The sequence below is a fragment of the Aulonocara sp. 'chitande type north' Nkhata Bay genome, linkage group LG16, assembly GCF_057382095.1.
Source record: "Aulonocara sp. 'chitande type north' Nkhata Bay isolate Kocher_YH1m ecotype deep benthic linkage group LG16, A_spYH_male_GT1.1, whole genome shotgun sequence".
Classification (NCBI taxonomy): domain Eukaryota; kingdom Metazoa; phylum Chordata; class Actinopteri; order Cichliformes; family Cichlidae; genus Aulonocara; species Aulonocara sp. 'chitande type north' Nkhata Bay.
In genome coordinates this window covers 16,513,036-16,635,844 of record NC_141359.1, presented here as the reverse complement: position 1 = coordinate 16,635,844, position 122,809 = coordinate 16,513,036, and the positions used below count along the sequence as shown (strand labels likewise).

The window sequence follows — 122,809 nt, the reverse complement described above, 5'->3', positions numbered from 1 at the left end:
GCAGGTGCATTCAGATGGAACAGTCTTTAACGTGCCAAAGTCCATCCATTTGCATTTGAGCTAGTCTGCCTCCTACGTGCTGTACCCAGCAGCACCCTCACCTAAACCAAACAGAGTGGACTCTTGATTAAAACAGTTGAATAATATTGAATTAAAAAACAAACATTACATAAAAACAGCAAACACACTTGTTGTAAGCATGATATTATTTGATGTCACCCAAACATGACAACAACATAATACTGCAATGGGAAATGGACTTAAACCAGTGCAGGATGCAAATGTTGTTACAAATGTTGTTAAAACTGAATAAGTAATAAAACACATACAGCAAGTTAAAGGACAACAAATACTTTTCATATATTAAGAGAGGCAGGGCAACGTTCCTCTGCATAAAAATGAGGTATTTGAACCCTTGTTCATGTTAAGAGGAATACATCTGCATTAAAGAATGAAGTTTATTAAAACGTGTCAAAGAGATGAGATGTGCTGTAGTATTTTAGTGTATGTCATCGGTTACAGATATGTTGCTCAAATTGGCCTCAGCATGACATGAAGCCCATGCTTTACTAATCACATTAAAGTGCTGTTCTTGTGCAGATTTCATTAATTGGAGTGAGGGCATGGCAACACTGAATTATAACCATAACTTTTTGTTATATATAACTATGTTACTCCAGAGGCTTTAAAGCAGCACTGTGTAAAACAGTCCCCCTGAAAGCTAACTGGTTTAGCTCAGCAGAGTGGTTTAACTCTCTCTGCCATTTTTTCCAACAGTAGAATCCGTCTGTTTTCTTTTGATTTGTGCAACATGAAATCAGACACTTGAATGAAGCTATTAAAAAATATTTTGACACAGGCATGATCAAATGAACAGCAATATGTGTTTGTAGGCGTTTTAATTTCCTGCTCTCTGTTGTTATTTTTACACATGAACTCAGGTTCAGGTGAATGAAGTCAGGACATCATCCTGAAGTTGCCCTTTCTCACACAGCAGAGAGTACACTCTGTTTGGTTTATGTCAGGGTGCTGCTGGGTACAGCACGTAGGAGGCAGACTAGCTCAAATGCAAATGGATGGACTCTGGTGGGTTAAAGACTGCTCCATCTGAATGCACCTGCTCATTTGAATTTTCATACACTCATCCACTGGGCAGTGCCGTTGTCAAAGTTCAAGTCAAAACAGATAACTCAGCCTCTAAAGGTTTATTTTTTTACATTTATTATTAAAATGCTTCCCAAAATCCATCAAGAATATGGGAAATAGACTAGTTCATTATATGGCACACTTTTCTAAAGCCTGAGTGCTTCCTGTCTAACATTCACTCTCCGATGAACACATTGGGAACAACTCTTCTCACCCAAGAATCATCATGGCAAGCAGACTGGAGCAGCCAGGGATCAAACCACCAACCTTCGTGATTAGTAGATGACCTGCTCTACTTCCTGAGCTACAGCCACCCTGAACTTTATATTCACAAAAACCTTAGCTATACTGTCACACATGTTCACTATGTTTAACCCCTTAATGCCTCATGTATCATATTTCATACATTTAATTTTTGTGAATTTTTGAGACACTATCTGAACAATGAATATATTCATATGTGAGCATGTGTGCTTGTTTGGAATAAATGTTAGCTAATTAAGTGTTACTTGTGGATTTTATCTTTAAACATTTTAAGCTGTATTTTGCCAAATATCTTTTAAAATGCATTCAGGTTTTGAAGCTGGAAGATAAAGTGTCCAGAGTTAGTAAATTCCACTAACTAATCATTAAAGAGGGAAGATTGTGTATGTTAATCAAACATCATGCAACATTTTTCTTATTTTATTTCTGTTATTTTCTTTTAAACTCATGTCATACATCTACTATTTTATTTTCTATTTGATAAAGAAATTCCTTGATACAGAACAAAAACAAAACTAGCCAGCCAAAATTAAGTTATGAACTTAATATTGTAATATATTTCTATAAAACTACTTGTTTAACTAGAAAACAAATAAAAATTATCATAAAAACAAAATCATTTGAGCTAGCTTATGCTAGCTCTTAGCATTAGCTAAATATAATTTAGCCACTTCTTGAAGTTGAAAAAAAAATCTATTTTGTTGCTCAAACATCTTATGAAATGATTTAATTGATAAATGTGAAAACATTTCAGTCATAGTTCATGGGTTTTAATGCACAACTGCATAAAATAGAGCTGCTGAGAGCTAACTTGCTCAACAGACTTCTCTGCAGTGTTTGCCTCCACTTTGCTAATCCATGTGTTTTTTGGTAACCCATCCATCCATCCATTTTCATCCGCTTTGTCCGGGGCCGGGTCGCGGGGGCAGCAGCCTAAGCAAAGAGGCCCAGACCTCCCTCTCCCCAGCCACCTCCTCCAGCTTATCCGGGGGAATACCAAGGCGTTCCCAGGCCAGCCGAGAGATATAATCTCTCCAGCGTGTCCTGGGTCTGCCCCGGGGCCTCCTCCCGGTGGGACATGCCTGGAACACCTCACCCAGGAGGCGCCCAGGGGGCATCCTTGTCAGATGCCCGAACCACCTCAGCTGGCTCCTTTCGATGTGGAGCAGCAGCTGCTCTACTCTGAGCCCCTCCCGGATGGCCGAACTTCTCACCCTATCTCTAAGGGAGAGGCCAGCCACCCTTCGGAGGAAGCTCATTTCTGCCGCTTGTATCCGCGATCTCGTTCTTTCGGTCACTACCCACAGCTCGTGGCCATAGGTGAGGGTAGGGACGTAGATCGACCGGTAAATTGAGAGCTTCGCTTTTACACTCAGCTCCCTCTTCACCACGACGGACCGGTGCAGCGTCCGCATTACTGCAGCTGCAGCCCCAATCCGTCTGTCGATCTCCGGCTCCCTTCTCCCATCACTCGTGAACAAGACCCCGAGATACTTGAACTCCTCCACTTGGGGCAGGAACTCATCCCCGACCCGGAGTGGGCACTCCACCCTTTTCCGGCTGAGAACCATGGCCTCAGATTTGGAGGTGCTGATCCTCATTCCCGCTGCTTCACACTCTGCTGCGAACCGCTCCAGTGCGAGCTGGAGGCCCTCACCCGATGAAGCCAACAGAATCACATCATCTGCAAAAATCAGAGATGAGATTCTCAGGCCACCAAAGCGAAAGCCCTCCGCCACTTGGCTGCGCCTAGAAATCCTGTCCATAAAAATTATGAACAGAACCGGAGACAAAGGGCAGCCCTGGCGGAGCCCATCACCCACCGGGAACGAGTCCGACTTATTGCCGGCAATGCGAACCAAGCTCTTGCAACGGTTGTATAGGGATCGAATGGCCCGTAGCAATGGGCCAGACACCCCATATTCCCGCAACACCTCCCACAGGACACCCCGAGGGACACGGTCGAATGCCTTCTCCAAGTCCACAAAACACATGTAGACTGGTTGGGCAAACTCCCATGCACCCTCAAGTATCCTGGAGAGGATAAAGAGCTGGTCCAGTGTTCCGCGACCAGGACGAAAACCGCATGAAGTTTTTGGTAACTTCAAGTCAAATTCTTGAGTGTAGCTATTATTATTATTTAAAAGAAATGCTTGTTAAGACTTCAAAACACTGACTGCTGCTGTAGACAAATGCCATCACTGAACAGATATCAGCCCTCCCCTATTAAATATCAGGGATGTGTGTTTATGCAGTTTTTAGGTACTTATATACAGGGAGTGGAGAATCATTAGGCAAGTTGTATTTTTGAGGAATAATTTTATTATTGAACAACAACCATGTTCTCAATGAACCCAAAAAAATCATTAATATCAAAGCTGAATGTTTTTGGAAGTAGTTTTTAGTTTTAGCTATTTTAGGGGGATATCTGTGTGTGCAGGTGACTATTACTGTGCATAATTATTAGGCAACTTAACAAAAAACAAATATATACCCATTTCAATTATTTATTTTTACCAGTGAAACCAATATAACATCTCCACATTCACAAATATACATTTCTGACATTCAAAAACAAAACAAAAACAAATCAGCGACCAATATAGCCACCTTTCTTTGCAAGGACACTCAAAAGCCTGCCATCCATGGATCCTGTCAGTGTTTTGATCTGTTCACCATCAACATTGCGTGCAGCAGCAACCACAGCCTCCCAGACACTGTTCAGAGAGGTGTACTGTTTTCCCTCCTTGTAAATCTCACATTTGATGATGGACCACAGGTTCTCAATGGGGTTCAGATCAGGTGAACAAGGAGGCCATGTCATTAGTTTTTCTTCTTTTATACCCTTTCTTGCCAGCCACGCTGTGGAGTACTTGGACGCGTGTGATGGAGCATTGTCCTGCATGGAAATCATGTTTTTCTTGAAGGATGCAGACTTCTTCCTGTACCACTGCTTGAAGAAGGTGTCTTCCAGAAACTGGCAGTAGGACTGAGAGTTGAGCTCGACTCCATCCTCAACCCGAAAAGGCCCCACAAGCTCATCTTTGATGATACCAGCCCAAACCAGTACTTCACCTCCACCTTGCTGGCGTCTGAGTGGGACTGGAGCTCTCTGCCCTTTACCAGTCCAGCCACGGGCCCATCCATCTGGCCCATCAAGACTCACTCTCATTTCATCAGTCCATAAAACCTTAGAAAAACCAGTCTTGAGATATTTCTTGGCCCAGTCTTGACGTTTCAGCTTGTGTGTCTTGTTCAGTGGTGGTCGTCTTTCAGCCTTTCTTACCTTGGCCATGTCTCTGAGTATTGCACACCTTGTGCTTTTGGGCACTCCAGTGATGTTGCAGCTCTGAAATATGGCCAAACTGGTGGCAAGTGGCATCTTGGCAGCTGCACGCTTGACTTTTCTCAGTTCATGGGCAGTTATTTTGCGCCTTGGTTTTTCCACACGCTTCTTGCGACCCTGTTGACTATTTTGAATGAAACGCTTGATTGTTCGATGATCACGCTTCAGAAGCTTTGCAATTTTGAGACTGCTGCATCCCTCTGCAAGATATCTCACCATTTTTGACTTTTCTGAGCCTGTCAAGGCCTTCTTTTGACCCATTTTGCCAAAGGAAAGGACGTTGCCTAATAATTATGCACACCTGATATAGGGTGTTGATGTCATTAGACCACACCCCTTCTCATTACAGAGATGCACATCACCTAATATGCTTAATTGGTAGTAGGCTTTCGAGCCTATACAGCTTGGAGTAAGACAACATGCATGAAGAGGATGATGTGGACAAAATACTCATTTGCCTAATAATTCTGCACTCCCTGTATTTTGAGTTTGTCCGGCCAGCCATTCTTGCAGTAGAGTTTGATTTGTTTTAGTGTTTCGTCTTTGTCTTGCTGCTCTCTTATTTGTTGTAGTCTCTCCTCTGTTGCAGGAAGACCTGAAATCACCTGATGTGCATACAGATTCATTTCGTCTCTTAATGTCTCGTCACAAACAGTTTTTTCTGGTGCTCTGGACAGCACGTCTGCAGTTGCAATGTGTTTGCCTGGGACATGTGAGATGGTGAAAGAGTACCGCATTAATCTCATTCTCAGTCTTTGTACTCGTGGTGGCAGTTCGTCTAAGTTCTTGGAGCCCAAAAGTGGTACTAAAGGCTTGTGATCTGTCTCAACATGGAATTCAATGCCTATAAGAAAATCAGAGAATCGCTCGCATGCCCAGGTTATGGCTAATCCTTCCTTCTCTATTTGAGCATACCTTTGTTCTGTGGGGGTTAATGCTCTTGAAGCGAAGGCCACTGGCTTGGTTGTGTCATCCTCTTGTTTCTGAAGTAGCACCGCTCCCAGTCCATAAGAGGATGCATCAGCTGATACTGCTGTTTGTGCTTTGGGGTTGTAGGGTGCCAAGTTCGGTGGTTTACTCAGTTCTGCCTTAATGTTGTTAAACGCTGTTTGTTGAGCCTCACTCCAACACCACATGTTTTTGGTACTGAGTAGTTCTCTCAACGGCTGTGTTTTCTCTGCTAAGTGGGGAAGGTACTTGCCTAGATGATTAACCATTCCTAGGAATCGTCTCACTCCACCCACATCGGTGGGTGCCTCCATGTTGCTGACCGCTTTCACTTTTTCTGGGTCTGCTTTGACTCCTGTAGTGTCAATGATCTGTCCGAGGAACTTGATTGAGGTCTTTGCAAACTCACATTTCTCACTTTTCAATGTCACCCCTGCTTTTGTGAGCCGTTCAAGGACTGCGACCAGTCTCTTGTCGTGCTGGGTCTGTGTGTCAGCATAAACCAGAATGTCATCCATCTGGCAGACAACTCCGTCCAGCCCCTCCAAAAGCTGAGACATTCGTTTTTGAAAATGCTCAGGGGCTGAGGATATGCCAAAACAGAGTCTATTGAAACAGTACCTTCCGAATGGTGTGATGAACGTTGTGAGAAGAGCTGACTGCTTGGACAAAGGTATTTGCCAAAACCCTGAGTTAGCATCGAGTTTTGAGAACAACTTTGCGCCCTCTAGCTGTCCTAGGGTGTGCTCAACTGATGGCAACATGTGTCTTTCTCTTTTCACAGAATTATTTAGTTTGGTCAAGTCCACGCACACACGCACTTCATCTCTGTTTGCTTTAGGTACTGGAACTCCTGTGTCAATTTTGAGCCAGCAGTCTACATGGTTAACTTTTATTTTAGTCAACCACGCATCCTCAGTTCTCTCTGAGGCTACTGTTCCCAAAAATGCTACCTCCCTTTCTTCACTGTCACCACCTGCTGCACGTGTTTCTCCTACTGCCCCAGACCTGCACACTCTTGCATAGTGACCTTTCTTTTTACACTGATTGCTGGGCACAGGTTCTTGCTGTGAAAGGGTGTCTTTCCACATCGGTTGCATTGGCTTTTCACATTCCTCTCTGTGGTTTGTGGCACAGTCTTTCTTGGTTTAAAGTGTTTTATTTTTGCTTTAATGATGTCCACGTTACAAAGATTTTCCTGCTTGAAGTTGTTTTTAAGAAGATCCTGCTGCTTCTTAACAAGCTCACTTTGGCGAATCCCTATCACTGCTTTTTCTAACGTGAGCTCCGCGTCCATTTGCAGTTGCTCCGAGAGCCTCTTGTCTCTTATTCCGACAACGAGTCTGTCTCTTATCATTTCACTGTGCAGCGCCCCGTAGCCACAATGCTCAGCCAAGGCATATAGGGATGTAATAAACCCGTCTGCAGTCTCTCCTGCTTCTTGCTGCCTTTGGTTGAACTTTGCACGTTCAAAGATAACATTTCTTCTGACTACAAAGTGTGCCTCGAGTTTGTCTTTGAGAGTGTGATACTCACTCGCCTCCTCTTCGGTCAGGTTCAACGAAGTGATCACGTCTTCAGCTTCATCGCCCATTGTATATATCAGTGTTAACCTGGTTTTCGTCCGATTGTAGCTCGAGTCCGGATGCTATCCTGAACCTCTCAAAGCGTCGGATCCATTTCGGCCACTCTTCTGGCTTTGAAAAGTCGAACTTCGGCGGCGGTGATACTTGGAAGGCTGCCGGCGCGGCTGCCATGCTGCTCGCGAGATGCTAGTTAGCATTTGCTAATTTGTTAGCTTAGCTCTTACTGTGGCTGTTAATGCAAACTTAATTTTATTAATCCATCGGGTGGGTTCCTCCAGGGTTTTCACACAGCTGAATAAACATCAAACAGAAAACTGATTAAACAGAAGTGTGAGACGGTCGAGAGTATAAGTCAGCGCCCGGTTATATTTTAGATAGCAAGGAGCAGACGGCAACATTTCACTCTACCGAGGGAGCTCGTGACGTACTACCCGGCTTTCTTTAGAAAGGCCGGGTCCTCAGGTGGAAGCAGCCTCTGAATTTGGACACCCCCGCTGTTTCCAGGCCGGGTACATTGGGTAGGATGTTTTTCCAGGTAGGATGGATTCCCAGAACACCGGCCAATAATAACGGTGACATTTAACGTATTTTATCCGATAAATAAACACTGTAAAATGTATTTATCACCCCCCCACCCCAACAGCCCTTTTGAATATCTCCCTAATTCTGAGGTCTCAAGGTTGGCAAGTATGGTCACAACACCTCACTTTTTGCCACATGTATAGCAAACCACGTCTCAGCTGTTTGTGGAGGTAAAATAAGTCCGCACAATTACGCTAAGCCATTGTTGTGAGTTCGCGCGCCAGCGGCTGCCAGACATTAATACAGTGTATTTCGCACATAAGTATGAAGGCGGAAGAGGAAGTAGTTCCTTTGAATGTAGACAATCCGAATGATGTAGTTTCTTTCCACTGTGTTCCTGTTAATGACAAACTACAAATTTACCCTAAAGTACTAAAATATCGATATTTTAATGTGAGAATCGATTCTAGAACATAAATGATTGGTACCGGAGGAATCGATATTTCAGGATCGATCCGCACATCTCTAGTGGAGACTTTACATGACGATAAAGCAGCTATGTCTGAAGCAGGCAGATGGACCCACATTAATTTTAACGGCTTCCTTTTGGAGAAAGCCGTCAGATTTCAAGTGAAGAGAGACCAGCGACTGACCTATGGGAGCATCAGGAAAAGAAGCCCTGCACTTGCCCCAGCCAGAGGGTTCAAGAAAAGAGCTTTTATTTCTATCTGGGATATCAGCAAGAATGAGAGAGGGATATAACTGAACGCCATCAACATCTTTATCAACGAGGGTACCTGCTTGGACTTACTCTTCAAATAAAGTAAGCCTGTGTCTGTTATTAACCTTTTATTAATATTGGCAGCTACTTTCCTGTTGTTGTTGCTTCTGTTTGGTTGTTCTTGGATTTTGTTATTGTAGTTTTAATGGAAATATTTATGGACAGGTATTGTGCCAAAAACTCATCTTATGTCAAAAAGCGATTTTCGGTACTTGCCAAAAAATGACTGCTAGAATTTAAAGTGTTATAAATGACTTGTTGGCCTTTAATCTGTCAAAAAATATCTGAAACATGTCTCTCACGAATAATATCAGGTCATTTTGAGCCAGAAAGAATATTCCTATCACAAAGTAGAATCTGCAGTCAGTTTTTGCAAAGTTACTGTTGTTTTTTTGTTCTTTTTAAAAAGTGTCAGTGACATCAAAAATGTATTTTTCAAGAGAGATCTGGCTAAGAGAGGGCAACGGAAATTGTAACAAATATAACATCACAATTCTGTAAACACACTTTTAAGTGAAAAGAACTACATACAATAGCCCAGATTCATAACTTGCAAAACGGGCCATTTCTTTATTTTATATATAACCCATTCATAAGTCCTGATCTCCACTGTCTATTTACAAATATTAGTAAAGGTATCAGACATAAAAGAAACATCAAAATATCACTACACAGGTAATCAAATATCAGATAAGGTTACCTGATGATAGCTTTGTGGGATTGCCTGTGTTATGTGTTATTTGTCTCTTTTACTCAAGCAGTGCAATCACTCCTAATGATATGTATCCTGCTAGGGGAGTGTAATTGTGACTGCAGTAAAGACATAGATTAAGTTTTGGCATTGTATTATTCATCATACATCAGAAGTACTTGACATAAGAAATTCTCACTGGTATTTGCATCCTAGCATCATGCCAAAAAAATAATAATTTTATGTGTGTTTTTATGTGCAGTAGTTTTGGCTTATATTGCTAAATAAGTTGTAGTAATAGATAACATTACAAAAAGCCCTATTTTGCAAGCGTCCTATAGTGTCACGGCGAGTGTGGAGGAAATGAAGGAGGATCCAAAACGCAGGCGGTAGTGGAGAAGTGAGGGTGGTTTATTGAGCACAAAATAAGGACAAACAGCAAATGGAGCTCGAACTAAACTATACTGGGAAACAACTAAACTATAGCGCAGAAACCAGAACATGAACATGAAGCAGGGCGAGCAGAGGCAGACGACGGTAGACAGCAGGGTGAACACACGAGCGAGACACGATGGTTACACAGACGGACCAGCAACTACAAACACAGAAGGCACGCCTTAAATACACTCAGAGAATCACAGGGAGATTACACACAGGTGGGAGACACAGCTGGGAGTCATTAACGAGACGAGAGGTAAAACTGAACACTCACATGAGACGCAGACCTTCACAATAAAACAGGAACAAGAAACCATCACACTAAGACACAGACTTGACATTTGAGAGACAGACAGAAAATGTCACATGGAACTAGACATATACTAAGCAGACCCAACCGAAGAACAAATCCTAAACACAAACAGAAACATGAAACTCTAATAATAAACATCATAATCATCATCATCATTTACACAACAAGAGAACAATAAAACAATCCCTGATGCAAAATTACACCAAAACATAATAAACTCAAAATACTGGGTCCAACGGACCCAGAACCGTGACATATAGCCTCTGCATTATTACTCTGTTTGCTGCATTATAATCTGTCAGTCATCTTGGGCCACTGGAAATATCTTTATAGATCTCTTATATTTGTTGCAATTTGTGCTCCACTCTTGTCAGGTCTCTTTATAAAGATTTTTTTAAACTTGAGACTAACTACAAAAAGAAAGTAACAAGTCATTTATAGCAGTTTTAATACTTTAAATCACTGTGAAATTGGTCTGACTGCCTGCCAGACCCAAATGTTTTGAGGTCTGCATGTGGAAAAAAGGGTAATTCAGTCTTAAATATCCCTTGTTTTTGGTTTCACAGTGGGTTAAAGCATATCAGAAACTATAAGAGATCTGCAATATAAAGCCTCTCCCGAAGTCTATAAACACTTTCCACTGGCTACTCACAAACTGATTGTATTAAAAGGCTGAGGATTGCCTGCATAATCTTATGCACTGATAGACCTTTGGTCTAAGCCAGCGGTCCCCAACCCCCAGGCGATGGACCGGTACCAGTCTGTGAATGTTTGGTACTGGGCCGCGAGAGTTGAGGTTCGGGTGTGAAATTTATGGTTTTCAGGGTTTTTATTGGTTTTTATCATTATTTATTTATTTTTAATCGTTTTTATTAACCATTAACTTGGTTTCCCTGAGTTTTTTCCCATGTGTTATTAATAATTCCTTTTTTTGTGTACCGGTACTGTTAGGTATTTTAGTACCATGGTAGCATTTACTGGATATTGTTTTATAGTGACATTATGCAGGAAAACTCTGTCATTCAATAAGGCCCCTTTGTTTTAGTTATTTTTCTCTTTGACCCAAGAATTGATGTGTGAGAATCACAGGCTGGTACAAGGTTGAAATACCACAGAGATCACTCCCTCAGCTACATTAGTTTCTTAATCTCTTAGGAGACGCCTGTTGAAGGCCAGATGGTTTGTTTCAGAATTCACTAATGAAAGAACTCTTTATTTTGTGCCTTGAAAATATGTCGCTGAGATAATCACAATTGTAGCTGAACTGATACACTACACAAAGGATGCTTCTTCACCCAAGGGCAGGAAGACGCTCCCTTATCTTGGTCTGTACTGGTTTAAACTGATAATCTGCTGTCTCATGAATTTTACCCTCTATATAAACTGTTGTACTTGTGAATAAAGTTGAGTCAATTTGGGAAGACAACCTGAAGCAGTCTCTGTTTTCTTGTTCTCCCAAGCTGCTCCCGAGCTCGTACTAACACGCTGAATGGCATGCTTGAATATTGCTTGAGAATATATTTGACTGTGTTACAGACTAAGGGACATTCTCTGCTGATAGGTGAAGGTACATTCTCTGCTGATAGACGTCCACGCCTCGAAGGAAGTCGATCCACGGATTAGGCCTTGGAAACCGTTTCCTTCAATTTTGGTGTCAGAAGTGGGATCCTGACGAAGGTAGGCACTCGTCTTTTATTTTATAAGACTGTGTTATGCCTTTCTCAGTGATCCACATAGAAACGGGATACGCTGACGAGGCCTTCTTCAGTGGCCCACATAGTAACAAGTGGGATACGCTGAGGAGCCTTCGTTAGTGACCCACATAGAAACACAGGAAGTTGCCTGTTGTTTTGTAAATAAAAGCAGAAAGGACACAGGAAGTTGCCTGCTGTCATAAACTAAGAAGTTGCTCACCAGCAGAAAGGACACAGGAAGTTGCCTGGGGTCATAAAACGAGAAGTTGCTCGTTAAAAAGTGAGAAGTTGCTCACTAAAAAGATAAAATTGCTAGCAAAAAATCAAGTAACCTCAGGTGTGCCACAGCAAAAATAAAAACTAACTTAAATCCTTCAAGCGTCTAAACCCCTCTGGAAATCACTGACCATGGGTCAGAATAATTCAAAGACCTTAGACGGGTCCGATAAAAAAATCAAAATTAACTGTAAAACCGAAAAAAATAAAATATAAAATCACAAATAGCGGCTCAGTACGACTCCCACTTCCGGTTACGTTTAATCCACGCTCGCGAATCAATGAAGACTTCCATGATTACGTATCCAGAACATGCGGAAGTGCTTACGTGACTGATTTCGTCTCGAACTTAAGAACTATAACTTTAATGCATCCTAATGTATTTCCGGAGCCCTATCCCGAACGATTATCGCCAGAAAACAGGTCAGTAGAAATGTTAAATACTATTTGTGATAAGGAAAGTAGGCTGATTAAAAAGTCCTGTAAAAAATATATGATAGAATGTCGTGATGTGACCAATCGCATGCTACCGCTATGGAAAAAAGGACCCGAGCCAGACGTAAATGCTTTAAATCAAGCCAGTGTAGGCTCTAGTAAATCCACTGCAGAAAAAACTAGCCTTATATGCCCATCCGTTCAACCTACGGCTCCGCCGCCTTATGATGAAAAGACAGAATTAATAGCTGCTGCGGAGGCTGCACGTCATCAGCGCGTATATCCTGATATAACAGCAGAATCCCAAAAGAGTGAGGAAGGCACTGAAATGACACCTAAATCAGAAGAAGATGACTGGTTTAACCTAGATCAAAGACAGGAACGAGAATACACTGAACGAGAAAGAGAGTTACAGGAACATAAAAAGCAAACAAAACAGTTAATGACAGAGTGTGAGGAAATCATGAAAGATCCTTTAACTCAGGGCTGCCCAATCCCAGTCCTCGAGAGCTACTATCCTGCAGCTTTTAGATGCATCCCAACTCCAACACAGCTGAATCAAATGGTTTGATTACCTCTTCAGCATGCCATCGTGTTTGGCAAAGGCCTGATAACAAGCCATTCATTTGATTTGGGTGTGTGGGAACAAGGATGCATCTAAAAGCTGCAGGACGGTAGCTCTCGAGGACCGGGATTGGGCACCCCTGCTTTAACTGAACGTACGGAAGCTGAACTGCAGCAAGCCGTTTCCGTCATAGATAATCATGTTCAGCGCCACACTAGAGTAGCGAATGGTTTGACTGTGCCAAAAGCAATAACTAACACCAGAAATTTAATAAGGAACTACTTAAAGCAGAAAAAAGAGGAAAAAACTCAAGAGGGCCCCCACAAAAACACCCGTTATAAAGAAAAGCAGGGATCACAATTTAATGACGTCAGCCCCTCCCTCCCGTTCATGATAATAGGGGACATGTGTTGCATTCAACCCCCTAAAATTTCAGAGTTAGCAGCAACCATTAAAGAACTTCCCGATCCTCTACAAAATCCTACAGCCTTTGTTTCTGCATTACAGAGAAGTACCAGATACCACCACTTGGGTGGGCCTGACTATAGATATATATTATGTCAACGAATTCCAGGTGTGACTGAATCTCAGCTTATTGAAGAAGTAGAGGAACTAGACCCTAAAAATGACCAAGCAGCCAACACCACCTCGTTTTTGTGGATAAACGATGACAAAATCACAGCCTTTTTTCAAAATCTAAAGAAATTTCTGCTCACAATGTCTAGAGATAAAATTGATTTAAATGCAGTAACCATGTGTAAGCAAAAGCCAGATGAATCCATTCTAGTTTTTATGAAACGTTTCACACACTGCTGGACTAATGAGGCATGCATGCCTGAAGGAGGAAATGATCAGATTTTCATAACAACATTCTTAAACAATATTCATCCAGAATGTTCACAACTATTGAAGCTGACTGCCACTGATAATCTCTATGACATGAAAATAAAGAACTTTATCACACTTGTCAAAACAAAAGCTGGTGCAGATCTTTTCCCCAACAGCACGAAGGCTAAAAGTGTTAAGATGATGTTGAATTTTGATGTTGAAGGCTCAGAGGAAAGTGAAAAAATGATGTATGCAGGGGCCCCGCCCCCTCAACAAGCGCAGCAGGGAGATTTCAGAAGGAGAGATAGGAGTGGAGATGTATGTTTTTACTGTGGAAAAATAGGACACTGGAGGAGGGAATGCAAATCAGCAGCACATAGGTCTCAACCACAAAACACAGGACCAGCTCCTGCCACTAGGCGTCAGCAGAGCTCTTACAGACAAGGTAACTGGCAACGCAGACAGGAATCACATCAAAGAAACGGCCCCTTTGCACTTAGGCAGCAACCTTATAATCCACATTTTAATCCCCATCCATATGATAACGAAAGACTGGACCAACCATAGGGAGGCCCAGGTGATGATGAGGGACAGTGTGAAGCACTACACACGATGCTGCATTTGCAATTGTCCCGTAACACAGAAAGCTTGCCCATGTTAGATATAGAGATAGGTGAAAAGACTTATTCCTTTTTAGTTGACAGTGGAGCCACTAAAAGTTCACTGTCTGGAAAATTCTATAGTGGGCCTGTTTCCTCTGTGTGCATCAACACCATGGGAATAAACGGAACTCTAGTGCAATGCCCCAAAACTCATTCTCTAAAGACACGCTGGGGCCCCAAACCAGACGAAATTACATATCATCCATTCATAATTCTTCCAAACTCGCCTGTCAATTTATTAGGCAGAGATTTAATGGCAAAAATGAACTTGTGTATTTCATTTAACACAAAGGGTGAAATGTTTGCAGATACTGATAACAGCTATGTTTTCTAATGCTCTTGCAGACGTAACCGCGAAAGCAGCTGCTGCCTCACAGCAACCACCCAGAAAGGAAGTATTATCTTTGCCTTTACAGCTGCCACTTGTCACACTCCCAGACTATTTAGAAGCAAATGTTGACCTAAAATTCATACAAGAGCAGGCCTCTGCCTCAGATTACACTTACTGGGAAAGTAATAATTGTACCTTAGATAACAGAGACGGCTTATACAAAAACCTTGAGGGTTTGATTGCCCTCCCATCTTCACTACTGCCAATCCTTGTCTGCCATTTTCACGGTGTGAGTCATGTCGGACAAAGAGGGGTAATAGGAGCAATAAAATCAAGATTTGTAATCGAGAAAACATCACACGCAGTAAAACGCATATTAGCAACCTGTCTAACATGTGCACGAACTAATGTAGGTAGCTCAAAAGCAAAACATCAGCATTTACTACAACCAGATTTCCCATTTCATACATTACAAATTGATTTTACACACATGCCAGCACAAGGAAGCATCAAGTACTTACTGGTAATAGTGGACCAATTTAGTAAATGGGTAGAAGCTTACCCAACATCAAAAGAAACTGCAGAAGTAGTCTGTCAAAAGTTGTGCAATGAAATAATACCCAGATTTGGAATACCTCACCAAATTAACAGTGATAGAGGACCTTCATTCACATCAGAAGTAATTCAAAAGTGTGCTAAAACTCTAGCAATAGACTGGAAATATCATGTGCCATACCATCCTCAGAGTTCAGGAGTTGTAGAAAGAATGAATAGGACCATAAAAAATCGCCTGACTAAAGCAATGATAGAAACAGGAATGACCTGGATCAAACTACTTCCTCAAATCCTCTGCGAGATTAGAATGACTCCATCCGCAGCAACCAAATTATCTCCATTTGAAATAATCATGGGAAGACCGTTTCCAACACCATGGTCAGCCTCCAGAGGGGCACCGCTATTGGAAGGGGACATAGACACTGCATTGTCTGACTATGTTCATAACCTGGTAGAAACACTGAATAATAACTATCAGAAAGTTTGTCTCTCTCAGCCTCTCCCTTCCATAGATCCAACCCATCCGTGGAAACCAGGAGATGCGGTGTTGGTAAAGTCGCTAAAACCAAGGGCACTCGGGGAGGCCGCGTGTTCCAGCCCCCAGACTGTACTTGCAGTGACGAGAACCAGCATCCTAACAGACGGACAACCTCAGTGGATTCATGCCAGCAGGGTTAAGACCAGCCCCACCAAACCACCTAAGGTGTCGGATCAAGTAGATGACGACTCAGGCGAGCCAACGCCCGGATCCAATCCACCTACACACACACAATCACTGATTAACACACAACGCCTGAAAGAACAACAACAAGGTACTCGAACATCCAGCAGGAACAGAAAGCCTAGAGTACCACACAATGTCTAACCTGATAAAGATAGACTCGTTTCATCCTGATAATGGAGAAAATGAAATGCCCATTGTCATCACACGACGCTTATACGGTGTCTCTCGAACCTGGGACCAGGCCAGAAGACGACTAAAGAACTGTCTTTTTTATATATTTAGGTTATTAATCATATCTACTGCATTAACCTTAGGATTTTTATTTACTATTTCGTATTGTAAAGTGCAACCCTGTTCACATTTCTGCAAGCCACATTTTCAATGATAACCCGTATAGCTACTAGTACAGCTACTTCAATGTATTTGCAATTAGCACAAATTGATCCTGAGGATGTGCCAGATGTTACCAATGATGTTCCTGATGTGTATATTGAACATTAGGTTGTGAACTATTACATTTTATGATTTGCTTTTTATATTATGTTATTACATTTGTGATTTTTCCTTTCTATTTGAGTTATTATTTTTAAAAATAATAAAAGAGGGGAACTGTTAGGTATTTTAGTACCATGGTAGCATTTACTGGATATTGTTTTATAGTGACATTATGCAGGAAAACTCTGTCATTCAATAAGGCCCCTTTGTTTTAGTTATTTTTCTCTTTGACCCAAGAATTGATGTGTGAGAATCACAGGCTGGTACAAGGTTGAAATACCACAGAGATCACTCCCTCAGCTACATTAGTTTCTTAATCTCTTAGGAGACGCCTGTTGAAGGCCAAATGGTTTGTTTCAGATTTCACTAATGAAAGAACTCTTTGTTTTGTGCCTTGAAAATATGTCGCTGAGATAATCACAATTGTAGCTGAACTGATACACTACACAAAGGATGCTTCTTCACCCAAGGGCAGGAAGACGCTCCCTTATCTTGGTCTGTACTGGTTTAAACTGATAATCTGCTGTCTCATGAATTTTACCCTCTATATAAACTGTTGTACTTGTGAATAAAGTTGAGTCACTTTGGGAAGACAACCTGAAGCAGTCTCTGTTTTCTTGTTCTCCCAAGCTGCTCCCGAGCTCGTACTAACACGCTGAATGGCATGCTTGAATATTGCTTGAGAATATATTTGACTGTGTTACAGACTAAGGGACATTCTCTGCTGATAGGTGAAGGTACATTCTCTGCTGATAGACGTCCACACCTCGAAGGAAGTCGATCCACGGATTAGGCCTTGGAAACCGTTTCCTTCAGGTACTGGTTTTATTTTGTTGTATTTATCCACGACACATTAAACGCAGGTCTGTGAAAATATTGTCGACCATTAACCAGTCCATGGCGCAAAAAAGGTTGGGGACCGCTGGTCTAAGCTTCATAGTCCTTGCCTCAGTATTTTTCCTTTGAAGGGCTGAGTGTTTTCTTTTTAATTTTCACCCGAAGGCAAACATCCCAAATTCCAACAGTAACTGTTTAACATCCGTGTAGCCACACTAAATAACCGTGCATGCATGGACGCTTCAAGCAACAATATCTACCCGTTCACATGCTGTAGCGGGAACATAAGAAGAAGAAGAAGATAACTGGCTATTATAACAGATCAAATATATTAAAACAGTTTTAAAAATTCTCAACTAACAGATTTGGATGTGACAGAAATCGAGCGCAGTTATTCTGCGCTCTATATAATCAGGTTAGTACGAACTGTATATTATAATGGATTCATGATATCATTCAGCCATATGTGACATAGATTGGATGAGATTCTAGTAATTTTGACTGTGACAGTTGATTATAGCGTAAAATCAGTAGTTTACGTTGTGGAAGATAGGATTGTAAGACTCTTATTCTTTCTTTCACAGATTATCGTATGAGCTCAAATTTTGTATAATCTTAAAAATATTCATTGAAAGACCGATGAGGGCAGCCTTTAAAGCTTTGCTTGGGAGCCACGTTATGAGCGAAGCTGTTTAATGAAATGTTCATAGTGAACAGAATCATTCTTCCAGTAATCCAGTGTTATATTCAACACACGTTGAACAACTTGGCTAACTTCTTTGTCTAACATTGTATAATCTCTGATGACAAATCGCTCCCTCTCGTCCTCCTCCCTCTCCTAGTAATTCAAATTCTGCAGACGACTTCCAAACACCAGTGTCAAGGTGTAGATCGTGCTGTTGGTTTGTGTTCTTGGTGCCACTACAGAAGGGCAAAGGCAGTTAAAGAAAGAGAAAAGCTTTGAATCTGAGCCGAATGAACAAAGAAAATCAGAAAAAGAGCTGAAATGGCCTCTTAAAATAACCCATATAGTAATAATAACTATTAAAGAGATTTACTTTTATTCTTATTCTATTACTTTATTAATCTTCTGACACTGGAAAAGACCCAGTGCTTTAGCCCTTCACCTAAAGCTGGAAGACTATTCAGGAAGGTATTTTAAAAAGTGTTTATCGAGTTTTCCTTCCAAATAACTGAAAAACAGTCTGTCCAGTCAGCTCTTATTAGGTCAGCCGCAGCATCTCATTTAATTCATGGCAGCAGTTCTCACTTCAGGTGGGGTGGATGGAATAAGGAGTGAAGAGAAACTGAATTTGTTTGTTTTGGATGAAATTTAACCAACAAGAGTTTTCTGGTGCTATAGTTCTTGCTTTTACTGCAGTGAAAGTGATAAGTGATTGTAATCGTGGGCTGTGGGGCATTACTTTTTCAGACTCTGATGGAAGGAATATCAGGAGATGTTTTTCAAGTTTGAGACTCTATAAAAATGCCCTTTTTTTCATTTACCAATTGTTGATTAAGTTGTGTGCTTTGATTCATTTGTCTTGTTGAATCACCCACGGACTTCTAACCTTCAGGTGATGTCCTTACACCTTCCAGTAAAATTATTACCATTATGACTACAAGGCATCCAATGTCCCGAGGTAACAAAACATCCCCCATTGGTTTCTTTTGGGTGCTTTTGCCCTTTAGTTCATTTTTTTTTTTTGTCTTGTAGTGGACGTTTGAATCAAGATTTGAGCAAGCTGGAGCGATTCTTCTCACAACCTTTGCTGGTCACAAACTCTTGTGAAGAGTAGCAACATATTGTTTTACAGAAGACTGACATATAGACTGGATCTTGAGATCTTTAGACATTTCTTTACTTCATATACAGTATCAGTCCATATGGTGACTCTCGGTGAACTCCACAACTCCCCACTGTGAACACATTTTGTGCATAAACTAACCACGAATGAAACACTGTCCAAATTCCTTTTGTCTGTCTTCCATTTGTGTACTATGTGACAAGGCTGTGTTACCCATGTGGCTGTCTTAATCTTAAAAGCAACCCACTCAAAACTTGACACTTTAACGTAGTACCTTTCCCCCCCTTTTTTTCTGAATATAAATGTCCTGGAGCTCAGGGGCAGTGAGTAGTTTGTCCTTTTGTGTCCTGCCCCTTTCCCCTCTCATTCACACATGTGGTGAAACGCCTTGCCATGTGAGAAAGCACATTATGGTATGGAGTTAATATTATGGAGGAGTTAATATGCACCGAGGGTTTTAGAATTAGTAGGATGAGAGGTGGAGTCTTTCTGTCTTGTCTGGGATAAAAGATCTGAAGCTGCGGAGCACTTGTTGAGAGAGAAGCTGCGACTGGCGCGACCCGTATTCTACTTTTTGATACGATTTTGCTGTTTGAAGAGAGAGCTGACTTTGTCATTTTTTTGAGTGACAGCTGAAAAGAAGAAGAATACAATAGAATACCAAAATGAGGGACTACGAGGGATCCATTGCGTTCCTGGGGATCTGGGGCTGGTACCAGGTGAAGGTCATCTTCTTCCTCTGTACCCTCAGCTTTCCTGCTGGGTACAACATCCTGTCTGTCATCTTTCTGCTGGCCATTCCCCCACACCAGTGCTACATCCCAGCACACAGCAACCTGAGTCAGGACTGGATCCAGGCTAGTATCCCGATACAGGTGAGAACCAGTGGCAGGCCTGATCAAGCTAAATGATTTTGAATGATTGTTTGAGTGAAGGACAGCGGCTAAGAAAACTCAGATTCAGCAAGTATTATTTTATTTTATTTTTCGGTAATTTAACATTATTTTGTTAACTAACTCCTCAACCTTAAGTTTCTATCATTTCTTCTGCCTTTCTATTACACACATGAGAAAGCAGTGATACATTTTGATCACTTTAGCAGTAGATTTAATAAAAGCTTGCCTCTCTGTTCCAGCAGACGCCTGCTTCAAGTAAAACACCTCGAAAAGAAAAACACATCCAGTGCAGGACCAAACATTTGAAAGATCCACTCAGCAGCTAGCTGGCAAACATAATGAAGGACTAAGCTTGATTTTCCATGAGGAGGTGGTTCCAAACACTGTCAGCTACAGTGTCTTGTCATTAATATAAAAAATATATATTTTCCTCTTAATGTCTTTTAACTGTCTTTGCTAAATATTCTCGGTGGTGATGGTTATGTTTAAACCTTCATTAGACTTTCTACTCCTGTGAGTCTGCTAGGATACAATTGGGTTTGTCACGGGGATGTGGGGAAAAGGAGGACCCAGGCGCGGTACTCTGTGTATAAACAGTGCGTTTATTTACAGTGATGGAAACAATAACAGTAAATCCCCGTGCTCTCCCGTGACTCCCGTGTCGTGTCTTCCCAACAAGTCTGTGCTCCGTGTTCTCCACTCTCGTGTGTCCACACACATCTCGTGCCTGCTGCCCTCCGATGTTCCACGCTCCTCCTGAGGGGAAAATGACAGAGGCAGCCGTCAAGACACATAATTCCCGTAGGCATACACTCACAGACTAAACTGAACAGAAGACTAACGTGGAGTCTCATGCAATGATCCCGCGTCGGTGGGAGCTCCAAGACTCTCTTAAGTAGCTCCCCCGACGAGGCCTGATCAGCAGCAGGTGTGTGGCTTCGGGTGTGGCCAGTCCCCTTGCAGGGCCACACCCTCCAGGCCTGACGCCGCCTATAAACAAGTGCTCAGCCACCCACACACACATATACACAAGCACAGAGAAGGGGAAGCAACACCAAAATACACAACAATAACACAGGTCCATGACTGCCCAGGGGTCCTGGGTCGCCCAGTCCCAGGACCCTGACAGGGTTTGAGTGATGCAAGTTGGTGTAAGGATCCATGCAGACGTGCTTGACCTTGGTGACTCTAGGTGTGCGTGTGCGCCGCAGAGTATAATCAAGGGTTTAACGACTCGGCTGTTCCTAGGGTGTTTGCAGCTGTAGTTAAATTATATTTTTGTAAAGCCAGTGTGAGAGAACCTTACACTGAAACGCTTAGTTTACCTAAATCTGCAGCAAGTCACTTTCCCCTAAAGCATTCTTGCGCCGCAGATTCACGTCATCACGACAGTTATTTGTCATTAACGTCTTGTGAAGTTCCAGTGTGGCGGGTGCAGTAGAGTGTACAGTGGGTCGTGGGTTGGATTTGGGGGACGATTCACATAGGAATAAGTCACATAATAATTTGTATCGCCAACTCCAGTCGATTTTCTTTGTGGACAAGCTGCGGTTACCTGAAGTGTGCTTCTATGAGTTTTACTGCTCTTTGTAGATTTAAAAAGCGGATGTTAAATCAGCTGTCATGGAAATGGTCTGTACAGAATATTGACCCACATCTGGTAAAAGCTTACTGATTATACAGCTCACAAATAAGATTTTAAAGGCTTTTTTCCTCTGGCAGTTGAAGTCTACTGTTGACTTCGACGTTATAGAATTCTCGTATAAATTTCAATTCAGGACTCTTTCACTGTCTTGTCTGTCTCTTATAATATCTCTGCTGCTGTACAGGGTCAAAATCTGGAGAGAAGCAGTTGTAGCCGCTATGAGATGCACATGATGCAGAACTTGTCTGCACTCGGAATAAAACCCAACCTTGCCCAGATCCACAACGATTCTGAATTCGGAGCAAGTGCAGGGGTCATGCTGTCCAACCTGAAGCAGGAGGAGTGCAAAGATGGATGGATCTACAGCACAGAGCACTACAAGTTGACTGTAGTCACTGAGGTACTGTTACTGTCTTGATGATATTGTTCAGATCCAAGTCTCCCTGGATCACAAAGGACTTCCTGGTTCAATTACTTATACAAAAAAAACACCCAGCACGCCCCTGCGGGCGGTTTATCCTTCAAGCTCGGGTCCTCTACCAGAGGCCTGGGAGCTTGAGGGTCCTGCGCAGTATCTTAGCTGTTCCCAGGACTGCGCTCTTCTGGACAGAGATCTCCGATGTTATTCCCGGGATCTGCTGGAGCCACTCGCCTAGCTTGGGAGTCACCGCACCTAGTGCTCCGATTACCACGGGGACCACCGTTACCTTCACCCTCCACATCCTCTCGAGCTCTTCTCTGAGCCCTTGGTATTTCTCCAGCTTCTCGTGTTCCTTCTTCCTGATATTGCTGTCATTCGGAACTGCTACATCGATCACTACGGCCGTCTTCTTCTGTTTGTCTACCACCACTATGTCCGGTTCGTTAGCCACTACCATTTTGTCCGTCTGTATCTGGAAGTCCCACAGGATCTTAGCTCGGTCATTCTCCACCACCCTTGGGGGCATCTCCCATTTTGACCTCGGGACTTCCAGGTTATACTCGGCACAGATGTTCCTGTACACTATGCCGGCCACTTGGTTATGGCGTTCCATGTATGCCTTGCCTGCTAGCATCTTGCACCCTGCTGTTATGTGCTGGATTGTTCCAGTGGCATCTTTACACAGCCTGCACCTGGGGTCTTGCCTGGTGTGATAGACCCCAGCCTCTATGGATCTTGTGCTCAGAGCTTGTTCTTGTGCTGCCATGATTAGTGCCTCTGTGCTGTCTTTCAGTCCAGCTTTGTCCAGCCACTGGTAGGATTTCTGGATATCAGCCACCTCCTCTATCTGCCGGTGGTACATACCGTGCAGGGGCCTGTCCTTCCATGATGGTTCCTCGTCTCCCTCCTCTTTCTTGGGTTTCTGCTGCCTGAGGTATTCACTGAGCACTCGGTCAGTTGGGGCCATCTCTTGGATGTTCGTTGTCTCATCCTGGACTGTGGTGCTGACACTCACCAGTCCCCGGCCCCCTTCCTTCCGCTTAGCGTACAGCCTCAGGGTGCTGGACTTGGGGTGAAACCCTCCATGCATGGTAAGGAGCTTTCTTGTCTTTATGTCAGTGGCTTCTATCTCCTCCTTTGGCCAGCCTATTACCCCAGCAGGGTACCTGATCACGGGCAGGGCGTACGTGTTGATGGCCCGGATCTTGTTCTTACCATTCAGCTGACTCCTCAGGACTTGCCTGACCCTCTGCAGGTACTTGGTGGTTGCAGCCTTTCTAGCGGCCTCTTCATGGTTCCCATTTGCCTGCGGGATCCCCAGGTACTTGTAACTAATAGGATGAGGGACCTATGGATATATATATATATATATATATATATATATATATATATATATATATATATATATATATATATATATATATATATATATATATATGTAATATATATATATGTGTGTGTGTGTGTGTGTGTGTGTGTGTGTGCGTGTGTGTGTGTGTATAATATATATATATATACCTCATTACAGATGATGTGTGAGTAAAGGCAACATTGAATCACACAGTAATTTATGAGAAGCTATTGCTTAAGGATGTCCTCTAAAGTTTACCTTAGCCTTATGCCACTTGTGGTCATACAAACAGTGACAGGAATAAGAAGTCAAACAGCCTGAGGAGTAAAATATGGACAGAGACAAACTCATGTTACACACCCATCAAAACAAAGCAACATGGAGGCTAATGAAGCAAACAGTCTGCACAGGGACTGCTGGAAGACAGAGATTAGTGCCCAAGTATTTCCTTCTATGTTCTTATGCCTGCTTTAGATCACCCTTATGTGTACCCTGTCTTCTAGTTTAACCTGGTGTGCGACAACAAGTGGAAACAGCCAATGTCCTCTCTCATCTACTTCCTGGGATCACTTTGTGGCTGTTTCCTCTCTGGACAGATCTCTGACCGGTAAATTCACAGTTTCAGCTCAAGCAGTCTCTAAAGTTAGCAAACCTGCAATGTTTTTCACTAAAATATGTCTGCTAGTTAGCTGTGAGCTAACTCATCCAGGACTAAATAAAATAAAGGATCTATCTTCCCAAATCTCGGTTACCTTTAAGTTTGAGCTAAATGAACTCCATTTTGTTGTTGATAAATCCTAATGTAGGTGCACTGAGCACATGACTCCTTTGCTCTTGGTTAATAATAATAATAATAATAATAATAATAATAATAATAATAATAATAATGTATACTTTATTGATCCCCATGGGGAAATTACTTGTTTTTTCTCTGCATTTGACCCATTCACTCAGTGAAGCAGTGGGCAGCCACTAAGCAGGCGCCCGGGGAGCAGTGTGTAGGGACAGTACCTTGCTCAGGGGTACCTCAGGGTAGCTGTCATGCTAGCTGCTAAAGCCCTGTTGAGGCTAATGGGCCTATTTTGAGGCTGTTGAGGCTAATGGGCCTATTTTTTAAGCATTAACATCTAAATAGAAAACTGTATGTGCCCATGTTGTGGCTGATTGCTGTCTTGCTGTATTTTTACTGTAGGTTTGGCAGGAAACCTGTTCTGTTCAGTTCCATTTTCATACTAAGTGTCTTCAACATCGCTTTGAGTTTTGCTCAGTCCTGGGCCGTCTTCAATGTGCTTTTCTTCATGGTGGGCATGGGTCAGGTCAGCATTTGCATAGTTCTTCTTGTACTTGGTAAGTGTGTTTCTTTATTTCTAGGATAGTCTGCTCAACTGCTGCTGTTTTTAATGTAATAAGCCTTCGGCCAACACCTAAAATGAAACAAAAAGGAAACCACTTGTCTTGTATTGTCAACTAGTCACAACCTTTGACTGACTTTTCTGATTTACACATGTGCAGTAAACAGATAACAGAAAACAAAATATTTTATTGGACATTAGTTGTAATATAACATTAAGTACAACTTCCTGATTTCCTTTAAACTTTGCCTTTTCGTCACAGGTTCTGAGCTCCTAGTTGATGTTCCAAGAGTTCTCTTCAGCAGCCTTGCTTTGAGCTTTTTCTATTCAGCTGGTATGGTGGCATTCCCTGGCACTGCCTACATAGTCAGGAACTGGAGATATCTATCAGTGTTAATGGCTTTGCCTGGTCTGGCCTGTTTCCCCCTTTGGTGGTAAATTGACCTCAGTACACTACTAGGATTTTTGTTTCTTGAGTATTTGCTGATTTTTTCAGCAGATTTTTTTTGTTCAGTATATAAAAGGTTGTTGAGGAATTTGTTGAACTGTGGAATGTGTTAAGCTAATGTAAACTAAATGTGCGCCTCCATGCATCCATCCATCCATCACTTTGTTCCACTTCCTCAGATGCCCTTTTCCTTCCATTTGGGGGATCTTGAGACAAAAGAAAGGGATTTATAATTTTTTATTCCAGTTCCCGTTCTCCCCATAGATCTCCTCCCAACTGAACGTTGTTAAAGGCTCATTTCTGTTTAAACCTGTTTTGATTTGATGATCAAAGTTCCAAGGTTGTATCTGCAATCTCATTCATTCAGTCACAGTCAAGCATAAAGTGTTAAATAAAAAATCTTTGGCTTCTGGCAAAGTACATTTTTCACAGATTTTTACAGTTATCATTATGGCACTCAGATGATCCACTGTGGCCACCCGTACAGGGACAGCCAAAAGAAGACGTTCGTGGCATCCAGATAATTTCTAACTCATCGCATCCAGATAATTTCTAACTTTTCCAGCATCTGCTTGATGAATAAATAATACTCTCTCAAACACAGATAGATGGAGCAGGAGGCTCTTGTATTTTTCTTCAGTTTCCACCTGTGCTGACTTGACTAATGAACTACACATTTGTGTCTGTCTGTCCACCAGGCTGGTTCCAGAATCTCCTCGCTGGCTAGTGTCCAAAGGCCGTTTTAAAGAAGCAGAACTCCTGCTAAGGTTTGCTGCTCTGGAGAACGGAGTGGAATTTCCATCTGACCTCTTTCGCTCAGCAAAAGTAAGAGCCTCTGACCTTATCCTTGTCCAACGTGTACCACACTAAACTACATTGGCTAATGTAATGAATTTTCTATGTGGCACATTGATCAGTCTCAACAGTCTGAACAACCTCAGCAACCTGAACAACCTCAACAACCTGAACAACCTCAGCAACCTGAACAACCTCAACAGCCTGAACAACCTCAGCAACCTGAACAACCTCAGCAACCTGAACAACCTCAGCAACCTGAGGTTTCTGGTTACCTGGGTCTGCTGAGGAACACAACCACTCGAAGTATCACACTCGTAGTGTGGTTTCTCTGGTGAGTTAAAGCCTTCCCCATGAATCTATGAACTCAACGAACTGAATATAAACCAGACTAAAACCACACACAGAAGTACACGTGAAGCTAAAACTAGAGAATAGAAATATAAAGAAAACTCAGAATGCTGGTTTTGGGCATCAGTGACTCTGACATGTTTTACAACTGCCTATTGATATAATTGACTGAGCGATCCTAACAGGATTCATTTTATTTATTTATTTTTTGTTCTCTTGTTGTTTGCAGGTTTTCTTTGAATGTGAGCTACTTTGGATTGTCATTCAATATGACTACTCTCTATGGCAACCCCTTTCTGAACTACGCCTTGCTATCACTAATGGATATCCCGGCACACTTGGTCAGCTGGTTTAGCGCAAAATATTTTCCTCGCCGCGTGTCCTTTATTGTCTTCTCCCTGCTGGGGGCGCTGGCACTCTTCGTCATCCAGATCACTTTGCACAGTAAGTGAGACCACTGTCCTTTTCTTGCTCTCTTTGTGAATATAACTGTCATTGTGTTGAAAAATATCAACACAATAAGCCTTTTCAACAAGGCCTCACACACACAGCCTCTATGTTAGAGGTGCTGCCCTAAATGAGATTTATAGACAAAATAGACAAAACAAGATTATTTGAGGGAAGGTAAACCTGCTCACCAAATGTTTGAAAATAACTTGTTTCACTCCTTGTAAGCTTAAAGTCCTTCTCCTCCCTTCAGAGTATCACAACATCACCCTCACCCTGGTGCTGATAGGTAAATTTGGAGTCCTGGCTTCTGAAAGAATCCTGCACCTGCTCACTGGAGAGCTGTCTCCCACAGTCATCAGGAATACGATGTTGTCGTCTGCTGCCTTATTCTCCAGAGTGGGGTCCTCTATCACCCCATACATATTGCAGCTGGGTGAGATATTTGGCATCACAATCACCCCATTTCCCCCCAACAAAAGAAAAAAAAGAAGAAGAAAAACGTTAAATTTGGGACAACTGTTACAACTGACAATACTCGTATTAAAAATGTCCTAAGCTTACTCTCCAACACTTTCTACTGGTCTTGGGTCTGAGAAAAGAAGCTATGGAGTGGGCTATGATGAAAAAAAATCTCTTTAATCAAATAATCCAAGACAGTAAATGTTGAAATTAAGTAAATTTTAAAAACTTCGCTAAACTTCGTTTTGAGGCAAGAGCGAGAAATGATTGAGAAAGTTGTGCAGCGCATCAAAAAACAGCAGATGGAAAACTGAACAACTAATTCTGTTTCAATATGTTTTTGTTACGATGTCTTTGTGCTCTATTCAGTGCCCTGTAAGCTTCTAATGATCTTAATAGCCGTCTGTTTTTCATTTACATGTTTTCAAAGCATCCCTACTTTTGTGTAAACATCATACTAGGATAATTATTCTGCAATAGAGCACTTTGTAGTGTACACAGAACCTTTGTGCCTTTTTTATGAGACAGGTGTCATTGTGTAGAGATGAAGTTTTAGTTCACTTTAATGACAAAAGCATCCTTAATGCTCAGCTTCTCAACTCTAAATCTAACAAACTGACCTGCAGCTCAGTGATGACAGAAGTCTGTAGCAGAGAAATAATCTGAATAATGGGCTCTGGTTTTGTCTGCAGCTGTGTTCTACGAGTTCCTGCCGTGGTTGACTGTGGGTCTCCTGTCAGTCATCGGTGTCTTTGTCTCCCTTTTCCTTCCGGAGTCATTTGGAAAAACGCTTCCTGATACCATCGATCAGATGCAAGTCATTAAGAAGTAAGCTTGTCTATTGATTATGCTAGTAATGCTGCTTTTGCAGAGTGTATATTCAGGTGCGTTCATGTCTGCACTCTATATAATAGATATCCTATGAATGGATTGTAATAAAAAATATATAAATAGGGAAATCTGGTTTGATTGTTTACAGCACTGTGGTCTTAAAGTGTTATGTGGGTAGGTCTGTGTCATGAGACCAGAATAAGAAATATACAGTTCATTTTGAAATATCAAAAATAAAGGTGGGTACAATGTGAAAAAAACTGAAATGAAAAAACAAAACAAATAATGCAAATATATATGAAATATCTATTGTTTAATATTGCCTAACTGATGCAGCTCTCCTCATTTGGCTTCCAGGTTCAAATTTAAAGGGCTCTGTCGCCAAAAGGATGATGGGAATTCAGCTGAGGCTCCAGCTGTCAGCGAGACTTCTCTGTCTGAGATCAAATGCTCAACTGCCTTCTAGAGCTTGAGATGCAGAAATGAACAAATGATTTGAATTTGCTTTTCTAGTCTTGTGTTAGCAATTGTTAGCCACATTTTTAACCATGTGTATGTTCTTTTTATTCTCTAAACTTTTTTTTAATATATTCCCCCCCCAATAAACTATATAGTGTCTACCTCATCATGTAGAAAGGCCCCAGTCATGAGACCAGGAAGACCAGGAACCTTCTTGTTGTGAGGCCGCAGCGGAAATTACCACAAAAACACTTATTCATCCTGAGCAGGAATATGGAAGTGAAACAAAAAAAAGAAAAAAAGAAAATTTTTAAATCAACTTGAATTTAAGTCGTGTGAGCAGTTGCCATGCTTGGATTATACGATTTAAAATTTGTGTTTAAAACTTACAAATTTTTTTATATCATTTTGATGAAATAAAAAGACTTTGATTGGTTACTGATGCTTTGGATTGTTGTTGGTTACATAATAGAAATAACAATAATAATAGAGATGATGATAAGAACAGTAATATTAATAATAAAATCCTAATAATCCTGATAAGAAAAAAATGTGACTTGTGTGTATTTTCTCTTTCTCTATGCCGTCCATACAATAATAATTACAAAGACTAAAACTAACACTGAAACCAATAAAAGGTAAATTTAAAAAAAAATCAAAATGAAGTAAATAATAATAATTATAATAATGATAATATAATACGAAACGAAACCTCCCATAGAGGATGGGTGCCAGACTAGAATTTCTACTACACCAATGTAATAATTCACAGATAAACAGTTAAATTAAACGTTCTTTTTCCCCACTATCACAGTGGGTCCATAGTTTTGTTTGTTTGTTTTTCAAGGATTTTTTCAGTCAATTAAGAAAAAGTTTTATAATTACATGACATGGTATTCTTTGCACTGAACTACCGGAACTTTTTCTGTACTTTTACACATTTATCATGTACCACGATATTTATATTTGTATTTATATTTATTTATTTAGCAAAGTGGCCACGTGTGTGCCCTGATGTAAAATGAATACTGAGGAAATGGGGAAAATAAAACTTTACACACACACACACACACACACACACACACACACACACACACACACACACACACACACACACAACATATTTCCAATGTTTCTGAAAAAACCAAACGAAAAAAACAAGAGGGCAAAAGTGTGCAAATCGTGGTTGTAAATAAATGCTGATAAGTAATGCATAAGTAAACATTGGCTCCTCTATAAAATGTGGTGAGAAATTGTTCCTCCAGGCATTTATTTGGAAAGTCGTTTTCACCGGAAGTCGCGTTCTTCGATTTGGCTACACTGAGGCTGCGCACAACAGCCAGCTCCAACGCCTGCCTTGTGAGTGTGTGTTTGGAGTAGGACTGCAGCGGTGTTGAAAGCGTACTGTGAGCTCGTTGAGCTCCTCGGTGTTTTTCATGGAGAACAGATTCACTATCTGCTGATAAATCCGCCCGAGAGGACACAGAAGAGGAGGAGTAGGGAAGAGAGAGGAAGAAGGGAAAAACTGCAGAGGAGAAGAAGCGACAGAGGAGAAGAGGAGGGGGGACTAGGAGGAGGAAAAAATCGGGACAGGGAAAAATGCCGCAGATTTGACTGAAAAGGTAAGAAAACGTGCGGGATCGATAGCTGCTGTTGTGGATCCCGGAGCTGCCGAGGCTGGGCGGGTCGAGGTTTGCGGTGAAGGGGAGGTTACGGCTGCAGCAGCCGCAGTCTGCAGCTGTGAATGTAGGTCATTGTGTCTGTGGGCCGAGCCGAACCAAGCCGAGACACACCGAGCTGGGCCGGATAAGCTGCAGGAGGACGAAGGTGAAGCCCCATCAGCAGCAGCACCAGGAGGAGATAGACACAGACTGGTGCTGCAGGGACCAAATCATTTAATCTAACTAATACTACATCTGCTGCAAATAGCACAATGAACACCTTTGTGCCAAATCATAAATGTGACGCAAAGTTTAGCAGAGGAGTAGAACAGAAGATAGTGGAGCATGAGTTTATACTTTTTAAAAAAAAAAGAGGTAAAAATGATAAAATATGTCATGACTGAAAGAATTTTGTTTTTCAAAATCTTCAACTAGTCAGAACTGTGTGATCATCAGATGTAATAAAGCAAGGACCCCACAGCTCTCCAGACACCAGATCGACATGACTCACTGTAAGGCCAAAAACAAGAATACTGCAAACACAAAGCTTTAATATAACTCCAAGTTAGAAGCTCGATAAAGTGCTGAGTGTCTGTGTGCCACATCACGTCAAGGTCACTATGTGAACTGCATGATTGCACTCAGCATGCCTGTGTAACTGAATAAATCCGAACACTACACTAAAATTAAAGGAGTTGCAATCCTGTGTTATGGCTTGCATGGGGGTGATTGCTGTGTCTCAAATTACAAGCAACAGAAAGCAGCTTAGATGGTAAGGAGCTAAATCTACAAAAACACTGAGATGGAATAAAAAAGGAATAGTTTGACATTTTTCTGTAGAGCCTACATTAAGTCCTCCAGCACTGCTGTAATTAACTGAAAAGCCCAGACTGTTCTTTAAAGGAGCACAGCCTTTAATAGGAGAGTGTGAGAAACAATGCAACAACTGTAGAAAGGGCGGGGGTTAAAAAAAATCACCACAGATGTTAAGTCGGCCGATAAGCTGACAGAAATGCAAACTGACTGATTTACTGGCTGACTGCTTGAACTGTGCTGACATGCCGATGAGGCGGGCAGTAAATCGCAGGCCGAGGCCGGAGCCAAGAATCTGAATCGGCCGGGAGAAGCGCCAGCTGAGAGAAAATCCGCACAGGAAAATCACAGTGCTGCTTCGCTGATATTGCTCTGACACTTTGGAGCTGGACGCAGCTTTTTAGCAGCCACCCCCAGAGCTGTTTTTTATCACCTATGGCTGCTGTGCTCCTGCACTGACTTGCAAGGACGCTGTAAACTCGTTAGCTGCGGGATTTCTGTGTAGTTTGTGCACATTCTGGTCAAGCACCTCAGAGCTGTTAAAGTGTGAGCCTGTGGGCCAACATCTGATCGTGCAGGTTTGAAAACTGTGGTCTAGTGTTGGAGTTTATTGACTATCTCGTGTAACAGTGGGCCTCTTTTCCACTAACTCACACTGCTTTTAGCTTTAGAAAGGATACCTTAGACTTAAGGAGGAAAAACTGTCTGCATGTGTGTTTACAGATGTCTGCTGTCACAATGGAAGCGACCACCATCCTCCCCATTCTCAAGAAGAAGCTGGCCTTCTTGTCAGGTAAAACACTTGGATTTAAAAGAAAAGAAAATGAAATATCGACACCTGTTTCCTCAATCCTGTGGTCATCCCAGTTTGAGCTGTAATCTGATTCCTCCCCTCTCCCACCCGTCTGCCTGTCACTCTTTAGGGGGTAAAGACCGGCGCAGTGGTCTGATTCTGAACATCCCTCTCAGTTCAGATCAGACCAGCATGGAGGAGCTTAGCGCCACGCTGGACTACCTGCTTAGCATCCCAAGGTACACACAGAGACACGACTGAGGACAGTCTGGTGTGTGTCCCAGAGCAGTTGTGTCACCCAGAGACTGTTGGATTTCACTTTTAATGCTTTTAGACATGTTTGGGTTTTGGCTTGTCAGCGAGGAGCTGCTGGATTTGAACCCTGTGGCTCGAGTGTAGAAATCCAGCTTAAAGGATGATTCTAGTTTATTAAGTGTTACTATTTTTCAACTCGTCCTTTTTGAGCGTCCCCAGCACGATCTGACAGCTGTAATTCTTGGCAGCTCCACAGGTGATTCAGTCCCATTTTCCATATCTGGCCTCTTCAGCTCACGCTTCGTTTCTTCCAACACACGCTGGATGAGCTGTTTAAGCTCCTGTAGGTTGTTTATAGCTGACAAACTGGTATATAGATGGACTTGAAAGAGGAGCAGAAATATACCCGATGCTGGGAATGTGTGAAAAGCATATAAAACAAATAAAAAATAGTCTCAGGCTTTATTTTTGTTACCATTTGTACTTGTGAAGAAAACATAAAGTAGCCTCGGTAGCAGCAGCTTGGTGAGCTGGCTACCCAAATGATGCTCAAACAGGAAACTGTGTATGTAAATGATGGGGTGTGCGTGCGCTGTTGGTAACACACTCCCTCTCTTTGTCTGTGCCAGTGAGAAGTGTAAGGCTCGGGGTTTCACTGTTATCGTGGATGGACGGAAGTCTCAGTGGAACACCGTGAAGACTGTGGTGCTCATGTTGCAGGTAGAAACACATTTAGGCTTAAGCTGTGTTAATGCATTGGCTGCTATGGGTGTTCTTTAAAAAGCAGCGGGCTAATGATGGCGTTGATGCTGTTTCAGAATGTGATCCCACCTGAAGTGTCGTTGGTCTGCGTGGTGAAGCCAGATGAATTCTGGGATAAGAAGGTGACACACTTCTGCTTCTGGAAGGAGAAAGACCGTCTGGGCTTTGAGGTGAGTCTCTGAGTTGCTTCTGCTTCAGCTTGCAGCTAACTTTACACTTAAAACACGATCTCTCTCTGGAGCAGTGGGTTTGTGGATGTTGAAGATTTGTACCTCAAATGAAAACAAGTCATATTTTGCCTCACGTGAAGCTGTGATTTTCCCCATCTGGGGCCATTTTAAACAAATGGCCGGCGTGTGAGAAGCATTTCTTGTAAACCTCAGATTATTAGAGTGGGGTTTGGTTCCCTTCATCACTGCTCCAACTTTCCATGTTCCATATAACCTTAAGAAGAAACAGAGACTAACACTGTTCTTTTTTGCAGTATTATACATGTTTTGGGTTTGAGAAATGGTGACACCTAATCCAAAGCTCTGGCTTTAGATTTCTGTCACACGTGGCGTAAACTCTTAGTTTCCATCTCCAGCCTGTCAAAAATCAGCTTGATTCCCACATGTAGACTTTTAAATTCACAAGCAGCTGCTTGCAAGAGCAGGTAGTCCTTCCCCTAGCACTTGAGAGGGCCTAACAGCATATGGTGGCTGCTTTGTTTGCTTATTTTTACGCATGCAGTTGTTAAGTTTGCGTGTCGGGATACCTGCTTGTAGGGAAATAACATCTGCTTGCAATCATATTTCATCATGCTCATCAGTTTATGACGGAAATCCATGGCCACACATCGGCATCAGGGCAATAACTTACAAACTGTGCTCACATCGGCTTCACTTTGTGCTTATGCTAAACTATAGAGGTGGTAGTGGGATACCTGTAAAACCTAACCTTGTTAGTACTGGTCATTATCAGCAGGCTGCTTGTGCTTTTTCTGGCGTCTCTCGCAGTGCAACGCTCTGCCCTAAGTATAGCCCCACACAGCTGCGTGGCTCCAGACTCCTGTTACTGCGGCTGTGAGAAGTGGTTCTAATAAAAGCGCTATACAAATACAGGCCATTTACCAATATTGTATTTATTTTCTTTTCACTTTGTTTTGTGCTGACTCTTAAGTCAGTCACTTGTGCACTGGTTACTTCAGGGCCAGTTTATGCGAAATAATCAGTTTTACTATTCATCCTGGAAAATCTTTGGTTCCTACGATACTTGAAAGTAGAATGGGAGGCAGAGCCTTGAGGTTTCAGGCCCCTCTTCTGTGGAACCAGCTTCCAGTTTGGATTTGGGAGACAGACACCTTCTCTACTTTTCTTTAAGATTAGGTTTAAAACACTTCTTTTCGATAAAAGGATCATGTGGCCCTGAAATCCTCTCTTAGTAACTCTGCAGGAGGCTGAGACTGCTGGGAGCTTCCCATGATGCACTGTTTCTTCTTCACTTTCTATGTATTTATACAACACTTTGTATTTAATCATTACTTAGTATTAAGCTCTGGCTCTCCCTTCCACAGTATGTCTTTTGTCTTGTCTTCTTCCCCTCACCCCCAACCAGTCACAGCAGGTGGCTGCACCTTGCTGAGTGTGGTTCTGCTGGAGGTTTCTTCCTGTTAAAAGGGAGTTTTTCCTTCCCACTATCACCAGGTGCTTGCTCAAAGGGGGTCGTGTAGTTGTTCGGGTTTTCTGTCTGTTATTGTATGGTCTTTATATTACAGTATAAAGCACTGTGGGGTTACTGTTGTTGTGATTTGGCATTATGTAAATAAAGTTGAATTGATTTCTTCTCAGTCATCAAAAGGTTGTTGGTGCAACTTTGTGTCCTCCCCGTCTTCAGACAAAAACAGTGTAACTGCCACACCTAAAGGATGAAATGGCTGCTTTTACGTGGAGGACTTGGACCAGTGTGAATGTCCCAGTTTTTCTCCAACATTGGAATGAACCAAACGATTTTTTTCATTCTCATTTTCTTTTCCTCTTGATTTTTGGTTTAAAACGCACACGTACCCTTCTGATCTTTGTTGTCACCCGATATCACGCACAGAGCAAGTACGCCAGTTATAATAACCTTAAGCGTCGTTAACTGTCCTGAGTGCTGCTGGAAACCTGAGACAGGATCAATGGAGTGTGAGTGTGTTTGTGTGTCTGCCTCCTCCTCTATTACAACAGATGGTTTTACCGACAGAGATCAGTCATTGTGACCCAGATTTCCACAGCCACGTTGGCTCCACGATTGTTACCATGGCAACCGGAGCAAGTTGGTTGATCTGTATCGACTTGATAGTTGTTAAATAAAGATAATCCGTCACAGCCAATGTTAAGGTGACTTTATTTTAGTAGTGAAATTGGAGCTTTTTTTGGTTTTTGTTCTCAGGGCAAGAAATCTCCCTGGTGGTGCGTTTAAGGACATGTGAACATTTCAGAAGTCGGCTCATGAGCTAAATATTTAAAATAATATGGTCAAAAGAAAGAGAGCTGGTGGTCTCATAAATTACATCTGTCTCATTCAATGCACTGGAGTATTACCGCTCATACACAGACCATCATCACTGAGCTTGTGGCTGATTGCTGGCGGTCTTGCGGTTGCATAGCTAAACCTCTAATATATTTGTCACACTGTCATATCTCAATCAGTTATTTTTTGTCTTTTCTAAATGTATTAACAGTTGCTTCAAAGTTTAGATAAGTTTTAAGTATGCACTGGCATACCCAGCAGTTATTTATTTATTTTTATTTTTTCTGTAGTCGCTACAAGTTGCTGAATTTCATACATGCTGCGTTGTCACTGGTGGCCACATCTCTGCTGTGCACGCCCCTCTGCGCACACGCACACACAGTTGTTAGAGATTCCAGTGATGGTGCTGAAATGTTACTATTCCGAACTATGGAGTGTCTCTGAGGGTGACACAGCAGGGTGTGGGTTGTACAGCTGCTCAAACATCTGACCTCACATTTAAATAAACATGCAGACACACGCTAGCTGAGTCCAATTCGTCTGCCGGCATCTGTTGCAGTGACAACTGGAAGTTCGACTCGACGTCAGCTGTCTTAGCAGGTTTACTTACAAAGCAGCAATTAAAAAAGCAAACAAAACAAAAGGCACTTCATATTTGTTTGTTCTCTTTTAAAAACTACATTTCAGGAATGCTGAACGCGCCACCTTCAGATTTAGAAAGCCAAAAGAGAAGTTTATTGTGTTCCAAGCACTCCGCTTGGTTGATGGATCCAAACAATCAGCACTCAGTGCAGTGGCTTCTAAATGTCCTCTGAAAACAAGGACTAGTTATGCATGCCCTTCCTCAGACATACCTATGTCTCACAGGGCTCCTGAGACATGAACACACAGACTGGCTGCCTGGCATGTGGCAGAGATTGAAGAAACTGTGTTTAATCCACCAATCACTGATATCAGAGCCTCAAATTAGACAGACAAACATGATCTTAAATGTAAGGATTGTTTATTGGATTAGAATCCGTAGCAGCCAGTGACTGACATCTAGAATCCATGGACATCACCATATTCTGTGTTTCCTCCCTAAAGCTGCTCTGCTGGGCCTTTGCTGCAGACGCATTCAGTCACTGCATGTTTGTGAGTCTTTCTGTGTTCAGTTTTGTATTTAATAACTGAAATGCACGCTCTGCTGGGCTGAAATCAGGTGACTGACTTTGCCGCTGAAAAAGTCTTGATTTCTTTGCATCGAGACACTCGACACTTGTTTTTTTGCTGTATGCTTTGGGTCATTATCGATTTACACAGTGAAGTACAGTCCCATCAGTTTTGCAGTATTTGTCTGAGCAGAGTCTTTAGCCCTGTACACTTCACAATTCATCCTGCCTCTCCTATCAACAGTCACATCATCAATAAACACATCTTCATCGGTTCAGGACTGTGCAGGTGTTATTTTTTCTTTTCTTTTCTTTTCTTCCAGTTTCAGGTTCATGCCAGAGGACTAATTGGGATTCTATGTATTAAAACCTGTAATTCCATGGAGTTAACGCAATGCTTTAATTAGTTGAATTCAAGCTGATATTCTGCACTTCAGTGACATGTTGTCACATGTTGTTTGATTGAAAATCCTCTGTGGTAGCAAAAAAATTTGTATTTGTCCAACAAATGATGGACTTGAATGTATACAGTTTATTGACATGCCCTACTTCAATCCAAATAAAATATCCTGGGTGGATGCTCATTCATGTCCCATGTAGCCTTACGTTATACATTTACACATTGATCCACATAAAAGCCACAACAAATCAATAGATAATCAACAAGTTGCCTTGGTGTCTTACCACTTAGCCATTAATGAAACTTTGAGATTCGGCTGATAGAAAGATATTTTATTCGTCGTTGTGTGTGCCTGTGTCTTTCTGAAGACTCTCTTCCAAGTCTGTAGCTTAGTTTCCCTGCTGGTTGTGTGGTTTCAAAATCCAAGACATATAAGAGTGTCTCGTGGTAAATGGATGCAGCACCATATGTAGCACCTAACAACCATCTTGAAATCGTCTGCCCTCAATGTTCCTTTTTCTCCTGTGCCTTTTTTATTTTTTTGTGCCTTTTTGTATTAGCTTGCAGGTACAATTGAGTGCGCCTCTATTTAGTTTTGTGGTGCGTGCGCGTTGCATATCGATGTGCAGATCACAGCTACAACTAGTACGGACAGATTTATATTCACTGGAGGCCAGATTTGGGCCCTTGGGCCTTGCGTTTGATGCCTGCTGTTACATATATGTGATGAAGCTATGGACTAATTAGTAAATGCTTCTAACAAAAGGTAAGATTTCCAAAACATTAATAAAGCATTTCTTTTAAAAGGTCACACAAACTGTAATTCTGAAAGTAATATTGAGTGGCTTTATGATAGACTGTCTGTTCTGGCTGACTTAGATGTTCTGAAGTGTTCTGTAGTTTCGTGTTAGTTTCTATAGTCCAGGTTGACCTCTGTGTTACTTCTATATTGAAACCTACATGACATTTCTCAAAATAGCACACAGTGTGTTTAGTGTGTTTCTCCCTACTGATATGTGTTGCATGTTGGCATCTCTGCTTCCTGTCAGGTGATCCTGGTTTCAGCCAATAAGCTGACTCGTTACATTGAACCGTGTCAGCTGACGGATGATTTCGGAGGAAGTCTGGACTATGACCACAGCGACTGGCTCAACAAGAGACTGGTATCTATCTATTTATTTATTTATTTATTTTTTAATGCTTTCGAGGGATTTCTGTAACTTAAAATATTTGTTGCCATGGTAACCTGGCACCAGAACTGAGTGTTTGGCTTTGTTGCAGGTTTTTGAGAAGTTCACGAAGGAGTCTACGTCACTGCTGGACGAGCTGTCGATCATCAATGATGCTGATAAAAGCAGCTCAATGGACAAGGACAAGTAAGTATACACACACACACACACACACACACACACACACACACACACACACACACACACACACACACACACGTACGTCTACAGTTTAAACTAAACTGAGGGCAGACGGGTGAAATCCAGAGCCGTGTGTCTTGTCTGTCCTCTGCAGATCTGCCGACTGTGCCCTCTTGCCATCGTTTGACCCTGAGACTGTCCTTCAGACTGGTAAATATACATTTTCTTTACTTTATCCTCTTTCAGGAACTAAGATAATGTAAATGTGATTGCATTTGTACTGCTGGACTAGCAGGTAAAATACATGCAACTCTCGATAGTAACAACACCCAGCGTGAGGAGGCATTCGACTTTTTTTAAGCCTCTTTAAATGATTCAGTGGATTGAAAGGTCAGTTTAGCGTTGACCTGAGGAGTGATTAAATACTCCTGATAAGATGAGCAGTGGTTTTGAAAATCAGGTAGTGGACATTTGTGAATGGAAAAATAATGTAGTGCATTCCTCTTTTCCCCATTGAGGTCCAACCTACTTCTTCACAAAGCACACAGTGATTTCTATGATAGCTCCTAAAGCACAACGATAAACTGTATCAAGCTTTCAGGTCAAGCAGGCGGCAGGAGGGGAGAGAATATCTCGATAATGAAGCACAGACATGATGGTTGACTGAACAATCATTCTGCTCTTCTTGCTGCAGAAACATACAATTCTAACACAGGAAAAATTAATAGAGCATGTTTAAATACATCAAATGTTGACTGGAGTGCTTTACAAAGACGTGACAACTACAGCTTGCCAAGAGCACAAACAGTCTGTCTGTGAGTATTTGGGCAGTGACACAATTTAAAGTAATTTTGCTTTTATAGACCACTGCAGCAGAATGATCATTTAGGAAGTCGAGGCATTTTGCATAATCTTTGCTACAGTGTGCTTGGGTGTGTGTGGGTGCTGCACACTGTGGAAATAAAAAAATAAACAGATATTTCTTAAAGATTTCAAAGATGTCAGCCACGCTGGGTGCTCTAGTGGAGCTGTTTCTAAGGTTATTTGCTGATTAAAATCTGTATTTTAACTGGTAATGTTGAATGAAAAGTGCTGATTGATAAGGCAGGTGGGCGTTCCACTCCCACTCGAGACTCTATCCACTTGATTGAGTTCTTGGATTCTAGAAAGTGGTGGTTTCGCAGTTCAGTAACTACAGCGGAGGTATTAATGATTAGCCAGTCAGCACAACACACTTGGCTTCTGCAGTCCTGAGCCATGGGCACAAAACTGGAAGAACACACACAACCATTTTTCAAACAGTAAAGACACTATTTTTTTTTTTTTTCAGGTTATTTAATGCAAAAATAAATAATTTTGTACTCATAAATATACACAAATATATAACACAGGCTGTCAGCAGCAAAAAAGGCAGTGCTTGCTGACAAAAGAGTTCAGGACATCCTCAACATTCACCTCAGTATCGCTGTCATCGAACAGAAGCGATCTTCACTAATTCATCAACTCATATCGGACTGCTTTCACAAAGTTTTACGGCTTCCTCCAGAGTAAAGGGATGTGGACACATATCGATAGCTGGGTTAAACAGCAAACTGACAGCCTACACTTACTACGGATGAAGGGCAGCCAGAGTTGTTTGTCCTACAGTGGCTACTGTAGCTCGGATTATGCATTCGAATTGGGAGCGGAAAGAAAACAGGACTCAGCAATCTGCGATTTATTGAGATTTACTGGTGAGATTTTACTCACTGTACCTTTAAACAAAGCAAGCTGTGTGGTTTTTGTTTTGATTTCATCGTTGCATTTACAAGGAATGTTTTTAAATTGTATTTTTTAAACATGTTTTCCCCATTGCAAGTTTGCTACCATCAAAATCTAAAGAACACACTGAAAACACAGGAAGGATGGATGTGTTGACTGTACAGAGGGGCCTATGATTGTGTGTGTGTGTGCGTCTTGGGCTGAGGTGAAAGGAGTCTTTGTTTGTAGTACCACCCTCCTCCCTCCACCAGATCCTTTCGTAATTTAGCAACATTTACACAAGCATTGACTCATTATTGCTTCTGATGCTTTTTTTTACCACCTTTTTAAATCTCAACTCTCCTCTCTCTCTCTGTCTCTGTGTGTGTCTGCTGAAGGTCATGAGTTGCTGTCGGAGCTGCAGCAGCGACGTTTCAACGGCTCAGAGGGAGGAGGAGGAGGACAGGGAGGTGAGCAAGCAGCTGTCAGTCACCCAAATGTCGCTGTGCTGGCTCAGCTCAGACAGAAGGGTGATGCACAGATTAATTAAGAGGTGTCCTTTGTTTTCTCTGGAGTTTGGCGCATGAATGCAGCCATTCATTTCCTGGAGAGTACTATGCACTGTGTACAGTACAGTGTGACGCAGTGTAAGTGGATGCTGTGTTGGCTACTGGAGTTCTGTGTAACATTGTTTAAGAACTAAGAAACATCACAGCTGAGGCCTCAGCATCCACTAATTCAGTTCATGCTGATCTGCTTCTACTGTGGTATGTCTTCAAGAAGCTGCACATGTAGAATCATCACAAAATGCTGTGAGGTAAATGCAGTATAGCATCGTCAGGCCTGATGGGACTAAACCTTGCACTGGCAGAGAGCCAGAAAAGTTGCTATGGAAGTATAACCATGGAAATGAAAGTAAATTTAGATGGAGCCCTTCTAAACTCTAAGCTTAAAGTTTATCAGTCTCTCACATCACTGTGGAAGAATTCTAGCCCATTGTGTTTTTTTGTTTTTTTTACACCATTGCTTCAGTTTTTTTGGATTTGGAGCATTTGTTGATGCACAGCTCTCTTAAAATCCCAGCTTTTCAAGCCGGATGAGCTCTGGATCTTGGATTCTTTTCTTTTTCAGTCATTCTGTTGTGGATTTGCTCCTGTGCTTGGGATCATTGTCCTGCTGCATAATCCACATTTGACTAGAATAATTTGTATGCAGAGGGGTTCATGAACAATTCAGTGACTGCAAGCTGCCCAGGTCCTGTGGCTGCAAAACCAGCCCAAATCATCACTCCTCCATCACTGTGTTTGAAAGTTGGTAAGAGGAGTTTGATTTTCACCAAATGTGGTGCTGCGCGTTACAGCCAAACATCTCCACTGTGGTGTCGTTTGTTTGTCCAAAGAGCATTGTTCCAGAAGTGTTGTGGTTTGTTCAGATGCAGCTTTTCAAACCGTTGTGCTGCTATGCTTTTTCTTTTTTTTTTTTGAGGCTTTCGCCAACCCTTCAACACAAACCATACTTGTAAAGTCTTTTCTAATTGCACTGTCATGAACTTATGAGATGCCACTTTTGAGGGTTTTTTCCCCTGAATATATTACATGGTCAGACTTTAGAGTGAATTTGCTGGGACATCTATTCCTGGGAAGTTTGAGACATTGTATTAAAAACAACTGAATGTTCCAGTGCAGCAAACGTCCCAAACTACTACTTTAGAGAGGTGATCACACTTGCAGATGATCAGTTTAGTTTATTTCCTCAATCCACCTTAGCTCAGTTTTCCTATTGTGAATTAATCATTAAAGTTTAGAGAAACAGTGATAAAGTTTTATTTGAACAGTTCATTTTATAGTGCCGGGGTATCCTACACGAGAGAGCTGATATTTCAGTTTCCTGATGAGGAACCACTGTCAGCACGTTTTGTAAGAGTAGATGTGAAATGCTAAAATCCCACAGACCTTCTTCCTGACCTCTCTCTGAACTTCAGGTCCAGCCTGGTGTCCAATGGAAGAGGAGCTGCTGGCTCAGCCTCAGGTGATGAAGCTGCTGGACTCCCTCAGAGAGCAGTACACCAGATACCAGGAGCTCTGCAGGCAGCGAAACAAACGCACCCAGCTTGATGAGATCCACGCCAAAGTCATGCAGGTAACGCGCACACATGCATCGAGTGTCCATCTCAATATATTTCAGTTTCATGTGCAAACACTGCTGCGTTTCATCCTTTTTAGCAACTTTTATTTTTGACCCTTGGTGTCAGTGAGCTGCCTCACTGCTCAGCAGCACTTGAGGGCGAGATGAAGTAAACTCGCTTGTTTGTGGAGTTCTTTCAGCTGCAGGGGCTGATGGTTAACACCAGTGTCTTGGAGATGAGCCTAGGGTTACCATAGTAACTGAAAAATATCGGTCACTAGCTCGGAGGATTTGAGGTAGTTGTGGAAAGTTGGCCTAGATCTTGATCAAACTGTTCATGTGTGTGCCCAAGCTCTTCAAGGCATCACTGACCTGATAAATACAATCAAGTTATGATCCTGACACACACACACACACACACACACACACACACACACACACACACACCTGGATAAGCGGTTACTGTGCTGTATAAATACAAGCACACAGACAGCCTTCATACTGATAGCTGTTTTTAGATTATTGAGTAAAATGATGATCATGCAAATACTGCTTTCCAGGGAAACCTTACACACATTTCAGACCCATCACCAATTCTGCACATGAAGCCCGCTTTCTTGATGTGATGTCACAGGTGTTGGCATCCTGGTTTTTCCTTGTATTTAAAACTCACTACATGAACAGGCAGACTGGGTTTAGAGTTTGTGAGAAGGAAACATTTACCAGACAGAGGTAAATGCTTCCTTTTTAAAGAAAACGTAGGTTTTGTTGTGGAAAAAGGGGGGAAAAAGAAAAAGTGTGGCTCCACTCTTTGATGTTGACAAGGAGAAATCCTTTTTAATTGCTTACACATTGGTTTACTTTACACTGATCATTCTAATTTAATTCTCAAGCATGTGATGATCTATACTGATATCACGTCTGGCAGCAGTAGGTTCAAAGATCCTGCTGGTCACTCTGCTGCTCTGAGATGCACCAAGGTTCCTGTTGGAGAGTGAAATGATCCAGAAGTGCATGCAATCCAGATGCTTGAGTGGCTCTACTACCTAGGCCGTTTGAGTACAGTAAACTCATTGCCATGGTCAAGAAACCAGTTTGAGATGATTTGAGCTTTGTTACATAGTTGGCAGGAAAGAGATGGATATATATACAGTTAGGCTGTGGCGTTTAAACGATGCTCTGTTTGATGTAATGGGCCTAAAGTGTGGCAAGAAAATCCCACACCATTAAACCATCAGCAACAGCCAGCATTTTTAATACAATGCTGCTTTCCTGTTGTTTATGCCAAATTCTGACCCTATCATCTGAATGTGACAGAAGACAAGGCAAAGTTTTTCCGGTCTTCTCTTTCTGATTTTGTGAGCAGCTGTGAACTGTAGCCTCAGCCTCTGCCTTTGGCTGACAGGAGTGGTACCCAGTGTGGTCTTCTGCTGCTATAACCCATCTGCTTCAATGTTTTATTACGTTCAGAGATGCTCTTCTGCATACCTTGATTATAACAAGAGGTTATTTGAGTTACTGTAGCCTATTTTAACCCAGAGAACTGCTGCTGACTAGATGTTTTTTCGTTTTTGGGCCATTCTCTGTAAACCCCAGAGATGGTTTTGTGGGGGGAAATCCCAGCAGATCAGCAGTTTCTGAAATGCTCAGACCAACCTGTCTGGCATCAACAACCAAGCTACGCTCAAAGTCTTCAACGTTCTCATTCTGATGCTCACCTTGATCACATTTACAGGCCTAAACACATGGAGTTGCTTCCATGTTATTAGCTGTTGATTTGTATTCAGTGTGCCTAATGTAGTGGCCCATATGAGGAAAGACTTTATTTTTATTTATTATTTTATTAACATCACGTTATTAAGGAGTGTAGTTAATGTAGTCAGATTCTTTAAGCACTGGGCTTTGCTGTGGTTTCCCTTAAGTTCTTTCAAATTCTCCTTCATGCATTATCGACCTCGCATTGAAGTTGTTGACAGTTTCATTGCTTTTTAACTGGAAGCATTAAAGAAAATGGTAATAAAAACAGCCAAATTCAGCACAGATGCTTCAGTTTCAGTGTACTGGCTCTGCGTGAGATGTCAACCAAATGTACATGTTTCCTTACATTTTTATGGTCACCATTTTTCAAGTTTGCCGGCTTGCGAAGGTACCCAGAGTAGATTGTCCTCCTGACTCTGTAGGAGATCATGTATTTTGTGTTTCTCTCTTCCAGGTGGTCACCTGGCTGCAGGGTCCGGGTTCAGAGCTGCTGAAGACTCAGCAAACGATCGGGGACTCGATTCGATCAGCTCAGGCTCTGCAACAAAAACACGAGGAGATCGAGAGCCAGCACAGTGTAACGAAACACACACAACATCGTGATCAGAATCATGTGATTTGAACAATCTGATGAGTCGGCTGCTGTTTTTAGTTTCCCTGTTAAAAAATCACAGAAACTCGCTTTTGGTGTTTGAGGACTGTGAGGCATGAGCTAATTCTGTCTCTCGCTGTGTGTACAGGAGTGGTTTGCTGTTTATGTGGAGTTGAACCAGCAGATTGCTGCCTTGCTCAGCACCGGAGAGGAGGAGGAAGTGGCCGAGCTGAAGGCGCTGCAGCAGCAGCTGAGCGACGTCTGCTACCGCCAGGCGGCTCAGCTGGAGAGCCGACAGAACGTCCTGCAGGCAGCACAGGGCTTTCACAGCACCACGCAGGAGGTAAAGCACAGTCTTAGCACTGCTAGGCTATTAGCCTAGCTCGACAGCAGAAATCTACTCTAACCTGTAATGTTGTCTTGCTGTTATCCAGGATGGGTAGACCTGTGAAAATGCTAATGACTTCTTCAGACTGATCCAGGTTTGTTTTCTGTCTCTGCAGTTGTCTCAGCAGTTGGACGGTCTGCTGGGCATGCTCTGCGCTGATGTGGCTCCAGCTGATGGAGCGGCTATTCAACAAAACCTCAAACTGCTGGAGGAGAAGCTGCAAACCGTTGGTTTGTACCCAGAACAATCAATCCCCTTATTTTCCGTCAGGATAATTAATGGTTTTCATGAAGGTGCTCCGTCACATTAACCATCTCCTCCAATGCAGAGGCAGGTCTTACCTTGCTGCGACAGAAGGGGGCGTTGTTGCTGGAGCAGACGTGCAGCCAGCCGTCCTGGCCTCTGGAGGAAACTGAGAGTCCAACCACAGAACAGCAGGACAGCGTTCAACACATCCAGTCTGTGATGGAGGACATGCAGCTTCGCAAGCAGAGGTTACTTTTGTCTTGTTTTGCTACAGGGAGGGGTGAGTGAGGGTTTTTGGGGGGCTTTTTTGCCAAGAAGGAAGCTGTATTTAACTCCCCACTTGAAGCTAGAGTCAAAAACTGCCTGTTCCCACTCCTAACAGGATAAAAACCAAAGCCGATATCTGAAGTCCCCGATCCTGATTGTGATTCTCTCAGATCTCACTCATGCGATAATCCTCAAAAAATGAGTGAATAAAGCTTAATGGCTAAGGAAAAACAAAGAGTTGTTTGCTTCTGTGCAAAATGCAGGTGGATATTTAAAACAAATACTGCTGTCCTTTTATTTATAATTTAACAAGGCTAATATCATGTTTTTTAAAAATTCCAGAAATATCAAATGTTTTACACAGTGAACTTTCCAGTTTTGGGCTTCATCTACATTCTGGGTTTTCTCATTTACACCCACAAAAAAAGGGAACTGTTCAAATATTAAACTTTTCTCCACCTTCAGGACAAACTTTGTATTGCCGCTCCATTAATGGTTCAGATTCTGAGGTATGTGGTTTGTTTGTGGTAGTGGCAGCGGTTTACACAATTACCTAACAAGCAAATCCCCCCAGGAGATTAGACACAGTTCCCTGTGGTGTTGTGTCAGCAAGAGCATGTGGTGTGAAAATCTGTTCTGCTGTTTGTTTTCCAGACTTGAAGGCATATTTAACTGTGTGTGTTGCAGATGTGAGGACATGGTGGACGTAAGGAGGCTGAAGATGCTACAGATGGTCCAACTGTTTAAATGTGAAGAAGACGCTTTGCAGGTGAGGAATGCAACACAAAACGCAACAAAACACACACACATATGTGGATTTCATGTGTTTATGTTATGATTAATTTGTGCATGCATCTGGTTAGGCAGTGGAGTGGCTCAGTGAGTTGTTGGACGCCTTGTTGAAGACTCACGTCAGACTGGGAGACGACTCTCAGGAGACCAGGACCATGCTGGACAAACACAGGAAGTTTGTGGATGTCGCTCAGGTGAGACGCTTCACTTGATCTTTAGCTAACATAAAAAATCCAGCTGATGTACCTAAACATCAGCATGACAGTGCTCATAACGTTTTTGCCTTATTCCTCATGTCTTAGTGTTTTGTGTGTTTTTCACACTTAAATGTTGGAAACCATCAAACAAATTTAAATATTAGACAGAGACGACCCTGATTACTGCCAGAGCTGCTGAATCAAGACACATCAAGCCACAATCTAAAGAAACAGTTTGGAAAAGGTTACAAAGTAATTTATTTTTTTTTTTATTTTTATTTTTTGCCTGTCCCATTTGGTTCTTTAGCCGTCAGGATTGTTGTCTGAAGACCAACAAGGATACCCAATGGATTTACTTTGCCAAATGGATCATCATGGCCTTGCCGTATTGGTGCATTTGATTGACCTTTGTTGTTATTTTTTATTTTATTTTCAGTTGTTACAGACGGGACTGAGGGATAGGAAAGGGAGAAAGAAAGATGAAGGAAAAGAAAAACAGAAGGGAAGAGGGACAGTGAGAAAGGGCTCTTAAAAAGAGAGAGAAGAGAGAAAAAAATCTCCTGGATCACCTGTTGAGAGAAAAAGAAGAAAACAAGCAAAAAAAAAAACAGCAACATACTAAACACAACACCATCATGTTAGTCTAGCTAAGTGTAAACAGCAGTAAATACTAAATATTGAATGTTGTTGTGCAGCACGTAGGACCGACAGTGCACAATGTGCTTGGAAATAGCAGCCAATAAAGGTGTAGTTTATGTCTATGAACAGTGAACACCCGTGTGCACACCTGTGTGGATCAGCGCGCTTGTATTGAAAAGGTTTCCCCATGTAACGGTCTGCTAGAGGATGTAGAGAGCCATAACCCCGTCTCCCAGGGCATGAAGCAGGCATGGAGGAGGTCCAGGCTCCAGACATCCAGAGGCCCCAGAGTGCGAGAGCCCAAGGAGGACCACTGGAGGGGCATCCGTGCCACCCTCCTGGGAAGAGCTGAGGACAGCCCCAGATGAGGGGTCACCCAGTAGCCACGGAGCAGAAGCTAGAAGGGGCTGCAGTGGCGTGCCCGCCGGCTCTGCCAGCAGCCAGCTGTGCCACAATGAACCGAGCCGGAGGCCCGAGGGCCCCCTTTGCCCCGGAAGAGGCCTGACCGAGCAACAGGCACCAGGCCCCGCCAAGTAGTCACCGGGAGTGAGCTGGTACATACCTGAGCGCCCAGCCCCGGACACCAAGAACCACCAACGCACCGACCCCTGAGGGCATCAGTTACCGGCAGGGAGTGTGGTGAGGGGAGATAGGCCTCCACACTTTAGAGGGCCTGGGAGTTCCCAGAGAGGTGGAGTCTAAGACCCGACCTGACATATAGACACAGACACAAACATGCATTCCCACCCTCATGCACACATATACAAATACTCAGCACTCACCCAACGTAGGGATAGACATACATGGACATGTACACACAGTCACACTCCCCAAACAAACTCTATGCCCCAGGTCCAGGTACCCTCGCCCCTGGAGGGGGAAACGGCACCTAGACCCAGGAGATGTTACCCTTTCCCCCGGGGTGGAGGCAAGCAGACCACCCCAGGCTCCGCAGCAGCAGGGAGGCCCCGCATCCCAGATCCCAATGGGACGGCCAACACCTCCTCTGTAGACTGACAAAAGTTTAACTTTTTGTGAGGTTTGAGTCCTTTTACATCTGGAGTGGAACTAACACACCATTTAATAAAACAAACATACCAACAGTCAAACCTAGTGGTAGTAGTTTGATGGTCTGTGGTTGCTTTGTTGCTTCAGGACAAGCTCAAGCACACCTGGATTAGCTAGAAGGAACATGATCTGAAACACAACAGCAAGTCCAAAACACGAAAAACAAAATGATTCTTTTGGAGTTGCCTAGTCAAGTCTGGACTTCAATTCAAGATGAGATGCTTTAGTATGACCTTAATAGGCACTCAAACTCTCCAAGTAGCTGAAAATTGAAACATCTTGCAAAGAAGCCATACTAAATTAGTTTCATCTCGCTGGAAGAGTGTCCAAACCAGTTTCATGGAAATCTATTTGCTAGTTTAAGGCTGGCTACTCAAAACCAAAACTGTGAAGCTAATGATGCCGAAGGATCACAAATGTCGTTCGGGTTTCATCATCCAGGTGCCGTTTCTGTCTGAATGTCTGCACAAAATGAAGTGCAGTCAGTCTAACAGATTATATTTAAATATTAATATTAGATGTTATTGAACTGAATATGTTTCTGTCTTCTTGTTCCTTCAGAGCACCTACGATTATGGCCGCCAACTGCTGCAGGCCACCGTCGTCCTCTGCCAGTCTCTGCGCTGTACGACGCGCTCGTCCGGAGACACTCTGCCTCGCCTCAACAGAGTCTGGAAACAGTTCAGCGTCAGCGCCGAGGAGCGACAGCAGAGACTGGAGCTGGCTCTCAACTTCCACACTGCCGCTGAGAGGGTGAGAAAAACACTTTTAAACTGTCAGATGTTACATCAGTGTCGAGTCTGGACGCGTCAGCATGCCATTATTGACTAAAAATAAGCCACACGGTTATTTAAAGTCTAAATTGTATGTTTACTATGGTCCAGGTGTTACAGCAGGAACGTGTGGAGGCGGAGTCTTTAGATGAAGTCGACTCTTTGGGCAAAACTCTGCTGGACAGACTGACCATGCCTGTGATCTTCCCTGATGGGTACGTACACATTCATTTGATGTACCTGAATTATGACTTTATATGTTTAATGCTATCCTAAATCATACAAACACTTATTTGGCTATTTAGAGCCACATGAATTCACTTTGCTTTTGTTACCAGTAATTACTGGCATAAACCTAACATAAAGAGCCAGTTATCAACACAGAAATGTAATAAACTACCTCATGGCTTACAGGTGTCATGTCGCAGCAAGGTCCTCTGAAACATGCCTGCATTATCAAACCTGATGAGTTCAGTTTTCAGTTAAATTCTGTTTTTTTTATATAGGACCAAATCACAACTGCAGTCAGCTGAAGGCTCTTTATATTGTAAGGTAAAGACTTTAAAATAATACAGAGAAAACCCCAACAATTAAATGACACCCTCTGAGCAAGCACTTAGCAACAGTGGGAAGGACAAACTCCCTTTTAACAGGAAGAAACAGGGTCAGAGAGGGGTGGCCATCTCACACAATCAGCTGGGGATGAGGGAGGAGAGGATAAAACACAGACTGTGGAAGAGAGCCACAGATTAATAATTACTAATGATTAAAAGAACAGTGCTGATTTCGCATGAAAGCTGAAGGCTCTGCCTCCCATTCTACTTTTAGGTATCTTAAGAACCACAAGTGAGCCTGCAGTCTGAGAGTGAAGTCCTCTGTTGTGGTGATATGGTACTATAAGGTTTTTAAGATGAGATGGGGTCTGGTTATTCAAGACCGTGTGTGCGAGGGGAAGGATTATAAATTTGATTCTGAATTTAACTGGGAGCCATTGAAGAGAAGCCGATATGGGATGCTCTCTATTTCTAGTCCCTGTCAGTAATGATGTAAAAGCAACTCATAATCGGGGTTCTTGTGATTTCAGGAGCGAGCAGTTCTTTGGGAGTCCCACTGACACGGCGGCAGCAGCAGAGGGTGTCAGAGAGCGCCTCCTGTTGGTGGAAGAGCGGCGGCTGCAACTGCAGGAGGCGAGGCTGCACAATGATGGGGATGAGAGGGAGGAAGAAGTGTTGAATGGGCAAGATGCAAGACTAGATGTAATTGGAGAAGAACTTAGTGAGAAAGAAGACCAAGATGAAGAGGAGGAGGATGTAGGGCAGCAGGATGAAGATTTGGAGAGGGCTACACAGGATTGCTAATGGATCGCTGACGATGTTAAACCAAGCAGCCTTAATGAAGCCTGTCAGCGAAGGGCTGCTGATTTCTACAGACCTCTCGTGTTCTCGCCTAGGGCAGGATCGCCTTCTGTCGGCTGCTTCTCTTACTGCAGCGGCTTTTCCCTACATTAAGACTACACTGCACCATCAGCATCACTGCATAACACTTCCTGCAAGAGGATAAACATGTTGGACACCTTTCCTCCATCTGGTTCTGGAAGATCAGACATAACAAATGTAAAATACTGGAATTGTTTACTGGAATGTCTCCTTTGATGATAATCAACTGTAAAATAATCCATTTCAGGTGAGAATAGTCCCAGCTTGTATCTAACTGCTTCCTCCTCCTCAATCCCTACAGTAGACAGAGCTTCTATGGTGCTTCCTGTTGGTCTCATTCCTGCATCAACAGTCCTGATACTTTAGTACAAACAGGCTGGAATAAAAACTTCTGTCCAGCTTTCTGGAACTCGAGGAAATGTTTAAAGTTCAAAAAGGCATCAGGAACAAATTTCATTCGGTGTAAAGTAAAAGGTTTGTACTCGTTGGAATTTGTTCTAAAGTCTGCCTGAAGTTTAAAATTTTCTCTATATTAATCACCTTATTCCTAGCCTCATGTTAGCGGCGTGCTACACATGTCATTCCTTTTTTCCAGCAATAAAAACTCTTACAATAATGAATAATGCAGGAATACAGCCTGTTACACCTTAAACAGTAGATCATATATAGAATAAGGACACCTGCCTTCTGCTACCAAGGGTTCACAGAAAGTGGCATCAGAGTAGTAAACTGCGTTAACTAATACTCAGATAAATTATGCTAAGTGAAAATGGCTTTTAGGCTCTTATTTGGATGAACTTCTTTCTGCTTTAACATAAAAAAAACAAAAAAGCAAAAGTCCAACTTTATTTTCTTGGACACAGGAAAAAACAACTTTGACCTGCAAGAGCAGGGCTTCACAGACAGAGGTTAGCATTAGCATAGCAGAGCTTTTCAGAGGCTTCATTTTATGTTACATGAGCCACTTTGTAGATGGCAGAGCTGTGTTCCTGCAAATATCTTAGTAAAGGTAAACATGTACTAAAGGACTGACTTAAGTAACCAGCAAACTTTGCATCTGTAGTTTAAACAAAGTAACATGGGAGTAGGAAAAGGTGTCTATGATTCAGCTTCTAGGAGGCCATTTTTTCATCAAGACTCACCATCAGGTACTGTTTTAAAGATCATGAATGTGCATACTTTTTTCAGTTTCTGGATGAGCGGCTACCATTATTTTGTGCTAATGAGTTTTAACTCAACAGTGAAGGCAGAGACTGTTTGACGTGGCTAGCTTTAGTGTGGCTGAGTCAGCAGTTCTCACACTGCTTTGTACAAATGAGTGGGTGTAGTTTCTTTTTCAAGTGATCCCATTTTCCTGTACGTGAGTCATGATCCAGGATAAGGAGATGGATCACTCTGACCATGGCTGGGGTCGAGCAGTGTGTGTGACTACAGCGGTTAGTGTGATGTAATAAAGTATATCAAATGTAAATGTCAGATTATTCATTTAATACAGTTTTATATTGATCATGGACTGACATGCTATATCCAGATATATATTTAGGGTTTGGCTGTTAGAACACTGCCCCCTGTTTTGTTTTTGTTTTTTTCTTTTAAAAACATTTCAAAATATTGTTTTTGTATTCTTTTTAAACTCTTGTGGAGGAGGGGTTTTGGGCCTTCATATCTGTAGTTACACATTCGAACAAATAAATGTGCATAAAGGAGAGCGATTTCTTTTTCATTTCAGTTGGACTTTAACTTTTTCCCGTTGATGCAGTCTCTGGGACGTCATCCATCACTGTTGTAACATTGTGTTCATGACTCTTACGTCTGTCAAGGACTTGAAACGTTAAACTTCCTATCATAGTGGAAATCAGACCATGTGCTGTTCACTCAGAGGCCAGTATCTGGTTGTCATTAGCCAACGTAGCAACATCCCAAAAGGACGGATTCTTTTTTTTTTTTTTTTCCCCTGACATTTTTCAAGCAAACCTCTCAGTAACTGGTTGGTGTTTGACCAATAATTGCTGCTGTAAGTGTAATTGCTATATGCTTTGTTCCTTCTGTCTATTCACATGTACCATGACATCAATACAGCATCCTTCTCTAAATAAAGCTTTTGAACTTCATGGATTTGTCGCTTTCATGATGACAATTTTTGTATCAAACAGCAAAGCATAAAACGGGTTAATGGGTAAATGTATGGCTACAGGTAAAGAAACAGCAGGTAAATTACAAAATGTATGGTTATTTTAAGGTTTGAGTTGCCAAAGGCAGCTTATTGTTCAACATTTCTAATAGAACAGCTGTAAGATAGCTCTGAAACTTTAAGTTGAATACATTTCAACTTGATATCTAAAAATAGATCCTACTGTGAATATTTGCAAATTAAGTTTATTTTTTTAACTTTCACATTAAAACATTGAAATATGAAAACCAAGTTTGTTCTCTTGCTGCTTAAATAGATCATTATTCATTATATTTACACAGCCAATAATGAACTCAGCACAATTACTGTTCCATTTTCAGCCAGCTGCCACTAGGTGGTGTATATATCCTTTCAAACCCCTTCATTTAAATACAACACATTACTTCTATGTGTAAAATAACAGCAGGTGGCTTTAAGGATGTATTAACCTTATAATCACAGAGGTGACAAATTCAGTTAAACACAAGTTACTCTGGCAGCTTAACAAAGAATCCTTTTAACGATCCTCTTGAACTTTAGCGGTTTCCCCTGTACGGTATTCATGCTCATTCAAGCAGTACTTTGAAGCTGAGGGGGGATGAAAGTCTTTAGTGCTCATTGACAGTGTGCATCATCGGCGAGTCTCTTTGTCCAAAAGGTCTTTAGCTTCGTTGATCTTGGCAGCGAGATACGGGGAACCACCTGCAAACACAAAAACAATTTTGGTGCAACTCACTAAACCGGCTCTACATGCAGTCTAACAGACAGGTTTTGGTTAGAGGCAACTTTATCTCTTGAATTAATATCACAGATAACAGATCGATCTGGTTTAGGTTTACCTTTATCCGGATGGTTCAAGACCATAATCCTCCGATGGGCCTCTCGTACCTTGGCTTTAGTGCTGGCTGGGCTGGATGTAACATAATACATCCATGTGATTAATTAGAAATGATAAAAATATGCCACATTTTAGAAGACCAACATTATTTATACCAAAAAGATGCATTACCTGATGCCCAGAATGAGACTGGCCTCTCGTTTGGACATCTTCTGCTCAAAACCTCCTTTGTAGTATGATGAAAAAGTCTGAGGAGACACCACAGTATTAGACCTTTGATTATGTATGCCAAATAACTTTATGATAGAACAGATTTTTTTAGATCATTCCTCTAAAGACAGGCTAAAGCTACAGCACCCTCTGGCTTTCTTTAAAAAGGTTAATAGTCTGAGGAGGAATATATTTCAAACATACTTTTTAAATGACGTGTGAAACATTCAGGGTGACAAATGCAGAACATTTATAAAAAACAGCACATAGAATCTATACCACAAGTGCACACGCAGGCAAAAAAATGCATAAAAGTTCATGAAACCTAAAAATAGTTCCCTTTATTATTTACATGGTTTGGGTAATGACAGGTGAAAAAGACTCAAGACCAGTATTTCCTGAATCCACCTGCCTGTAATATCTGAGATCAACATGTTAACGTGGCACAGTGTGTAGCAATTAGGGCTGCTCGATTATGGCAAAAATGATAATCACGATTATTTTCACTGAAATTGAGATCTCGATTATTTGATGATATTTATTTAACCCTTTAAGACCTACCATAGAACCAAGTCCGCCAGAGCTTATATTATTATTATTTTTTTTTTTTTACATGTTGTAGTGCCATTTTTGGGAGCATTTCAAGTTGCTATACATCAATACAACTGTTATAGCCCATATTTTAATAATATGTATGCATTAAGTCCATAGTAATTACATTAATTGCAAAAAAGCGCAATAAACTACAAAAAAATTGAAAGTCGTTTTTTGGTTTGTTTTTTTTACATATATTTCTACTTGGAGAAATTTAAGAGGTTTATCCCTCAAAACTTTAAATACAATAAAGTTGCAAAATATAGTTTACAACAACAGGAAATTTATTTTGAGTGTGTTCATAGTTTTATTTTGGAGATACAGCAATTTTTATATACTGCAGGAAAAACAAAAAAAACAAACTATGATGCAAATTTGCAAAGAAAACAGCATCTGCATCAAAATAAACTATTTCCAGCAGTGCAATTTGAGTTCTAAGCATCACAGAAACTATACAGAAAAGTATAGAGTCAAATATGAATTATAAAAACACCAGTATAGGCTTTTAAGGCCTACAAGTAAAAAACTACATTTTCCGCGAAAATGATGTCACTTCCGGTTTCGGACAGGAAATGGCGGACATGCGGTAGTTCGCATCGACGTCTTTTTCAATGTGGGAAGTGTTACGAACAGCTGATCGGATCGGCAAAGGTGTTTCTGGAATATTATGTTTTGTTGCTGCAAGCGCTTTTTATGCAATTTCTGCAAAGCTTTATGTGGAAGGAAACCGTGACCGAGGACAAGCTGATGACATAAGATGTAAGTACAACTCCTCCGGTTTCATATGCAAAACAAATTATTGCGCTAGCTTACAGGGCTCCGGTTCTACAGGGGTTTAAAGGGTTAACAATAACAATGTATTGAATAATGACTTTAAAAAAAATAATATAAAATAGTGTGCAAATACTGATAACAGTGCAAATGTTTGCAATATAAAAAATAAATGAAAAATGTAAACATCTATGTTTAGTGAACTTTGCAGTGTTGCTCTGTGGTGCAGCTACGACACTGTAGCAAAGTTTACACACTATGTCTACTTGATCCACGTCTGACTCCGCCAACCCATAATGTTTCCACACCACTGAAGTTTTTTTTTTACCTCTCTTTTCAACCAAAGGCAGTCACTCTCCTCTCCAAATAACTTCTGCTTAGCTTTCCGAGCTTCCTTTCGGTCCTCTTAATTGTTGTGAGGCGTGTTCGAAATGCAGAGGTGCGCTCGATTTGCCACACGGAGCAGCGCGAGAGTAAAGCACGAGGGAGGGGCTAATAATCGGCTCAGTCATTTTTAATGATCGTTGAAAGCCCAGATCATAATCGTGATTAAAATTCGATTAATTGAGCAGCCCTAGTAGCAATTATTCACCTGGAGTAGATATAAGCATTACAGTGGATGTGCAGGATGTTCATCATTTACTTACTGACGAAGGCATCTTCTTCACAGTTTCAGAGAAGACTTGGCCAAGAGGCTTCCAAAGGTGGAAAGCATACCGGCCTGTAGATTAAACACAAGACATGCACAAGAATTTTAAACCAGAAAAAAAGAAGAAGAAGAAGAAAGCTTTCAAACTACAGAAATAAAAAAAAAATCAAATTCAAAATCAAACCATTATTACCTGCAAACCCTGCTGCAGCCACACCAAGACCAACTGCAATTAATGTCCGTCCCTGTCACCAAAAACGAAACATCCAGCTGTTAGCACACTGGGTCAGACAGGTCATTCGACACAGATACTTGAGTAACTTCACTATTTAAAGTTAAACTTTATTGACTTGTGTCTGCTGATCATGTTTACAGTGTTTTAAAGCAAATAACCTTTGCTTTAAAACAGACACCTTTTCCTTTGGAGTTCTCTCTATCCCCTCCCATGATCCATAGCTTCAAAGCTGACTCTGGCTTTTCGTCATGTTTCTACAGAAAAAAATAGGCCAAAAATGATGCTTTTCTTGCATCATTTTTGAATGGCCATTTTAAACTTCTAATATCTAGAAACCTACTTCAGCTAGGAACTTAAATTTTTTTAGGGTGTATGTCTGGTACTAGAGCGCTACGAATACAGACCTCAAGGTGAGTAATTATGCCAGAATGCCAGATGCTTCAAGCCCAAACTATTTGGACCTCCGATATCTAAAAACAGACTTTGAGGCGTATTGCCGATTGTTGTTTACAATTTCTCATATTCGAGGTGTTTTTGTTTCCCCCCCAAACAGTCCAAATGAATGTGAAACTAAATGGTTGCACAGATATTAAAGCCTCATTATCAAAAATAAATAAATAAAAACAAATAAATAAGAAAAAATACATTTTCTTCCAGCTTCCCTGTAATACCAAGTATGACACCATGTACCAAATCCAAATGAACTTTTTTGAAGGCACAAATTTCTCTTCATCATTATATCCTCCTGCCTCCTGACCCACGTTAACACATGGACTGAACATACACACACCCACAATGGACAACTGTACCCTCAAACACACAATAATAACATGGACTGAAACACCACTCACAACCACCAGCACTTTATATAGCCTCTGTAGGAATTATATCTCACTTATCATAACTGCACTACTGTATAGCTCTGTAATAATCATTCTGTACATACGATAATTTTTAACCCTACAACTGTTTACAACTTGCACAGTTCCCATTTCTGTATAGCTGTATATCTCAGATTCTGTAAAGTTATTTATTTCATATTCTGTATAGTTTTTCATATTTACATCCTGTTCATAGCCTGTACATAGCTTGTACTCACTACAGCCTGTACATACTTATAGTTATAGAATATTCACAACATACTTCACACCGTGTACATTATAACATTCCATAATAGACCCATTTCTGTAATATACTCACATATCTATATTATTGCTAATATTTATTGTAATATATCTATATCACTAAAGCACTTCTGGATGGATGCAAACTGCATTTCGTTGCCCTGTACCTGTGCATGTGCAATGACAATAAAGTTGAATTCTATTCTATATCCAATATTCATCATGGTGATCGCTCTTATTTTCCCAATAACATTTTTAGAAATCATCCCAGTAATGCAACTTGAACTTCTCCGTGTTCATAGTACCAGATATTTAATATAGAAAACTGAAGTAGTGGTAATTTTCTAATACTGATAGTTTACTGTTTCTCGATGCCAGAGATACGTCTAAAACAGCCCTACCTCCATAATTAAATAAATGGGACCTGAAAACGTGCATTTTTTAAAGCGTGTCTTTCCCCTGTTTAAACCTCAGTATATTTTGCATCGTATTTTTTAAGCCTCACAATAAATATTAATGACATCTAAAAGAACCTCTGCAAGGGCTCTTGTCACACATGGCCTGCACTGTGTTAACCCATCGACATACAAACGTCACTGTTCCTTGGAGTCATACATGTAACCCACATGTAGCTAGTTTTGGCTAACCAGGTTACGATTCCTCATCTACTGTTGTTTAACCCAGAGAAAATGAAGATTGCACCAATTAGCCCTGAAAGCTCGTGTCTGTGAGACATTCTTTAAAGCTTACTTTGCTCAGGTTAGTTCGCTAGCTTCTGTACCTGATGCAATAGACCGACGTGCCGTTAGCGGTCATTGAGGTTACTTAACAGAAGCGTCAGCTGCTATCCAACCACCTCGATTTAGTTTGACAGACACAAAAGTCCTAAGTATTTAAAACAGGTATTTACCAGCTGCCTGTCTATCTCCGCGTCACTTCTAACACTGGTTTTTGGAGAGTACTCAGTGTATCGCATCAGGTCTCCATCCACGGTCATTCCACCGGCGTTCGCCATGTTGCCTCACAACTGTTAAACCCAGAAATGACTTAGAGCACATCCGGTTGTGACTTTCACAATAAAGTCGTCATCTTTGTTGGAATGGGGACTGTGTGGCTAATTGCAGGGAACATTGAGATTTTTTTTTGTTTAAATTAACTAAATGCCATTAAAAACTCATTTTCTTAATTTAAATGAAATAAACAGAAATGACAGTATGCTTCAAAGTAGTTCAGTTAAAACACTGTTGGAGAAAAATTATTGGATCTCATGATGAAAATGCAAGTTTGCTTACTTGAAGTACAGCATTCCAGTCAAGTCATAGCAAACACCATAAATAAACCAACACTCACCCTACCACAACCCCCCCGGTAATAATAAAAATCGAAATAAAATCTGATGTTTCATCTCCAAAACATAAAGCCACAACATTATTGAACATGTGTGCTCATGTGTCAAACAACGCTATACAATTGTGTATATATCATAAATATATACACAATGCTTTTTTCTGAATACTATTTTCATGTTTAGCGCAGAAGAAACTGTAAAAATAGTGTTTTCCAAGGACAGCACAAAAAAGAAAAGCGAATTTTAAAAAAATGCCACGGCTTTCCTATTGGTGTAAAAGTGAATCATGTCGACCAATAAAAAAAAAAAAAAAAAAGATTTGGCAACACGTGGGATTTGGTTATTTAGTGAGAGGGGAAAGTTTTGGAAGTGACGGCAGCAAAAAATCCACCAATATAGACTATATTTATATGAAACGAGTATACTTACTGCATTTGGTGTATTTTAACCATATATAATGCATATTACTCGGTTGTCTGGCTGTTATCATTTCTAACTTACTTAGCTGACTATTACAATGACAGGGACACTGTTTGCTTTTTAATGTAGACAACTTTATTTTTACTTCAAGAAATGAAACTGATCATTTCAATTTTTCTGTGATGCCAATTCACAACAAAACTCGCCTGAAGGAACTTTATACCGTAAGCTGAAAACCCTCCATAAGGTGGAGAAATCCCCGACAATCAAGTGAAAGCATAGAGAAAGGAGAGTATAGAGATGAGAAATAACTAGTGGAAAGAGAAGACAGACATTAATGATGTGCAGTGGTGGAATCACTGAAATACAAGATTGAGAAATGGACCAGGGAAACCTATAGAGTCTGACAATGTTAGTGACATTACACACTGATTCAATATTAGTTTTAGTGGCCTCATTACTGCTGAGATGAATTTTAACAGTCTGTTTTTCAATAGCCAAATGTTTTAAATTTGTTTAAGTGAGATTAAGTGAGGCACTCACGTCATGTAAGAAAAATCAAGTGTTACTCTGCTTGCCCTTCTTTTGCTTCTCTGCAGCGGTGGTCCTCAGCCCGACTGTGATTGAAGGTGTTAACGGACATGTGGCTCCTGCCATCTTCGTAGTTTGCTCTGGCCCTCTCATTTGATCTGTCAAAGCAGTTTTGGTCTGGCTTCCTCTTACTCGCCAAGATGGAATTCTGTGTCCTGTAGCCACTGGTTGAGCAAGATGAACCCGCAGAATGATGGCATTTCTTCTGGTCATGATCTGACCTTTCACGTTGGTATGTTTTTTTTTTTTAAGATCTGGGTCACTCGTATCCTTTTTATCTTCTTCCAGATGTTTTCTTTTAAAGTGTGATTTGATTGGAAATATTGGAAATGTGTGAGCAGTTTTACAGTGACTGGGCCTGATGAAGTTCAGGCTGCTCCTCTGAGAAGAAGGATGGAGGCCAAGGGTGGGAGTTCTTTTGGGCAGGTTGTCTGGTGTCAGAGGTGGGCTGGTGCAGAGACCCACACCCTTCTGTCCCGCTATCTGACATCCCTGTCTTCTATATTTTAAAGCTATTAATGTGCTCATAGCAGGACTTAACGCTGCAGACAATGAATCATGCCATTTGTTAAATTACTCATTTAAATGATAACAGCATTTTCACATAAAGCAAAGTAATATGTAATAAAATAAAAGACCAGATTATTTTTAATAACCTTATTACTATTAGAGTTCAACAAACATCAGGAGATCACACATTTCTGCAGTTTTATCTGCATAATCCTGAGGCTCGGTGGGGTGGATCTAAAGGGTGATCTGAAAGCAACACAGCACAGCTAAAGAGACTTTGTTTTTTGCCCACTATATGGTCAAAAAGTATACTTACATGTAAGAGGTCATCCAGAGATTTATTCATCTTTTCTCCACGAACTGAATACCAGACTCTTGGAAATACAGTTCAGATGTCTGAAATTTTCTTTGGGGTTGTCCTTGAATCTCCATCATGTATCTCAGCTGAGAGCACAGCAGAACATGTAATCAAACAAGGAGTCCAGCACAGACTTTTAACTGACATACATCATGTTATCAATCTTTTCTATTAAGCTTGAAATCAAATTCTTCAGAAGAAATAAAAAGTGCTCTTGTATTGCTTTACTTACCATGGCATACTCACTGTACCCAGGGTACAGCAAGGAACCAGTGTACAGACTCAGCCACGCAGCCCAGGGACCATACATCTATGGCTTTTGTAGATGGAAGCCCCAGAATAATCTCCGGAGACCTGATGGACGACAAAGAGAAATGATTGTCACATTTTTTGTTTATGTTGACCATTTGGATAAGTATTATTTATACTACAGCTGAGAAACCCCTAACAGAAATCACAAACACTGGAGTTTGTGTAACTGTGTGAGGAAGAGATTCAATTTGATTCCAGCTACTTACCAGTACGGACAGGTCTGAATGTAAGAGCCCCACTTTGGCAGCTGAGGTGTCATAGGCGAGGTCAAAGTCAATAATTTTATTCAGTACGGCTCTTGGTGATATTTCACCAACATTACATTTTATAATTTCAGGTCTGTGTGTATTGTTCCAAGAGACTTGAGGTGATTAAACACTATTCCCGTCTGAGAGGTATCAAAGAATATGTCATGTTACGATTCAAATTTGATCAGTATCCATTTTCAGAGCATTAATGTAAAGAATCATGGAGTTAATCATACCTGCACGATGATGGGATGAATTGCCTTTTAATTGAGCAGTTTGAAATTTATTCCTTTCATGAAGTCAAAAAGACTTTTTAAAGATATTCAAACTCAGGAATATATTTGGTTTGTTGGAGTTACAGGCGTTACGTTTTCACATGGCAGTGAGCTAGAAACATGAGATGGTTTTTACATTAGTTTAACAGAAAAAAACATTTTATAGGCATTTCATCACAGTCCTTACATCCACTGCACACATCTTTCTAACTGAAATTCTAGGGAGCAGTTTTTACCTCTTGGTTTTCCAATGGGTCTTTGGGTTCTCGTTTTTCATAATGGCTACAGCCTTTTTGTCAGCCATACTGACACATTTTGCAAATGTGCCATAAGACCCTTCTCAAAGGAGAGTTCAAATTTGGTACTTGGAGGATCTGGAGGTGAGCCAGACTCCTGGGACTACCTTGTCCTGGGCATTGTTGGGGGACATGTCTGATAAAACAATAACAGATAGAAGAGAAAAGCAGATTTAAACTTAAATTATAATAAAATAACATAGATGGTAAATACTAATGCGAATAGAAGATACTATTATAGACAAAAATACTAGTAAAGTATTGTGAGTGTAAACCAATCTGTTGCAAGCTGGATGAACAGACAGCAGATTATACACTGTACACACTAACCAAATTAATGTTTCTTATTTCTTCTTCAAAATGTAAGATGTGGTCAGTGTCATGTCAATCACAAATTTAACAATCCCTTAACTTTGGTCTGTAAAAATTGTAACTTGTGTAAATATTTTTTTATAAACACAAATTTTCGTCTGTAGATGCACAAACCTAAAATTTTCTGATATTTTGTGCTGTTCAAAACTACGCAGCCTGTTTACAAGTGCAAAATATTTATGACCACTACTTGAGCCCATACACGTGGTTCTTTTTCCCATCTCAGCCACGGGACTGAAGGCAGTACTGCTAAGATCAAGAAACGCAGAGAAAAAAAAAAGAAGAGGAAAACCCAGAGTTGAACTGTAGGGAAAGAAAAGGCCAGCGCACTTGCTGGAAGTCCAGAGCCGGGTGACTGGATCAAGGAGAGAAGTACAGTTGTAAGATGGGTTATTTATGGAAGCCCGTTTCCACCACTAAAAAAAAAAAAAAAAAAAAAAAAAGGATCCATAACTCAAAATTTCGAGTTATTTTCTCGAAATTTCGACATATTAACTCGAAATTTCAATTTATTAACTCAAAATTTTGAGAAAAGCAACTCGAAGTTTCGAGTTAGCGCTGCCAATCAGTAATCTACGTGAATGACGTCATTTCCTTGTTACCCGGAAGCTGAAGCCCTCAGCTACAAATGCTACAGCTAAGCTACCGGTATTACATCCAGTCGTGAATGCACAGATTGCTGAGTGTTTTCAGCCTGGCTTCACAAATGATGAAATCCCTGTGTTATTAGCTGAATCACATGGTGTTACTATCAGCAAACCTACTCGCGAACAGTGTTGCCAACTTAGCGACTTTGTCGCTATATTTAGCGAGTTTTCAGACCACTTAGTGACTTTTCTTCTAAAAAAAAGTCGCTAAAAAAAGACGTGAAAGTGCGTATCGCTTTTACTCTCAACAAGCAGCGGGTGCTGTAATGCAGTCAGTTCTTCTTTTACTCTTTTACTCTTATGCTGTTTTGTGGATCACAAGGTTTAAAACTACTTATAAACACACACACAAAGTAACTCCACCAGAGTGCCTATTTCGGGTCACTTTTGCCGGTCCAAGCCCGGGTAAAGGAGCAGGGTTGGAATTGTGACATTAAAAAAAAACAATAATTGCTAAAAGAAATTTAATTTGTAGTTCTAAATAAACTCTAAATGCATTTAGGACGCTTTTTACTCACTTTATGTCTCTTCCACGATGTTATTTCTCTCTCCAACAACATAGGTTACAATTAGATTAGCATGACCAATTATGCAAATTAGGCGATGACGTCATTTAGCGACTTTTAGGACAACCAATAGCGATTTTCCTTACTGAGGAGTTGGCAACACTGGACGGAGAAAGGGAGCCAGGGACAACAACATCACATTAGAAAGGTATAGTAATCGTCCACAACTATTTTCAGTTGCGGATGATAAAGGATTCAGAAAGTTTATTCATGCAGGCCAATATGACAGAGAATATGCATCTTCTTTTTGTTTTCATATTGTAATTTATATTTAATTGTGTTGTGGTTTGCAGTGTTTTGTGTTGTTTCATTTAAAATTTGTTTAAAAGGAAAAAGCTGAAAATTTAAATAGTTAAAAGTTGAACTGTGACTAGTTGTTTTTTGTATTATATGATTTATTTATTACATTTTATGTGGAGTGAATAAATAAAAGTATATTTACGGTGGCCCCTAGAGACAAAGCACGTACAAACTCCAAAACACGTACAAACTCCAGAAGCACGTAAAAACTCAGAAGCACGTAAAAACTCCAAAACACGTACAAACACAACAGAAGTGCTCCAGGATGCTGGGCGCAGTGTTGAGCTTTTGTTACCTAGTGGCTACACAAGCCAGCAAGTACCAACGACCGGATTTGGTGTGTGGTAGTAACAGGTAAATTAACTTTTTTCTAAAATTATTTGAATATATATGAGTGGTTGTGTATAAATACACAAACCATACACATATGCTTTCAATTGTGTAATTTAAGTGATCTAGTAGCTCTGTTTTGGAAGTTCAGTTAAAGCTAGAAATGTGTTTTGGAGTTTGTACGTGTTTTGTCTCTAGGGGCCACCACATATATGTTTATATATAAATATATAACTAAAACCACTTTTTTTTACATTAGTAATTCCTTTTGTGCATAATTTTATATTACTGTTAATAATAAATAAATTAAAGCAACAAAACAACCTGAAGAGCCGGTTCGGAGCCCAAAGAGCCGGCTCTTTTTAGTGAGCCGAGCCGAAAGAGCCGGTTCTCTAAAAAGAGCCGGAAATCCCATCACTACTGCGAACACGCCCCCCTACACTTTTTAGGTATCCCAGCTGCTCCAGTTTATCTGCTGATGGGTGTACCGTGACTGACTGTGTACGTGACAAATAAAATTTGAATTTGAATTTTACTACTCGTTAAATTAAATGGTAAATGGCCTGTATTTGTATAGCGCTGTACTTAGTCCCTAAGGACCCCAAAGCGCTTTACACATCCAGTCATCCACCCATTCACACACTGGTGATGACAAGCTACATTGTAGCCACAGCCACCCCGGAGCGCACTGACAGAGGCGAGATTAAGGTAACTTAAAAATATGTTTAAATGAAAACAATTTTAATGTTTTCATTTAAACATATTTTTAAGTTAATTAAAAATAAAATCTTTTTATGCCAGCTTTTTGCTTTGCTTGACAGTGTATAGAACAAACCCGATGACACAAACTCCCAGAAAATGTAAACATCAAACACATCCAGACTTTGAGGGCTGTGCAAAAAACAGAGATGACCAACCCACCAAAAAACAGCTGTAAATATTTGTGGCTATTACAGTAAACACTGCGGTGTTTTCCTGTATACTTTATTTTATAATTTGATTTATAGTGAGCAACATGAATGTTAACAGACTGAGAATTTTACAACACCGGTTGTAACAGTCATTGCTTTCTGTCTTTAAGAGTCTCATTTTTTTCCTTCCCTGTTTGTATGAGGATTTCTCCAAAACATGTGATGGTCACAACTATTGACAGTCTGGTTTAATAAGTATTTTTGCTTTGAATTTTGCTAGGCTTTTCTGTGTCATTGGCTGTATCCCAATTCAGGGACTGCAGCCTTAAAAGCCGCATTTTAAGGCCGATTACGTCACAGCAACGCGACGAAGACTGTCCCAATTCGAAGGCTGCTCGAAATGCGGCCCTCAAATGCGTCCTTCATTTCCCTGAATTTCAAGGACGTGGCGGTGTAGACTTCGTGGCCCAACATATCCCAGAATGCATAGCGCGGCGCTGGGTGTGGATAATTTTGCCGAAGAAAAAAAAACGGCGGATGAGGGGCGCCCGAAGAGTAAACTTTAAGTAAGTACTGAATATTATATCACTTATTTATGTGCAAATGTTTAATAACGAAGAACATTAAAACATTACTGTTGGCCACATGTCGGCAAAGTTATGTGACATTAGTGGCGTTTGTACTAACTTGGTTTTAAAGCCTTTACTTTAAAATACACGCCGTTCAATAGCTGACCTTAATCTTACAGAGAATAATCAAAGCTCATGTAGAAACAAACAAACAAATGAACAAAAGGTTTTCTCTTTCATTTCTGTCAAACAATGCTGTATGAAACGTTTCCAGCTGTTAGTATCATGGTTGCTAGGCAACCTGGGCAGCGCAACGGAGGCTAGACCGTCCCATTTCACAAGCCTCGCACTTCCGGCCTTAGTGGTTTATAAGTACGCGGCCCCTGAGGATCGTTGAGGCTGCGTACTTTAAGGCTGCAGATCCTGAATTGGGATACAGCCATTGTTTCACAGAACAGCATCATCAAGATGTAGTGATAGCCAAACTGGCCAGCAGGTGTCACTGTTGAGATGGGTTTAGATCATTAGATACCCACTGAGCTCAGACTAAATGTGACTGCAGCCATTGTTCTCCAGAACACAAGACTTGAGACTTTATTTTTTATTTGTTCCCTAACAAGGGATTGATTTTTTTTAAATGATATTGGAAAACACACAACACTTCCACAAGTATCTGGTATTTCTACTGGCATAAACATAACTTTAGATTTAAAAGGTTGCACATTTTTAGCTACAAAAAAAGAAGAAGTTAAAATGGAGTGAAAATGACATGTAGGATAAAATAAAAGGCACAGCTGAATTAGTAAATACATGTCAGACAGTGGTCAATGAATTATTCTGTTGTATGTTTTTCACAGATCCATTTTATAGAGGCTGAACATGAAAGATCATTCCACGATGCATCAGTTTGTACTTGAACGCAGTCCTCTTCACCCCACTTTGGGTTTCCACCACCGTTATCCGGTTGTTTTGCCATCCAGTTCCTGACAAGTTAGTGAACAAGAGAATTATTGTATTTGACAAAAGACTTATATAAAGGAGACCCCCCCCCCCCCCCCCCCCGAAAAAAACAAATCAAAAAACAAGACAAAACACAAAAAAACTAAACAAACAAACAACCCAAAAAGCAAAGAAACATCAGCTTAATTTTCTATTTTTTTTAATGCAGTGTTTATAGCAATATAACTGTGGTAATTTGCTGAGCAATTCTTCTGACCGTATAGGGCCTATACGGTCAGAAGAATATGATATAGATATGATATATGATATAGCATAGCCTATACTATAGGCTATGCTAAATATAACTCAGCAGTTTCTAGTTTGACTAAACCCACTGACAGCTCAGCCCACCAATGAGCTTATTTCTGCTGAAAATTCAGTAAAAGTAATAAATTCAATTAAAGTGTACGTTCCAAAAGTACATGTTATGAACCTTTCCAAACCAGTTTTCCTTGCTGAACATATTATCAGGTGGGTAGGAGAATTGATAAGGACTTTGAAAAACAGAAGAGCAGTGTGCTGAGAACCTGAACAACATTCTCTACTCTCTTTAACAAAGTCACTGGATGTCTGCCATGTTAAAATAACCAGGAAATGACTACAAATTGGGCATATGACTTCAGCACCATGATTTCTTAAACTACTGTTTTACAGAGGTCAACCTTTGAAACATGTGAAAAATAAAACTTAATTACAAAGGGTGATATTAAAGGAGAAGGAATATTTAGGGCCAGATTTATTAAAATATGTGGCACTCAATTTACTGCCAATTGCTCTAAATCTAATGCTCTCATATTAGAGACTGTCACAGTAAATGTTTTGTCTTCTTCTACATTTGTACAGCTATTACAAAATTTTGGACTTATAGCCCCCTTTCCCTGTTAATGCCCTACCTGCCCCCCTGGCAAAACTTTGCTAGACCCGCCCCTGCACAGTTACCAGATGTCAGCTACCTAAAAAAGGATCCTGGTGTTATTTGTCTCTCAGAAACAGTTCATAACTTCCCTTCAACTCATTCATGTCACCTAAAAGGTAAACCTGTTTCTCCATCACCTGTTCAGCTCTGATAATTCAGTAAGGACATCTCCTGGTTTCATCTTCATGTTTCCCTCTCATCATATATCCAAACCGACATCATGACCAGCAGCTTTACAGCTGTGGCTCCAGCAAACATCAGCTGATACTAGAAATTAATATTAAATAAATTCTAACAACAGCTGATCAAGCTTAAACGTGCTGCTGTTGTTTAGCGTGACAGCCGCTGGTTTCCTCTTTCGGCCGCAAAGTGGGCGATAAACAAACAAGAGAGAAAAGCCGATCAGCTGATCATTGATCAGTTTCATGATTGAAGTAGAAACAGGAGATGGAGGGTGAGAGGATGAGAGAAGAATAGGCAGCTGTGCAGCAAAGACACAGAATAATTCCAGCTTTGTCTTTTTCATTGTAGCTGAAGTAGGCTACGGGACAAACTGCATTTCTTTTCACCTCAATATGAAACGCGTAATATTTTCTCTGAATACGAGATAATTTAGTTTTTTAGAGGACGTTGGCAACATCATAGCACCCACCCAGCTGTATAGAAACTCCGTCATGCTAGCTAGTACGCAGTACGAAAATGTCAGCACAACGAAAATAAACTTCATCTAAACTTGGTTTCTATCTGACCCAGATACACTGCAGGTCATAAATTCTTACCTGAAGTTCAGTTCACCTGACACTCGGACAGGCGGCCACCTCGGATCTCTCCTCCTCCTGCCTCCCCTTCCCTCATCCACCTGCTGGCCTCCACCACTTGCTAATGTTACTGAATCTGTGGAAGCTCAGCGATAGCCACCACACGAAGTAACGAGTAATGAGCCTATCTAAATCCCAGTAACGATTAACGCGTTCCTGATTTTGGCATAATAACTAGTTACCGTGCTCGTTACCACACTAATAACGTAGTTACTGTAACGCGTTACTTAATAACACGTTAGTCCCTACACTGTAAACGAGGTAATAAAAAGGAGTATTTCCTAGGAATTTGTAGTATTCAAACAGCATTTACTATAGTTGATATGCAGATTCTCCTGGGTGACATCACTCAGTTACGAACCTTCCTGAGCAAATGAGACCACTGGAGCAAAGTGAAGACTTACTTTAGATTCAGTGGAGTTCCATCGACCCATTTCCAATTTCCTTCCTCTTCCTTGTCATTCAAACCAATCCAAGCATATTCCTTAATGTAACTAGATATAAATGCCTGTAAAATATTTATTGTTTAAAAGAGTGAGGAAAGTAATTGATATAAAACATTTTGAGGAGTGTAATTTTGAATAACTATTTACAAACACAATGACACATGCATACTGGTTATGCTGTACCTTGTCTTCAAGGCTTTCTATCACCACCAGATCTGCTCCTTTGCTTCTGCAGTCGTCTCTACCTTCATCCCAGGAACCAAGCTTTTCAGATAATACATAACAGCTATGACCGAACATGATCCATCCTTCAGGACACACTTTCTCTGCAAAAAACATTGAACAAGAGGCATTATGGATGCACGGGCCTGGCACATGACAGCTATTTTGTGAATTCTTGATGTCACTCTGTAAACAGGCCAAATAAAATGTACACAAAGATATTATGTCACTGATGTTACAATGTTTTAAATCAAATCAAAATGTATTTATATGGCACATATTAAAACAACATTGCTTCACAGTCAGTAAAAGCATGAGACAATTAAAACAAACAATAAAACAGGACAACAAACCATAGGTAACAACACAACGAGCTAGAACAGCCAACTAGTTAGAATCAAAGGCCAAAGTAAAAAGATAAGTTTTAGATAAGACGTGATTTAAAAGACTGGATAGACTCGGTAGTACGAATATGAACAGGGAGGTTATTCCAGAGTCTAGGTGCCACGGTTGCAAAGACCCGGTCACCTCTCGACTTCAGTCGAGACCTAGGTTGTGCTAGGAGCATGTGATTGGACGATCTAAGTGCTCTGTTGGGATTGTATAAGTGGAGTAGTTCAGAGAGATAGGTGGGCGCTAAATTATTCAGAATTTTAAAAGTGAACAAAAGAATTTCCTCAGTGATAGTTTTTTTTAAAATTAATTAATATGTGCTTCACTGAAAGTTGATGTAATCATTAGTTCTTAGTTGAGTTGGTATTTGCTTAAACATTTTTCAGCAGTAGTTGAGTCCTGCACTTCAGCCCTAAAACGAATAAGCAGTTACAAAAAAATGCAAACATGGCCTGACATCCCAGTTAGCAGTTAGGTAGAGAGCTATGAAATGCAAATGACAACTATCTTGTTCTCGTTAGGATTTTATTATAGTAGTCAAAAGTTACAACTTTTACTTAAAGCTACAGTTCAGCTGACTTTCGTTTTCCCCCTTAAAACGAAAGGTAGGGTGTAATCAATTTGATTTGTTTGCTCGTCTGTCAATATCAGGGTTGTCAAACTTAAATGAGCTGTGGGCCACTGCTGACAGAGTCATCGCATTGGCCAATTTAGTGTTCAAGTAGTACAAGACAAACAAGAAAACACACAAATATTTCCAAAAATTTGGTGTTTTGTTTGTTTTTTTCATTTCAAAAATTGTATAACAAGACAACTACAAACGTGAACGCAATTATTTTTCATCTCACTCTTAACTAACCAAAGTCTTTCATTGAACTACCAAATAAACAAACTGGTACTCTCTTTCTGGCCAGACACGTGGCAGCACTTCTGCTATACTTTTGTATGTGTCACGGTTCTGGGTCCGTTGGACCCAGTATTTTGAGTTTATTATATTTCGGTTTAATTCTGCTTCATGGATTGTTTTCTTATTCTCGTAGTGATGATGATTATTTCTTGTTTCTGTTTATCCGTGCTTAAGGATTTGTTCTCAGTTATATCTCACGTTTAGTTTAGTTCAGGTTCCATGTGTCATTCTCTGTCTGTCTCTCAGTGTAAAGTCTGCATGCTTGTTTAGTAATTCATGTGTCCTGTTTTATTGTGAAAGTCTTTGTCTTATGTTAGTGTGTGCAGCTTGGTTCCCCCCGTCTCGTTAACCCTGATCTCTCCCAGCTGTGTCTCCCTCCTGTTGCCCATTCGCTGATTACCACCCTGTGTATATTAGCCCTGTGTTTTCCTGTGCTCAGTGTCGCGTCGTACCCTCAGACCCTGCCTGTGTGTTCCTGCTTGGTTTGGGTTCTGTTTTTGTTTCATGTCAGCAATAAAAGCTGTGGTTTTAGTTACATTTCGTCTCGGAGTCCTGCATTTGGATTCACATTTCCACCTGCCCGCACACAGAGCCCTGACAGAATGTATTTAACAAACTAAAAATCCAGACATAAGTATACTCATTAGTTTTTGACTGCTAGTGAAAACTGTTTTCTTTACAAATAACTCTCACCGAACTAGCACGACCAATCCCTCAACGTGTTTGTACTCTCTGCTCAATATGCCTTCATATTAAATATTTCTTTTGCTTTTTAAAGAACTTATTTTAACATTGCACTAAACAACAAAACAAATCCTCCCTAACAAAAAAGTAACTTCAAGGGCCAAATTGCATCATATTTCTTCACGTCAATATGCCCAGGCCGCAAGTTTGAGACCCCTGGTCTATGTGTTTGTTAGCAGTATAGTGTCCTCAGTTTTTGAGATATCATTTTCAAATTTTTTGTCATGGTGGATATCAATAACAGCCAGAGCTGATTTAATTTAGGTGAAAATCGGGTTAAGGTTGCATAAAATATTAAAATATTAAAATCCATAAAAACTTCATTTTACCTTCATCTTACCTACAATTTTTAATGGATCATCTTGAAACTTCACAACAATATACTAGGCCTTAAGTACCATTGTCGTTTTTAAACCAGTGCACACAATATAGCCAACAATGGCTGTTTTGTACAAGCAAGTGCTAGGAAAAAAAAAAGTCAAAGTAATTTAGTGTAGCACTGAATTTGAGATGCCACATCATTATATCATCACCAGACTGAATTTTTCAACAAAACCACAAAGAAACAAAATAAGTAAATCTCAACAGCAAATACAAGGACTCACTCTGTTTGGACAAACTCTGAAGGTTCTTCAGCTCTTTGGTGGTTTCAGTGAGGTTGGCTTGCAGCAGATCTCTCTCCTCAGTCATAGAGGAAAGTTTGTTACTCACAGCAGAGAGATTTGCATTCAGAAGGTCTCTCTCTTCAGTTATAGCGGAAAGCTTGTTAGACTCAGCAGAGAGATTTGTAGCTGAGACATGATCTGAAATAAATCAAAATGAATGATTTCACTCATAATTGAACTGCTTTCTCATAAATCTAAATTTAAATATTTCAAAATGTTACCAGAAGACAATGAAAGATGTTCATAAAATAAATGGTTTAAAGCTTAAGTGTTTTCCAAGTGCTATTAAACAGACAAGGAATTTTGAACACAGCTTTTCCAAAACATCCTGCTTACATTATTTTACTTTGCAAACAGAAACAAAATAATTTTGCAAAAAAATAAATTTACCATGGTCAAAATGATTAGCCCCCTGGGACTAATAGTCAATTGTGTATTCTCCTTGCTGAATAACGGCCTGCAGCCATTTGTTGCAGTCTTCAATAAGTCTCTTACACGTCTCCTGACTAATCCCAGCTGATTCTTGTTAGGCAGCTACTTCTGGCATGGACCTTGGTTTTCAGTTCACCACATATTTTAAATGGGATTTGTTAAGATTCAAAATTGAGGAGGGAGAGTACACACAATTCTTGGTCCAGAAGGTCTTTGGTCAAACAATGATTTTAATGAACACACGTGTGGGAAGACAACTCTGTACGCAGACAGGAAGTAGTCTTCGACTTAATCAAAGCATGAACAGATATTTTATAGCATCAGGGTTTGATTTACTGACGCCCCTTCATGCGTCACAGATACATTTTATACATAGATCAGACTTTTAACCCAGAAGATCATCTTCTATTTTCATGGCTAGCCCTTCCTGTCTACCTTTCAGTTCTTGTCTTGTTCCTCTTTCTTGCCGAGACACCAAGAAACGGTTCCTCTGAATAAATTTAACTCTATGTGTGTGTGTCACGACCTCACATGCTCTTTGTGTCACCTCTTCACCTACTGTCTGTGTCTCGTCCTCAAATGCTCTTTCTCAATTCACCTGTTGCACTTCTGACCTTTTACCAGACCAGAAGCTCACTGAGACTATGTGTATGTCTTCTACTAAATAAATGTTTTAACCAAGAACCTCTACTAAAACCTTAATATAAAATGATCTGATATATAAGTGTTTTGTAAGCATGTATTGCAATTCCTTCTATGGCTCCAAGTCACTTGCACAATAGATTGTCCGAACATCGCGCCGAACAAAGCTTCCGACCCCCAATTAATTGACCGAGCTCCAACTCTTTAATAAGCACAGATATGCATTGTGTATAAAATAGTCATAACTGCTTAAGGCCTTCTTAAAGCTATCTGTTACATTGTTAAAGCCTCGTCTTAGCCTGCGGCTCAAAATAACTTCCTGCTTTCACTTCTGCATACAACTTCCTGTCAGCCTGCAACTCAGTCTTTCTGAAAGAGACACTGTTTAACCCCTGAATGCAATATAAACTCCAGATTTTATTATTAATGCAATGGTAATGATGACAATTATTTAACAATAGCAGTAAAATAATTTCCCTGCTCCACAGATTCAAGTCAGAGCTTTTTGCAGACCAGTCAGCAACGTGCACTTTAGTTGTCTGGCGATTGTTCTTCACTCAGAGCAATGCATGTTTTGGATTGTTGTCATGTTCAAAGATGAAGTCATGACACAGACCCAGTTGTGTTTCTGACTGCTTGAGGTTTTATTTGAAAATCTTTACGTAGGCTATTTTCTTCATGATTCCTTCCACCTGACAGGATCCCCAGTTAGAGATGTGTTTATGCATAATGCTCCCACCACTGTGATTCTCTGTCTGGACATATTGTTTGAGTTGTAAGCTAATAATTTTGTCCTCATCTGTATTCCGTGTCATATCCTGTATGTATCTTTGGGAAAATGAGAGTAAAAAATTGCTTTACTGTGAATGAGGAACTATTGTTTTTGTGTTCTTTAAATGTTTTGGATCAGTGAGACTTCTTAAGTTCAAAGCTTGTGTAATTTGTCAAATTAGTTATAGATTGGGCTGATGCCATTCTACTTTTTTTTTTTTTAATGTGGGCTGATTAGTGTTTGAGTGATCATTTATGAAAAACCAAACTCACAGTAAACACCGAGGGTGATGAGTCCAATCAGCAGGAAAACACTCAGCATTCCCAGACAGATAATAATTCCTAAATGGGAACTCCTATCACAGCCGCTTGTTCCTTAAAATAGAAATGAACACAGAAACATTCAAGCTGTACAACAGTAATAGATGTTAAAATACATTTTCTTTTCTGTCACTTCTTTCTTACCTGTGTGACCTGGTGAAGGTTTTGAATTGTTATGCTTGGGGTATTCAACATTGACATAAATTTCCTCCATGGTTCAGATGCAGATTATTACTTAGAGCTCAGCTCTGCAGCACAGGACAGATGAACTGTTTGAACACTGTCAGTTTCCTTTGAGGAAGTCACACATTTCAGATATTAATACTTTCACATAACACTATACAAGCACTGAAATGTGAAAAGACAAAAAGTCAAACATCTCTTTGGTTTAGTGTTCATTGCTGTGGTTTATTCTTGCGAAAGATGTAAGGGGGCATTTAGTTTTTCACAGAGGTGCAAAGAGTCCTATGCAAACCCTGTTGTTTGTGTCACTATTGGTCTTACGTACTTTAAAACAAAAATGCATATGTTACGTCCCTCTGCAGCCTCTAATCTGCTCAGTGTGTTCAGCTGGTGCTAATTGGCCACACCTAGTCAGGTGTGGATAAAAGCATACCTGAGGCAAGCTTCCCAGGGAGCTCACTTGTCTTTGCCTTGGTGGCATCAGCCATTTTAGCCAACCTGGTTTTCCATTTTAAGATAAAACCTCTTCTCACCCATACTCTGGTATTCGTCTCCTTTTTTATGTTGCGGCTTTTGAGCCGGGTCGTAACAGCATATAATATAAAGTAGATATCTAGATTATCAATCACTCTTGCTAAAATACTTATAATAAAAATGTTGTCCACCATATATCTGCATGGTATTGTTTTCAAAAAGAAAGGGCAGCAGTCTACACCTTTTATAACTGTGACTCAAACTAACGTTTTAGAATGAAGTGTAAATTTATTTCTTCAAAACACAAATTTGCATTAGACTTGTTCCTTTTCACATTTCATTGCTGGTATATTTTTGTGCGAATATAAAGGCTAAATTGTGACTTCCTCAAACTCTCCAAATAAACTAACACGAGTGATATGATTTGCATGTTCTCTGCTGCAGAGCTGAGCTCTGAGATATAATTTGCATCCTTATGAGCCATGAAGGAAATAGATGTCAATGGTGAATGGGCCAAACCTAATAATCATTAAATACCACAGGTATGAAAGAACTGAAAGAGAAGCAAACAGATGTATGTCAACATGTTAGTAACAAAATGCCAACTCAACACTCAAAAATGTTTAAAATGCTGATACTAAAACTGGAGTCAGTTTCCTTTGTCAAGTTATGAGGAAGTCAGTTTCTAAAACGATAATGGATATTTTACTGTTTAATTTTGGTCATTAAAAATTAACAGTTCCTCTTGTGTTATTTTTTTTTTTACATCATGAGGAAGTCACACATGTTCACAACAACATCAACAAGAATGTTCGGAGGTAGATGCTACCTAATTCATTTTTTACAAATTTTGTTATTGAAGTGTTTATTTATTAATAATGTTAATAATCTCTGATTACAGTTGAAAAATCCTATTCTGTGGGGGCAGGGAGCACTGTTTGTATAGTCCCTCATTAAGACCAGGCTGAACACTGTTAATTCTCACCTATCTGTCAGCTTTTCTACCTATAACTAATAAATAAATACTGCAAGTGTGACACTTATTTGTGCAACATGTACCAGTTGTTGAATTTAGTGTCACTTTCACACACAAAGTACTAAAATACATGGGATTTACTTTACCAAGATTAGCGACAGAGCAGGCGTGACTGTGACCGTTGCTGCTATGATGGTTATTTAGAAAGCGTAAATGGCGAGAATGACTAATAGTTTTACGCACAGTGCCAGAGGTTTGTGGTTCATTCCTAAAACAGCATTTCACTGACCTTATTGAGAACAAAATGCCAAATATTTCTGGCAGAAATACACACACATACATATTGTTGCACAGAGTTTATTTAAATTTAAATTTAAAATCAAAGGAGCTACTGCACTGTTTTATTATCTGAAAGGTTGGACTCTTTTTTTTTTGTGGGACAGGCACTGTATCTGTTGTAGCATTTGGAGTGTCCACATAACAGCTTTCGGGAAGACACACAAACTCAAAGTCTAAGTTTTCAGATTTTATTATTTAGTGGTTGGAATCTCAAGTTAATAATTTAATTTCTAGAATTTCAACTGTCCAGCACTCCAGACAAAGAAAAGAAGGGGCCACTCCCTAGTGTGCAGGGTCATCTTCCTGTTTGTGTATGTTAGTGTCTGTGTGAAGTCTACTTTCAATACTCTCTTCTCCTTGACTCTGACTTGATGAGTGATGAAATATTTCTCCCTCTGAAAACGCTATGTCCAGATGAACAGAATCAACTTTTTAGGGGGGATTTCCTTACTTGCATGCATCAAGACAATTTGCATTTGAATTTAAATTTAAATTTTCAGTTTTGAATGAAAAACAACATGACAGTGCCATGTTTTCATGTTCAGAAGCATTATTCAGCAATAACCACAGAATGCAAACATCACTTTTTGTTTTCTGCTGTATCTCGCTTCAGTGTGCACAACCTCTATTTGTATCTCTACTTTTAGGATTAGGCTTTAAACTTTACTTTTTGCTAAAGCATATAGTTAGGGCTGGATCAGGTGACCCTGAATCCTCCCTTAGTTATAGTTAGGCAGTTTAGGCAGCTGGGGGATTCCCATGAGCATTCAGTATTTCTTCTTCAGTCACCATGTGTTACTACACCTTTCTGCACTGAAATATACTTGTTATTAATCTCTGTCTCTCTTCCACAGCATGTCTTCTATCCTGTCTTCCTTCTCTCACCTCAACCGGTCGCAGCAGATGGCTGCCCCTCCCTGAGCCTGGTTCTGCCGGAGGTTTCTTCCTGTTAAAAGGGAGTTTTTCTTTCCCACTGTCGCCAAAGTGCTTGCCCATAGGAGATCATATGTTTGTTGGGCTTTTCTCTGTATGTATTATTCTAGGGACTATCTTACAATAAAAAGCATCTTGAGGCAACTGTTGTTTTTGATTTGGCACTATATAAATAAAACTGAATTGAATTGAATACTTATAGAACCCCTGATCAACACAAGGGGCTCTGAAGGGCCTCTCTCTCTAATGTCTAATGGTGTGTGCGAGTGTAGCAATCTACTTGTAAAACTACCAAAAATACTCTTAAGAGTGGAGACTATTATTAGCATCACAGCAGATTCTTTTCTCACACATAGGTAATTATTCAAAATTAAGTTCCACCAGTCTCAGAAATAACCCCCACATCTGGTTTGAGATCTATGAGGAAGTCTGTGTGCAAGAACATTATTTTTCTGTATTTAATTTTCTTCTGAATTGTATGTATTTTGAGCCCATTCTCACTCTGACCACATAATATAGCCACGATTTTTCACATCCCAAGGTGTTCCTCAGGAACATAAAGGTAACCTTCCGTGTCCTAGATGGAATCCAATAGATTCACGCTCCCGGCGGTAATACACGTTCAAGACGTGTATTCCCACCTTAACCCTAACCGTATTTCTAACCATAACCTTATCCCTAACCTTAACTACCACCTTAATCGTGTTAGATAATGTTTTCCAAAGTGATTACAGTAAAATAAACGTACATGTGTAGATTAATTCCAAATGGAACTACAAAATATACTCCAAGGATACAGTAATGGAAACACGGCCAAATTTCAGTTTGAGTGGATTTGTTATGATGTGATGTTTGTTATGATGTGCTATAATTTGAATGAATTTCTATGGATTTGGTTGGATTTGTTATGATTTGAATTGATATCCAGGGATTTGTTTGGATTTGAATCATTTGAGTGGATTTATTATGATGTGTTATGATTTGAATCGATACAAATACATATGTATGACATATTTAATTCATTATTGACACATTTAATTTTATTTATTTCATTTTGGCAGTCCTGGCCCTAGGGTTCAGGACTGCTAAAATGAATTAATTAAATACACCATTAAACATGTTTAGTTATAAAGGGCACCTTTACTCTCATTCATGAGCAGTATTAGTTTTATTCTAATATCCAGAAGTCTGCACGATGTGTTTCATAGTTTCTAACAAGCCTTTGACAGTTAAATGTAACATCACTGAAACACCAACATAAAAAAAACACCTCTCACAAATCAGATGTTAACCTCATGTATTTTTATTTTAGTAAACTTTGATAATTCTAACAGACAGCAGGTGCTGAGAATACAGCTGAATAACTATTAAAAACAGACGATGTAATATTTCTGGACAGGCTGAAATCTTTCAGTATCCACGCTGCTCCTCTTGGTGGAAATACGCCTTCTCTTTCCTCTTTGTATAAAAAAAGATTTTTAATATTAGTTTTAACTCGAAATTCAGAGTTTAAAAAAAAAAAAAATCACACATATGAATGCCATATAGAGAAAAGCGAATGGTTCAGTCTAACCTGCTCCAGTGAGACATTAAACTTTGCAGCTATGACACGTAACTTTAATCTGAGCCAAATCAATTTGCTCAGTTGTAAATAAAACAGTGAAGTAAACATGACCCGAAAGAAAGAACCTGAGTGAATTAAGTCCAGTGTTTAACCACTGAGAGCTAAAACTCAGTGGAGGTTTTAAAGCTGCGTGCAGGTGACTGGCTATTAGCCACTAATAAAGTGCTCTGTAGTTTTCTAGGTGTCCATCGCTCTCTGTTTAAATCCCGTTTGTCACCTTTATCCCAGGTCAGTCACTCTGATGGAAACACAAGCTCCAGCAGCCCTGAACTCAGGAAGAAAAAAAAAAACTACATTTATCCACATAGCAAGCAGGTCTGGCCCAGATCTGGTATCAAGCCGGCACTGCTGGCTGACTTCTGGTATGATAAGACATATGTCATCTAGATATGGGCCAGGCCTGGCGTACATGGCACCGTTTACTGTATGTGATGGCATGCCATATCTGGCTCGATTGTTTGTGTTTGGTTTATGTGGCCCAGGCCCATAGAAAACAGGTCTTCCCTGACTGACCGGTGTCATGGCAGAGTGTATGCCAACCAGATGTGGGCCAGGTCTGGCAATGATGGCACTATTTACGTTCATATTTTCCAATTTTAGTTAGAAGACCCAAATGCCATGATACAATGCTATACTGCTATGGTAGCCAACGTTTTAAATGCAGCTTTGACAGGTTTGTGAGTGTACACTTTATCCAAAACTTAGTGCGGGTTTACTCAGATTTACCACTGGGTGGCTGTAGCTCAGGAGGTAGAGCAGGTCACCTACTGATCGGAAGGTTAGTGATATGATCCCTGGCTCTTCCAGTCTGCATATCAAGAGTGTGAATGCGTATGAATGTGCTTAGGAAGCACTCACTTTAGAGAAAGTGTTTGATAAATGCAGCATGTTGTATAGACCGCTTTCAGTGATCCGGGATAGTGAAAAGTGTTACATAAGAATCTGTCTGAACAGAGTTTCGTCATGTTATTATGCACGTTGTTTTTACATTGCTTGATTAAGGTACACATTAGGCTGAGGTGAAATTGTTCTGGGACAGCACAGGGCCACCAGTGTGTCTGCAACTGGTCTTGTGCTGGCCCATGTGTGGGCCACCTCTGTCAAACCAAAGGGCCGTCATTCTGTGCGGTATGTGGGCCATATGTAAGGACATTGTGTGGGCCAGATTCATACCAATTTTGCTATGTGGGTACTTAACTTGTGAAGAGTAATGTGCCGACATTGCATTATATCGAGCTACAGCTGCCCACCTTAAACTGTGACCATCACCAGGTAACGTGGGCGTGTTTCCCGAATAAGCAGCAGGTGTTAAACAGCTGACAGGTGAGAAGGATGTGTGCAGGTAAATTGAGGGTCTGTTGAACTGATCACTGGTGCCGTGAGGAAAATCAAGTAACATCTCCGAAAACATTGGAGTACTTTTGCAAACATGTTCTATATTGACCAGCTGACCAAACATGTGAACTTTACGCCACTACATTCACGGCTAAGTATAGTTGGTTTAATATTTAGTATTTACTGTCATATTCCCATATATCATTGTGATGATTGTTTATTCTATTACTCTTGTTCTCTTCTGCTTGTTTTCTTTTTTCTTTCTCAGCAGGTGACCCAGGTGATTGATATGCATTTTTTTTTCCTCTGCTCATTCTGTTGGTTTTTGTCTTTTGCCCTTCTCCCCCGTCCCTCTTCTCAGCTGTTTCTCTTTCCCTCTTTCTCCCCTTCTTTCCCCCAGTCAAGTCTGTCCCGTATTCAGTAAGTGAAAATAAAATAAACTATAAAAGGTGAATCAAATGGACCATTACGGCAAGGCTGGGATGGTCAATTTGGTAAAGTAAATCCGTTGGGCATCTTTGTTTGCCTTTAGACAACAATTCTGATGGCAAAAGAGCCAAACGGGACAGGCAAAAAAAGAAAAGAAAAAAAAAAAGTATAGTTGGTGACAGACAAACAGGGTATTTAAAAACTTACATGTTAGAGCGCCACCGCCATTGCTATTTGTGATGTGAAATGCATTCTGGGCAGTCTTGAACCCTAGGGCCAGGACTACCAAAATGAAATAAATAAATACATCATGAAATAATTACTTAAATGTGTCAATTAATTAAATGTGTCAATAATTAATTAAATAAATATGTTATAAATATGTATTTAATCAATTCATTCCAATTGTAATTAATTATTGGTGTATTTAATGGTGTATTTAATTAATTCATTTTGGTAGTCTTGGCATTCCATACTATTTGTTATGATTTGAATTGCTTTCTATGGATTTGTTTAGATTTAAATGTGATTTGAATCAATATATATGGACTTGTTATGATTTGAATCCATTTGAGTGGAGATATTTCAATTTTTTATGATTTGAATTGAATCTATGGATTTGTTTGGATCCAAACCGATTTCTGTGGATTAGTTTGGAGTAGAGATGGACCGATCCGATATTACGTATCGGTATCAGTCCGATACTGACCTAAATTACTGGATCGGATATCGGAGAAAAATAAAAAAATGTAATCCGATCCATTAAATATCACGAAAGCACCTCACAAAACTTGCAACACGCCGTAACTCGCCTCAGAACATTAGCACGTCGGAGCAGTATGCATCACGTGATAGAGCAGCTGTGGCATGCGGGACCTGTCGGTGGTCTGGATAGCATTTGGAGCTTCGCTAGCAACCCGGCATTTCATCTCCGACAAAGTTATTCCCGAGAGAAGTAAAGCAAGTGTGTAAGTCCATCTCTGAATGTTTGTAAAGCATTCCTGCGTTAAGCTTAACAACCGATATATGGAGCGACTGCCTCTTCTCAATCATGAAACTGCTTAATGATTGGCTGATCGGCTTTTCTGTCGCGAGTCCGTCTCTCTTGTTTGTTTTTGGCCCACTTTGCACCAGAAAGAGGAAACCAGCGGATAAACAACAGCAGCACGTTTAAGCGTGATCAGCTATTGTTAGAATGTATTTAATATTACTTTCTACTCGAGGATCTTTTTCTACGTAGCTGACGCTGGTAACTGTGCAGGGGCGGATCTAGCAAAGTTTAGCCAGGGGGGCCGATAGGGCATTAACAGGGAAAAGGGGGCACAAAGACATACTTTTCTTTCTTATTCTCATTTAAAATGTCGAGCTTTTAATAAATAATTATCTGACACCCAAAGTTTTAATTTGATGCAAAATGAATAGAAGTCCATTACTGTATATAGTAACTATTAAGTCTAATATATATATACCCTAGTAAGCTATAGTACTTTTTCCTTTGGGAAGGTACCATCTGTGCAGTCTGCAATTTTGTTGAAGAAAGATGTTGAATCTATTTAATATTTTAATATATTGAAAAATAATTTATTTCTGTGCATTTTTTTTCCCCACACTGCATCAAATTAAGGTTGATTACATCGATTAAGCATCATGAGGTGGCGCGTGAGGGGTGGTTCCCTATTTTTTATTTATTTATTTTTGTTGTTGCTGGGAGTTGGAACCCTATTAGTTAGGTTGCTTAATATTTACGCTAAGTACTCTTTAAAATACCAGAATAGGGAGGATGGTGTAGGTTTAAGTTTATTAGATTGATTAGTATTGCTGAACTATGAAATATTTTTTTTTTGCATACAGGTATAACAGAATAGCTTTAGTGTAGTTGTTGTTTTAAACTTGAGTATGAACTTATACAAAATGCAGCAAGATATTTAAAACAACAGTTTTGTTGATTAAAAAACACTATATTGGATTCATATCGGTATCGGCAGATATCCAAATTTATGATATCGGTATCGGACATAAAGTGGTATCGTGCCATCTCTAGTTTGGAGTTTAATCCATTTGAGTGGAGTTGTTTGGATTTGATATGATAGGAATTGATATCCGGGGATTTGCTTGGATTTGAAATTTTTTGAGTGGAATTGTTTAGGTGTGTTATGATTTGAATCGCTTACTATGCATTTGTTTGGATTTGAATCCATTTGAGTGGAGATGTATGTCTAAGCAAAAACTCCCTGAAACGTCTGCAGGTTGTTCAAAACGCTGCAGCGAGGCTTCTGACCAAATCCTCAAAGTACTCACATATGACACTGTTGCTAATTCAGCTCATCCATGAAGAGCTCTAAAAGTCAGAACCAGAATCTTAAAATGGACTCTGTATTCAATGGGGAGCCAATGGAGCTGAATTAGCAACAGTGTCATAAGTGAGTACTTTGAGGATTTGGTCAGAAGCCTCGCTGCAGCGTTTTGAACAACCTGCAGACGTTCCAGGGAGTTTTTGCTTAGACATATGAGCAGGGAATTACAGTAGTCCAAATATGATGAAATGTGTTTGGAACTGAATATTCTCCAGTTCAGTGCGAGATACAAAAGGACTTAGTTTAGCAATGTTTCTTAAGTGATAAAAACAAGACTGAATCAGAGATTTTACATGAACATCCAAAGTGAGAGGAGAGTCAAAAGTTACCCCCTGGCTATTAAAATTAGGGAAGATTCAAGTATTGTGGGTGTGAACAGAGGGGGGAGAGAAAATAAATTATTTCTGTATGCAGATAATATTCTGGTGATGTATCAGGACCCTACCAATTCTATAACAAAATTGCTAAATGTTATTGGTGAATTCTCTATAAGGTTACAAAATTAACTGGCATAAGTCAGAGGCAATGCCAATATCTCAAACATGTATTGCTAATTCATTGTCAGCTTTCAATTTTAATTTGTTACAAAAAGGGATGAAATATTTGGGAATAATACTTCATCCGAATGTTGATGAGATTATGACTGATAATGTAGGAAAACTACTTACTAGGATTAAAACTAATTTGGAGAAATGGGGCAAGCTCCACTTGATGTTGGGTCTGTGTTTCCACAAGCCCCGCTGGTTTAGAGACTTGTTCATTATGAAGAAAACAAGACAGTCAGCAATCGATCGATCGATGACGAAACTCTGTTCAGACAGATTCTTATGTAACACTTTTCACTATCCCGGTTCACTGAAAGCGGTCTATACAACATGCTGCATTTACCCAATCAAATACTTTCTCTAAAGTGAGTGCTTCCTAAGCACATTCATACGCATTCACACTCTTGATATGCAGACTGGAAGAGCCAGGGATCATACCACTAACCTTCCGATCAGTAGGTGACCTGCTCTACCTCCTGAGCTACAGCCACCCAGTGGTAAATCTGAGTAAACCCGCACTAAGTTTTGGATAAAGTGTACACTCACAAACCTGTCAAAGCTGCATTTAAAACGTTGGCTACCATAGCAGTATAGCATTGTATCATGGCATTTGGGTCTTCTAACTAAAATTGGAAAATATGAACGTAAATAGTGCCATCATTGCCAGACCTGGCCCACATCTGGTTGGCATACACTCTGCCATGACACCGGTCAGTCAGGGAAGACCTGTTTTCTATGGGCCTGGGCCACATAAACCAAACACAAACAATCGAGCCAGATATGGCATGCCATCACATACAGTAAACGGTGCCATGTACGCCAGGCCTGGCCCATATCTAGATGACATATGTCTTATCATACCAGAAGTCAGCCAGCAGTGCCGGCTTGATACCAGATCTGGGCCAGACCTGCTTGCTATGTGGATAAATGTAGTTTTTTTTTTTCTTCCTGAGTTCAGGGCTGCTGGAGCTTGTGTTTCCATCAGAGTGACTGACCTGGGATAAAGGTGACAAACGGGATTTAAACAGAGAGCGATGGACACCTAGAAAACTACAGAGCACTTTATTAGTGGCTAATAGCCAGTCACCTGCACGCAGCTTTAAAACCTCCACTGAGTTTTAGCTCTCAGTGGTTAAACACTGGACTTAATTCACTCAGGTTCTTTCTTTCGGGTCATGTTTACTTCACTGTTTTATTTACAACTGAGCAAATTGATTTGGCTCAGATTAAAGTTACGTGTCATAGCTGCAAAGTTTAATGTCTCACTGGAGCAGGTTAGACTGAACCATTCGCTTTTCTCTATATGGCATTCATATGTGTGATTTTTTTTTTTTTTTAAACTCTGAATTTCGAGTTAAAACTAATATTAAAAATCTTTTTTTATACAAAGAGGAAAGAGAAGGCGTATTTCCACCAAGAGGAGCAGCGTGGATACTGAAAGATTTCAGCCTGTCCAGAAATATTACATCGTCTGTTTTTAATAGTTATTCAGCTGTATTCTCAGCACCTGCTGTCTGTTAGAATTATCAAAGTTTACTAAAATAAAAATACATGAGGTTAACATCTGATTTGTGAGAGGTGTTTTTTTTATGTTGGTGTTTCAGTGATGTTACATTTAACTGTCAAAGGCTTGTTAGAAACTATGAAACACATCGTGCAGACTTCTGGATATTAGAATAAAACTAATACTGCTCATGAATGAGAGTAAAGGTGCCCTTTATAACTAAACATGTTTAATGGTGTATTTAATTAATTCATTTTAGCAGTCCTGAACCCTAGGGCCAGGACTGCCAAAATGAAATAAATAAAATTAAATGTGTCAATAATGAATTAAATATGTCATACATATGTATTTGTATCGATTCAAATCATAACACATCATAATAAATCCACTCAAATGATTCAAATCCAAACAAATCCCTGGATATCAATTCAAATCATAACAAATCCAACCAAATCCATAGAAATTCATTCAAATTATAGCACATCATAACAAACATCACATCATAACAAATCCACTCAAACTGAAATTTGGCCGTGTTTCCATTACTATATCCTTGGAGTATATTTTGTAGTTCCATTTGGAATTAATCTACACATGTACGTTTATTTTACTGTAATCACTTTGGAAAACATTATCTAACACGATTAAGGTGGTAGTTAAGGTTAGGGATAAGGTTATGGTTAGAAATACGGTTAGGGTTAAGGTGGGAATACACGTCTTGAACGTGTATTACCGCCGGGAGCGTGAATCTATTGGATTCCATCTAGGACACGGAAGGTTACCTTTATGTTCCTGAGGAACACCTTGGGATGTGAAAAATCGTGGCTATATTATGTGGTCAGAGTGAGAATGGGCTCAAAATACATACAATTCAGAAGAAAATTAAATACAGAAAAATAATGTTCTTGCACACAGACTTCCTCATAGATCTCAAACCAGATGTGGGGGTTATTTCTGAGACTGGTGGAACTTAATTTTGAATAATTACCTATGTGTGAGAAAAGAATCTGCTGTGATGCTAATAATAGTCTCCACTCTTAAGAGTATTTTTGGTAGTTTTACAAGTAGATTGCTACACTCGCACACACCATTAGACATTAGAGAGAGAGGCCCTTCAGAGCCCCTTGTGTTGATCAGGGGTTCTATAAGTATTCAATTCAATTCAGTTTTATTTATATAGTGCCAAATCAAAAACAACAGTTGCCTCAAGATGCTTTTTATTGTAAGATAGTCCCTAGAATAATACATACAGAGAAAAGCCCAACAAACATATGATCTCCTATGGGCAAGCACTTTGGCGACAGTGGGAAAGAAAAACTCCCTTTTAACAGGAAGAAACCTCCGGCAGAACCAGGCTCAGGGAGGGGCAGCCATCTGCTGCGACCGGTTGAGGTGAGAGAAGGAAGACAGGATAGAAGACATGCTGTGGAAGAGAGACAGAGATTAATAACAAGTATATTTCAGTGCAGAAAGGTGTAGTAACACATGGTGACTGAAGAAGAAATACTGAATGCTCATGGGAATCCCCCAGCTGCCTAAACTGCCTAACTATAACTAAGGGAGGATTCAGGGTCACCTGATCCAGCCCTAACTATATGCTTTAGCAAAAAGTAAAGTTTAAAGCCTAATCCTAAAAGTAGAGATACAAATAGAGGTTGTGCACACTGAAGCGAGATACAGCAGAAAACAAAAAGTGATGTTTGCATTCTGTGGTTATTGCTGAATAATGCTTCTGAACATGAAAACATGGCACTGTCATGTTGTTTTTCATTCAAAACTGAAAATTTAAATTTAAATTCAAATGCAAATTGTCTTGATGCATGCAAGTAAGGAAATCCCCCCCTAAAAAGTTGATTCTGTTCATCTGGACATAGCGTTTTCAGAGGGAGAAATATTTCATCACTCATCAAGTCAGAGTCAAGGAGAAGAGAGTATTGAAAGTAGACTTCACACAGACACTAACATACACAAACAGGAAGATGACCCTGCACACTAGGGAGTGGCCCCTTCTTTTCTTTGTCTGGAGTGCTGGACAGTTGAAATTCTAGAAATTAAATTATTAACTTGAGATTCCAACCACTAAATAATAAAATCTGAAAACTTAGACTTTGAGTTTGTGTGTCTTCCCGAAAGCTGTTATGTGGACACTCCAAATGCTACAACAGATACAGTGCCTGTCCCACAAAAAAAAGAGTCCAACCTTTCAGATAATAAAACAGTGCAGTAGCTCCTTTGATTTTAAATTTAAATTTAAATAAACTCTGTGCAACAATATGTATGTGTGTGTATTTCTGCCAGAAATATTTGGCATTTTGTTCTCAATAAGGTCAGTGAAATGCTGTTTTAGGAATGAACCACAAACCTCTGGCACTGTGCGTAAAACTATTAGTCATTCTCGCCATTTACGCTTTCTAAATAACCATCATAGCAGCAACGGTCACAGTCACGCCTGCTCTGTCGCTAATCTTGGTAAAGTAAATCCCATTTATTTTAGTACTTTGTGTGTGAAAGTGACACTAAATTCAACAACTGGTACATGTTGCACAAATAAGTGTCACACTTGCAGTATTTATTTATTAGTTATAGGTAGAAAAGCTGACAGTGTGGAGGTATGTAACAACGACAGGAGAGGTCTCAGTGTCTCACTCCAACAACTTTATTAACTGACAGAACTTCACATATAGTCAGCGCCAAAATCTCCACCCCCACACTTCCTTTCAACTTGTGTGCGAGTGGAGCCACCTGGTGGTCCGCCACACATACCCCCCCTTGAACACACAGTCAGGTCTCCATTCAGTCCAGGACCCTGGGTCTAAGCAAACGACCCGCACGACTGAACCTGGGAGGGAGAGAACAGGCAGAGGAAGGTCCATCCTGTGAACGAGGCTGGTGAAGGCGAGCAGGAAAGGCAGGAGGAGGCTCAAACGTTGGTGGTCCGGGGGTAGTCCTGGGGGGAAAACCAGAGACTGTCAACCCCAGCGCAGGAGGTCGGCCACGGCGAGGGGCCTGGGCCGGCACTACATCACTGTCCGGAAGAACATGTGCTGGTTTAAGTCTGTCAACACACACAGTCTCCCTTCGACCCCCAAAATCCAAAACAAAATGTTTCTGGCCCGGTTCAATAACCCTGAACGGGCCGTCATACAGCGGCCGCAGCGGTGTCCTGTGGGCATCGTGCCTGACAAAAACAAACTTAGCAGTCTCTAAAGTCTTTGGAACAAAGGTGTCAGGCACGCAATGGTGCACCGGACCAGGAACCCGAAGCGAGTGCAAAAGCGGGGTGAGAGAGAGCACCGATGGATCGAAGCAGGGAGGAGGATTTTCAGGCAAGAATTCTCCAGGCACGCGGAGGGGCTGACCAAACACTAGCTCAGCTGGGGAAACGCCGAGATCCTCCTTAACCGCAGAGCGCAGCCCAAGCAAAACCCACGGGAGGCGGTCAACCCAATTGCCATCCTTTAAGGAGGCGCGAAAGGCAGCCTTCAGCGACCGGTGGAACCGTTCACACATCCCATTAGCCTGCGGGTTGTATGCGGTTGTGCGGTGGACTTTAGCCCCCAGTCCATCAGCCATGGCCGACCAAAGCTCGGAAATGAACTGGGGGCCTCTGTCTGACGTAATGTCCGCGGGTGGGCCGAAACGCGAGACCCAGGTCGACAAAAACGCCTTGGCCACCACTGCTGCGGTAGTGGACGCCAGGGGGACCGCCTCCGGCCACCTGGTGGTCCGGTCAACAACAGTCAAAAGGTGCGTAAAACCTTGTGACTGGGGCAAGGGACCCACCAGATCGACATGCACATGATCGAAACGTTTGCCGGGTATGAAGAACGGCTCCAGGGGCGCCTTGGTGTGTTTATGAACCTTCGCGCGCTGGCAGGGAATGCACGCCGACGCCCATTCCTTAACAGATTTGCGAAGGCCTGGCCAAACAAATTTAGAGCTGACCAGTTTAACAGAGGCCCGGACCCCTGGATGAGAGAGAGCATGTACCGAGTCAAAAACTTGACGACGCCAGGAAGCGGGAACCACAGGGCGAGGGCGGCCGGTGGAAACGTCACAGACGAGGAGGGGACCACCGTCCTGCACGGGTCTGTCCTCCAGTATGAGGCCCGTCTGGGTGGATTTAAGCGCGAGGATGTCAGGGTCACCGCTCTGATCGGCAGCCATGGCGGAGTAGTCTATGCCGAGAAAGACGGGAGAAACCAGCGCACGGGACAAACAGTCAGCCACATGATTGGATTTACCAGCCACGTGCCGAATGTCCGTGGTAAACTCAGAAATGGCTGCCAACTGGCGCTGCTGGCGTGCACTCCATGGATCGGAAACCTTGGACATGGCAAACGTCAAGGGTTTGTGGTCCACGTATGCGGTAAAGTGACGACCCTCGAGAAAAAACCGGAAATGACGAGACGCCAGGTGGAGCGCCAGTAGCTCCCTGTCAAAAACGCTGTAATTGCGTTCGCTGTCACGTAGCGTACGGCTGAAAAAGGCGAGCGGTTGCCAGACACCCGAGATTCGCTGTTCCAGCACCGCACCCACCGCTATGTCCGACGCATCAGTGGTCAACGCAATCGGCGCTGAGGGGGATGGGTGGGCCAGAAGGGCAGCGTTAGCTAACGCTGACTTAGCATCAGAAAACGCTTGGATGCTGTCCGGAAACCAGTCAACGGGGTCATTAGCTTTTTTACCCTTTAACGCCCCATAAAGGGGCTTCAGCAGATGTGCCGCTCTGGGGAGAAAACGGTTGTAAAAATTCACCATCCCCAAAAATTCCTGCAGTGCCTTAACAGTCGTGGGACGCGGAAATTCCGAAACAGCTCGGACTTTGTCAGGCAACGGAACCGCGCCCTCGGCGGAAACACGGTGCCCAAGGAAATCGAGAACGGGCAACCCAAACTGGCATTTAGACGGATTAATAATCAGTCCATGCTCCGCCAAACGCTGAAAAACCTGACGCAGATGGAACATGTGCTGCTCCTTCGAGCTGCTGGCCACCAGTATATCATCAAGATATACAAAAACAAAGGGCAGCCCGCGCAAGACCGAGTCCATCAACCGCTGGAAGGTTTGGGCGGCACCTTTCAGGCCAAACGGCATGCGCAGAAACTCGAAAAGGCCGAAAGGTGTAATTACGGCGGTTTTGGGGACATCCTCCGCGCGCACGGGAACCTGGTGATATCCCCGTACCAAATCGATCTTAGAAAAAACCGAGGTCCCCGCAAGATGGGCGGAAAAATCTTGGATGTGGGGAATGGGATAACGATCGTTCTCCGTGACATTATTAAGACGGCGGAAATCCCCACAAGGTCGCCACCGACCATCAGATTTAGGCACCATGTGTAACGGAGAAGCCCAGGCACTGTTCGAACGCTGCACGATGCCCAGACGCTCCATGGTGGCAAATTCTTCCCTAGCGACAGCCAGTTTGGCGGGGTCGAGGCGGCGCGCGCGCGCGAACACCGGGGGCCCTACTGTAGTTATGTAATGCTCTACCCCATGCTTCGTCACCGTGCTCGAGAAAGTGGGGACAGTGAGTGAGGGAAACTCAGAAAGCAAACACTGAAAAACGTCACCCGAATCTACTGAGTTAGCATGCACCACGGGCTGAGCACCCCGAGTCAAACAGGGTAATGAGGAAAAGGACACAGCATCAATTAAACGTCTGTTAGCCACATCAACCAGTAGTCCGTGAGCACAAAGAAAATCAGCGCCTATTATAGGCACAGAGCTAGCAGCAACAACAAAGTTCCACTGAAAGTCACGGTCGTGAAAGCAAACAGTCACCAACCTTTCACCGAAGGTTTTGATGGGAGAGCCATTAGCCGCTGTTAGCAATGGCCCGCAACCCTCAGCTAGCCTGTCCGAGCCAGCCGGGGGAAGAAGGCTCTTCTGTGAGCCGGAGTCCACCAGGAAACGCCTCCCCGAGCGTGAGTCCTCTAAGAAAAGCAGCCTTTCCTTGTTGCCAGCGGTCGCGGCTGCTACAGAGCGCTGACATGCCCGTTTCCCTGGGTCTGGAAACTGCAAGGCGGGAGGCAGCGCCGTGCCTTCGCTCCAAAACGCTGGTGATAAAAACAAAGCCCCTTTCCACGGTGCCGCCGTGCAGCGATTCCGGCCACAGTGGACGAGTCGGAGGGCCCGTGGAGCATCGGTGAGGGGGAGGGGGAAAACGCTGGTGGGTCCTGAATAACCGTCTGGACGCCGAAAGTCCTGGTAGCCAGGAGGATGCGATCCGCCTCTTCCGCAAGGGAGCGGTAATCCTTCGTGGCCAATAGCGGGGAGTTGGCAAGGCCAGCGCGCACTGGAGCCGGCAGCTGTCGAAGAAAGAGGTGGGTGAAGAGAAATCCTCCGTCCTCCGCGCCCAGCAAGGACAGCATGCTCTCCATGAGCTCGAGGGCGGTGCCGTCGCCCAGGTCCGCGATGGAAAGGAGTTTCTCGGCCCGCTCAGCATCAGAGAGGGAGTAACGCCGCAGCAGCAGCCCCTTGAGGGCGGCGTACTTGCCCTGGGCTGGGGGATCCCGGAGGAGAGTCATCACACGGCGGGTTGACAGCGGGTCAAGTGAGGCCACCACATGGTGGTATTTAGTGTCGTCGGCTGAAACTCCACGAAGAGCAAACTGAGCTTCTACGTGCATGAACCATGAAGGAGGATCGTGAAGCCAAAAATCCGGCAATTTAAGCGCCACAGCAAACGCAGCCATCGGCGGAGGTGAAGGTCCGGCGGCCGCCGATGCTTCCAGGCCAGAGCTGGCTTCGTCGTCGAGCCTTAGCATGTTCACTACAGGGGTCACCAATGTGGAGGTATGTAACAACGACAGGAGAGGTCTCAGTGTCTCACTCCAACAACTTTATTAACTGACAGAACTTCACATATAGTCAGCGCCAAAATCTCCACCCCCACACTTCCTTTCAACTTGTGTGCGAGTGGAGCCACCTGGTGGTCCGCCACAACAGATAGGTGAGAATTAACAGTGTTCAGCCTGGTCTTAATGAGGGACTATACAAACAGTGCTCCCTGCCCCCACAGAATAGGATTTTTCAACTGTAATCAGAGATTATTAACATTATTAATAAATAAACACTTCAATAACAAAATTTGTAAAAAATGAATTAGGTAGCATCTACCTCCGAACATTCTTGTTGATGTTGTTGTGAACATGTGTGACTTCCTCATGATGTAAAAAAAAAAATAACACAAGAGGAACTGTTAATTTTTAATGACCAAAATTAAACAGTAAAATATCCATTATCGTTTTAGAAACTGACTTCCTCATAACTTGACAAAGGAAACTGACTCCAGTTTTAGTATCAGCATTTTAAACATTTTTGAGTGTTGAGTTGGCATTTTGTTACTAACATGTTGACATACATCTGTTTGCTTCTCTTTCAGTTCTTTCATACCTGTGGTATTTAATGATTATTAGGTTTGGCCCATTCACCATTGACATCTATTTCCTTCATGGCTCATAAGGATGCAAATTATATCTCAGAGCTCAGCTCTGCAGCAGAGAACATGCAAATCATATCACTCGTGTTAGTTTATTTGGAGAGTTTGAGGAAGTCACAATTTAGCCTTTATATTCGCACAAAAATATACCAGCAATGAAATGTGAAAAGGAACAAGTCTAATGCAAATTTGTGTTTTGAAGAAATAAATTTACACTTCATTCTAAAACGTTAGTTTGAGTCACAGTTATAAAAGGTGTAGACTGCTGCCCTTTCTTTTTGAAAACAATACCATGCAGATATATGGTGGACAACATTTTTATTATAAGTATTTTAGCAAGAGTGATTGATAATCTAGATATCTACTTTATATTATATGCTGTTACGACCCGGCTCAAAAGCCGCAACATAAAAAAGGAGACGAATACCAGAGTATGGGTGAGAAGAGGTTTTATCTTAAAATGGAAAACCAGGTTGGCTAAAATGGCTGATGCCACCAAGGCAAAGACAAGTGAGCTCCCTGGGAAGCTTGCCTCAGGTATGCTTTTATCCACACCTGACTAGGTGTGGCCAATTAGCACCAGCTGAACACACTGAGCAGATTAGAGGCTGCAGAGGGACGTAACACCTCCTCCTCAGTATCCTACTGTAATGCAGAAGCCTTTTAACTCTCAGAATCCATGCTACTGCACGCTTCAGCCGAGTCCAGGATGAAAAATATTGAATGAAGTGAGAAATCGGATCCATTTCTTGTGACGTCTGAACAGCATTCACCGTTTTAATTTCTATATCATTTGATGAGATTTGTTTCACTTCATCAGGATTCTGAGGCCACTCCTCTTGTGGTAGTAGAAGAAATGGAGGTCCAGAGAGCCAAGTTTGTTTATTTTTCAAAAAGGATTGTACTGTTAAACCTCGAGAAGCCAAATCTGCTGGATTGTTATCTGTGTCCACATATCTCCATTGTTGAGCATTTGAAACTTTGACAATCTCAGAAACTCTGTTGGCGACGAAAGTGCGGAACCTTGTTGTTTTATTATTGATATATTTTAGTACAGAGGTGCTATCAGTCAAAAATACTGAGTCCTTCAGTTCCATCTGCAGCTCCTTCTTCCACATTACATCCATTCTGCTTGCTAAGGTGGCAGCAGTTAACTCCATTCGAGGGATTGTAACTGGTTTTAAAGGAGCAACACGTGCCTTTCCCATAATGAATGCACAGTGTGCCTGGTCTCGTTCGTTCTTTAGTAACAAATAAGTCAATGTTCCATAGCTGTCCTCAGCTGCATCTGCGAAATGATGTAATTGAGCAGTTTTCACAGTTCCAAAATGTTGGTTTTAAAACAACGATCAACCTTAAACTCCTCCAGCTTGTAGAACTCTTGCATCCAAATAGTCCATTCCTGTATAACTGCATCAGGTAATGCATCATCCCATCCAATCTTTTTACGACACAGATTTTGCAGAATCTTTTTAGCATTTAAGATTACTGGTGCCAACATTCCTAGGGGGTCATAAACAGAGCTGACTACAGAAAGAATGCCACGTCTTGTCAAAGGTCGATCTCTTAGAGTGATTCTGAACTTGAAAACGTCAGATTCAACACACCATTGAACGCCCAAAACTCTTTCCACTGGAAGCTCATCACTGATCAAGTCTAGATCCTTTATTTTGTTTGCTCTGTTACTTTCAGGTATTACAGCCAACACATTACGACTGCTACTTATCCACTTGTTCAGTGGAAAGCCTCCTTTCAAGCATATGGCACAGAGTTCATGATAGAGATCTATCTCATCCTCTTCTGTGGCTGCTGAGACGAGACAATCGTTGACGTAAAAGTTGTTCAAGATTGTATCCACGGCTTGAAGGCTAAACTGTTGTTTATGATCTTCAGCACATTTCCTGGGAGATGATGTTGCTCCAAACACATGTACTGTCATCCTGTATTCAACCATGGCTTGAGTGTAATCTCTGTTGGGCCACTAAAGGAATCTCAACATATCTCGATCCTCCTCTGGTATTTTAACCTGATGAAACATGGCTTTAATGTCTGCTGCAATGACAACAGGTTCTTTACGAAATCTTGTCAGAACTCCAGTTAACGTGCTGGTCAAGTCTGGACCTTGTAAGAGCTTGCTATTTAGCGTCACTCCTTGATACTTGACTCCACAGTCAAACACCACTCTAAGGGTTTTCTTTTGCAGATGCAGAACACCATGGAGTGGCAAATACCATTTCCTGCCATCCGTCCGTTCTAAGTTGTCCTCTGGTACCTTTTCTGCATAACCTTCAGAGATCATATCTGCCATAAAGCTGTTATAGTCCTGCAGAAAAGAAGAGTTCTTCATAAGTCTTTTCTTCAGATTCTGAAGGCGTTGTTCAGCAATACGTTTATTATCTGGCATGCAGACCTTTAAGTGTTTCAATGGGAGTCCAATATAATAATGACCATTATGTAGCTTAGCAGTATTGGAAACTTTATCCAAAAACAGTTGGTCTTCCTTAGAAGTTTCCTTCTCATCTCTGGCACACTCTGGAAAATCAGTTTTAAACTGCTGATTCCACAGCTCATCAAGTTTCACCACTGAAACTCTATTGACACTTATCTGTGGCTGATTGTGAGGTTCAGTTTGAGTCTCACCCAAAGGTCTGATTACTATCCAGCCAAGGACAGTTTTAACAGCATACAGTCCATCTCCAACACTTCTAATGACATCCAGTGGTTCCAGAGCCTTTGGCACATTCGAGCCAATTAGCAAATCAGAGTCAATTTCTGGCAGATGTACAGACTTCAAATATGGCCACCGGATTATATCGTTCTGGTGAGGAATGTTTCCTTTATGCACAGGCATAGTGAACTGAGTATAAAGAATGGGAAGATCACAAAACTCATTCCGGTCTAGTCCAGCGACTTCTAAATCTGCAATAATATCCGTTTCAACAACTTTATTTTGTCCCATAGTTCTCAGCAGAATGTTGGATCTTCTTCCATGAATTTTCAGCTTATTCATCAGCTTCACTGTGCAAAATGATGCAGTGCTGCCTGGGTCAAGAAATGCATAGGTGTACAATGTTACATTTCCTTTCTTGGCCTTAACTTTCACAGGCACGATTGAAAGTTTGAATTCATCTTTACCGGCCCCAGTAAGAGCACTGGTCTGAATAGAGACTATGGCACGATCTTGAGTTTGTTCCTTTGATTCTTGTTCTTTACTCATTGTCTTTTGATAGATGTGTAACATTTGAGGATGCTTTAAACCACACGTCTTGCACCTGAGGCTCTTCTTGCAGTCTCTACTAATGTGTCCTTTACAAAGACATCCAAATCAGACTCCATTCTCTTTTAGAAAAGTGATTTTGTCCTTTTGCATTTTTCTTTCCAGCTCCTGACAATTTTCTAAGGTATGTTCAACCTTTGCAAAACAAGCAACTCCTCATTTGTGTTGTTCTTTCCTTTTCCTTAACTTTGTTATTTTCTTTTTCAGATGCCATCACAGAGGTAGCAAAAGAACTTTCTTTGAATCTTGTGTGAGTTTGAGACTTAAGTTTTCTTGTGTCTCTGTTTGTCGTGCAGATATCCTTGATGTCCCCAAACACTGGGTCAGATGCGATCTTCACTTGTTTTTCTAAAAACTCCACAAGATCCTTAAATGTAGCTTGTCAATTACACTTCTCATGGAAATCACTGACTGCAGTTCCCCACTTATCTCTCTGCCTGTAGGGAAGTTTCTTTGTTATAGCGAACATGTTGGCAGGCATGTCAAGCTCCTGCATATAACAGATCTTCCATAGCATTGCAACAGCCTCTAAGGAATATTGTGTAAGCTTAAAGAGCTTTCGTGTCCTCTGCTTTTATTGAAGACCAAGCAAGTGCTTTGCTCATGTAAGTCGTGGCAAGTTTATGTTCATTACCAAAATGCTGCCGTAATAAAGACTTTGCCTTTCTGAATCCTGCTTCTGAAGTCATGTGTAGGCAACTCCTTACAAGTTCTCTTGGTTGACCTTTTGTGTGTTGTTCCAAATAATAAAGACAATCTCCAGGGTTTTTAATTTCTGCTTTCAATGTTGTGTTCAAACGATTTAATAAAAGTCTGGTACTGAAGTGGATCTCCATCAAGAACTGGGATCTCCTTTTTAGGTAATGAAGAAAGACTATGTTGTTGGATTAATAAAGCAGTGAGTTCGTTTTTCTTACTTATGACAGATAAGATGTTACAGTCTTCTTCATGACTAGAAATGTGAGAACGTACATGTTTATTTTCACGTGAATTTCTAATGTTTGACTGATATGTCAAGGGATCTTCAGAAAGAGTCTGAGGTTGTGTTGGAACTCTGCCTGTGGTTAAGAGCGATTGTGAGTCTGCAACATTATGCTTCCTAAAGATATGCACATGTTGCCTTTCATGTACAGGATTATCAGGACGAGTATTCAACACCTGAGTTACTTTTTGCCCCTTTTCAAAATATGACTCCATACCATCTGATATTTTTGATAGTTTACTTTTAATACTGGATCCTTTTGAGCCTCCCAGTACTTTCATTTTTGCAACCGTGGCAGCTATATTTGTTTCCAGCTCCAGTTGCTCCCGCTGTCTCCTTAACTGTGCTTCATGTTCCTCCAAGTTGCCTTACAATCAGTGCAGCTGCTTTAGCTTCAGCCATTATTCGTGCTGATGTTGTACTTGAGGCTCTGGAGTTTGAGCTTGAAGAACTGATTTTACTCTTTTTGCTTCCTACGTTTGAAACACTGTCACCTGGCTGTATTTCATCTTGTATGTCAGAATTTGTTTTAACCTGCTTTGGAGATGCAGCGAACTCTGAACTTTGAACTCTGCAGCGAGACTGACTCGCTCAAAGAAAGGAGCTCATATTTAAGTCCCATTTTAAAGTCGCTACACTGGCTACCAATCAGATTTAGGTTCCATTTTAAAATTCTAGTTTTAACTTTTAGAGCACTACAGGGGCAGGCTACTCCCTATATTGCTTATCTGACTTGTATACATACCCCTTCTCGTAGCCTGAAGTCATCAAATCAAAATCTTTTAGCTGTCCCCCACACTCATTTTAGAACTCGAGGGGACCGATCTTTCCAAGCTGTTGCACCCAGACTGTGGAATGCACTTCCTCTATTTCTACAGCACCTGGACTCGGTAGAGACCTTCAAAAAGCAGCTAAAGACAATTTTATTTCAAAAAGCTTTTAATTAGACCAGGGATTTTATGATGTATTTATGATTGTATTGTTTTTTTGTTGCCTCTCTTGTTATGCACTTTGTGACATCTGTCTGTGAAAAGTGCTATATAAATAAACTTTTACTTCCTTACTTTGCGCAGTGGTAAACCAGATATGGTTTACCTTGAAATTGAAATTATTAAACAGTATGTGTGCTATCTTGTAAAAATTAAGGTATGATGGTACAAATGAGCAAAATAGATTATTTAGACAAAAACCACGATTTTGCAGTAATTACTAGGTTGTGATGTTATGGTATTTTTAGCATATTTTGCAGAAAAATATTTTTGCAGTAAAATTTTTTAATATCTAAATATTATGCCAAAAATGAAAGTTATATATTGCTTCTTGATTCATGACAATTAATTGTTTCCAATAGAGAGACATGCATTTTGGAGCAGGCGGTCTATTGCTGTTGCCATTTGGCAGTTTTTCATTGTAATTCTTACACACAAACAAAAGAAAATGGAAGAAAATCCATTAATTAAATCAATTTTATTATACTGGTTATACCAGTGGTTTTTCAAACTTTGTAAGAGCTAAACATCAGATTAATTCAGTTCTAATTATACACTGCCAAATCACAGTAACAATCTCCTGAAGGCACTTTATATTGTAAAGTAAAGACCTTACAAGAGCAAAGGTTTGCTGCGGATTCTTTGTTTGTCTTTCAACTTAAGAAGTGCGCTGTGTTGGTCTAATGCGTGTGTGAAATGACATTAAGGTTCCAGGAAGTGATGCAAGATAATGCTAAAATATTTTCAGAAATATTAAAAAATGATTCATTATCAAAGTATTCTAAACTATAAACACATACATATAGTACTGTGCAAAAATCTTGGGTGACCTCACATTTCTTTATATTTTGAAAGGAAAATGGAAAATCTGTTAATTTACTGAAACAAGTCCAAACATACATAGTAATACACCATGTAAAGCAAAACTAGAATCTGACTGATTATAATGATGTTGAAAAGTAACATTTGGTATGGCAATGACTGCTCTTTAAGCAGCCTAAACTCTCTTAAACTTTCATGTAATTTATTTAAGTAGTCTTCAGGAATAGTTTAGATTACTTGAAGGATTTTCCTATTGCCTGTAACGATGATCCCACACTGTATTGTGCTCTGAGGCTAATCGTGACTGATATGGCATGCTGTTACTACAATAACAGTGTGTTTGGGGTCACTGTCAAAAAAACAACTTGTTGCCAGTCAAATGCTTTCCAAATGGCATTACCTGGTGGACAGAAATCTGACGGTACTTTACCATGTTCACACTTCCCTCAGTGTTGACAAATTCCTCAACACCACTGGCTGAAATGTAGCCCCAATTCATGACAAAGCCTCCACCATGTTTTACAGATAGCTGTAGACATTCACTGTTGTAGCTCTCCCCTGAATTAAATTTGGTTTCATCACTCTACTATACATACCACCACATATTTTAACTACAAACAGTAGATAGTAGATAGATCAATGGAAGGGCCAGATATAAGATATCTATATGTGACACATACTCCTTTGCATCTTTCCTTGACCACATAACAGTTTCCACTAATGTCAAGGAACAATAATTTTTTAAAAAGGAGGCACGAGTTAACTTTTTGGAATATTCAACCAAGACTGCCAGAACTATGTATGCACTGATGGCTGATCTGGGGAGTGACAAACAGGAGGGAAACAAGACACTGGTGAAAGTAACACAGATGAGAACAGCCGCAAAAACAGGTGAAAACAGAATCAAGAAGTAAAACTAATACCGGACGCAAATGGAAAAGAGGAAACATGCAAACAAGAAGTAACACAGGCATGAATATAAACACTCAATAACACAGAAATCAAATGGAGAAAGGAACAGAGAAAAACTGCAGGAAATAAAGCTACCTCTCAAACTACCTAATAAAAATCAATATTTGAAACAAATGTGACACAACTGAAAGAATAAAGTAAAATAAATTTTTTAAAGACTCAATAATAGTGTCAAAATAAAACAATTTATTGACATAACAATGAAATCAAAACAGGATTTCTTTTAATAAATACAAAACTCAGAACTGCAAAGCTGGAATAAAAATACAAAAATAAACAGAAAACATAACCACCTATATTTAGCTCTGCTTGTTTTGTATAATGATATTCCTCTGACAGTCTCCACTGAAAGGAAAAATGCACATCAGCTACAACAAAATACATACAGCTACAACTCATCATTACAGAATACAACTAACCGAAATTAAAATATAGATTTATAATCAAAGCTTAAACACAAAAACATTTATGAATAGATGATCTTTAAGAAACTGTACAGTGGTTTGGTGTTTTTTCACATATCCACTTCAGAGAAGTTGAACAGGAAAGATCATTCCAGGACTTCTTATCTTTTCTGACATGTACACAGTCTTCTTTTCCACCACTATCATCAGGTTGAGCTTCTGCCCAGTACCTACCAAACCAGTAACAATAACATCAGCTTATTTTTTATCAAGTTTAAATTCAGATGTTTGGTGTGGGTATGGAGGGTTTCATAGGAAAATTTCATATGACAACCATTTTCTTTTAAGGACATAGCATTTGTTAAACAGGTCTTTACAAAGTATACAGGCAGACAAACCCAGCAGGACATCAGGTGTGATATAATATCTTGTTTTGACTAAGGTTGCCAAAACAAGTCATCATTTAGCTTTAAGCATTTGGCCTTGTAGTTTGGCTCAACCCACTAATATGTTGACTCACCAATGAGGCATTGATGTGTAGGTTATCAAATAGATTAAATTTACTGAAAGTAATAACTTAACCAAAGTGAAGACTTACGTCAAACTTAGTGGAGTTCCATCTACCCATTTCCATGTTCCCTCCTGTTCTTTGTCATTCAAACCAATCCAAGCTTCTTCTATGGTGATTGTAGAGAGGAAGTTCTGTTTAACATGAAGAAAAAACATGCTATTTTAGTCTTGAACCACAATTTTAGCCTATGTAGTTTATTCCAATTTTATCAGGCATCTCTTTTAAAAATGCCAAACCAGCAATAATTAAAACTTTGAGTTTTCTCGCTACATGTTTCTTGCAACATTCTTCCTCAGCTCTAAATATCAATTTTCTTAAAAGCTCATATATTAAGAAAATATTAGTTATAACTGTTGGGGTTATCTCTGTTTCATCTGTATTATTGTAGTACAATATAAAGCGCTTTGAGGCAACTGTTGTGATTTGGTGCTATATAAATAAAATGTAATTGTCACGGCTGGGGCAGCAGTCGTGTGATGTAGTGAAGGAGGACCCAAGTTGCAGACAACGGCGGTGATGCGAGTGAGTTTATTTACGGTGAACGATAATGAACTGAAGTGAGGATAAAACTAAAAAACTAAAACTAGTGAACAAACCTGAAATCATGCAAAATACAGGAAAACAGCACGGAGAATGTAGGGCAGAGATACACAGAATAACACAGACGGAGCGACGTCGAGCCGAGGCAAACACACTATAAATACACATCAGGTAATGAGGAAATGACACGCAGGGTGGACACAGCTAAAACTAATGGGCATAACGAGATTTCCTGTTTTACCTTCAAAGTAAAACAGGAAATTCATAGACTGTTTTACAAACACAAACTCAGAGATACGAACAGAACACCGGGGAAGGACACAGGTACGAATAACAGAACACTAAACACAAAAACCAAAATCCTAGGAACTAAGAAAACAAGAATTAACCCGAAACATAAGATGACACCAATATTAATCACAAAATGCTGGGTTTAACCCTTTAAGACCTACCATAGAACCAAGTGGGCCAGAGCTTATATTATATTTTTACATGTTGTAGTGCCATTGTTGGGAGCATTTCAAGTTGTTATACAGCAATACAACCATTGTAAATAACCCTGAATGCCTTTCCTTGCACCTTATTTTGGCACTCATTGCTGTTTTCTACTACCAACTTCCTGTTCGTGTGTAGAAGCTTTTATTTTGATGGGACGATTTCCTGTAAAACTGTTTTTGGCGCAGTTTTCAGCGGCAGTCGCGGGAGTTTTGAAATGTGATGGCTTAACGGAGCCTATGGAGATTTCTTTTGTCATTAGCAGCCCCCTTGATAGAGGCACAAGGTATGGTTATGATATAAATGAGGACACGTTTAGATGTTTTTGTGACAGTCGCTACATTTGTTAAATGTTACGTTGAAACGAACTTCATGTTATAAGGTTTACGATTGTAAGAGTGTGGATTATTTTGCTTACACGCTGTTTCTATGTATACATCCCCAGCTCTTACGGTGAGATTGATGGTTTACTGCCATTAAACCTTCAAAACGTCATCAGTAAAGTGTCATCCTTCATTCGGGGGGGTTCGCTACAGTAAGAGCTTACCTCCGGGAGCAGTAAGAGCTTGCCTCCGGGAGCAGTAAGAGCTTGCTTCCGGGAGCAACGAGAGAGAGAGCTTCCTGCGATCGGAACGGTAACGGCACGGCACGGAGCAGCAAGCTACAGCAACGGTCCGGTAACAAGCAATTGCTCTCAAAATGGAAAATATAGAGGGAGGTCAGTTAAACGAAAAGGAACAACGAAAGGAATTAACATGCGAAGCTGATGAAACAGCTAATGAAACGTTCCCAAGGCCATCAGAACGGCCCAGTGTGCCCACGGAGAAAATGCTCTTATATCAAAGGGATGAACAGAATAAAAGACAGAAGAAACTGCTAACCATTTATGAACATTGGAAAGGCCAGGTCAGAGTATACAGAGAAGACCTGAAAAATGATTTATCAGATTCACGGTTAGCAGAAATGGCTGATGATATTGAAAGGACAGTAAATGATATGACAAAAGCATACAGTGAATATAGAGAGCGTAATGAACCATCCCATGTCATAAGGCGCAAAATGGACTCTTGTGAATCAGTGACAAAGGACATTATGAAAATCATATCTGAGCGTTTAGCAGCTCTAGATGAGTATGATGCAGATAGAGAAAGGCAGCGCCTCCATCAGCTCTTAGCTTATGAACATGCTAAGTCCATATTTGGTACTGCATCACAGTCAAGTTACCAATCTGAAGCAAGCATTGCAGCCAAAAGAATCGATGCTGCTGCAGAATTAGCTGCAAAAGAAGCTCAGTATAAAAATCACACAAGAGGAAATAAAACAAAAACAAAAAATAAGAGAAATGGAAGAGAAACACAGGAGGGAATTGGATGCACAAAGGTCTGAACTAGAGCGTTTACAAGCAGAAAAGGAAAGGCAAGCAGCACGTGCAAAATTAGAGATTTATGACAAAGAGTTTAAAGTTGATATGGACAGTCAGTTAATGTTACAGAGCAATGGGATGTCTGTTATCAACCAAAGCTTTGAACAACCAGCCTCAGAGCTCTCTACAGGTTCATATCACCCGCATGTGGAACAATATGCATCCATCCCTGTCGATAATCCTCTACAACAACTGCAATCACAAATTGTCACTCCATCGCCTCCCACAGATGTATTGCAGCTGGCTAAAGCTATTCAAGGCAGCATAGCAGTAAGCAGAATTCCAGTGCCTGTGCCCATCGTGTTCAGCGGAGATCCCATCACCTACATCGAATGGAAGGCTTCCTTCATCTCACTGGTGGGCCACAAAGGTATATCTCCAGCTGAAAAACTGCATTTGTTAAAAAGGTATATCACTGGTCCTGCTCTTAAGTGTCTTGAGGGCATGTTCTACCGCAGTGATGAAGAGGCATACAAAGATGCATGGAAAAGACTTGACCAACGCTACGGTCAGCCATTTGTTGTTCAAAGGGCATTCAGAGACAAACTGTCAAAGTGGCCTAAAATCCACTCAAAAGATGCAGAAGATCTACGGACCTTTTCTGATTTTCTCACAACCTGTCTGCAAGCAACACCACATGTAAAGGGCTTAGAGATACTAAGTGACTGTGAGGAAAACCAAAAGTTATTGCATAAGATTCCAGAATGGCTTGCCACACGTTGGAACCGTCAAGTCACAGTTGCTCTCATGAAAGGCAAAGATTTTCCCTCTTTCAAGGATTTTGCAGAGTTTGTAGCACTCGAGGCAGAAATTGCATGTAATCCTGTGACTTCTTCATATGCACTCTATTCATGCAGCTCATCCTTGGAGAAAAGGTACATAAGGGAGACCAAACCAAACAGATCTGTGACTCAAGTCTTCACTACACAAGCCACAGTACAAGGAGAAAAAACTAAGTCAAATGACACAAGGTTAAAGGTGGCCTGCATGTTCTGCAAAGATGAAAGTCATCAGTTGTCAAAGTGCCCAAGCTTCTCAGAGAAGTCACTAGACCACAAACGGACATTTGTGAAGGAAAATAAACTGTGCTACGGGTGCTTAAAGGTGGGCCACAATGCCAGAGACTGTCGTCATCGCCACAAATGTGACACTTGCAAAGGACGACACCCCACCTGTTTGCACAATGAGAGTCACATGGCAAATGAAAGGCCTCAGAGCTCTACAAACGTCGCTTCAACCACAGAAAATGACACCATGGCAGCCACAGCTCTGAATGTTACTAAGGTGGGTCAATCAGGTAGTACCTCCATGATTGTTCCTGTGTGGGTTTCCACTACTCAGAGTCCATCTAAAGAGCAGCTTGTGTACGCTTTATTAGACACACAAAGTGACAACACATTTGTCAGTGAGGAGATAACTAACCAGTTACAAGCAGCATCCCATCCAGTTAAGCTAAAACTAACCACGATGCTGGGAGTTCACATGACAGTCAAAAGTCAGAGAGTAGCAGGGTTACGTGTGAGAGGTTATAATTCAGATGTTCACATTGACCTTCCACCCTCCTACACAAAGGACTACATCCCATTTAACTATGACAACATACCCACAAATGAAACTGCAAGGCAATGCCCCCATCTGTCAGAGATCGCTGATCAGATACCCCCTCTCCTGAGTTGTGATGTTGGACTACTCATTGGATTTAACTGTCCCAGAACTCTAGCTCCAAAACAGGTTCTACTCGGAAAAGACAATGAGCCATTTGCCATACAGACAGACCTAGGGTGGAGCATTGTTGGTGGCTCATCAGAGTCAAATGAAACTGAAACAAGTCTGCGCCGTAGGGTCATGGTAAAGGAAATGCCTGTTGTAACACCAATGGACATGATCAATGTTCTTCAATCGGATTTCAAGGACACAAAGGCACGTGACAAAACGGTCTCACAAGAGGATCTCGTTTTTCTGGAAAAACTTAAGGAAGGGATAAAGAAAAACGAACAAGGACACTGTGACATGCCTCTTCCATTCAAGCAAAGGCCAAACTTACCAGACAACAAAAGGCTTGCAGAGATCAGACTGGAACACTTAAGGAGAAGGTTGAACAAGAATGAGAACTACAAAAATGAACTGCCCACAGCACAACCTGTCGAGCTGGATCTGACCATAGGAGATCCAGAAGTCAGAAAAGTACAGACAATGTTAACTAAAGTCACAGACACTGTAAGTCTTGCTGAATGTCTAAGTAAGTTCTCCTCCTGGTCCAAAGCAATTAAGGCTGTAGCACGTCTCATAAGAAGGGCTAGACACATCAAGTCAAATGCATCAGCTACAGTGAGTGAGCAGAAAAATGCTGAACTTGTGACCATTCGACATGTACAAAGTCAAGCGTATGAACAGGAAATAAAACAGCTGAAGAAAGGAGAACAGCTCCCACATCATAACAAACTGTTTAAACTGGACATTTTCATGGATACAGATGGTCTCCTCAAGTTGGGAGGGAGACTCCAGCATGCAACGAGTGACACCTTCAAACACCCGATCGTGATCCCAAAAGAACATTGTGCAGCCAAACTCATAATATCTCACTGTCATGACAAAGTAAAACACCAAGGAAAGGGATTCACCATAAATGAAATCAGATCCAGTGGCTACTGGATTCCTGGAATGAGTAAAACAGTTGCCTCATTCATCCGACAATGTGTGATCTGCCGCAGACTCCGCAAAGCTCCAGAGGGTCAGAGGATGAGTGACCTACCTCCACATCGCTTAGAGCCCTCTCCTCCCTTCACACACTGCGGCATGGACTGTTTTGGTCCATTTGTGACAACAGAGGGAAGAAAACAACACAAACAGTACGGACTCCTACTTACTTGCTTTTGTTCTCGTGCCATTCACATTGAGTTCTTAGAGGACTTGTCTACTGATGCATTTATTAATGCATTAAAATGTTTCATTTCAATCAGAGGTGCAGTTCGACACATCCAATGTGACCAGGGAACGAACTTTGTTGGTGCTCAGAATGAGTTTAAAGCAGCTTTAAATTAGCTAGACACTCAGAGACTAAATACATACTTGACTGAAAAACAATGTGACTTTGTGATGAACACACCCCATGCTAGTCATGCAGGGGGAGTGTGGGAACGTCAGATAAAGACTGTCAGAAGTGTGCTGAATACCACTCTGTCACTGGCTCATGACAGACTCAATGATGCTTCATTACGGACGTTATTCTACGAAGCCATGGCTATAGTCAATAGCAGACCCCTGACTATAGATAACTTGAACAGCCCCAACAGCCTAGAACCGCTCACGCCCAATCATCTGCTGCACATGAAATCCAATGCACCGTTGCCCCCACCTGGTGCCTTTTCAAATGAGGACCTGTACAGCAAGTTCCTTGCAGAGCAGTTCTGGAGCCGCTGGAGACGAGAATACATTCACAACATCATTTCAAGGCAAAAGTAGCACTCACCAAAGAGGAATCTAAAAGTAGGTGATGTTGTGTTGGAAATGGATGAACTGGCACCCAGAGGGGAATGGAGACTTGCAAGAGTTGTAGAGACTGTCAGTGGAAAAGATGGACTTGTGCGAAGGGTAAAGATCTCACTTGGAGAAAAGAGACTCAATAATAAAGGTCAACGCTCTACTAAACTATCAGTTGTTGAGTGTCCAGTACAAAAACTTGTATTGTTGTTAGAAAGTTCCTAAGGTAACTCCTACATGGGTTATTTTGTTTGGGAAAATTATTCATTTTGGTTCTTATGTAAACCAATTATTCGTAATTTTGGTGGGAGTGTAAATAACCCTGAATGCGTTTCCTTGCACCCTATTTTGGCACTCATTGCTGTTTTCTACTACCAACTTCCTGTTCGTGTGTAGAAGCTTTTACTTTGGTGGGACGATTTCCTGTAAAACTGTTTTTGGCGCAGTTTTCAGCGGCAGTCGCGGGAGTTTTGAAATGTGATGGCTTAACGGAGCCTATGGAGATTTCTTTTGTCATTAGCAGCCCCCTTGATAGAGGCACAAGGTATGGTTATGATATAAATGAGGACACGTTTAGATGTTTTTGTGACAGTCGCTACATTTGTTAAATGTTACGTTGAAACGAACTTCATGTTATAAGGTTTACGATTGTAAGAGTGTGGATTATTTTGCTTACACGCTGTTTCAATGTATACATCCCCAGCTCTTATGGTGAGATTGATGGTTTACTGCCATTAAACCTTCAAAACGTCATCAGTAAAGTGTCATCCTTCATTCGGGGGGGGGGGGGTCCGCTACACCCATTATAACCCAAATTTTAATAATATGTGTATAGGCTCATAAGGCCCTGATGGTAAAAAACTACATTTCCGCAAATGACGTCACTTCCGGTTTCGGGCAGGTCATGGCGGACATGCGATAGTTCGCGCTGATGGATGAAGATAGTGTTACAAACAGAATCAGAATCAGAATCAGAATACTTTATTGATCCCTGGGGGAAATTATTTTTTGTTACAGTGCTCCATTTTAAACCAACATTAAGACAAGACAGACAATACGCTAACTAAGAATAGTACAATATATACATATATATACATACATACATACATAAGTCACTTATAAATAAATATTTGGAAAAGAAACATGTGTAGTTGTAGCAGCAAACAGTGTGTTAAGTGGATGCGTTGTACAGGGAGATGGCCACAGGCAGGAATGATTTCCTGTGTCGTTCAGTGGTGCTTTTCGGTAATCTCAGTCTCTCACTGAACGAGCTCCTGTGACTGACCAACATGTCATGGAGTGGGTGGGAGGTGTTATCCAACATTGTCTTTATCTTGGACAGCATCCGCCTCTCCGACACCACCTTGAGGGAGTCCAGCTCCATCCCCACAACATTGCTGGCCTTACGGATCAGTTTATTAAGTCTGTTGGCATCTGCGACCCTCAGCCTGCTCCCCCAGCATGCAACAGCATAGAGGATCGCACTGGCCACCACAGACTCATAGTAAATCCTCAGCATTTTCTGGCAGATGTTGAAGGACCTCAGTCGCCTCAAAAAATAGAGACGACTCTGGCCCTTCCTGTAAAGTGCTGTGGTGTTTTTAGCCCAGTCCAGTTTATTGTCAATGTGTACTCCAAGGTATTTATAGTCCTCCACAATGTCAACACTGACCCCCTGGATTGAAACAGGGGTCAAGTGTTTCCTGGTCTTCCTGAAGTCCACGATCAGTTCCTTGGTCTTTGCCACGTTGAGCTGCAGATGATTCTGCTCACACCACGTGACAAAGGAGTCGACCACAGCTTACTAGAGCCAGCTATGGCAGAACAGACCCCACACCCAGCACAGGCCCGACAAAGCCAGGGGAGCCAGGACCTGCCAATCAGCCACCGGGAGTGAACCAGTAAACACCCAAGCAACCAGACACAGAGAACCCTCAATGTCTACATGTAAAATTGAGAGTTGGGCACTAGCACCAGTGGTAAAATTGAGAGGTGGGCACCAGCACCATTTCATTTTCTTATCGTTGCCCAAAATTATACCGGTATTACCGTGAACGGTATGATATGGCCCAGCCCTAGTGCCCACCCCCAAGGACCTATATGTAAGTGTCATGATAGTGTAAGTATTTTTTTTTACACTAAGATACAATTATAGTTGTGTCAGGGTTTCCTGTGTAGATATGTGCTAAGTTGAAAACTGAAAGGTTGATAGAAATGCTTAATTTCTATTGAATACTGGGCAAAGCTATCTACATAAAATAATAGGAATATTAACTTCAATATTCATTTACAAAACAATAACTCACACATACATAAAAACTGTACCTGTTCTTCAGGGAAGTCAATAACCACCAGATATGTTCCTCTGTCTCTGCAGTCCTTTACGGCTGCATCCCAGGAACCAGAGCTTTCAGACAGGAGATAGCAGCTATGGTTGAACCTGGTCCATCCCGCAGGACATTTTTTATCTGGAAGAAATTACCAACAAGTAATTTTTCAGCAAGTTAGTGAATTATCTTTTAGGAACTTTATAACAATGCTTATTTGATCTCTGTTTAACACACTGTACTTTGTTTGTTTGTGTGATCACTTTGTTGATGAAAGCTGGACCAGATACACTGATGTGCTTTTTCATTAGCCAAATGAGACTTCCCACAAATATAATGCCTGCATACTTGGATGCATATTCTCCTGCCTCTTTGTAGTGCTGTTTAAGTGCTGAAGCACACCAAAAGGCTGTCTAATAAAGGCAAACTAATGTCTTTAAAGTGACACGTTTATGTATATTTGATCGGAAATAATTTTTCTTCTTGTCTAAAGCAAAGTGGGAGATCAATATGTTACTGCAGCCAAAATATGAAAAGCAACACCGAAAATACACCTGAACTAAATCTAAATAATGGGGAAGCAAAACAAAATATAAGACTAGATCTACTTGTTGTGGATTCTTTTTTCTTGTTTTATTGCCTTTTTTTAAAAAAAAAAAAAAAATAAGGTTTATGTGTGTTTGTAAGTTTTTTTAAAAACACACAACAACTCATACAATGACTCACTTTGGTTGAACAAAAAATGCAGTCCCTCCAATTCTTTAGTCTTTTCAGTGAGATTGGCTTGAAGCAGGTCTCTCTCATCAGTCATGGAAGAAAGCCTGTGACTCACTGCAGAAACATTTGCATTTAGGTCTCTCTCCTCACTCATTAAGAAAAAGAGAAGCTTGTGATCATTAGAACTGATATCAATGACCAACACAACTCACAGAGGAAACCAAGAGTAATAAGTCCAGCCAACAGGAAAACACTCAGCAGGCTTAGAGACAGAATAATAACCAAATACAAACTGCTCTTAGAGCTCCTTTGACCTGAAAAGAAAGGAAAAATAAACAAAATAGAGAACCTAATAAAATGTGCAACAGTTAAAACACCTCTGCTTTTTCCAGTTTCTGCCACTTCTTTCTTACCTGTGCGATTTGTTGCATGTGTTGGGTTGTCATGTTTCAGATTGACATAAATTTCCTCCATTGCATGAAAGGATGTTGATCATTTATGAGAGCTCTGCAGTGCAGAACATGTAAAATGTAAAAAGCCTCAAAGGTTTCAGTTATACTTTTTTTTTAGTATCAGAGGAAGTAACCTATTGAATATGTGGTTTTGCAGCTATGCTACCACTGAAACTTGTGATGGCCAATTATTTTTTGGGCACTGTTAGTTACCTTCCGTGTAGCCTTCCTGTTCTCACTAGGGGCCCCTGCGTACCCCAACCTGTTCTGCAATGTGTGCCTTTTCTATTTATTTTTTTTTGTATACTATATCCCTCTTGATTGTATATGTTTGTTATTTATTCCTGTTGTCTTACTATTTATACTTTATTCCAGCCCAGCTGGTGTGGCGCACCCACAATTTTGTTGTACATGTACATTGGCAATCCGGTGTTGTGCCAAAAAGTGATTGCCTGGCAAAAAGTGATTTCCAATGTTTTCGTGTGTTTTTTATGTGTAATATCGTTACGTATGCTGCTAAATATACTTTGGTGAACAGTTATTACAAAGGTGTTATATATAAAATTTTAAAAAATTACCTGTTTCTCAAGTATCTTTGTAACTGTGTTATTGTACTTACATTATAATCAATCAGCTCCCTATTGTCCACTTAAAATATGTTTACAGAACTATTTTTGCATTTGTTGCAATTTAAGCTGTACTCTTGGCCAGATTACTCTTAAAAGAGACATTTTTTAAAGTCAACAATAATTTTTTTTAACTGCATAAATAAAGGATACACAAAAGTCACTGCCAAAAACTGATTGCGGCTTCTACCTTGTTACAGGAATGTTGTTTGTTGCTCAAGATGACGTGATATCATTCATGAAGGATACATGTGACATATGTTTCACATATTATAGACCAACAAGTTATTTATAGCAGTGTAAATACAAGCAATCAGTTTTTGGCAAATACCAGAAATCAATTTTTGGCAGAAAATCTCTTTTTGGCACAACACCGGTCTTTAAGTGATGACGTGACAAATCCGGCTTTTGTGTTTTTAACATATTTTAATGCTTTGTATCTTGTTATATTTAATCTCCAAAAGCCCCTACAAATAGTCAGTGATCACTGTCGGCCTCTCTCGGTTTTCATTACCGCTATTCATTTTAAAGCTCAGTTTTTAAACCCTTACGATGTAACTAGAGCCCAGCCCATGCAGCAGTACCGTATTTACCGCACTATAAGGCGCACTTAACATCCTTTAATTTTCTCAAAAATCGGCAGTGAGCCTTATCTATGAATTCTGGCTGTGTTTACTGACCTCGAGCTGATTTTATGTGGTACACGGCGCTCAAAAATCTGTCAAAAAATGTTTTAGTAGGACTTTGCTAAGCTACGAAGCTGCACCGCTTGATGAATTGTCTGAGCGTTATGGCTACCGTAGTCAGGAGCCTCGCGGCTCATAGTAATCTGGGTCCAAAACTCCGTCCGCGTCAGGTCCGAAACAAACACTGTGTAAATTCTTTCATCTTTAATAAAATGATCAGTGTTGCTGCTTTACCAGGTGTATCAATTAAGTTTAACATCCAGGCATCCATGAAAACAGAATTTAGAAGTTAGCAGGAAGTTAGTAGATAGTTAGCTCGCTGGTTTCGCTAGTTACCTTAACATGATATATCATGTTCTGACTGAGAGATTTCTGGAGAAAAAATAAAATGTACAGCTCTGCTATCACTTCCAACATGAATGAGAGAGAAAACTACACAATAGTGACGTTTGTAGGATTACTGAAGTTGGGCTAGATTGTACATAATAGGGGTGGGTTTTAATAATCGATTCATCGATTAAAATCGATTCTGGCTTGAATAAAGTGATATTGATTCATTAAAATCCTGAATCGATTTTTTTTTTTAAATATAAATGTATTTTGCCCAAAATTCCAGAATCTCAGGTGAAACGTCACAAAATTTTGACAACCACCAAACATTTAAAACAGTAAATGAGAGCAGGTACACGGCTTCTGCACAAAGACGTAAACACAAAACGCATCAGAATCAGTGAGATGTCGCCTTTCTCACCGACGGCACGGACACGGTCGGGGCTGAAAGCTGACAGCTCGCTGATTCTGATCCGCGGGTCCGCGCTTTGTGTTTACGCCCTTTTTTCGCTGATTCTGAAGCTGCAGGTTTTATCTCTCTCCAAATAATAGCCTATTGACTGAACCATAAACATCGTCATGAATTCACTCTGACTTTTGCTGTTTTGCTTCCACCACACTTCATGCACAGCTCTCTCTCTCTGTCTCTCACTCTTTCTCAGTGTACTTCAAGAACAGTTTCCAGTCTATCCCCGAAATCTGTGCTTGCTTGTTACACACAAGACTACTATTATTTAAAGGCTGTCGGCCGCTGTTTTTTTTTCCTTTTAAAAAACCTAATTTCTGCCATTCAATAGGATTCTGAACAAATTGAAACTTTTTAAAATTATACAAAATGCAAAACGTTTAGCTGTGTCTCTAATAAAACCAGAGGTAATGTTCATATGTTTATTAATGGTTTTCTTTCGTTTTTGATGTACTGCAGAATATTTTTATAAAATCCGATGCCAGGAAAATCACCTTCATGTTTTTGTGTTTTATCTTCAGCTACTTTGACACAAAGGCATCTGCTGTGATGCTCACACCTTTGATAAAGTCTTGCGAGTGTCAGCTTCCTTTTTATAGATACAAAAATATGTAAATGTACTTATCTGAATTATAATATTTCTGACTGTCTGAGGCAAAATTTCCCAAATTCAAATCGAATTGAATCGAATCGATTTGAATCGAATCGTGGATCGAATTGATTCAGGACCTTGTGAATCGGAATGAATCGATTCTAGAAATCAGTGACGATACCCAGCCCTAGTATATAATGCTGTGCTAGTGATCGCTAGCGACACCGCTATGTTAGCATACCAAAGCATAACACTGTGAACCTGGAGAATGAACGATAACCTTTTTCCACTTTTTTGACAAATGCAATCGCATGGAAAATTGCTGTAAACGGACCAAACTTCAGTAGGAGAGAACAACTGAGATAGTCCAGCCACAATATGAGGTTAGTCATTAATGTAAGATAAGATAACCTTTATTAGTCTCACACGTGGGAAATTTGTTACAGCAGAAAGTGGACAGTGCAAAGTTACATAGCAAAAATTAGAAAAACACTGGAATAACATATGTTCCAGTGTTTATAAAGCAGCTACCAGAGAATTCAACATTAATGAATTAATGGTATGGAAGTGGAGGAAGCAAGAATGAGTTGAGTAAAGTTTGACTTTTCTGACTGATTTGTTTTGTTTAATGCGCTTTATAATGCGGTGCTCCTTATGTATGAACACAGACCCGTTTGTCGACAGTGCGCCTTATGGTCCCATAAATACGGTATATAAATGATTAACCTTGCATTGCGGATGGATTATCTCAGTTGTTCTTCTGACTGAAGTTTGGTCTGTTTACAGCACCCTGCCAAGCGATTGCATTTGTCCCTGACCATCGAGAATCCTCACGTTAACTTTTATCGAGTGAGAAAAAGTTAGCATTCACTCTCCAGCTTCACTGTTTATATTATGCTGCTAACAAAGCTGTGTCGCTAGCGATCACGTATATTGTTATATATCAGCTAGCCAAACTTTAGTAACCCCACAAAACGTCCCTGCTGTTTAGTATTCTGTCTTCATTTAGGTCGGAAGTGATAGCAGAGCTGCAGGTTTTAATTTGTTTCAGAATTCCCTTAGTCAGGACATGCTATATTGTATTTAGATGGACGCTAGCGAGCTAACACCCTGCTAACTTCTAACTCCGTTAAATGTCATAAATTCCATTTTCATGGATGCCTGGATGTTAAACTTAATTGTTACACCTGGTAGAGCAGCCACGCTGATCATTTTATTACAGATAAAAGAATTTAGACAGTTTTTCAACTCTCAGTGATGCCACAGTGATCGTTTGACTTGTGGACCTGCAGCAGAGTTTGGGCCCAGACTAATGACGTCAGACTTAAAGACCAGATAAAGGGTTATTCTATGCTATGTATTCCATTAGAAATCAGACTTAGTTCAGAATAGGAGTATTACACAACATATTAGGTTTCTTATGATTTTATTTGCAGTTCTGCTCCTGCTAAATTGCTTTAATGAAATATTAAACATTCAAAAATCTAAATTGTGGACACTCCCCTTTTAACCATTGGTTTGTCACGGTCTGCTGGTGGAGAGAGTGAGGTGGACCCAGGAGCAGACACAAGCAAGGAGGTGGAACTGAACTTTAAACAAAAGGCAAGCCTTTATTGTGGCTGATACAAAGGCAAGACAAAACAACAAGGATAGTGGCTAAACTAAACTAGAACCTAAACTGGTGAAACTAAGAACTGCGAAAACTAAGACAACTTCGACAATTATGAACAAGACTTTGTGCTAAGACATGAAAGAACTATGAAACATATACAAGAACAAGCAACATGAACATGAACATGACCTGCACAGAGTCTTGAAACCTGACATGACCTGAGGGATGAAACACATATGATGTGACACTGATGAAGAAACACAGGGCTTAAATACACTGAGGGATAACGAGGGGAATGAGACACAGGAGCAGAACACAGCTGGGAGCAATCTGACATGACAAGACCAAGAGGAAGTAAAACTCAATACACTGACATAGGACACAGACTTTCAAAGTAAAACAGGAAACATAACAGACATGGACTTGACTAGGGGAGACAGCAACCATGGAACACAGAAACAGAAACCAAAAGAGGATAAACAATGACAAAATCAAGGTTCAATAATGATACAAAACTCAAAACATTGGGTCATGAACCCAGGACCATGACATGGTTAAACAGTAAAGGTAAAAATGTGTATTATCATAATATCACTCAAAGGGTTCTTACAGGTTACTCTGGCCTTACAAATTTACAGATGCTTGGGGATGGCAAGGCCACCCTGGCAAGCATGCCTTCATCTAGAGCTGGGAGAGTCTCCTACCAGGCTCCATCCAATTTCTGTTTGCCTAATGGGTAATACTCATAGGATCAGAGACTTTAAAAGGAGAGCTGGTTCCAGACCTTCCTGTACTAGGGGTGCCTGGTCAAAATCCACACTTCAGAAAGAAACCCCATTAATAGTACAACTACTAAAATAACAATAAAAAGATTTTAAGTTATTAATGCCCAGAATAGAATAGAATAGCCCTTTATTGTGAATGTACATGTACAAGGAAATAAAGCTTTACAGAGTATTTTTGGTAGTTACTTCCTCTTTTCTTTGTCAGTGCTCCAAAATTTCCCTCAGCACAGCTATTCTTCAAGGGGGTTCCTACCACAAAGATATGTCATGGTGATCCTTTATTTTATTTTGACATGCTTTTGGTCTTGTATCACAGGTGCAAGTCGTGCATGCTATAATTACACACAGGCGTATGTAGTATGACTTCACTATAGTCTGTACATTTTTTGGAATCATGTTTTATTATGTATCATTTCTCTTTTCTTTGTTTCAGAAATCATATTCTGTAAAATTAAAAATAAATCCTTCACATTTCATTATTGTGCCTTACAGTTTTTTTTCTCTACATTTTTTGCAGTATTATTATAAAGCCATTTGGTGTCTTAAAGTGGTGGTGAAAGGGTTTTAATTCTTTGGTCACAGACTGAGTTTATGTTTTGACATGTGAAAAAGACTTTGCTTTGTTTTAGCATCTATTGCACAGGTGATTCTTAGTTATGTCATGAGAAATACCCTAACTTTTTTGAAAGCTGCATTATGAGTAGTAGGGGTGCAACAATACTCGTATCGATATTGAACCGTTCGATACAGTGCTTTTGGTTCGGTACGCATATGTATCGAACAATACAAAATCTTTTATTTGTTTTATCAACTTTTCTTCTGACGATGCTGTCTGTGTTGAGCGCTCAGTGGATCTACGTTCGACTACTCCGCCTAGGCTGCACTGTTGAGTGCAGATCCACTGAGCACAGTGCAAGCTAGCAAGACAGAAGCTAAGCTCGTTGCAACATGGCAAATGCCTCAACGCTACCCGAAATTGAACCTCCCCCACCCTCATTCAGATCTGGCGTTTGGAACTATCTTGGTTTTCATGTGAAGCATGACCCTGAAGGTAAGCGCGTCATGGACAAAAGTAAAACAGTATGTCGGATGTGCCACGCAATGCTTAATTGGTGGGAACTAGTGCGTTAGCGCAGTTAGCTTGTTAACGTGTTGACGCCGTCCAGCCCCATGCGCGGGGCGATCCGCGGTAACTCGTTAACAGAGATTTGCTGCGTTATGGCGTTAATGTCATTTTAACGAGATTAACGCTGACAGCACTAGTGGGAATACAACGAATATGACTGCACATTTACGCCGACATCATCCTCGTGCAAAGACAAATGGAAGCAGACAAAAACAACAAGCACGCATGCTACAAACTTTACCTGAGTCATTTAGACAACCGTTAGGATGATTCTCCTTATGAGGACCTAATATGTTTAATATGCTGCTGAGAATATAGCCCAGAAGAAGCGTATAGTATAGCTCTTATTTTGGAAAGAGCCATTTCTCTGTAATAAACTCTCTTTTCCAAAGATGAGTGATTTCTCGATCAGATAGATTTTTTATTATTTTGTTGTTTCAACAACATTAAATTTAAAAACTGTACTTTTGAGTTAAAATATATATTTATAATTTTAATAAATGACAAATTAAAATGCATAAACATTTTTTTGTATCGAAAAAATATCGAACCGTGACACCAAAGTATCGAACCGAACTGTGAATTTTGTGTATCATTGCACCCCTAATGAGTAGGGATGGCAATTCATAGTTTTCATTTGATGTCACAGCTCCTGGGACATGCAAAAAACAGTACTGCAGTCCTTTCTCCTCCAGTGTAATTTACATTTATTTACAGCTGCCAAAAGGGCATATAGTATAGCACCAACATGTGAACATCTCTGCTAACCCTGACTTCAGGCCAACTTGATGCTAATTTACACTATAGAAATGATTTACCTGACACTGGAAAAAAAAACAAAAAACCCCTCAGTCAACGTTACCATTGCGACATGACGTTATGTAGTGCTTGCCTTTGCTTTAATGGTGAACAGTTTCTCGTTCTCCATCTCTGACATGACAGCATTATTTACAAATCCAGATAGAAAATACATGTAGCTGTCCATACTTTGAAATCTTCCATTCTGGCAGTAGTTCTCTACAAGATACACATAGATGTCACCAAACTGGAGCTCTGGGAGAGACACTGCCACTTTCAGGGGTTTAAATGAAGCATATGCCCAAGTTCAATAAGAAAGAGCTGTAAATGTCATCTTCCGGCTTTCCTGGGCGTTTCTGTTCTCCACATCACAACCTTGTTTCAACATTTGCAATCTCATTAATGTCATCATTTTTCTAGCCCAATCACCTTCTTGCTTGCCTTTTTTGAATTAATCAGCCGCCAATTTGCATAGTTTAGATTTGCGCTCTCCATCATTCTCTCTTTCAGAATCTCATTCATGCAGCCCACCTCTTCCCCATCTTCACCTCACAGACACCTTAGTCAGAACTTCCAAACCTCAGTCTTTGTCTTCACCACCACCAGCGTCTAGACCAGGGGTCGGCAACCCTAGGCACACGTGCCACCATTGGCACGTGAAGGGTTAACTCATGGCACGACAATAGCTGGACTGGCCATCAGCCCACCGGACAAATGATTTTTCATTTTTATGGGCCAATAATTTTTTATTTTTTGTAACGGTATAAACAATGAAAGGTGGTGGATTGGCCAGATGCTGGCAGATGTATAAAAATACATCTGCTGGCCGCCGGTCCGAGTGTCAGGTGACCTGAACTTCAGGTAAGAAGTTATGACCTGCAGTCTATCCAGGTCAGATATAAACCAAGTTTAGGTGGAGTTTATTTTCGTTGTGCTGAATTTTTACAGTCAGTTACAATAACTCGTACTGCGTACTAGCTAGCATGACGGAGTTTCTATACAGCTGTTCGGTTGCTATGATGTTACTGATAGTGAACTTTATTTTATTCATAAGGTTAGTTATTAGAGTTGCCAACCGTCCTGTAAAAAACGGAATCGTGCCGTATTCAGAGAAAATATTACGCGTTTCGTATTGAGCTGAAAAGGAACAGTTTGTCCCGTACTTCAGCTAGAATGGAAAACAACACAAAGCTTGAGTTATTCTGTGTATTTACGCTGTCAGCTGCTTCTTATTCTCTCACCCTCCCTCTCCTGTTGCTACTTAAATCATGAAACTGATCAGTGATCAGCTGATTGGCTTTTCTCTCTTGTTTGTTTATCGCCCACTGCGCCAGAAAGAGGAAACCAGCAGATGTCACGCTAAACAACAGCAGCATGTTTAACCTTGATAAGCTGTTGTTAGAATTTATTTAATAATAATTTCTAGTATCAGCTGATGTTTGCTGGAGCCACAGCTGTAAAAGCTGCTGGTCATGATGTTGGTTTGGATATGTGGTGAGAGGGAAACATGAAGATGAAACCAGGAGACGTCCTTACTGAATCATCAGAGCTGAACAGGTGATGGAGAAACAGGTTTATCTTTTAGGTGACATGAATGAGTTGAAGGGAAGTTATGAACTGTTTCTGAGAGACAAATAACATCAGGATCCTTTTCTAAGTAGCTGACAGCTGGTAACTGTGCAGGGGCGGGTCTAGGAAAGTTTTGCCAGGGGGGCAGCGTCTGTTTTCATTCAAAGACTGTTTTTTTTCTATAATACCTGGTGGTGTAGTCTGTGATTTTTTTTGTCAGTTCAGCCTTATATATTATGTTTACCCCGAGTGACCACCCGGTCAGCTGGTGGGTAACAGGCATCTCCGAAAACGTTAGAGCAGTTATGGAAATATGTGATGTCTTGATGAATCGAGCAGATATTTGAAGTTTACACAGCACCATTCTCGCATAAAAATATCTTAAACGTTTATTTTGTGACCCAGAAAGAGTAATATTTCAAACTCCGCCACTCTGTGTTCCTCCGCCATTGCCTCGTTTGAGTTTTGGACGAAATGGATTCTGGGATATTGCATTTCGTCAGTTCGAGCTGATTGGAGACCAGAACAGCCAATCAGGTATTTTTGCATCAAAGTCTGTGATTGGCTGGTTTTGTGGCACAAATATAACCGTGTAGAAAAAGAGTTGAGCGCGCACGGGCAGAAATGTTGAGAGCGCAAGCAACACATTGCGGCTGCAATTGTGTGTGTGTGTGTGTATGGATAATAGCAAACACTGAAATACATTTTTTTGCACGCAGCAATTAATTTTGTTCACTCAAATTCAGCTTTTCTTCGCTCAAAATAAATTTCTCCTCAAAATGCAACACTTGCACCCGCAAACCTTTTTTTACGTGCGCTCAAATTTTTTTTACGTGCGCTCAGAATAGTGGCACAAAAATAATGTCATACTTAAGAGGTACTAGATGTTCTTATATAATAAACCAACCAAGACTTTTAGTTTTAAAGCAAAGCAGAAGTTTATCAACAATTATTTTAAAGTTTATTCTGTCATACTCTTTCATATTCTCTCTTACATGACTTTCTACAGAGAACTCTCTGCGCTGGTGTTTTGAAATGTTTGCCCTGTTAACAGACACCATGGAGTAAACTGAAGTAGCTTCTGTAATGCTACAATGAGACAAAAGTGGGCCACCCTCTTCTTCTTCTTTTTTAAAATTTGGTTTGTTTGTTTTTTACCAGTACTTAAAAAATAAAAATTTTGTATGTTTCTTAATGAGGCACTGTGCTTGATTCTCTGAATTAAATACATTCTGCTGACCAAATAACATACAACCACTGGTTATTTTTGCCATGAATATAAATTTGCACCTAATAATAATAATAATAATAATAATAATAATAATAATAATAATAATAACTTTATATAAAGCGCTTTCAAACAAAGTGCTGTACATCTATTTGAAACTAAAAAGATAAATAAATCAAATCGATACATAGCAATACAAGTAAAAAAACAATACAAGTTAAAAACAGTAAGAATTTAAAAAACTAAAAGCCATAGAATTAAAACATGTAGGATAGGGTGAACAAATGTGTCTTCAACTTAGTTTTAAAAACTAAAAAAAAAACTAAAAATTGTCATTTTTCTGGCTCTAGGAGAAGGTTCCTAGAGAAGAGTCCTGAGATCGTGGAGCACTGGATGGAACTTAAAGGTGTAAAAGGTCGCAGAGGTGCCAATCCGTTTAAAGCCTTGTAGGTGAGCAGCAGGACCTTAAAATCTGATTGAACCTGACAAAGTAGCCAATGAAGAGCTCTCAGTACAGGGATAATGTGCTCAAATGTGAGCAGCTGCATTTTGCACCATCTGTGGACCTCTGAAACTTTTCTTTGGTAGCCCAGAAAGAAGAGCATTACAATAATCAATACATGAAGACACAAATGCATGGATAGGAACCCCTGCAGTGTCGCTTGACAAAACGTATCTGATTCTGGCTATGTTCCTCAAATGTTAAAAGGCGGTCTTTGTTATCTCTTTTACATGAGACTCCATGTCGAACCACACGCCCAAGTTTTTTACCTTGTCCCTGCAATTTCTGACACCTGTCATCAATTTTCAAGATGAAATTTTGGGACAAGTGCTGAAATTTTTGTGGCCCAATAACCATCAACTCTGTCTTATCAGTATTTAGGAGCAAGAAATTATCAGATAATCAGTCCTTAATTGCAGATAGACACGATTCTAGTTTAGAGACTTCAGCACAATTTCAAATGGTCAAAGGAACATAAACCTGCAGGTCATCAGTGTAACAATGAAAGGTTACATTAAAAAACACAGTACAGTAAATGTACGCAGTCAGAACAGAGTACAACATTAAAATGGAAATGTAGAATAGAACAAGAATCACAGTTAAAATGTCAAAACATGTAGAAATATATGCTCTCCAAGAAACTGTACAGTGGTGTTATGGTAGTTTTTTGCAGATCCATTTCATAGAAGCTGTACATGAAATATCATTCCAAGTCCTCCGATCTGCAGCTCTTATATGCACACAATCTTCTTCACTATTCGGTGAGCCTCCATTATTGGGTTCATTTGTCTCCCAGTTCCTAAAGAACGAAGGTGTTATATAAGAACATATCAGTAAGATGAAGAAATTGAGTGTGGGGATTTAATTCCCTATAAAAAATATGACAATGACCCCACTGTCTGGTGCAGTTGTCAACAGTGTTCCATGGATTCAAATCTACTGTGTCCTTTCTGTATGCAGTTTGCATTTTCTCTGCCTGTGAGGGTTCTCTGCCACTTCATCCCACAGTCCAAAGACATATGTGCAAGCTGAATAGTGGAGAAAATGGATGGATCGATGTATTTGTCATGAAAGGTATGAAAGGTCGTAACTGAGTTGTTCTGCCCCCCCCAAAAAAGTCAGTAGCATCCATCTTTAACCTTTTGCCCTTATTTTGGCTCAACCACCTGACATGTAAGCTTACTGATGAGATTATTTTGCATACATATATGTTCATAAAAAAACACATCTGCTGGAAATCCAGTAAATGTAATAAACTGAAACAAAGTGAAGACTTACGCCAGAGTCAGTGGAGTTCCATCTACCCATTTCCACTGTCCTTCCTTTCCACTGTCAGTCAAACCAATCCAAGTGTTATCTTTGATGATTGTAGTGAGAAAGTTCTGTTAAACATGAAAGAAACAACATTTTTTTAACCAGAATTCCATTTTCTAATTATTTTTATTTCCTTTTGTTTATTTAAATTGTAATAATTTTTAACCAAACTAATGTAGAGATCAGGGAAATATTTTACTGCTACTATTCATAACCATCATCATTACCGTTACATTAATTATCATTTCATCAAAGCATTTATTCAGTAGATTACACATGTTCTTAGTTAAGATTATTACACCTATCACAGAGAGCTTCTGTCTGGTAAAAGGTTAGAAGCATCAACGGGCGGGGTGAGGCTGAGTGCGTTGGAGGTCGAGACACACACACACAAACAGTAGTTAGATTCATGTTTAGGTAAGAGTTCAAATAATAGTTTGCAAAAGTTTGCAAAGCTTGTGACTGCAAAATTGTGTCTGCCTAAAGGACAGTTTGTTCCAGGAGATAAGTGAGAGTTAGAAGATTAATAAGAAGCACCTGGCCTCGAGACGGAGAAGATGTCCTTTTAAATGTGTCAAAAGTCGTCAACAGAACATTTGTGGTTTTGAAACTTATGCATGTATTGTATCTGCTTTGACGCATGAGGGGGCATCATAAATAATACCCTGATGTTATAAAAACAACTGCTTGTGTATCATTGGGCGGAGATCGATGCTGTCTGTGTGCAGTGTTCATCTCCCCACACGTGTGTTCATTAAAATCATTGTTTGACCGACTCTCCTGGACCAATTGTTGTTTCTGCGCTCACCCTCAATATTTGAACTCGTAACACTAACTAATCCTAAACTATCTAATAACTAATCTTTGCATTTTTAAAAAAAAATTCATTTTAGTTTGTTTTCAAAGTTCAAAAAATATTTCAGTTAGTCCTAATTTTCATTCTCTGTCCATCAATCCATCCATTTTCTTCTTCTTATACTCCTCTGGGTTCCCAGGAGGCTGGGGCAATTTAGAATGACTATTAATTAACCTAACTTTTATTCTAGTTTTCATTTAATTTTAGTTATGTAAAAAAAAAATCACATTACTTTTAGTTTTTTAGTTAACCATAACAATAACCCTGGTGCTATACAGAATTGCTCTCCACAGTGAGACTGAATAACAGATGTTTCTGGGTTTTATGTTCAGATATATTGAATGAATGTTGAAAGGTTAACAGAAACACATAAAACGAATGAATACATTAATTGCAATATACATGCACTGTACCTGTCCTTTAGAACTGTCTATCACCACCAGATCTGCTCCTTTGTCTCTACAGTCCCGTCTAGCTTCATCCCAGTTACCAGAGGTTCCAGAGAGGAAATAACAGACACCACTGAACATTTCCCATCCTGTAGGACACGTTTTCTCTGGAAGAAACATCAAGCAAGAGACAATCCAGACCAGCAAATAAGCTGTAATGCTCATCAGATCTCTATTTAATTAACTGGGATCTTTTGCCAGAAAAGACTTTTAATTCCTCTGGACTTCTTTTTCAGCATATTATCATATTCCATTGATTTTGTTCAGTGAGATCAAATTGTCACTGGTTTGACCGCGGCTCACAAATTACACCTTGACTGCTTTGATGCCCTGTTGCCAAAGCCAGCCATCACATCAACTAATGCCAAAGCCAAAATAAATATTTAGATAAATGCTCTAACACTACTGCTGTCGTTATATTATCAGAAATGTGTGATTTAGGAAGTTGAAAGAGCGTCATTAAGGAGCATCATTACCCCCCCAAATTTTTGCCATCATCATTCTCCAAAGTGTGATTAAAATCATGGTTATTGATAGGTTTGTAGCTTGAACTGATTCGCTGGAACGTTGAAGACAATATAATTACACAGCAAAGCAAGACACGAGTAGGCAAAGTTCTTCATGTTTCTCGTGCACAGGAGAGAACCGGACAGACGCCGTTCCTTCGCTTGACTGCAGTTGCTCTCGACCGCTCCCCCGTAACACTGCTCTTTTATTGAGGTTGCATGAATATGCATAGGTTCATTAACATACGACGTCTACATACAAACAAAGAGTACCGTGTGTGTGTGTGTGTGTGTGTGTGTGTGTGTGTGTGTGTGTGTGTGTGTGTGTGTGTGTGTGTGGGGTCAGAGTGTGACCCCATAAATGACTTCCCTAAACCTGCTGGTCTGGAAGTCCAGCGGTTCATCTAAACAAAAGGCACTTAGCCTAAAACA

General features: G+C 40.7%; 6 protein-coding genes and 1 long non-coding RNA gene across 11 annotated transcripts in view; 2 read left to right on the top strand and 5 right to left on the bottom strand.

Moving 5' to 3' along the window:
- The first annotated feature begins 10,959 nt into the window (after positions 1-10,959).
- LOC147311234 (solute carrier family 22 member 4-like) lies at positions 10,960-29,236 on the top strand. Of its 3 annotated transcripts, XM_086266323.1 has the most exons (13): positions 10,960-11,712; positions 14,841-17,416; positions 19,878-20,120; positions 21,971-22,186; positions 24,062-24,165; positions 24,751-24,905; positions 25,173-25,344; positions 26,057-26,183; positions 26,276-26,487; positions 26,734-26,948; positions 27,205-27,387; positions 28,106-28,241; positions 28,602-29,236. In XM_086266323.1, exons 3-13 carry the CDS (start codon positions 19,911-19,913, stop codon positions 28,708-28,710), a joined length of 1,839 nt encoding a protein of 612 aa, XP_086122449.1. In that variant the 5' UTR covers positions 10,960-11,712; positions 14,841-17,416; positions 19,878-19,910; the 3' UTR covers positions 28,711-29,236. The 3 variants fall into 3 exon arrangements, with proteins under 3 accessions (XP_086122449.1, XP_086122448.1, XP_086122451.1); XM_086266322.1 differs by lacking the exon at positions 10,960-11,712 and having other exon boundaries at positions 13,103-17,416; XM_086266325.1 differs by lacking the exons at positions 10,960-11,712; positions 21,971-22,186 and having other exon boundaries at positions 13,105-17,416.
- Positions 29,237-30,023: 787 nt separating this feature from the next.
- On the top strand, positions 30,024-52,532 carry sestd1 (SEC14 and spectrin domains 1). Of its 2 annotated transcripts, none has more exons than XM_086267959.1 (19): positions 30,024-30,325; positions 31,901-31,970; positions 32,101-32,209; positions 32,855-32,945; positions 33,044-33,157; positions 38,081-38,194; positions 38,313-38,407; positions 38,556-38,611; positions 40,540-40,611; positions 42,123-42,280; positions 44,478-44,600; positions 44,764-44,958; positions 45,119-45,233; positions 45,332-45,497; positions 46,204-46,285; positions 46,380-46,502; positions 48,774-48,965; positions 49,097-49,200; positions 50,070-52,532. In XM_086267959.1, the coding sequence occupies exons 2-19, from the start codon at positions 31,901-31,903 to the stop codon at positions 50,341-50,343; spliced, it is 2,253 nt and encodes a 750-aa protein (XP_086124085.1). In that variant the 5' UTR covers positions 30,024-30,325; the 3' UTR covers positions 50,344-52,532. The 2 variants fall into 2 exon arrangements, with proteins under 2 accessions (XP_086124085.1, XP_086124086.1); XM_086267960.1 differs by lacking the exon at positions 30,024-30,325 and adding an exon at positions 30,798-30,876.
- On the bottom strand, positions 51,302-58,064 carry dnajc15 (DnaJ (Hsp40) homolog, subfamily C, member 15). Its single transcript, XM_086267961.1, has 6 exons — positions 57,923-58,064; positions 55,847-55,898; positions 55,652-55,725; positions 53,601-53,677; positions 53,431-53,501; positions 51,302-53,293 (listed from the first exon to the last, which is right to left on the bottom strand). Exons 1-6 carry the CDS (start codon positions 58,025-58,027, stop codon positions 53,223-53,225), a joined length of 450 nt encoding a protein of 149 aa, XP_086124087.1. The 5' UTR covers positions 58,028-58,064; the 3' UTR covers positions 51,302-53,222.
- A 2,211-nt stretch (positions 58,065-60,275) lies between these two features.
- On the bottom strand, positions 60,276-62,937 carry LOC147311231 (uncharacterized). The gene is made up of 6 exons (XR_015125384.1): positions 62,908-62,937; positions 61,311-61,506; positions 61,036-61,186; positions 60,758-60,939; positions 60,472-60,593; positions 60,276-60,325 (listed from the first exon to the last, which is right to left on the bottom strand). It is a non-coding gene; the product is annotated as an uncharacterized LOC147311231 (long non-coding RNA).
- A 2,706-nt stretch (positions 62,938-65,643) lies between these two features.
- Positions 65,644-73,627, bottom strand: LOC147311230 (CD209 antigen-like protein C). Its single transcript, XM_086266591.1, has 6 exons — positions 73,486-73,627; positions 73,294-73,395; positions 71,116-71,313; positions 68,428-68,570; positions 68,203-68,306; positions 65,644-66,048 (listed from the first exon to the last, which is right to left on the bottom strand). The coding sequence occupies exons 1-6, from the start codon at positions 73,553-73,555 to the stop codon at positions 65,898-65,900; spliced, it is 768 nt and encodes a 255-aa protein (XP_086122717.1). The 5' UTR covers positions 73,556-73,627; the 3' UTR covers positions 65,644-65,897.
- Positions 73,628-98,767: 25,140 nt separating this feature from the next.
- On the bottom strand, positions 98,768-109,576 carry LOC147311229 (CD209 antigen-like protein C). 2 transcript variants are annotated; one of them, XM_086266593.1, is made up of 6 exons: positions 108,894-109,576; positions 108,693-108,794; positions 108,490-108,594; positions 107,762-107,904; positions 99,526-99,629; positions 98,768-99,157 (listed from the first exon to the last, which is right to left on the bottom strand). In XM_086266593.1, the coding sequence occupies exons 1-6, from the start codon at positions 108,952-108,954 to the stop codon at positions 99,007-99,009; spliced, it is 666 nt and encodes a 221-aa protein (XP_086122719.1). In that variant the 5' UTR covers positions 108,955-109,576; the 3' UTR covers positions 98,768-99,006. The 2 variants fall into 2 exon arrangements, with proteins under 2 accessions (XP_086122719.1, XP_086122718.1); XM_086266592.1 differs by having other exon boundaries at positions 108,693-109,576.
- Positions 109,577-118,370: 8,794 nt separating this feature from the next.
- Positions 118,371-122,809, bottom strand: part of LOC147311228 (CD209 antigen-like protein C) — a 17,243-nt gene continuing 12,804 nt past the window's right edge. Inside the window, exons 4-6 of the mRNA XM_086265634.1 lie at positions 121,836-121,978; positions 120,531-120,634; positions 118,371-120,051 (exon numbers count right to left, since the gene is read on the bottom strand). Of these exons, the coding sequence (XP_086121760.1) occupies positions 119,907-120,051; positions 120,531-120,634; positions 121,836-121,978 (392 nt within the window). The 3' untranslated portion in view covers positions 118,371-119,906. The remainder of the gene's footprint in view (positions 120,052-120,530; positions 120,635-121,835; positions 121,979-122,809) is intronic.

Excerpts from the sequence above, each read along its gene's own strand:
- LOC147311234 (XM_086266323.1), top strand. The coding sequence starts at position 19,911 with ATGAGGGACTACGAGGGATCCATTGCGTTCCTGGGGATCTGGGGCTGG. Across the intron at positions 24,906-25,172 it reads CATAGTTCTTCTTGTACTTG|GTTCTGAGCTCCTAGTTGAT; the intron begins GTAAGTGTGTTT and ends TTTTCGTCACAG. Across the intron at positions 26,488-26,733 it reads CTCGTAGTGTGGTTTCTCTG|GTTTTCTTTGAATGTGAGCT; the intron begins GTGAGTTAAAGC and ends TGTTGTTTGCAG.
- sestd1 (XM_086267959.1), top strand. The coding sequence starts at position 31,901 with ATGTCTGCTGTCACAATGGAAGCGACCACCATCCTCCCCATTCTCAAG. Across the intron at positions 38,612-40,539 it reads TGAGACTGTCCTTCAGACTG|GTCATGAGTTGCTGTCGGAG; the intron begins GTAAATATACAT and ends TGTCTGCTGAAG. Across the intron at positions 46,503-48,773 it reads AGTTTGTGGATGTCGCTCAG|AGCACCTACGATTATGGCCG; the intron begins GTGAGACGCTTC and ends TTGTTCCTTCAG.
- dnajc15 (XM_086267961.1), bottom strand. The coding sequence starts at position 58,027 with ATGGCGAACGCCGGTGGAATGACCGTGGATGGAGACCTGATGCGATAC. Across the intron at positions 55,726-55,846 it reads GGCTGCAGCAGGGTTTGCAG|GCCGGTATGCTTTCCACCTT; the intron begins GTAATAATGGTT and ends TTTAATCTACAG. Across the intron at positions 53,678-55,651 it reads TGAAGAAGATGCCTTCGTCA|ACTTTTTCATCATACTACAA; the intron begins GTAAGTAAATGA and ends GTGTCTCCTCAG.
- LOC147311230 (XM_086266591.1), bottom strand. The coding sequence starts at position 73,555 with ATGGAGGAAATTTATGTCAATGTTGAATACCCCAAGCATAACAATTCA. Across the intron at positions 71,314-73,293 it reads CATCACCCTCGGTGTTTACT|ATCATGTCTCAGCTACAAAT; the intron begins GTGAGTTTGGTT and ends GATTTATTTCAG. Across the intron at positions 68,307-68,427 it reads TAGAAAGCCTTGAAGACAAG|GCATTTATATCTAGTTACAT; the intron begins GTACAGCATAAC and ends AATATTTTACAG.
- LOC147311229 (XM_086266592.1), bottom strand. The coding sequence starts at position 108,954 with ATGGAGGAAATTTATGTCAATCTGAAACATGACAACCCAACACATGCA. Across the intron at positions 108,595-108,692 it reads TATTACTCTTGGTTTCCTCT|TGAGTCACAGGCTTTCTTCC; the intron begins GTGAGTTGTGTT and ends ATGTTTCTGCAG. Across the intron at positions 99,630-107,761 it reads TTGACTTCCCTGAAGAACAG|AACTTCCTCTCTACAATCAC; the intron begins GTACAGTTTTTA and ends CATGTTAAACAG.